The sequence below is a fragment of the Papio anubis genome, chromosome 19, assembly GCF_008728515.1.
Source record: "Papio anubis isolate 15944 chromosome 19, Panubis1.0, whole genome shotgun sequence".
In the NCBI taxonomy this organism is placed as follows: Eukaryota; Metazoa; Chordata; class Mammalia; order Primates; family Cercopithecidae; genus Papio; species Papio anubis.
In genome coordinates, this window is record NC_044994.1 from 12243093 (window position 1) to 12387271 (window position 144179).

The window sequence follows — 144179 nt, forward strand, 5'->3', positions numbered from 1 at the left end:
TTCCTAAATAACAACAATAACCATTTAGAAGTACAATGGAGAAAAGATTGCAGTCATAATATTATATATATATATACACACACTATATATATACACCATAATACTATAATATATATACACATAATACTATACTATATATATAATAACTGGTAATAAAATTAATCAAAAAATTTAAATCATCCATGAAGACAATTACCAAATTTTGCTAAAGAATTTAAAACGTTATACACAGAGAGGTCATGTTCATTGCAAATAGATACACTTGATACTCTAAAGGTGTAAACTCTTTCTAAATCAGTTCACAGTTTTACCACAATTGTAATATAAACACTAGCAGAAATTGTTTCACAACTTAATACATGAATTATAAAGTTATTTGAAAGACTGAATAAGTCAAAATAGTTAAGAAATTGATTTTAAAGGAAGGCACTAAGGATGGAGTTGTCCTACCAGATGTTAAAATGTATTATAAAGCAACAACAATTCAACATCAGCAGCATAGTTTTGTAATGAGAACTGACAGTCAAATTAATGAATCATGTAAGATAATACAAAACTCCAGCATCCATAAAATTAGTATACATAAAATTTAACATATGTAAAAATTTTTATATGAAAACATGGCCACACAATTGGTAGAGGAAATCAACAAATAGCATTCGTTCAAAAGAGTAAAGGCAGATGGTTCTCTCAAGGTTCACACCCAGTAACTTCTAGAAAGATCCAAGTTAAAGGTAACATCATAAAATAACTAAAAGTAAAAATATTATCTCATATTTATCTCATTAAAGAGAGATAAATGTATACAACAGAATATTATAAAGTATAATCATCTTTTCGAAAAAATTTAATAACTTTAGAAAACATGTTTAAGTGAACAAAATTACAAAACAATACAAAGAAAATTCTTTATTAAAGTCATCATTATCTGAGTTTTCACAATTACAGAAGAAAGGATAATTCATTTAAATATTAAATACTTCTTCATTAATTGCCCACATACATAGAAATACTCCTTTCTACTTAACACTATGCCTGACCCTTCTGAAGATATATGTTTTGGTCAAATATAGCTATTAATCAGATGTATATATTGACTGGGAAAATTAATCATTAGAAAAATTGATGAGGTTCTCAAATATTTTTACATAAATGATAATACAGGCATACCTTGAAGATATTGCAGGTTCACTTCCAGACCACCACCAATAAAGCAAATGTCACAATAAAGTGAGTCACATTAACTTTTTGGTTTCCTAGTACAAATAAGATTTATGTTAACACTATATTGTAGTCTATTAAGTATGCAGTAATTGCATTATGTCTTTAAAAAGTAAATACTTTAATTTGAAATATTGGTTAAAAAAAAAAAAAAAAAACTCTAGTGATCATGTAGGGCTTTGGCCAGTTGTAATCTTTTTGCTGGTGGAGCGTCTTGCCTCAATGTTGATGGCTGTTTAACTGATCAGGGTAGTGGCTGCTGAAGTCTGAGGTGGCTGTGGCAGTCTCTTAAAATAAGACAACAATGAAGTTTGCTATATCAACTGACTCTTTTGCAAAAGATTTCTCTGTAGCATGTAATGCTGTTTAATAGTATTTTACTTAAAGTAAAACTTCTTTCAAAATTGGAGTCAATCCTTTCAAACCTTGCTGCTGCTTTATCAATTAAGTTTATAGAATATTCTAAATCCATTTTTGTTATTTCAACAATGTTCATGGCATCTTCACCATGAATAGTTTCCATCTCAAGAAACTACTTTCTTTGCTTATCTATAAAAAGCAACTCCTCATTCATTCAATTTTTATCATGAGATTGCAGCAATTCAATCACATCATTTGGCTCCATTTCTAATTCTATTTCTCTTGCTATTTCTACCACATCTGCAGTTACTTCCTCCACTGAAGCCTTGAACCCATAAAAGTCATCCATGAAGGTTGGAATCAAATTCTCCCCCAAAGTCCTATTACTGTTGATATTTTGAACTCCAGCCACGAATCATGAATGTTCTTCTTGGCATCTACAATGGTGAATCCTTTCCAGAAAGTCTTCAATTTACTTTGCCCAGATCAATCAGATGAATAACTATTTATGGCAGCTATAGCCTTACAAAATGTATTTCTTAAATAACAAAATTTGAAAGTCAAAATTACTAACTGATCCATGGACTGAAGAATGGATATAGTGTTAGCAATCATGAAAAAAGATCAATCTCCTTGTACATCTTCATCAGAGCTCTTGGGTGACCAGATACATTGCCAATGAGCCATAATATCTTAAAGGAATCTTTTTTTTCTGAGCCAGTAGGTCTCAACAGTAAGCTTCAAATATTCAGTAAACTTTGCTGTAAACAGATGTGCTGTCATCCAGGCTGTGTTGTTCCATTTCTGGAGCACAGGCAGAGTAGATTTAGCATAATTCTTAAGGACCCTAACATTTTCAGAATAGCAAATGAACATTGGCTTCAACTTAAAGTCACCAGCTTTGTCAGCCCCTAACAAGACAGTAACCCTGTCCTTCAAAGCTTTGAAGCAGGTATTGACTTCTCCTCTCAATCTATGAAAGTCCTAGACGGCATCTTTCTCCAGTAGAAGGCTGCTTCATTTACATTGAAAATCTGTTGTTTAGTGTAGCCACCTTTACCAATGATCTTATATAGATCTTCTGAATAACTTGCTGCAACTTCTACATCAGCACTTGCTGCTTTACCTTGCACTTTTATGTTATGGAGATGGCATCTTCTCTTATACCTCATGAACCAATCTGTGCTAGCTTTCAACTTTTCTTCTGCAGCTTCTTTACCTCTTAGCCTTCATAGGGTTGAAGAGAGAATAGGGTCTTCTCTGGATTAGGCTTTGGCTTGAGGGAATGTTGTGGCTGGTTTGATCTTCAATTCAGACCACTCAAACTTTTTTTATATCAGCAATAAGGCTGTTTCACTTTGTTATAATTTGTGTGTTCACTAGAGTAGCACTTTTAATATCCTTCAAGAACTTTTCCTTTGCATTCACAACTTGGTTCACTGTTTGACACAACAGGCCTAGTTTTTGGCCTATCTAGGCTTTTGACACATCTTCCTCATCAAGTTTAATCATTTCTGTAATAGCTTTTGATTTAAAAAGAGAGATGTGTGACTCTTCACTTGAACACTTAGAGGCCATTGTAGGGTTATTAACTGGCCTAATTTCAATATGGTTGTGTCTCAGGGAATAGGGAGGTCCAAGGAGAGGGAAAGAGATGAGAGACTGGCCAGTTGGTAGTGCAGTCAAAACACCCACACCTATGGATTAAGTTCACAGTCAGGTGGGCAGGGTTCATAGTGCCCCAAAAGAATTACAATAGTAACATCAAAGAACACTAATCACACATCATAGTAGCAGATATAATAATAATGAAACGTTACGATATTTTTAGAATAACCAAAATGTGACACAGAGATGCAAAGTGTGCATGTGCTATTGTAAAAATGGTGGCAATAGACTTGTTCAACACAGGGCTGTCACAAACCTTCAGTTTGTAAAAAAGCAGTATCTATAAAATGCAATAAAGAGAGGTGCAATAAAATGAAGTATGCCTGTATTTAAGAAGTAAAAAATGTTATGACAACTGACAGTTTTGTCAGAAACACTAAGCTAAAGCAACGAATTGATTTCTTGTTTTTCACTAAGAATTAGCTCGTAGGTAGAATTAACATGAATTTTGAAATGTTTATAAGGGTTTTTTCATCTTCATTTTATTTTTCAACATGAAGTCCCAATCAAACTTTTTTCCACCGTGGTTGGCAGAATTCTAAGACAGACCCAAGAACCCTGCCCCCTATTGTTACATCCCAGTACAATTCCCTCCCCATGAGTGTGACAGGGATTTGTGAATATGATGGGACAGTTCTCCCACGATTACATTACCTTAAATGGCAGAAGAATCTTGCAGATGAATTAAGGTCCTAATCACGATTACATTACCTTAAATGGCAGAAGAATCTTGCAGATGAATTAAGGTCCTAATCACGATTACATTACCTTAAATGGCAGAAGGATCTTGCAGATGAATTAAGGTCCTAATCATTTGACACTGAGTTCATCGAAAGGGAAATTATCCTGGGTGGACCTGACATAATCAGGTGAGCCCCTGAAAGAGGTTGGAGACATTAGAATTGTAGAAGAGATTCTCTTACTGGCCTTGAAGGAGCAAACTGCCATATTGTAAAAAGGGCCATGCAGCAAACAGCAGGTAGTTTCCAGATGCCGAGAGTGGCCCCCAGCTGACAGCCAGCAACAAAGCAAGCACTTATAACCTCAAAGAACTAAATTTTGCCAATAGACAACGAGCAGAAAAGAGGACCTCAAGCTCCGTATGAGATCGCAGCTCCATCTGACACCTCCAAACCCCGGTGAGACTTTGAACAGAGGATCCAACATAAACATGTCCAGATGCTAGATCCGCAGAAACTGTGAAATAATACATACGTTGTTTTAAGCCACTACATTTGTGATCATTTGTTACACAGCAATAGAAAGCTAATAGCCCTACTATTGACTATGACATTTTCAGTTAGAATATACATTCATATTAGGTGGTGCTTTTCTGTTATCAGTTACCATGGATAATAATAAGGGCCTTATATACTTGAGTGATTATTTGATAATTGTCTGTGTCTTGATGAGATTTCAAGCTCCACAGCGGGTAGAAACTACATCTGTTTTGCTCACCATTATAGCCTCGGGGGGCAGCACATAGTAATTACTCAATATATGTGTTGAATGGATGTTCTCATTATTTGCTTTCATGTCTCTCATGAGCCCCTGAAAGTTACTGTTACGAGAAAAAAGGGGGTGCAGAGGAAAATTTATTCCATTATCTCTTCAAATAATATATAGCACGTCTAAGAAAACCTAGAGAACACAAGGTACAGAGATTCCTCTGGCGACCTGCAATCAGAAAAATGGCTTGACCCTTGGGAAGGCACGGGACAGCCTTGGGTAAAGTGGCCGATAAGGACCAGCTGCAAAAGGCAGCTTCAGCTGTGAGCCAAAAGCCAGATGTCAAGGACACATCAGCCCTGCCTCAATTCCTTGCCTGCCTCTCCAGACCCTCACATCTGTTCTAAGGTCATGAAGGCTCCGCCCTGTGTTCCTCAAAGACAACCTGCCCACTTTTGGGCACAGTATCAGTCGGCTCAGCCCACTGATCCGGGCAAAGTACAAGTTGTCACTAAGTGTCCTTTGTTGTCCATTCGTTGTTCCAATAGGACCAGAGTGTCTTGTCCCCAACCCCCACCACTTCCAGAGGAGGACTTCTCCCCACCTCGTATGCTGCAGTCCCAAGACTGGGCTTTTGCCTCAGTTCCCATAAAGCTGTCTTACATGGTCATTTACTGGAGTCCCGTCATGAACTCGAACCCGGTCACCTGTCCATTGATTCTTGTGTCCACCTCCAGCCTGGATTAACAACATTACAGTCCACAACCTGGGCCCCGAGTAGAAACTCTGTCAGTGGCTGCTTCACTCACATCACTCACAGCTGAGCTGCCCGTTAGGCTCTGTGCTTTGCCAGCTCTCAGGCAGGCCTGCACGGCTCCCGACTCCTGCCATTGTTCCGTGGACAATGAGTCCACAACTGACTTCTCACTCCTTTCCCTCCCCATCCACCTATTTTTGCCAAGAGGAACCAGAAGACTTGCAAACTCCTTACTTCACCTCATAAGACATCCCATAAAGAAAGGAATATTCTGGCCGGGTGTGGTGGCTCACACCTGTAATGCAGCACTTTGAGAGGCCAAGGTGGGTGGATCACGAAGTCAGGAGTTCAAGACCATCCTGGCTAACACAGTGAAACCCCGTCTGTACTAAAAAATACAAAAACTTAGCCAGGCTTGGTGGCGAGCGCCTGTAGTCCCAACTACTTGGGAGGCTGAAGCAGGAGAATGGTGTGAACCCAGGAGGTGGAGCTTGCAGTGAGCCAAGATCACGCACTGCACTCCAGCCTGGGCGACAGAGCGTGACTCTGTCTCAAAAATAATAATAATAATTTTAAAAAATACTAATTTCATGCTTTATTAAATGGCAGGTTTGGTTTTTGGTTTTGGTTTGTTACTGAGACAGGATCTCACTGTGTTGCCCCAGCTGGACCACAGTGGCTTGAACACAGCTCACTGCATCCTTGACCTCCCAAGCTCCAGTGATCCTCCCACCTCAGCCTTCCAAGTAGCGTGGACTACAGGTATGTGCCACCACGCCCAGCTGATTTTTTAATATTTTTTGTAGAGACAGGGTTTCAGGTTTTGCCCAGGCTGTTCTCAAATTCCTGAACTCAATCGATCCGCCCTCCCTCGCATCCCAAAGTGCTGGAATAACAGGCATGAACCACCGTGCCTAGCCTGTTAAATGTAGTTTTAAACACTTTTTTTCTGAAGACATTTAAGCAACAATAGGAATACAAGAAAGTTTAAATAAATCTCTTAGCAAGTTTTTTCCAGACATATGTGATTTTTTTTTTTTTTACATAATAAAGTCATTTAGACAAATCGGTTTGTGTCCACATCCCATTCATACAGTGTGAAATATGTAGTTTTATGGTAATTAGTCATTTTTGATACTGTTAATATTTAATGAATTCAACCTAAGGCATCTTTAGTTAATCTAAATATAAAATCATTACCCCTTCATTAACTATGATATATAAATCTGCTTATAAAATATTTATCTAAAAGCTATATGTAGGTTTTTCCTTCTATGGTCAATTAACCACCAGTTATCTATGAATTTTCTTTAACGAAACTTCCCACAATTTAAAAACAAATTTTAGTGGTTTTAAGTATAAAAATACCTTGTATAGGCATAATTTCAAAATGTTAATATATTTTTTCTCCTTTCAGTAACCAAGACATTATCCTTGAATACGAGCAACTAGTTTCACCCATGCCTACAGAATTTTTAAAGAGGCACACACACAATGATTCTCAATCTTACTACACGCTAGACTTACCTGGGGAGATTTTAAAAGACCCAAAGTCTAGGCCCACCACCAGAAACCCTGATTCAAGTGTTCTGGGGTGAAACCCAAGCATTAGCAGTTCTGAAAACTCCTCGGGTGATTCTAATGTACAACCAGGCTGGAGACTGCTGCCATAGTGTGGTCACAGATATCAAGTTGAAGATTAGGGGTGAGATAGTTGAGGAAGAACACAGCAGCTGGAAAAAAAGACTTCTTACAGCCAGGCTTAAGGAGGACCACGGGCCGGGCGCAGTGGCTCACGCCTGTAATCCCAGCACTTTAGGAGGCCGAGGCGGGTGGATCATGGGGTCAGGGGATCGAGACCATCCTTGCTAACTCAGTGAAACCCCATCTCTACTAAAAATACAAAAACTTACCTGGGCATGGTGGCGGGCACCTGTAGTCCCAGCTACTCGGGAAGCTGAGGCAGGAGAGTGGCGTGAACCCGGGAGGTGGAGCTTGCAGTGAGCTGAGATGGAGCCACTGCACTCCAGCCTGGGCGACAGAGCGAGACTCTGTCTCAAAAAAAAAGAAGAAGGACCATGGACTAGGCTCCAGCTAGTGCTCCAGCTTCTGCACAAGTAAATCCTGGGCTCTTCTGCAGGCTTGGACACATCCACGGGGGGAGACTAGAGACTAGGGACATTTTCTAGGACTAGTGTCATCCTGTTGCCTCCAGATGTATGCAGATGAGGCACCAGGCCCCAGCTGCACAAATTGGGGTGCTGGTTCAGAGATGGCATTGTAGGTTCTCAAATGGCTTGTCCCACCTGTTATGTTATGTCCCACCTGCGTTTACAAGAGGAGGTAGAATTTATTCTGCAGAAGCATTTTCTTAACTTGTTTACACAGAGATATCCTACCTGGATCTCTCTCTCTGTCTCTCACACACACACACACACACACAAACACACACACACTCACATCAACCTACTTGGTAGAATTTTTTCAGTTACTTTTCTAACCAGAGATACATATTAGAAATTGCTATATTTGAATATGAGAAAACATATTTATGGAAATACTCCCAGTGTATATCAGGCTCTTTTTAGCACCTCCCTTAGTACAGCCCCCTTAACTGCTCCCCTTCAAGAAGTCAGGGTTTTCATACTCTCACTGTATCTCTTTTCTCTAAGCCTGTTCTTAAGGGGTGATTTGATGAGAGTAATTTACCCACTAACGTGTACTGAGTTTGCTATGTTGCCTCTTAAGACTTCAACTCTGGCCAGGCATGCTGGTGCACACCTGTAATCCCAGCTACCTTGTAGGCTGAGGCACGAGAATCGCTTGAACCCAGGAGGCGGGGGTTCCAGTGAGCCCAGTCCATGCCACTGCACTCCAGCCTGAGCAAAGAGTGAGACTCTGTCTCAAAAAAATGTCTTCAACTCTAATTGTGGAACTAAGGGCTTTGTCCCCCTTTTAAAAGGACTCTATGCAAGCAGAGATTCCTTTTGGATGGATAGTGCTTCCTGACATGATTGCATCAACACCCATTAAAGAGCTGTTGACTCCTTCACACCAGGCTGGGTCTACTCATAAGCTAACTATTCACTAAACCCATGCCCTTAATTGGAAAGATTAAAAGAGGGAAAACATTAACGTTTAATCTAGTTTGGTTGCCTCCATCTAGACAAGTGAACAAGACTGTGGATGTTCTCGTGCCTTGCTTCATTCCACAGCTCCCGGAAGCATCTTTCCTAAGTTGCCCAATTAAAAGTACTTTACACAATGTAGGAAATGAAACAATGTGATGAAAGGTCCAAGAGATTATCACACATTTCACTTTCAAATATTTTCATCCTACAAATATTAGACTAAAGAAAACCATTTTAATTAGAAAAACACATGGAAAAACTCATAACAAGCACGATGTAACAAGGTTTGCAGAGAGATTTTCTCCAGGCATGGAGCTTCAATGTCAATAAATCAAGACAAAGAGAACTTCTGGGATGTATCGCTACTAGTTTCTTACCAAAAGTGGGGGCGGGGAGCATTTAAAGGGAAATACCCCTCATTTTTACTAGAACAACTTGGGCCAAACATGATCGTATTTACCTGTTTGTTTTCCTTCAAATATTAGCTTATTTGAACAAGTAAAGCTTTTTCCTAAATGCCATGTCAGCCTTACTTTTTCTAATTTGCCTAATGAATAATTTCCCCTCTCTACTCCCTCTGTCCTTAGGAGTAGCTAGTATTCCGGTACATGGTAGCCATATATCATGTACACATTCATACATTATCCAGAAGTAAATGCATTTCTAAGTGCTTTGTGAGTCACCAAGGATACCATGGTTAATATGTGTCTCCATCATTAACCTTTGACTTACAACTTACAAAACTGCTATCATGAAAGAGAATTATTATTTTTTTTAGAGACAGGGTCTCACTATGTCACCCAGGCTGGTCTCAAATTCCTGGCCTCCCACCTCCACCTCCCAAAGTGTTGAGATTAACAGGCATAAGCAACCATGCCAGCCAAGAAGATAATACTTTTTAAACTCTTATATGTACTTTGATTAATACAGATTCAAAAGAAACCTGCAGACTGAATTCATCTGCCAATTCAGAAGAAATTCTCATCCAAAACTGTGTATGTGTTAGAATATATATGTGTGTATATATGTGTATATATATAATCACACACACACATTTACACTTTTTCTAATTTCTCCCCATCAATTAATATTTATAAGCATATTAATTTGAAAGTCAATCTGAGACAGAGATACAATTTCTAGATAAGACAACACAGATGGTGGCATGCATTCTTGCAGACTATTTTTATATTGACTCTCTTACAGACAATCTGTTTTATCAGTTTTCCAATGGGTCCACAGTATGAAGAACTCCAAAAAAGAAAATTCCAAGATTCTGAAAACACTTGGCTGTAAACAGACTTAGTGAGCATAGCTTCTCCCTTTGCCAAGTCCCTAGGATGAAAAAAAAAAAAAAAAAAAACTAAGTATATAACCAAACATTTCCTTCCCCCATCCTGTTGAAGAAACTTATTACTGTATTGCTAGATGCTGGTGAAGTCATTAGCAAACTGACTCTGACTCTGACAAAGCAGATACATGAGCTTTGGGCTGTAAGGATACCAGAAATTTGCTGCAGGGTGATAAAAATGTGTTAGGCATAAGAGCCGTGTAATCAAGGAATGAGTTAACAAATAAGATGACACAAAACAAGCAATATCATACGGTCAGGGTTCAGGAACAATCTGGCTGCATATTGTTATCTGGAAATGATCACAAGTAGATAAGACACAGAGCCTATTTGTAACAGTGCATGTAGTGAATGAATATGTAATCACTGGGGTAACATCAAGAGGACAGCCAGCTTCATCTCTAACCATTAATGATCGGTAATAAAAGTGGCAGTGTTTGTTCAGTGGGGGGAAGCTGTTTCCTATTGAGGAGAATACAGCACATTTAGTCAAAAGCCATTCATCTATGCAGGGATGTTGCCAACCTTGCCTAATTCAAAACAAATGAGTCTGGGGCTGAGCTGTGCTTTTAGTGGTTAAAGATGGCCTGTGTCAACATGTCAAGGCTTTGAATTTTGAACTAAGGTAACACAAAGGCAAAGAAAATGAGTGATATACAAATATGAACGCATTACTAAAGATCTGGGTTATTTTCATTAACCAGAAATAATGCCAGCACGCAGGATCACATATTAACAGTTTTAATGTCACTATTTTCTAGACGAGAAGATAGAGCTCTGTTAAATAGCTAAATAATTAAAGAAGTTATTAAGAAGCCATTTCAGCATTTAAATAAGTAACTCAATTAGTAGGCAGACTGAGCTCAGTGTCATCATGATATGCACAGGAAACTGAAATGAATGTTATTGGTTTGGGAAACTGTTCAGACTAAATATTAACTCTTATGGCTCCTTGAATTTCAACAAACATCTGTAAAAGTGCTTATGGTAACATAATACTGTACAATGGTGTAAAGAAAACGTCAAATTTTTACAAAATGTTTAGAAGGGAGTGTGTCCACAAAAATTAGTATCTTATTTCATTTATGTAACTCAGTCTAACTATAACCGCATTTGGAGGAAATATTTTTTAGGTCAAGAAAATTGTCATACAGAGACTAAAATTTCTAAAATTAGTGGCGATCTTATGGCACTTGAACTGGATGATCTCAAACATCCCACCCCAGCTTTCATGATTTAAAATAATATCTCAATGTACTCAAATACTGACCTATCCCATTGAACAAATGCTTTCACGAATAAAATAAAATCATTTAACACATCTTTCTGGAACTCTTAGAAAGAACTGGGTGCTAACTATGTTCACTGCTAGGGAAAACATACGAGTTCAACACAATGCAATCCAAAGGGACACGGGGTTTTGATTTTAAAGTGTGTGTGAATGTGTGTGTTGTATGACCTAAAATTCTTACTTATTTACATTCTGTAATACACTGAAATAAGATCTCAAATGAGAGAATCTATTTATTGTCTTAATAAAATGCACTACAATGGCACCCTACTCTGTCGGTTCTCACAAAATAGGAACATAATTTAAAAGCACTCCTCATTATGTTCACAATGTGTCTTAGCATTTAATAAGATTTTGTTTTCTAATTTTGAAAATCTAGTCAATGTAGCTTTCAAGTACAAAATTACACGTCTGTGATGTTCCATATCCCGTGGTTCAAGAAAGCACACTAAGATGTTTGTATCGCTGAAAATAAGACAAAGAACTGTACCATAAAATATATTTTTTCAAATAAAATTACAGATATAAAAAATAAATTCTCCATTCCTTCTATAGTTAGGAATATAAAAATGTATTATTTTATTTTAGCCCTTACATTTGCCCACATTTACAAATCCAAGTTATGATTTAGTCTGAGTCCTGGGCAAAGACTTAAAACAGCTCTTTTGTTAATGGAATCTGTTGAACCATCTCTATTAATTAAGCCTCCAAACCCCAGTTTGTTTTTACCTGACTGGGCTTCAAAGGGGTGAAGGCAACAGGAAAGTCTGCATACTACAGCATAATGGAATGACAGCTAAGTTGACAGCACATTGTTCTCAACTAGGAAGAGGCACAGTGTGAATTTACCTGTGCAGCAAAGCATTTGTCTACCACTATACAGTGAAGTATCCCGCAAAAGTAGATTTCCCAGATGATGCTAAAACTTTATTTAATCCTTTCTCTATGTTTCAGTCTAGTCCTTAAAAACTGTTAGATCGTAAAATAACATGTGAAATAATATGATATTCTCAAAAGACAATGCCTTTAATTTATGTATCTAATACTTTTAAAGTATTTTTTTCTAATTCTGACATTGTCATATGATCAAACACTGAAATGCCAGAGCTGAGCAAAAATCATGCTTCTCTTAGATCAGGAAACCTTTATTAAGAATATCATGCTATTTAATAGATATATTGAAATATAAAAGTACAATTTTTTAGCTCCAAGAATCAGGCCTGAGTTGGAATATATTATGTTCTTATTTGTTTCAATTGATTTACTTAAAGTGGTGGCCTGTTTACTTAATAAATTCAACTCTCAGTACTCCAACTCAAAGGAATTTTTTTTTTTTTTTTTTTTGAGACGGAGTCTCACTCTGTCACCCAGGCTGGAGTGCAGTGGCTGGATCTCAGCTCACTGCAAGCTCCGCCTCCCAGGTTCACGCCATTCTCCTGCCTCAGCCTCCCGAGTAGCTGGGACTACAGGCGCCCGCCACCTCGCCCGGCTAGTTTTTTGTATTTTTAGTAGAGTCGGGGTTTCACCGTGTTAGCCAGGATGGTCTCGATCTCCTGACCTCGTGATCCGCCCGTCTCGGCCTCCCAAAGTGCTGGGATTACAGGCTTGAGCCACCACGCCCGGCCAAAGGAATTTTTTAAGTAAATATTTGCCCCTTGCTCCATGAATCTCATCAGATTTCTCAGCCTATAATTGAGTACTTCTGTCTTCTTGAATTTTTTTCTGCTCATTAAATAAACTATCATTGAACCAATGTTAATTGTTAAAAGGTTTTAGACTAGATTTGCATTTGGGTTCTAATATGATAGACCTCTTTATTGCTCTTTTCTAGAATCAGGGGAGAACCAGTTTGTGAGTTATAAACTTATGGGACTTTTCCATCGTGAACGTTCCATTGTCTTAATCCTATCCCTAAATTTATCCAAACCTCTCTTTTTTTTCTGCAAACACAGATGCTGATCAAGTTACAATCTAAATATAAAATAGATACATTCATATCTTTTTAAATCTCAAGACAGTGAAAATAAAAATGTGCTGATTAATAATGTGGGGCAAGGCGTTTTTATGTCAAGTACTATGTAAATAAAAGCACAACACACTGAAAAAAAAATGTATGTATCTAATTTTATAGGCTTCTATCTCTTCCCTTGCTGTCAAGCTAGCCACCATCTCTCTTTAATTCTTTATTCTACTGGTTCTGTCAGTTTCTGAAATGCTTGTTAGTGCTTTGTCTAATGTAGAAACGGACCCCAAGTGGAAGCATGGGGACTCTGTAGAGTCAAATACATAGACACATGAACTTTGTATCCACTATTTTTTCATTTATAGATTTTTCCCCTATTCTTTCTGAGAACTCTAACCATATTTCAGAATTGAGGTGGTTAAAATCTTATTACTAGCTACTGTATTGCTACTCTATTTATATATCGGTTCCTGTAATCAATTTCTATCTTTCAAATCCCTTCTCAAGTTTTGGGCCTTTTAAGTATGAGCTTTTTAAAAACAACCGATCCACACTGTATGACTACAAATTATTGGAAGATTTCACAGTCATATTTTTAGAGAAGTAGAAGAACATTGTGAACACAAGTGACTATTTACTACATTTACAGTTTTTCTAACTTGAGAGAAAGTGCTCATAAAAATTATTGGCCAATGTTAGAGAAATACAGATACTTCCATTACTTCCTGTTTTTAGATTATTGACAATTAAAAATAGGTTATTCTTTTCACTTTTTTTTTTTTTTTTTTTTTTTTTTTTTTGAGACAAACTGTCACTGTGTTTCCCAGGCTAGCATACAGTGGTACAAACTTGGTTCACTGCAACCTCCACCTCCAGGGTTCAAGCAATTCTCATGTTTCAGCCTCCTGAGTAGGTGGGATTACAGGCGTGTGCCACCAAGCCCAGCTAATTTTGCATATTTTTAGTTGAGACAGGATTTTGCCATGTTGGCCAGGCTAGTCTTGAACTCCTGACCTCAGGTGATCTGCCTGCCTCAGCCTCCCAAAGTGCTGGGATTTCAGGTGTGAGCCACTGCACCAGGCCTGATTCACTTTAAATCAAAGGAATTTGAAGTCTCAGCATACTATAAAAACTGCTAGAAAGTAATATAAGGTGCTAATATTGCATTTTTATGAGCATTTATGTTTATGCTTAGAATTATAGGTAGAAATGAAGTCAGTCAAATCAAACATCAACCCCTCTATTAAATCAAGTGCAAACATATTTTGCCCTATATGACAATTATCACACTAAAAAGCAGTAAATTATGTGTCCATCACATAGTCTTTTCCAGTATATTTACTTTAATTTTAGAAATCCTTCAATTCCATTTCCAGTGGAAAATTGTCTTCTAACATTTCATTTCTAGACTTTTCTGCTAAGAGGCTAAGTCAAGCAGATAATGGTCTGTGAAATACAGAAATGCACAAGAAGGGGCATCACTAACCTAAAACATCTTTTTTCAGAGTAAATTATTGTGCACGTCACTGTTTCATAAAGTCTGATTTCAGATGTATTTCAGAATAACAGGTGTATTTCAAAATTAACACCACAAAAATAAAGATGTTCTATTTTGATATTTATTCTTTCTTTAAATTGACAGTTTCTGTTATCACTTTGTACTATTATGAGTATTTTAAAACTTAACTCTAATAAACCAATTTTATCTTCAAATTCAGGCAAATTCTCATTATCGCCCAAGTACAGGCAGAAACTTGCCTAAAAACAATCAACAATCATATTAATATAAAAGTATGAGTTTCAGGCCAAAAAATAAAAGCCAATAAGTAAATAGTATACAGATGGTTGTTTTATCTGGATAAAAGGTATGAGACATGAACTATTACACACTGAGTAACATAGCATTAAAACATATCAAACAAAGCCTAATACAAACATAAGAGAAATCAACAGAATTATAAGTATAGTGGAAGATATATTCCTATCAGTTCATAGCATTATGATAAATGTATATAAGAGAACAAATACTAAGGTCTTAAACACATGCACATTACATTTCCTGCAAACAAAGAGTATAGTGTCCTTTTAACTGTCTCTAAAATGCTTATGAAAAGCAAATCGTAGTTTTGAAACTTTAGAAAACTTATATTTTAACTTCAGTGGCAACTTTAGAGAAAAACTCAATAAATTTTTTAATAAGTAATATATATAGGCCACACACTCTGACAATAATTCAATAAAATTAGAAATTAGTAATAAAATTTTAAATAAAAGGCTATAATTACTTTTTTTAAAGCAAAACTAATATCTGATATAATAAACATTTAATCCAAAAGAAAATATAACAAACCTAAGAACACTAAATATATTCAACCAACATTTATTAGATCCCTACTGTATGCCAAGCACCATTCTTTGAGGTCACAAAGAATGAGAAATCTTCATGGGAATTAAAGTCTAATAAGTAGAGAGAAGCATAAAACAAGCAAACAAATAAGCAAAATAAAGTGTGTCACACATGCTCTGATAAAATGCATACAAAATATAATGAGTATCCAAGGCAATGAGTTTGCAGGGCAGAGTATTGAGAAAGAGAGAAGTGCACAGAAATACAGCCCCAGAGATTTTTCAGGGGATCCTCTGTAAAGGAAGTTCGTCTCCTAGTCTTCAGATAAGTACTGATCATACATAGGAGGAAACTATCTGAGATTGGGAAAAAGAATCACCTGAAAGGCTAAGAAGAGACAGTACCTAGAGCTCACAGATAACTAGGAATTATTTCTGTTTCCACAGGGTAAAATAGAAAACCTAATTATTTACAAAACATTGGGAAGAATACTCAGAAAGACTTTGTCTCAAATAGTGGAGGGGAAATTAGACCAAACTACACACTGCTCTGATCTCACCTAACCAAACTTTAGAATGAGAATGTGTTACTGCCTCCAAGCAACTTAATCACATCCCAAAACAAATAGCAAGAATGTTTACAGGAATACAGAAACACCCAGCATTCAGAAAGGTAAAACTGACTATGCCCATTCAACCAAAAACTATGAGGAATGAAAAAAAAAGAAGGAAAATACAGCGCATAACCATACAACCCATAATACAGACCATAATTTTAAAAAATTAGCCAAAACCAACCAGGAAATTGCACAGATGATAGCATTAGTAGACGAGGACATTAAAACAGTTACATTACATTCAAAAAGCTGGAAAAAGACCAAACATGTTAAGTAGACATAAAAGATGTTTAAAGGACCCAAATCAAGCTTCTGAAAATAAAAACTAAAGTGTCTGAGATGAAAAAAAATATTTTGGATGAGATTAATAGCAGAATAAGCATGGCAAAAGAAAATATTGGTGAACTTGAAAACATAGTAATATACATTTCAAGTGGCCTCATATTCTTGTAATTGGAGTCCCTGAAAGAAGTGTACAGAAAAAATAAAAAATAAAAATAGGCTGAAATGTTTCCAAATTTGATAAAAGCTATAAAAGTTTAAAACACCCCAAGTACAGAAGAAAAGAAGAAAAGCGCACCAAAGCACATCATAATCAAATTACCAAAAACCAGGCTAAAGAGAAAAATCTTAAAAGCAGGCAGAGAAAACAATTTATAACATACAGAGATGCATTATATCCCAATAAAGATTAGAGCAGATTTCTCATCAGAAACCATGGAAGCCAGAAGATACTGGAGCAATACTGATGATGATATATTGTGGGATTTGTAACAAACATAGAGGTTAAATATATGACAACAAAATACAAAGGCCAGGAATGGACAAATGGAAGTATATTATTGAAAGATGTTTATATATGAATGTGAAATAGTATATCACTTGAAGGTTGACTATGTTAAGTTAAATATGTATACTATAAACCCCAAAGCAACCAGTAAAATAACGCAGCAAAGTTTTCTAGTTAATAATCCAACAAAGAATTTGAAAAATAATTAACTTAAAGGAGGGAAAAAAAAAAAAAAAAGAGGAAAGAGGGAACTAATAACAAATGGGAAACACAGAGAGAGGCTGTAGGATAAGTCTCTTTGGGAAGCCGAGGCAGGCAGATCACAAGGTCAGGAGATCAAGACCATGGTGAAACCCCATCTCTACTAAAAATACAAAAAATTAGCCAGGTGTGGTGGCGGGCGCCTGTAGTCCCAGCTACTCAGGAGGCTGAGGCAGGAGAATGGCGTGAACCCGGGAGGCAGAGCTGCAGTGAGCCGAGATCGTGCCATGGCACTCCAGCCTGGGCGACAGAGTAAGACTCCGTCTCAAACATAATCATCATCATCATCATCATCATCATCATCATCATCATCATCATCCATACATATCAATAAATTTAAAAGTATTCAACCGACACAAAATGTTTTCTCTGATCACAATGGAATCAAATTAGAAGTCAGTAACAGAAATATTTCTGGAAAATTCCCCAACTATGTAGGAATTAAACAAGAATAGGAGAAAAAGAGACTAAAGATGAATAAAACATAAAAATAAAGTATTTTGAAGTACATGAAATTGAGAACAAAACATATCAAAATTTGTGGAATTCAAGTAAAGTAGTACCTAAAAGGAAATTCATAGAATTAAATGCCTTAAATTAGAAAAATAAAGGTATCAAGACAGTTACCTGAGCTTAAGAAGCTAGACAAAAAGAGAAAGTTAAAAGCAAAATATGAAGAAAGGAAATAAGGATATTCAAAGTTTAAATTAATGAAATAGAACACAAAAAATAATGGATAAAAAGACAAAACCACATTGATAAACCTTTAGCCCAACTGATCAGGAAAAAAAGAGAAGAGCCAAAATACCAATATTAAGCATGAGAGAGGTGACATCACTACAATCCACAGATAAGGAATTAAGAAAATATTATCTACAACTTTATACCTGTAAATTCAACAGCTTAGATAAAACATACGAATTCCTCAAAAGACACAAACTGCCTAATACCTCATAAAAAGAAGTAGATAGTTAAGTTGAATAGCCCTGTATCTATTAAAGCAATTAAATTTTTAATTAAAAACCCCCTCACAAAGACAACTCCAGGCCCAGGTGACTTCACTAATGAATTCTTATGAGCATTTTAAAAAGAAACGTATCTATTCTACCCAAACTCTTCCAGAAAATTGAAGGCCAGGAAGTACTTCCCAGCTCATTCTGTAAAACGAGCATTATCCTGCTAGAAGAACGAAAGACATTACAAGAAAACAAAATTATCTATCAGTATTCCTCTCAGACATACATGTAAATACTCTTAAAATTGAGCAAACTGAATCCAATGATATATAAAAAAGATAATACACCATGACCCAGCGAGGATTGTCTCCAGAATGCAAAATTGGTTTAACCTCTTTAAATCAATCAAAATAATTCCCTGTATTAGTAAACTGTAAGGAAAAAAATTTGTGCCCAACCCCCCCCCCCCCCCCCCCCCCCCGCCAACCAACCATATTCAAACCTCAAAGTTTGCCTGAGGACAGTGTTACAAAGTGATTATCCAATTTTGTGAAATTTGAATATTTGAAATTTACTCTAAGAATATTTCATACAAAAAAATAAAGAAATAAGAAATAATAAAAATAATAATATTGCATATAAACCAACAGTCACAATCTCCCATATGATTTAACTTTGGTTTCTGTTCAAACTACACCTCATCCAACTAACTAGGTCACAGCAACCTACCTAATTATTCCCTCAGATTGAATGAGAATTACCTTGCGTTAAATTGACATGACTCTATAATTATGCCTGAAGAACAGAGAAATTAAAGACTATTTTCATATCTCAATAATCAAGAATCAATCCAACTCTGATGGTACATGCAATGGTTTCTGAAAATAAAGAAATAAGAATTTCTAAAAATTGTTTGCCAATATAACTTCAAGTTTCCCCAAATTATACTAAAAGCACCAAAGAACCCACTTTCTTTGGATATTAATTTGACAAAAGCAAATAGATAGTTCATAGTGAAAGCATAACTTAAGAAATATATCTGAACACTTGTACTCCCAAGAATTTTTGTCCTTCTAAGATAATGTAATTAAAGGTGTTCATATTTTTATTGTTTTGAAGATTAGCCATGGCTCTGATGATCACTGAAATCTGAATGTTCCTGACACAGAAATCACAATACAATCATTTGCCCAAGTGAAATATGTCACAATCATCTAAATACTAGTAAATAAATGACAAGCAAAGCCAAGAGAATAGAAACTTGTTCCTAGAATCTTGGGTAGTCTTCATTCTTTCTCCCTAATTGACTTAACCAGTATGATGGTTAATACTGAATGTGAACTTGATTGGATTGAAGGATGCAGGGTATTGATCCTGGGTGTGTCTGTGAGGGTGTTGCCAAGGGAGATTAACATTTGAGTCAGTGGGCTTGGAGGGGCAGACCCACCCTTAACATGGATATGCACCATCTCATCAGCTGCCAGCATGGCTAGATTATAAAGCAGGCACAAAACGCGAAAAGATTAGACTGGTTTAGCATCCCAGCCTACATCTTTCTCCCATGCTGGATGCTTCCTGCCTTCGAACATCAAACTCCAAGTTCTTCAGCTTTGGGACTTGGACTGGCTTCCTTGCTTCTCAGCTTGCCAATGGCCTATTGTGAGACCTTGTGATCGTGTGAGTTAATACTCATTAATAAACTCCCTTTATATTTATATCTATCCTATTATCTCTGTCCTTCTAGAAAGCCCTAATACAACCAGTATTGACCAAAAAGGCTCCATACTTCTGATCCACCAACTTCTTTGCTGACTGTGGCCTGATTATTCTCAGTAGAAGACTGCAGCCCCAAATCTCATAGAAGTCCACTTCCTCACAAGAGTGGTGGGAGATGGCAGAATGGAAAAGAGCTGATAATGCCATTTCCCAATCATTTCTTTTCTCTTATTCTGCATCACCATCCTAAGACCTCTAGTAAAACATCCTTGGAGAGCTGTTGCAACTTCTAGAAGAGTTTAAGTGACTCTCTGTCCCCTCTTCAGGTTAGGCAAGCAGCTTTCTCATTCCTCCAGCAAACTTTTTTGAGAAGCTACTCTTTGCCAGAATACAAAGTGCCTATACTTCAGAAGCTCATATAAGGCTGTAAAGAGAAATGATCAGCATTAGACTAAATTTTATCTTTATATTAAAATTCCTCTTCCCTTTTCTCTCTCACATATGTACATGTTCATTTGTTTCTTTTGGGAGAGAGGGGAATAGATAAGGAACTTCATGCTCCCCCTATAAATAGGATTTATTGCTTTCAATGCAAAGGAGCCATTCTAAGGTATTTGTGGGAAGTTGCTATTGGCAGTTTCTGTTGCATACAAATTAGAAGAATGAGAACTTTCTTAAAGTTTCAGCATTTTCATGAATCTAACACAGCAACAACATGGAAAAAATACCAAGTTATACACAGATAAAGATGAAAATTCTTGAATTACGGATTCCTGAGACAGGTCATAATATATATTCACCTGCTGTGGCAGATTTATATGAGCTCATGAGAGCCAATTACTAACTTTTCAGAAATTGTGAAAGCCAGCAGTTAAATCTTTGATACCTTGAAATCAGTCAGAGGACATATTTACATGGAACTCAGCAAATGCTACAAATCGGGCTTTTTGTTTTTATTTACCTATTTTTGGTGAGGCGATTGTTAAATACTTACCAGCACAGCTGGATGGAGGATGAGACTAGAACAGGCAAGGCCCAATCCCGCCAGGTAATGAGTACAAGAGATCCTTACTTTCAGCCCCGAGTTAACTTCAAGCTACAGTTTTGCAAATTTGTAATATTTACTAAATCTGTTAGTTACCAAAAAGATTGGTAACCTGACATGCTAAATTTCAAAAAAAAAAAGTAACTCTAACAAAATGACAAAATACATTATATAAGAAGAACTCTAGCAGTTAGGTTGTAAACACGATGCAGGCTTTTACTTCAAATTTCTGAAATCCTCTTCCAAAAGTCATATTCCCTAGAACTATCCAAATCACCAGTCCTCAGTTCTGACTTCCAAATTTAGACAAAGTCTAACTTCTGCAGGTGCTGTTTATTGAGTGTTTTGGCTGCAGATTCATCATCTGTAAATATTTCAAGAGATTCTGAAAGCACAGTATGCTTCAAAACAACCACCTGGACAAAACTGAACCTTTGCAGCGCCTAAAAGCAATTAGGGGATAAATATAAAAGAAACAAAACATTCTCCCTCTTTTTAATTGGAAATCTATACTAAGGATTGGGAATATACTTAGGTAGATTAAGAACATGAAGTGAAATTGAATTAATAAGATTAGGTAGCCCAGTTAAAATTGTGATTCCATGAAATTTTCTGAATCAGTTTTAGGATTCACAGTGTTTAAACTGCCAAATTTTGAACATTTACATTTAACAATTTAATGAAATAATCAGTAACATGAGCCATATCTTTATAGTATTTTCAAAATTAAATGTGGAGCATAGAGATGTTTTGAAAATAAAAATGAAAGCCTATCTATATTATAAGAAGTCAATCTTTTTCCCCAAAAAGAGGCAATGCCTTTGTTTGAGGTTAAGATTCAACAAATAACAAATGGTGGTCAGCTTGACAACAGAAACTCGCAATACTAAAAATAAACATGCCTCAAGTTTTCAAATAATGGAGAATACGATCATAATGATAGACAAATTTACCTTAAACGGCAATGCAACCTGATGCAGAGCAACTAATTTTGTGCCTAGAGATCCTTTATTTCTCTTCTGTTTGCAGTAGAAGCAGAGATTACAATAAACCACATAGTTCAATGTGCTATTATTGGATGAATCTGTTTCATCCAAGGAGAGATCAAAGACTGATTAAATTTTTAACCATAACATCCTAAAGAAAACCACAACTTAAAACCTGAAAGAAGAAAGTTTCAATCTTCACTTGGGAATTTCCTCCCTCTATACAGATAAGTGATTGACAAAGCAGTTGTATACATCTACTTAAACACATTACACAAAAATTTACTGTTATAAAAATAATAATTTAGGTGTATAAATCTTTAAAATGCAGTGGTTTTTTCAATTTTATGATAAGTTAGTATTACTCTATGTCAAGAAGTGCACATATTAAAGAGATTAATAGGAATGTCAGCAAGATGATGGAATAGAAGGTCCTCTGCTTGTATCCCCTGTCCACCTACAATAACAAGAATGTGACAGCCATCTGTAGACAAAGTGCCATTGTGAGAGCCTTGGTTGGAGACTGAGAACCCTGGTGGAGTCCAAGACCTAAGAAGGCTGTCTTCGGAACAGGTTTGCACTCACACGGCAGTGTCACTAACAATAATGCAGGCTACAGATGTGAAAAAACAGCCTTATCTCCTTGGATCAGATACAACTTCATTTGCCTTGGTCCTGCCACTGGAACCATCTGCCAAGGGATCTGAGAGAGGTCACACCCACATGAGTCTCAAATGATAGGCCCAACAGCCCAGCAGCAGGCCATGAAATTGCCTTGTAACTTGGCTCCAGCTCCTCTTAGCTGTGGTCTGCAAGCAGTTGTGCCTTCCTTGGGACCCACTGGTAGTCAGGCTGGTCTATGACTTGCCAACCTCAGTCCCATGCAGACCCTGAAAGAGCCCTATAACTAATTTCCAGTCCCTCTCAGCTACAGCCTAAAAGCAGGTCTACTCAGCGAGGGACCTTCTAGAGGTCATATCCACTCATGCCCCAGGAGACAGGCTTACCAACCTTGGTCCCACAGTAGATCCTGAAACGAACTGGTAACTTGGCTCCAGCCCCTCTCAGCTGTAGTCTGAGTGCATTCATGCCCACTCAAGAACCTGATTGAACTCACACTCATCTGAGGTCCAATAAACAGGCTTGCCAACCTTGGTCCCACAACCAATCCTGAAATAGCCCTGTAACTTGGCTCTAGCCTCATTCTGCTTTGGTCCAGTGGCAATCCTGCAATAGCCATGTGACTCAGCTCCAACCCCACTCAATCAACTGTGATCCCAGAGACAATCGCAACAGCCTAGATGTTTAACAGAAGAAGATCTTTACCTGCCAAAACCGCTCTGCAAAGACTGAAAAATATGTTTGATACTTCAGATACACAGACACCAACACGAGGCTTCATGAATGACAAAGAATCGGGCAAACATACATCACCAAAGGAAACAAATAAAGCTCCAACCCCAAAGAAATTGAGATCTATAAATTGCCTGACACGCAATTTAAAATAATTATCTTAAAGTAGCTCAATGATATGCAAGCGAACACATATAATTAAACAATACCAGGAAAACAATGCATGAACAAAATAAAAATTTTAAGAACAAAATAGAAACCATAAATAAGAACCAAACAGAAATCCTAGTGCTGAAGTATACAATAAGAAAACTAAAAAATACAATAAAGAACTTCAAGAGCAAGCTCAATTTTGCAGAAGAAAGAATAGAGAAAGCAAAGTCAGATCATTAAAAATTAGTTGATTAGAGAAACGAAACGAAAAAAATAAAAATTAGTAAAGAAATCATAAGGGACAAATTGGGACATCATCAAACAAACAAATATACTAATTATGGGAATTTCAAAAGAAGAGAGACAGAAAATGGAGCAGAAAACTTATTTAAAGAAATAATGGCTTAGAACTTCTGAAATCTCAGGAGCGATATGAATATTCCGATTAATGAAACTCAAAAGATCTCAAGTAAGTTCAACGCAAAGAAAAATACACCAAAACACATAATTAGATTGTCAAAAGTCAAAGACAAAGTGAGACTCTTGAAGGCAGTAAGAGAAAAGACACTCATCATATATAAGATAATCACCATAAGGATCTCAGGAGACTTCTCAGCACAAATCTTGTGGGCCAGGAAGGCGTGAGATGATATATTCAAAGTTCTGAAAGAGAATAAAAATCTAACCAAGAATACTACCAGCAAAGCTGTTCATCAGAAATGAAAGAGAGATAAAGACATTCCCAAACAAACAAAAGCTAAGGGAGTTCATCATCGCTGGATATGCCTTACAAGAAATGCTGAAGAGATGTCTTCACATAACATGGAAAGATGCTAAGTAACTGTATTAGTCAGGGTTCTCCTAGAGGGACAGAACTAATAGGAGACATTTATATATATAAGACATTTACATATATATATAAATATATATATAAAGGAGAGTTTATTAAGTATTAATTTACATGATCACAAGGTCCCAAAATAGGCTATCTCCAAACTGAGGAGCAAGGAGAGCCAGTCGGAGTCCCAAAACTGAAGAATTTGGAGTCTGGTGTTCAAGGGCAGGAAGTGTCAGCACGGGAGAAAGATGTAGACTGGGAGGCTAGGCCCATCTCTCCTTTTCATGTTTTTCTACCTGTTTTATATTTCCTGGCAGCTGATTAGATTGTGCCCACCAGATTAAGGGTGGGTCTGCCTTCCCCAGCCCACTGACTCAAATGTTAATCTCTTTTGGCAACACGCTCACAGACACATCCAGAATCAATACTTTGTATCCTTCAATCCAATCAAGTTGACCCTCAGTATTAACCATCATAGTAACAACATAAAAAGGATAAACACATGAAAAGATAAAACTCACTGATAAGGGTAAATATATAGTCAAGTCCAGAATACTCTAATACTCTAATGCTAGTGTCTATATCACTTGTTAACTCTAGATTAAAAGTTAGAGGACAAAAGTATTAAAAATAACTATAGCTATAATAATTTGTTAATGGATATTCAATATAAAAATATTTAGGCCCGGCATGGTAGCTCACGCTTGTAATCCCAGCACTTTGGGAGGCCGAGGTAGGTGGATTACCTGAGGTCAGGAGCTCGAGACCAGCCTGGCTAACATGGTAAAACCCCATTTCTACTGAAAATATAAAAAATTAGCTGGGCATGGTGGTGCATGCCTGTAATCCCACCTACTTGGGAGGCTGAGGCAGGAGAATCACTTGAACCCAGGAGGCAGAGGTTGCAGTGAGCCAAGCTCACACCATTGCACTCCAGCTTGGGCAACAAGAGCGAAACTCCATCTCAAAAAATAATAATAATAAATAAATAAATATATATATATATTTAAAGTGTGATATCAATCACATAAAATGTGAAGAAGGGAGAAGTAAGAGTATTGAGTCTTTTAATGCAATTGTAGTTACATTCTTATCAGTTTAAAACACAATGTTATAACTATAATATGTTTTATGTAAGCTTCATGGCAACCATGAAGAAAAAGCCATGGCCAGGTGCAGTGGTTCATGCCTGTAATGCCAGTACTTTGGGAGGCCAAGGTAAGCAGATTGTTCGAGCCCAGAAGTTCAAGACCGGCCTGGGAAACATGGTGAAACCCCATCTCTACCAAAATTATGAAAATTATCCAGGTGTGGTGGTACGCACCTGTAGTTCCAGTTACTTGGGAGACTGAGGCTGGAGAATTGCTTGAATCTGGGAGGCAGAGGTTGCAGTGAGCCAAGATCACACCACTGCACTCTAACCTAGTTGACAGAGCGAGACCCTGTCTCAAAAGAAGGAAGGAAGGAAGGAAGGGAAACATAAACAGAATAACAGGCAGCATTTAGTAGGCAACTACTAATAGTACATGTATGTAATGTGTTAAATGGTAAGAGAAATAGTTGTAAAACAATGAAAACTAGTGCTGGATATCCTAAATACCTTGACTTGATCATTACGTATTGTATGCATGCAACAAAATATCACTTGTATCCTGCAAATATGTACAAATATTATGTATCAATTTTTAAAATATTTAAAACTGAAAACTGGGAATGCAAAAATATAGTATGACTACAAGTATGACTAAAAATTAAACATAATACATGTGCATAGAAAAAAGCACTGAAAGATAACATGCCTAAAGCATTAGCAGTAGCTATTGAGTTACTAAGTATTATATGTTGTTCCTAAGTATTTATGCATATATATACATAAACAAATCCTAGCAAACAACAAATCCTAAGTATTTATGCATAAATACATACATACATACATATATGACTACAGGCTATTCATAATCAGAAAGCAATATATATTAAACTAAAAATTAATTTGGACTACAAATTTAAAAGTTTAAAACTTTTTAAAGTATAGATCTTCTGAAAATGCCTTAGCTACAGAAATAATACAGAAACTAATACTGTTTTATTTTCAGCTTATACCCTTGGGGTTTTCAGAAAAAACATTTATTGGGTTTATAGAGATCCAAGCTTATTCCTGTGGTAGGCAGAATTACAAGAATGGCCTCCAATGACCCTCATTCTTGCTTAATCTCCTTCCATTTTAGTGTAGGTAGGACTCATGAATACAATTAAATATCACTCCTGTCGTTATATTACCTTACATGGCAAAAGGGGGATTAATCTGGTGGGCCCAATCGAATCATATCAGCCCTTTAAAAGTAAAGCGTTTTCTCCAGATGATGGCAGAAAGGAATTTTGAAAGTCTGAGAGTGAGACCGACTTGATGCACCGTTATGACTTTGAAGACGGAGAGGACCACGTGAGAAGGAATGCAGGTAGTCCCTAGGAACAGCAAGCAGCCATGGCTGACAGCCAGCAAAGAAATGAGGACCTCAGACCTGCAGCCACAAGGAACCAGTTCCTGCCAACAACCTGAATGAGCTTAGAAGCGAATTCTTCCCCAGAGCTCAGCCCATGGACACATTGATCTCAGTCATGTGAGACCCTGAGCAGAAGAGCCCATCCCCAGTTCTGACCCACAAAACAGTGAGACAACGAATCAGTGTTGTTTTCAGCTTCTAAGTTTATAGCAATTTGTTACACAGCAACACCCCTTCATACTGTTCTGTCACTAAGACTGAATCCAGGCAGGGTCATTTGGAGGTGCATTTCCTTCAACAAATTTAATCCCAAAAGAATAAAATTTCTGGCGCATATTTGCATTTGGAGACTTGAGGTCATTAACGTTTTATATGATTTTAGTTCGGTGTAGTCTGTGATTCCAAAAGGCAATAGAATATTATATGCTTAGTTTTTGCTTTGTTTTGCATTTAATGTTGAGACCAAACAATTTCCCAGAGAGAATATTGCCCTCCCAATGTGCCAATCATGGTGAAAATAATTTCATAACCTGAAATTTGTTTCACAGCCAATTTGGGAGGAAATAAACAAATACAACGAATAAGGCACAAGTGAATATGCCTATCTTTTTAATGATAAAAAGAAATTGAGCATTCTTGAATTTCAGTAGTGAAATGGATTAATAGGAAAGAAAAATATTTCTGAAGACTCATTGTTACCCTTGTGGCATTTACTGTGGTCACCATTTTCTCCCAGTCATCCCTTGGAGCCATCCATATTAGGATATCAGATACCTAACCTGACACCCCTGAAGCTACGAACTAAATTAAAACTGAAATTTAATTGAAAAACTTTAGTGATTTTAGACTTCCTCTGGCTCCAGGTCTTCTCACTGTTCTTTTTGGCCTTTTCAGATCGAAGCCTCTTTGGAGAAGAGCTGTGCTTTACACTGAGAGCATTATTCTTATATCTATGATTCTATTTCCTGACTTCTGTTGAGTTTTTTTTTTTCTAAATTCATTATGCAAAATAAAATCTGAATTTCCCTCCAACTCACTAAGCTTGTCACATGATCTGGACTAAATGATGTCTAAGATTTCCTCCAACTATATTTGATGACTTAGATCTTTAATGTAAAGCTAGGATATAAACACATTTTTTCAAGAAGGTCAAGGGAGTAAGTAATGTTGCCTGTTATAATTTGACAAAAGTTCCTTTGAAGATCTCAGAGAACATTAAGGCAATACTGACTGGTCTTTGGTTGACCACAAGCATCCACAGGCTTCACATCATTTTTGGCCTATCTTTCCCCAGTGAGATGCTGCAGGCACAAAACACGGAACCAAGGAACTATGCTGAGCTAAGGCAGTGTTCCCTTTTCTTTCAGATACATTTCTTTCAAATATTCTATTATCACTAAAAGGGAGGCCAAAGGAACACATTTGTAGCTGTCTCCAAACCTAACAAAGGGTTGTAACAAATTTTCCACAGGCATTTTAATTGACCTTTCCACGAAATATAAGGGCGAGGTATCTATTACTTCCTTTCCTTTCATTTAGCAGTAAAATATGAGATAAGCAAGAGAGAAGGATGAGAAGCAATAAAAGACAGCAAAGAAACACAATCAGATTTTAATATGTGGAATTAGGTTGACTTGTAGTTTTATATTGCTAGGCTTTAAGAGAATTACCATATAATGATGGATACTTTGGGGAAATCACCGGGATATGAAATTAATTTCTTAGCCTAGAACTTTAATTTGGCACATGAAGAATTAATACATAACTAAAACCAAATATCCTTTATTAGCCATAATTCTTCCCAGCAAAAATTATTTTGTAGTCCCATCCAGCAACCCCCATCTCCACTCTGAGGTGCTGATTCACGACATGGTGTCATCACTTACCTCTATTTTTAAACTGAAAGAACTAACGCAATTAAACCCAATTTCATTTGTTGCTCCTAACTACAGAATCAAGTCAAGAATTAAAAATAAGATTGGGAGATCCCTGCCCTACTAGACTTAATTAAGAATATTTTCACAAGGAAGTATTTTATACCAGGATAAAGAAGAAAAGATTTAAGGATACAATCACCAACTTGTAAAACTCACTTCAGTCTTTCAAGGATAACTTTTCCTACACAGAATATACACTTTTACGCCTCCACGTTTCAGATCCAGCTGTTCCCTCATCCCCAGAACTCCTCATCCCCACATTTTTTTGTTAACTACATATCTCATTTTTTAAAGGCCAGTCCAGATGCTTCCTCCTTCCTAGGAATGTCCTATATCACCGCATGGCAGGTCATTCTTTCTAGTTCCCGCTCCTATCCTTCTGTCACTGGTCATGCACTAAGCCTAGGGATTGGAAAGAAGTAATTTGGGTGTGATGCATTCATTAAGAGCTGATGGGCAGGTACTTTATATTATAAGCCAGAGAAGAAAGGCAGGTAAATGCTGCCTTAACATCATAAAGCCAGGTCATTCCTAAGAAATATTAGGAAGAAATGTTTCAAATATTTTAATTAATATGAAAATATTAATAATCAATATTGAAAATGAATTTCTTATTTAAATGTGGAAGAAAATATCAAATATCTGATGAAGAGGTATCAATAATCAGGCTCTGGGAGGAAGCAGCTGCCAAACCGAGTAAAAATCCCTTATGATTTCCCTCCTGTCCTCAATGCTGACCCATTTATAGGATCCTCCTCACCTCTTTGCTCAGCAAGGCCAATAGAGCAAAGTGGAAGAAAAAGTCTGGCATCCGTCAGACAATGGAAGCAGAGAAATCAACAAAACTAATGGAGAGAATATGTGGACTGAGATTCACATATATGAGAGGATGGAAGAGAAATTCATGAAACATCCCAAGATAGAATCAGGACAACAAAAGGGCACAGAGGACACCTACAGGGAATAAGTTAAAGAGAAAATAAAAAGGGGAAGAAAGAATTAGGGAACAGAGGAGTGTCTGTGTGGGAAAGCCCTCCAAGGGAGGCAGCATCCAAGACAAGGAAGGTTAAATACCCTCACCATGGTCATCTCATTGGTCTCCTCCCTAAGAGTCACTGAGCAGCAAGGAGTATAAGTCATGGAAAAGGGCTCTGCAAGACAACCAGGAAAACTAACTCCCCTACCCCTCGAAGCCTCACCCCCAGCCCAAAAAAGGGCTGCTCGTGGTTTGCACTTCTATTTGACATTGGTGACATTTTACTATGCTTAAGTATTTACTTGTCTCTGTCTCCAAACTTATAGAATAAATCATGTTTCTCTTTTCCTCTGGTGTGAGACCCAGCCCTCTGCCCATTGTAGTTATTTGTAGTAAACACTGTGAATTGCTCACCAGTGTCCACTGCTTGCTTTTTTCATTCTAGTGGAACTCTGACTTTGTTCCGGTAACACTCTTTCCAACTCCAGTGGGACCATCCATTGGGTATAGGCCAGGCTTTAGGACTGAGTTTATTTTCGTCTTTTTAATGACTTATAAATTCATCAATGGTGCTAGCTTGGATACTCAGGCCCTAAATTACAAGTCTGGAGGTATTTAGCACTTCCTCTCCCTGAAATACAATTTAATTATTCCAGCTATAATGATTGTTCCCCAGACAAAAATGTTTGCTCATGATGGAGCTCAATAGTTACCAAGTCATGCACGTACCCACCTCCAAGTCTGACATATTTCCTCATGTACTTGTCTCTTTGCCTCTTCCCTTTCTGTGCCCTGGTCTCTTTATCTTGAGGGTGTTCTCTTGTCCACCTCTCTCTGTCTTCTGCTGCTGTCTCCATTTTGTTATTCCTACTCCTCCATTCAATTTTCTTTCTTTGTTTCCTATTTCACCAGAATATTAAATGTAATTATTTATATATTTGTGTTAATAAAGCTTTAGCTAATATCTGGTTTTTCTTAAAGCAAGTGAGTGGAGCCTTTTAATCTCTTTTTTGAAAACTCAATAAAATTGCTTTCTTTTATTTAAAAACTTCTCAATTGATTTTTAGCCCAAGAGTCAGAAATACTCTATGGAAAAATAATTTCTTCAAAAGAAATATATCCCTTGGATTAATATCCACACTACATAAGGAACTGAAAAAACTCAACAGCAAAAAAAATCCAACTTTTAAAATGAGCAAAAGACCCTAATAAATATTTCTCAAGAAAAAAAAAGAAGACATACAGATGGTCAACCTGGTATATGAAAAAATGCTCAACATCACTAATCATTAGGGAATTGCAAATCAAAACCCCAATGAGATATCATCTTACTCTAGTTAGAATGGCTATTATCAAAAAGACAAAGGATAACAAGTGTTGGCAAGCATGTGGAGAAAAGGGAACACTTACACACTGTCTGCAAGAATATAAATTAGTACAACCAATATGGAAAACAGTATAGAGGTTCCTCAAAAAGTTAAAAATTGAAATATCATATGATCCACCAATCTCACTACTGGGTATATATCTAAAGGAAATTATATTAGTATGTTGAAGAGACATCTGCACTCCCATGTTTATTGTACCACTTGTCACAATAGTCAAGATATAAAATCAGCATAACCATTCATCAACAGATGAATAAAGAAAATTTAGCATATATATACACAATGGAATACTAATCAGTCATAAAAAAGAATGAAATCCTCTCATTCACAACAACATGGATGAACCTGGAAGACAGTATGTTAAGTGAAATAAGCTAGCCACAGACAAATGCTGCAGGATTTCAGCCACATGCAGAACCTAAAAAAAAATGATCTTACAGAAACAGAACAGTGGATACCATAGATTGGGAAAGGTAGAAAGAAGGGGGGGAAGTGGGGAGAGGTTGATTGGTCAATGGATACAAAGCTACAGCTAGATAGAATAAGTTCTGGTATCCCATTGCACCATGACTAGAGTTAACAATAATGTTTTGTATGTTTCTATATAGCTGGAAGAGAGGATTTTGAATGTTCTCACCACAAATAAATGATAAATGTTTGAGGTGATAGATATGCTGATTACCTTCATTTGATCATTACATAATGTATACATGTACATGAAATCCATCAACCTTGGCATAAATGCCAGCAATTTTTCTGTTATTTTATATAGGTATATAGTGTGTAAGAAAAGTTATCTAATGTATCTGCACTTATTCATTTTAAAAGATAAATACAGTGGTATAAACTGTACAATTATCCTTTAGCAACCTCTTTCCACTGGGATAATCAGGAAGTTCCTCATTTACAACTAGAAAGTAGGAGTCCTGGCCCCTGTCTGTGCACAGAAGATTTTAAAGAAGTCATGAGAGTTTTAGAGTCTAGCCTAAGGGACACATTAAATTTCCATTGTTCCTAAAGTGGCCAAAACAATGTGCATTTTTAAACAACTTCCTGACTCAAAGGGCAGTTTTAAGGTGTGAAATCTGTAGACTAACGGCTCCTTTTCTGAGAGGACAAACCCCCTAGTTACAGATAACAAGTATACCCTCTCCTTGATGAAAATAAGGATATCTTTCAAAGTAACTAGATTGATTTTTTAATCAGTTTCGCAAATCAAAAATGACCCTTCCTATTCATTTAGGGATATGATGAAAACCTAGTAAAACCTCACACGTGACTCAGTTTAGCCAAAAGCCTAACTAAAAGTCAGATTTCTTCTTCCTTAGTCAGCTGCCACCAAATCATAACAATCAGGCCTGTGATGGTCGTCCCTGACCATACAGTACAAGTCGTGCCAAATAAGGTTGAATAATAATGATAACTATTTATTGAATGACAAATGCTTTATATGAATTCTCTCTAATATCCACAATAATGGTGAAGGGTAGAAATTTCTATCTCTATTTTATAAATGAGAGTAGAGAAACCTGAAAACATATACACTGTTCAAGTATAGAATGCCAGGAGGGGAGAGAGCTGGGAATTAAACCAAATGTCCTGACTCCAAAATCCTGGTACCTCTTAAAGCCTCAGTCTCCTAACTTATCTATAAACTGTATTTAGATAAATAGGGTTATTATTAAAATTTAAGGAAATAAACTACCTAGAATGTTTAGCACAGGGTTGGCACATAGCAAGTATCAATAAATGTTAGCTGTAATTACCGCAAAGAGTCAAAATTAGCTTCACTCTAACTGGTACTTACTCATGTTATTTGGCTTTCTGGGAAAACACAGGATAATTCTCAGATGCCAATGAAGCCCTTTAGAGCCATTCCATTTTTATTACTGTTCTTCATATGACATTATTTCTAGCTCCCACACATTCCTATTTGGTGAGGGATAGACTGGAGGGATCACTATCCCATTGGGTTCAATTAGCTGTGGTCAACTCAAATTTTGTTCACATAAATAAATGTCAAGCCAGCCCAGTTCATAATATATATTTACAACTGATTTGGGGATTCAAATGCAAATATTTAAAAGCATGTTTGTTGAATATCACCTTGCTGTCCTGAACAGAGTAGATCACTAGGACCCTCAAATGATCCATGTGACTGACTATAGAAAACTTTTGTACATGTTAAATGCTCTCAAAGCCATAGAGGGCTGCTTTTGTCTAACAAAAGCCTCTTCAACTATTATTAGATTCTGTATAATCCACTCCCATGGAATCTATATATGGTCATTCCAATTCACACAGAAAAGAATTCCAAATCCTATTACTGGGTATAAACCCAAAGGATTATAAATCATTCTACTATAAAGACACATGCACACATATGTTTACTGCAGCACTATTTACAGTAGCAAAGACTTGGAACCAACCCAAATGTCCATCAATGACAGACTGGATAAGGAAAATGTGGCACGTATACACTGTGGAATACTATGCAACCATAAAAAAGGATGAGTTTATGTCCTTTGCAGGGACATGGATGAAGCTGGAAACCACCATTCTCAGCAAAATATCACAAGGACAGAAAACCAAACACTGCATGTTCTCACTCATAAGTAGGAGTTGAACAATGGGAACACATGGAAACAGGGAGGGAAACATCACACACCGGGTCCTGTTGGGGAGTGGGGGGCTAGGGGAGAGATAGTGTTGGGAGAAATACCTAATGTAAATGACGAGTTGATGGGTGCAGCAAACCACCATGGCATGCATATATCTACGTAACAAACCTGCACATTGTGCACATGTACCCTAGAACTTAAAGTATAATAATAAATAGATATACATGAAAAAAACCCTAAGATTTATCCAGGAAAAAAAATGTAAAAATACAAATTATTGATATCAGGAATGAAAAAGGAGCAGCATTATAGATCCTACAGACACGAAAAATATATAGATGACAATGTTCAAAACCTTCAGGACACGAAATTTGAGAATTTGGAAGAGAGAAAAATTTCTCCAAAAATACAATTCATTAAAACTGTCAGAAGAAAGAGAAAATCTGAATAATGTGATATTTGTCAAAAAAAGTGAATCCATTATTTTAACTTTCTCGCATTCACATAAAACCTAGGCCCAAACAGTTTTACCAGTGAATTTTTCCAAACATTTAAGGAGAAAAACATCAATTTAGCAAAACTTCTTCCGAAGAATAGAAAAATAATGAACCCTTTTTAATTATTTTTGGAAGTCAACAAAATGTTAATTCAAAATTTGAAAAGAAGAAAAATAGCAGATCTAAATATTTTGAGAAGAAATGTAGATCATTGTAAACTAAGAGAAAAAGACTTCTTAAAGAAGAGAGAAAAAGCACTAAAGCATAAAAGAAAGTATGTATCAGGGTATATAAAAATTGAGACTTTCTATTCATGAACAAAATACCATTAAGAGTGAAAACCAACCCAGACTGAGATATTCATATAACTCATGACACAAGACTCATATTCAGAGTTAAAGAGCTACAAGTTAATAAATAAAAGTCAGACAATCCAGTAGACAAAATTGGCAGAAGACTTGGAACAGCCACTTCACAAATGAGGCTATCCACCTGGCCTGCGAGCACACGACGAGGTTCTCAATATCATTAGTCACAGAGTAATCAAATTAAAATCACAATTAGAAAACACTCATGAGAAACTTAAAAAAGAGAATGAGCTTAGAACACTCACAAAATACTAAGAAGAGAAAATACATTGGGATTGTTGAAGATGTAGAAGCAACCAGAACTCTGTGGGTGGCAGTTAGTACACCTATGTCATATATATTACCTATGACCCAAAATTCTACTGCTAGATACATATCCAACTGTATACAGTGCACACGATGTTCACCAAAAGACATGCAATAGAATACGTGCAAAACATCTTTAGTAACAGGTAGATATCCACCAGCAATAAAATTAATAAATAGGTAGTCATATATCCTTCCATTGCAATACAAAATGGCAATAGGAATGAATGAACAATCTACAAATACACTCAACAATATGAATGAGTCACATAAACAAAGTGTTGAGCAAAAGAAGCCAGATGCCAAAGAGTATATGCAGTAACTCTATAAAGTATAAAAATGTTAAAATAATCCATACTGTTAAAATCAAGATGGTAGGCCAGGCGCGGTGGCTCAAGCCTGTAATCCCAGCACTTTGGGAGGCCGAGATGGGCGGATCACGAGGTCAGGAGATCGAGACCATCCTGGCTAACACGGTGAAACCCCGTCTCTACTAAGAAATACAAAAAATAGCCGGGCGAGGTGGCGGGCGCCTGTAGTCCCAGCTCCTCGGGAGGCTGAGGCCGGAGAATGGCGTGAACCCGGGAGGCGGAGCTTGTAGTGAGCTGAGATCTGGCCACTGCACTCCAGCCTGGGCTACAGAGCGAGACTCCGTCTCAAAAAAAAAAAAAAAAAAAAATCAAGATGGTAGCTACCCTTGGGGAAGTGATGAACAATGACTGGAATGGAATGCATGGTGCTGGTGATGTTCTCTCTGGATGCTGGTTATACAGCTGTGTTCAGTTTGTAAAATTTTCTCAAGCTGTACACTTAGGATATGTGCATTTTTCTATATGTTACATCCAAGTAAAAGGTTAAAAAGTATCACTTGTGTATTTATAAAATATGATAAAGTCTATAAGTATTAGTATTAAAAATATTCACAAAACAAAGGGCATCATATAAACTTGTGATCATGGTTGCCATTAGAAAAAAAAGAACTGAGAAAACTAAGACAAGTTTGGAGGGGATTAATATATTTTTTAGCATAGACTTTTCCATATTACTTAAAATTTTAGCATGTATTTGTAACACTCACTTTAAAGAAATTTTAAGCATATCAAAAATAAAATTGAATCAAGAATTGCTAAAGTAAATGCCACAAGGCCAATAAGCACATGAGAAGATCAAAATCATTAGTCTTCAGAGAAATGCAGTAAATTAAAACCAGAATGAGATACACTACGCACTCACTAAAATAACTAAAATTCTGGAAATAACAAGTGTTGGCAAAGACAAAGCACAAATGAAACCTACAAACATTGCTGATGGGAGCGTAACATGGTTCATATACTGAAAAACAGTTTGGTAGTTTCTTATAAAGATAAACACACACTTACCACATGGCCTTGTGACTTCATTCCTTGGCATTTACCTTAAAGAAAAGTAAATATATGTCCACACAAAGATTTACTCATAGTAGCTTCATTTGTGATAACTCAAAACTGGAAACAACTCAAATGCCCACCAGTAAGTGCATGGATAAACAAATTGTGGTATATCCATACAATGGAATACTACTCAGCAATAAAAAGGAACAGACTTCTGGTATATACTACAGCATAGGTGAATCTCAGAAACATTATGCTGAGCAAAGGAAGCCAATTTGAAATAAAATATACTTTCTGACTCTATAACAGACAAAACTAAGCTATAATGACAGATATAAGATCCCAGGTTATCTGAGGCTGGGTGTACAATGAGTTCACTGTAAAGGTGTAAGAGGGAACTTTCTGGAGTAAACAAAATCTGTATCTTGATTATGGTGATAGTTACATGAGTGCATACAATTGTCAAATTCATTGTACTGTACACTTAAGACAAATATATTTCATTGCATGTAAATTATCCTCAGTAAAATTGGCTTTTAAAAGGAAACACTATCAAAATGGTGCCCAATATATAATATTTGAAGAACTTACAAAAATTGATTTAAAAAAAAAAACAGGACTGAAACAAAAAAGAGAGACAAAGAACATGAACAGAAACAAGTCACAAAATGGACCACAGAAATTAACAAACATAAAAACCCATGCAACCTTATTGGTAACCCCAGAAATACAAAATCAAATGACAAAATATCTTTACCTATCAAAATAGTGAAAATAATTTTAATGATAACACCCCCTCCACCTCCCAGGTTTAAGTGATTCTCCCACCTCAGCCTCCCAAGTAGCTGGGATTACAGGCAGGCGCCACCACACCTGGCTAATTTTGTATTATTTTAGTAGAGACGGGTTTCTGCATGTTGATCAGGCTGGTCTCAGACTCCCGACCTCAGGTGATCTGTGGTAGCAACATAATTGGCATGATTACTGAGAACATTCTAGTAACATATATCTTTAAAATACCATATATTTTGTTTGTTTTTGTTTTTTAACTTTTATTTTAGGTTTGGGGGTACATGTGCAGGTTTGTTATATAGGTAAATTGCATGTTATAGGGGATTGGTGTACAGATTATTTCATCACCCAGGTAATAAGCATGGTACCCAATAGGTAGTTTTTCTAGCCTCACCCTCCTCCCACTCTTTACTCTCAAGCAGGCCCTAGTGTCTGTTCCCTTCTTTGTGTCCATGTGCACTCAACGTTTAGCTCCCACTTATAAGTGAGGACATACAGTAAAATACCATGTTTTTTGAGCCAGCAATTTCTCCTTTAAGAAGCTATCTTAAAGAAAAAAGTAAAAGATGCAGACAATTCTACATAGAAAGCCATAGAAAATATTTTAGAATTGCAAACAATTTCTGTGTCCGACAATTATCAACTATAGAGTGATCAAATAATGACACACCCATGACTATTTTGAAAAGGTTTTAATGGGATGGAGAGATACTGATTATAAATGTAATGTGAAAATAGCAGGATTCAGCTTGGTACACACAGTATGATTCTAAATATCTATTTCTCCTCAAGGAACTCCTCATCCAAATCAATTGGATAATCATCCAGCCCAAATCCATACATTTTTGTTAAAACTCAAGGCACAAGTGATTATTGAACTTTGTTGCATTTTACCCTGAAAACAATTTTGGATTAAGTCAAATAGTTATGGGCAATCATTTCTTGCAATTGAGAGGGTGGTAGGTGTGGCGAGCTGGTTGTCTTGCTACCCTCCTTCATAACTGTGTCACAGCTTCCTCTGGAATAGCAGGATGTGTATACTCAGTATTCTCAAAACAGTCAAAGTGGATAAAAAATGTAATCCACCATCCTCCAATTTAATTCTTTTCAAACACAGAATGCACTCATCTCAAATTAGTGGTCCTCTATTCAGAGGACATGAGCCCTTACCAGAAAACTATCACAACTTAGAATAGCAAGCACTCAGATTCATGAAAAGCAAGTCCATTCACTCCTTCTCTATAGAAACAATGGGAACAATTAAGGAAAAAATGTGTCAACCATCATGGGTATAACATTCTGAGAGCCCTAAATCACAGGAATATATAATGGATTTTTCATACACCTGAATTTACCCATCACCCAGTTGCTTATCTTGGCAAGGCACATTTGTATTAGGTAGGACATGCTATGTTACTATTCCAGATAAAGAAATTAATTTAAGCACTGATAAGCCAAAAAGTATCCTTTTAAAGCAATGGGCTTGTTCTGACTATTCGAGTATCTTAACCACAAGGTGAAATTAGTGGAGAAAGGGAGACATTTACCCAACATTATGTACTTTTGTTGAAATAGAGAATAAGATTCAAATTAAAGGCCTAATTGATGTGGAAAAAGAGGTTTCCAAACAAAGAGACAGAATGTAGATTTTTAAATAAGGCTGCTGCCGTAACAAGTTGTTGGCATAGAGTTTTGATGTTGTGTCCTCAGTCTTGTGAATGATGCTAGAACATAACATTCTGAAGCACAGAGCACACAGCCATCAGTGCGTGCACTCCTGGCCTGGTGGATCCGTCTTTGCCACAGCAATTAACTTGCTGTTCATGAGATAGCCTCCCCCATCAGACTGAGAGCATTTTGAGGCCAGAGGTTCTCTTCATCATTGGATTCCAGTGCCTCATGCAAAGTAAGCATTCATATACCTGTATTGCTAAATCATGATTACATGAGTGACAGGAAATCTATGAGTGACAGATAATTCTAGCTCTAAATTGAAAAGGGCTTTGTGTAATCTTACCCAAATGAAGATCTGTTTTCAGTAGCTGGCTCTGTTTGTCCAAAGTGTCCTATCTGCCATTCTCCAGTCAGGTCAACAGGGCTGATTATGCACATAGTGAGTCAGTTAGTTGTGCCAAATTCAGCCGTCAAAGATTGCAACCTAATTGATCAGATCAACATAGGTGTACATTTTAGAATCATTAAAATTGCTCTATATTAGTAAAGGAAGCTAGATACTTGTTGTGAAAATTCACCATTGAATATGGATTTTGAAGGTGTTTCTCCTTTAGTTCATGAGTTGTTTATGTCCAGGTAGACTCTTTTTTAACATTCAGAGGGTCCAGGACAAGACTACACATGCAGGTCCATATATCATGTGCGGAATACATACATGTCACAAATCAACCTGGCAAACTTAAATAAAATGCCTTCTATCCTCACACCTTAGCAAATATAACTACACGTCTTCGAAGGCCAGACCAAAATACTGAAGAATTCTCCAAGTCTCTGGAGTTTCTCAACAGGAGGTGGTAGTATAGTGAGAGTCAAGCCCTGACCCCCAAATAACCCATCAGTGTGCTTCCCAACATTCTCTTCCTACTCCTATCTCTATGTTCAAGGGTCCATGAACACAGGCCTGTGGCCTTCCCAGAATAAACATCCAAGCTCAGTCAACGCCTATCCACCCCCAGGGAAATAGCTGCTCCTTATCCATCCTTTGGACCTAGAAGCCCACAGATCAGTGACATCTGAGTGCAGGAGGACAGACTGGGAACAGCAATGCGGGCTCTAGAAGCAGCTCAGGGCTGGGCTGGGAATTCCATGACCCCTCCTATCTGGGACATGGTTCTAGAAGTAGAAACCACAATTCCTTAGCCCTGTGAAAACATTATCCCCTAGATAGGGATAGGGCCAGAGATGAACAAGAAAAGGACCCAGAACAAGGGCCTCTCTTGCCAAGAACTAACTACTGGCCTATGTATAAAGAACCTCTCTATGACTGTGGTTTGGAGTTCATGTTCATACCACTGTGTAATCCAGGATCCTGTGAAGGCTGTTGGTGATGGTTATTAGGACAAGATTTTTTTAAACTACCGTAGGTCAATGATCAAGGAAATGTGTGATAAAAAGAAAAAATCATTGTATGTTTTTTAAAGCCATCTTCAATATCTGGAATTGTCCTAATGTTACATGGACCTTTTAAATATTCCATGTCCTGAAAAATGCGACAATGCAACAACTTTAAAGTTAAAAATGTAACTCTTACATTTAAAAGCTTACTCATTCTCCATTGCCTCATTTTACAGGATTTTCAAGGAAGAGCCAGCAATTTTCTGCAGCAATAACAATCCTGTGGCTAACCTATCCTTTTTTAAGAGTAATTTACATAATAAAAAGTGAAATATTTCCTATTTAAGATTATCAAATCTGTGTTAAAAGAAAAATAACAAGTATAACAAGAGTAAAATAGGAAAATAGATTCCAAGTCAGTTCATCCAAGAGTTGGGCAATTACAAGATGAGTATTATCATCTGTGGAACATCAGTTCAAAGACACCCCCTACTAGCGTGATGATTGCTTTTCAAACCAAGTGCCAATTTGAAATGCGTAACAGGACAGTGCCTTTACCTACATGGTAATTTTCCATGTTTTATTCTCATAATCCAAGCTGTTTTTAGTTCAATAAGTGGACAAAATAGAATGAACTCTTTTTAAACTCTACATTAAAAAAGGAAATTACACACAAGTAAGTGCACACGTCAGAAATGTAAAGCTCAGTGAATGTTCACAAACTATCCCAGATCAAGAAACAGAACATTATCAGCACCCATCAAATCCCATCCTGAGCTCTCTCTTCTAATAACTAGTTCCGACAAGGGTAGTCACTATCCTGCCCTCTAACACCTAGATTTATTTTGTCTAGTCTTGCATCTTATGCAAGCGACGGTCTTCCATATTGTAGGTTTTTACTGTAAAGTGTGTGCATTCTCATTGCTGTGTAGTATTGCAGTGTATGAATACAACACAGTTGATTATCAAGTCTACTGTTAATTGGCATTTGGGCAGTTTCTGCTTTCTGGCTGCAAGGAATAGTGCTGCTACAAACATCCTAGTGTGTCTTTCAGTGAACATATGGACACACTTCTGTCGGGTATATAGCTAAGTGTGGAAATGCAGAGTCATAGGAATGCACATCTTCAAATCTTCAACTTGAGTAGGTAACACACCAATTTACAAAAAAGATTACCAAGTTATACTCCCACTGCAGTTCCCTCTCCTAATGCTTACCTCATAAAAATGATCAACACACATGTGCATCTCCTGATGTCGTTGATAAAAGGATGAAGGGAATGATGGAGAGACACTATCAGATACAGGCAAAGATAAAATTTAGTCTATTCATGTAAAAGGGGAAAGGTATCAGCGCACAGATGGCTATACAGAATAGGAGAAATGGTGCAGTCCTAGGTGGGGGAGGGTGAGGCAGGCAGGTTTCCATGACCATGAGTCCCCAGCGCAGTACCCAGTGGCCAATGATACAACTTGAGATTGTTCCAAGAAGTTCATCCACATACCCCATCGTCAGAGATTCTTGACACATTTCTGGGTCACAGCTATTCTGGAAGCTCTGGCTAATGCCTGCCTGCTCACTTTGGGCTAGTAGCTGGAAAGAATCTGAATCCTAACACATTCCTGAGTGTTTATTACTACGAGAATGGGGAAAATCAAGTCAATTTCTCAGTAAGAGGCTGCCTGGGATATTTTCTTGGACTTCTCCAACAAGCTACAAACTCCTTAAGTATAGCATATGTGTTACTCATCTTTTATCCCAGGCATTAATGCACTAAATGGAACACAGTTAGGTGCTCAACAGATGCTTTTTAAACTGAACTGGGTAAAGCAATTATTATTACTTCCACTTTACAGATGAGCAGAGCTCCAGGCACTGAGTAAGCCCTCCCAAATATGGTAGCTACAACTAGATTTTACACCAAAGCAATGGTATTTCTACTCTGCTAGAGTATTTGACAACATGTCAGAAATCCACTTATCTGAATGACCCCAAGGAACAGAGTTAGGAAAAGAGATTTTACTTCAATATAAAGAAAACATTTCTAATATTTGAAGATGTCTAAATATCACTTGCTTCAGGAGTTACTACTTATAAAAGTGCCACTTCTAAAGTATCTCCTATGCTTACTCCACATAAGGCATTTATTGGATACAGTACAGTCACTGAGGGCACCAGGAAAAGCAGAAACAGTCATAGTCCATGTGTTCATCCAAGTGACATCAAATCTATAATCACAAAAATAAATGTAAAATTGTGACTGTGATAGAGGTATATGGTCTAGGATATGCCAGAGGGGTGAGATGGAAGTGGGGGCTTAATCTCAACTACCAGTCTCCCTAAGGAAGTGATATTTAAGCTGACACTTAATGACTGGTTAAGAGTTAACTAGGGGAAGATAAAGGAAAGACTGTTCTAAGCAAAGGCCCTTAACCCAGGGGAAGAGAGAGATGTTTGAGGAATGAAAAGAAGGCCAATGTGGCTAGAACAGAAGTCTAAGAGGAGAAATTTGGAACACCAGACCAAGCAGCTCACAAAGCATCCTGCAGACCTTACTAAGAATATTGGTCTGTCCTGCCAAAAATAAGTGTGAGTTTACTCAGTTAACGTCCTGACTTTCTCTAGCAATTTTTGTTAAGGAGCAATCCAAAACAAAGACAAAAATGAGGTTGGTGACGTGAACTGAGGAATTTTGGGATACTGGTGAGGACATCCTTGTTAAGGCTAAACATAGCATCAGGGCTGATAAGGAAACAAATTAAATCTGAAAGATCAGGTAATGAGGGGCAGACAAAACATCAACTGTCACAATAGGCAGAAATAATTCCATCAATAAGAATATGCAGGCCAGTCACAGTGGCTCACACTTGTAATTCCAGCACTTTCGGAGGCTTAAGGCAGAGGATTGCTTGAGGTCAGGAGTTCAAGACCACCCCAGCCAACAGAGTAAGATTGTCTCTATTAAAGAAAAAAAAAAAATCAGGCCGGGCGCGGTGGCTCAAGCCTGTAATCCTAGCACTTTGGGAGGCCGAGATGGGCGGATCACGAGGTCAGATCGAGACCATCCTGGCTAACACGGTGAAACCCCGTCTCTACTAAGAAATACAAAAAATAGCCGGGCGAGGGGGCGGGCGCCTGTAGTCCCAGCTCCTCGGGAGGCTGAGGCCGGAGAATGGCGTGAACCCGGGAGGCGGAGCTTGCAGTGAGCTGAGATCCGGCCACTACACTCCAGCCTGGGCTACAGAGTGAGACTCCGTCTCAAAAAAAAAAAAAAGAAAGAAAAAAAAAAATCAAAGAATAAGCAGAGGTAGTTAAAATAGTAGGGAAATGATTACAATAAAAGAAAATTTCAGACTTCAAGGCCCAAGCTTCAGAATAGTTTTTGTTTTGAAAAGCTTACAGTGGATATGAAGGTGACAAGAGATAAGAACATCAAGAAAATATGAAGCCATGGTTTTAGAAGGGTTGGCTATGTAGAAAACAGGGCCGCTGAAGAGGACTGAGGCATGAAAGAGGGCAACTTTCAGACAGATGCTGAAGTCACTGATTAACATGGTAAGAATATCTTCAAGATCAGGTTTGAGTGGTAAGAATGGGGCAGGAAAAGAATATTTGAGAATTACCAAAAAGTATTTAAGATACTGATCAGACCTACTCAAACCAAATGTTAGCCCATTAATTCACAATGGCTAATAAATAACTTCTCCTAGAAGAATATTTTTTTAAACATTAAGACTCTGATTGTAGCCTGGGGAGCTTTATTTTCTTTATTCAATTTTTTAAGGTCATAGAAATCCAAGATCAACAAGTTCTTTATTTGTTTTTGGTTAGGGGAAGGATGTAAAATTCTAACTTTAGAAAAACACAGGGATTGAATTCTGCAATCCTCCAGTGACGTCTCCACTCAGGATGCTTTAGGAAGAACCCTTTCCCTGATGCGCTGTGCAGGCTGCAACAACTTTTACATCAGGAGGATCTTGATTTTGTTCTCAAATGCCCTGCAATTTTATTAAGAGTGAGGAAAGAGATGGAAGCTAAAAACCTACCTAAAATCAGACCATTGTAAGATCATTTGACAGTTTGAAAAGTCAAAATTCACAATTTTTTAAAAAATTAGAAGTAGTAAGGAAGGAGATTTTTAGAAAATAATCATCCACTTACATGCTTTCTTGACCAGAGAAAAAGGGCAGGTGTAGGTAAGCCTAAAACATAAGCCTTTAATGGAAGATACAAGGCCTCTACCTTGTACATGGGCTGCCAAATAGATGATGATATGCCGCATGACTTGAAAATTGTAAACTGACACATTCTAAAGCACGTCCAGGGAGCTGCTCGAAATTCAGGAAGTGTCTGCTTCCAACCGGGCGCATTTGTTCCTTGGCTCCAACTCCAAGTATTCCATATTTCCTCTGAGACCACAGCTTATAAATCAGATGAGATTGGTCATCTTGCAACAAAATGGATTTTTTAAATGTGATTTTGAAGAGATTGGAAAGTGTAATACAACAGGTTTTTCAGTCTTCAGTGCTGAGAAATGATTGTTTTATTGATGGCTCTATTGAGAATGTGATACTACTCTAGAAAGACATAGGCCTGTAATGTTTCCAGGAGCCATATCATTAGCTGTTTTATTCCAGGGCCTAAATGGTCAGATAGCAATTAGGTGCTTTACTCTAAAAGATAAAATAATGATGACTTAAGGGCTCCAGTCATTGCTTTTATTTCTGAGTTAATCGGGGTATTTTTGACAAATACACAAAGGAAAGCTTTAGTGAGGAGTTCCAGTGAAATCCGGATACTCCAGCCTAGGTATTTGGTTAATTTACAATATACGTGGGTGGTTCACACTTCAAACCTCACTATTACTAAAGAGAAAAATCCAAGCAAAAGTTATTACATCCCAAAATGGTGCTATGTTCACATTCGTAGAGACATTATATACTGCCAGACTTCACAATGATGTATGCAATATAAGGAACAGTGTTAAGGTCAAAACCTTGATAAATTAATTCATTGCTGCCTTTCCAGATGTCCAAGCTCTAGAGGGCCTTATACTTTATTTTAACCCTCCACAGCAGTCCAGGGAATATCCATCCCCACCATGGCTCCTCACCCCCCGGCTTGCATTTAATGACAAAATTTCATGCAAACTGGCTGCTCTTACAGACTCATGAGGAGAGGGCTAAATCTGGAACCAGGTGGATGATGGCCGGTTAATTGGATCTTTCTTCGCCAAACACCAGGGGACAGCTGGTTTGCATTGTTGTTCTAATGAGCAATGCTGAAATCGAAGCTGAGCACATTTAGTTGGAGCTCTTCTGGTGCTATGTACAGTCTTGGAAATCACACTTATCACTGCCAGAGGCTTTTATGATGAAAAGAATAAAGTTTCCATACTTTAAGGAAAAAAAAAAAAAAAGCCTAACAGATATTGGAGGAAGGCAGCAGTATTTCTTTGTTCCCCCATTCCAGTCCTCACATTCCTAAAAAGTCATTTCTTCTGTTCCATAGTCCCTTATATGGACACATATGTCTGATGGGATTGCATGTGTTGCAAGTCACATGTACACACACCTCGCTGGGTAATCCCCCATGAGAGGGGACAGTATGAGCTCCCAGTAGAAGAGGCAATATGAGTTGAAGCTTGTAGTCTGGGTAGCCAGAGCCAAAGGCCAAAATTCATTTGAAAAGATAAGAATTAAGCACAACTATGAAGTAGCTTTTAAATCATACTCCTTAAGAGACAGGGCTTGCAGTATTATAACACCTTTCTTAAATATTTCAGAATGAGAAAAGGGGCGATTACTTGGAATATTCCCACTGTAAGTGTAAGATCTAGGAAGTGTTAGTAAATTGATTAATCAGAGCACTAGAATCACAGGACCCTCTACTCTTTCAATAATCAGGTCTCTAAGGCCACTCGCTGGTTACAAGGATAAAGCCCTGTGTCGTGAAGCTGTCAAACGTTCAGCCTTCAGCCAAGACTGCTGAAGCCACTGTAATTGGGTCTGTTTTCATTTTAATTTTTCAGAAAGACATGTCTTTGTTTTCAGTATGAAATACTGAAATGGTTCCAAATGGTGTCAAGCTATAAAAGGTTTAATAAAGTGCCTAAGCTTTGAATGCTTTTCTTTTTCCCTTCAGGACAGGCAGGAGGCATACAAAGAATGATGAAGGTTAAGGAACTATAAAAACTGATCAAACTGAAAAGTTTTCTGGCAATAAATTTTATCATTTCTCTGGCTCTCATTTTGTTTTCACAAATTTCCTTTTGATTTCCTCTTTATTCTGTAATTTAAGATCTTAACATTTTCGCTGAGAGCATATATAAGTCTCCCTCTTCACTACCTAGAGGAATGAGGTGTTACTCAGCATTAAAATGCGTCATGCTGAAACCATTCCCTTATAAGAGACTCATCTAAATGATAATGAGCATGAAAAATTGATTATATCCTAGGTTGAACTGGTCTTTGTATTTTTCATCTGGCAAATCTAATAGTGCTACAATAGATCTCAAAACATAAACAAGCCAGCAGTTCAATTAATAGAATAGTGAGAGCACATCTACAGGATGTTACCTATTTTAGGGAGAAAAAAAAAAAACAACTCCCAAATAATAGTGATTCATATAGTAATTTCAACAGAAAAAGGCCACTATGAATTTTTAACTTGCTATTTAAACTTGTGCATGGACTATTTTCTTCAGACCCTCTAGTCGAAAGCAGAAGATGGATTATAAAAAGTTTTCAGGCATAGGAAAATATGAATTGCAATTACCCAATCTTCTAATAAACAGATAACCTGATAAAAAAAAATTAGATGAGAACAGTAGTGCCTATATGAGACTCTGTGTGGAGTCTTTCTGGATCTTGTCTTCTTTTAATTTTCTATCTTTACTTTTTTGCCCTTTAAAAAATGTACCCCCTTCAAGATTTCTACTTTCCCCTCTCTATGATACTTTCCGAACTATGGTTTTAGTCTTAATCTCTCTCCAGATTTACAAATCTACATGCCCATAGGAAGTCTCCACCTATTTTGTATACTACAAAGACAGGCTCCAATTTAGCATCCACAAACCATCTCCTTCTGATCTCCTTATTTCTGTTAATGACGCCCCTTCTTTTTATATTAGTCTGTGGTTTTCTCTATCATAACATGTTCTATTTGTGATTTTCTGCCTAACCTCCAAGCATACCTCTGAACTATCTTCAGGGTAAAGAATGTTTTATCTACACCCCTAGAAATTACTTTCCTATATCCCTAAGGATTATTACTTAATAATATAGAATGATGGATGAATATATAGATTAATTATCTCATGGCACTTATTTCTTACTACAACTATAGGGCTGGCACTTTCAAGTTCAAAAATGAATATGAAAATTCGTATTGGTATTGTTATGAACAAATGAATAGCAACTGGTAAAATTTGAATCTGGACTAATAATTGAAAATTGTATTATCTTAATGTCAATTAACCTCACTAAATTTTATTACAGTTATGTGTTAGAATGATATGTGGTTATACTGTCACAATATCCTTGTTCTTAGGAACTGTGTCCTAAAGTATTTAGGAGTGAAAATATTAAGAAAGCTAGAAGTCACACGGTAGTTGTCATTATTGTTGATATTGGAAATAGTGACTTTATTTTTAAAATTAAACTGCTAAATGTGCTAAATTCAGATCTCGTAGGATCCGGTCTTGTGCTAAACCAGGACAATTCTGGAACCTCATTAAACCTCTTACTCCTAAAGGAGTTCTGTCGTGCCTAATCTCATATCATTCTAATATAATAAATACCTGGCAACCCCAGAACAGAAATAATCAGAAATTCAGCGGGCGTTTGAGTGGTTAAGTGCAATAATAAAACAAAAGTCTGCTTACACAGTCTACACCACATCATACATTTTTATTAAGCAAATGCCTGTTTTACCTACCAGGACTTTGGTCACATCTATTAAGAAATGTTAAAACCTGTAAGTTGATAAATTCAACTTCAAAAAATCATGACCTGGACCTGTAAATTCCATTAAAGATTTTTTAAAAATCTACAGGCAAGAACAACTTTGCTCCTTCAAATGGGTTTCAGATATTCTCCTCTCAAATCTCTACCATGTATCACCTGAGAACTTGGAAAGAAATGTATATCCTGAGCTTTCATCTCTTCTAGGAGAGAGATGCAAAAGCAAAGACAGAGAAAAGAAGACAGAAACAGAGAAACAGATACAGAAAGAGGTAGAGACAGAAGCAGAAAGAAAAGGAGACAAGAAGAGAGAAAGATAGACACACAGAGACAGAGAGAATAACAGAGAAAGGCACAGGCAGAGAGACAGGAACAAAGACAGAGACATATGCCCCACCCCATGGCCTCAAAAGCTTCCAGCACTAAAAGGAACCTTAATGACCACTCTCCCAGAAGTGTTTCTGACTACATCACAGAAATTCCTAGGATTCTTGGCAGCCCTGAAGTACCATTTTCAGAACAGAAGTTTAACTTGACCACTCCTTCCACCAGAGCTGCCCTCTGCTTATATATCGGGGCTTATATTTATTATCCGCTTATATATTGGGGCTCTGAGTACTATTTCATTCAATGAAATAGGTTCAATCCCATCATGATGCATATGACAAAACTGAGACCAGAAAGGTTCAGTGACTTGTGGAGGATCACACAGCATCAGAGTGAAGACTGAAACCCAGCTAACAGAGCCTCAACCTTTCAGTGCCCGTTGCACATCTGCAGTGAGTCCATTGCAAACCTCACTGTACATGTAAGTGATGAGCTTAATTCAAATACAGATTCTTGTGCGTCAGTCCAGGCAATTCTAATTCAGTGGGTCTGAGATGGAGCCTGAAAATCTTTTACCTAGTGTCCTGGGTGATTCTGATTCAGCCAGTCACAGGCCAACATTTAGGAACCACTGCGGCCTCTATTCATGCATGCATTAAATCTTGCAACAAATGCAATCTATATTTAATCAATGCTGAGCACAGGGCTCAGCATCCTGCTACCAGGTTCCTGCTATCAGCTGGTTCAGGAGTTTAGAAGGCTTAAAAGTTAATTTAGCACCAACGAGAGAAGTAATTTATAGCCTGAGTGTATGTGTATTTGCTCCCTAGGGACGGCTCTCAGAGGCTGGGGAACCAACACATCCGCCTTGGCCCTAAGGCCTCTTCCAGATGGCTCCTAAATGAGCTGGAGGAGTCAGCAGCAGCTTTTCAGAATCCTCCTTACCCATCCAAATGGTCTAAGCAAAATGAGAACTTTTAAGGAATCTTAGAAATAAGAAACAACCTTCCTGGGTGCAGGAGACAAAAAGTGGCACCAGCTACCTCCATCTGCTTCTCACTGTTCCGCGGCAGAAGCTCTCGGGGAGACATGTAGCTGGTCATACATGCAAGGTGGACATGCCCTGCTGGAGATGCCAAACCAGCAGCATGGTCCCTGGCGGGAAGGAAACTGTAGGCAGATGCCCCCGCAGCTGCTCCACCTCACAGCAGGAGCCTTCACCTGATGCTATATCTTCCACTGAGTAGACATTACTATTGATCACAAATATCAGGGTCCACTCCCATTCCTAGGATGAGACTACTCCTCCCAGCTTCTTTGCTGTTAGGCAGAGTGAGGTGACTAATCCTGGTCAATGAACTCTAAGTCGAGGTACCATGGTAACTTCTAGGCAAAGTGGTAAAAAACTCAGGCACAAGCCTCCAGCTCTTCCTTCCCCGGGCGCTGTGGACTGGAACCCACATACCAAGATAAAAAAGATGTTAAAAAGAAGATGGGATTCCTAGATCACTGCTTGGAAGGGAGTGGCTCTGTAGAGCATCAGGACCTGAAAAATACCACATAGGATCAAGAAATAATTATTCAGTGCAACAAGTCATTGAGGTCGCAATGTTAATTTAGCCTCTCCTGACTCAGCTCCTCCTCTCCCACACCTACCACTTCCTATTCCTATTAGGACAGGGATTGCTGCCTACCCAGGCATCTCACCACATCTGTTATAACAGAAATAAGGGCTTCACTCTCACTAACCAGCTTCCTGCAAAACCCTCTGAAAGAATTAGGGTCTGAAGTATTATTGGATCATCTGCTTTGTGGTATTATCTGCTGAGACATATTTTTAAAAATTATGAATGAATACCTGTTTCAGAATGTAGAAAACACAGAGGTCCCTGTAAAGACCCAATATTAACATTCTGGTTCAGGGTCAAATACAAGACTGATTTTTTTTTTTTTTTTTTTTTTTTTTTTTTAACAAGACCTTGCTCTGCCACCCAGGCTGGAGTGCAGTGGCATGAACATGGCTCACTGTAGCCTCCACCTTCCAGGCTCAAGCAATCCTCCCACCACAGCCTTCTGAGTAGCTGAGACTACAGGTGCATGCCACCATGCGCAGCTAATTTTTTTGTAGCGATGGAGTTTCAACTGTGTTGCCCATAATAGTCTCAAACTCCTGGACTGAAGCTTGTTTAAAAAACAAATACATGGTTCAAGGATCAGAGTAGAGCTCAGGGCTGCTCCACATCAACCCAGTTCCCCAGGTCAGTTTAAAATCCTTAATTTCACAGCAGATGTATGCAAAGAGAGGATCGAGACATTATTAAGTAACTCTCCTCTCCCTTCACAATGGTGATTAACAGAATTCCCCTGCACAAAGGGGAACTACCAAACAGACCCGTGTCTGCTTTAGGAGTGGCCTTTCAGGACTCAGAAAATAGAGGTTAGATACGCTGATCTCCTTGCAAACTACACCAACAAGTTGACCTTCTGTGCAGCCTGGGGTGTGTGCTGCAACCAGCCCAGCCAGGCAGAACCGGTGTGGAAGGTGGTTAACACCTCTGCAGTCACTGTGTGGCTGTTTATGCAAAAGAAATGCAATTCATGCAAGAAAAATAGTCTCCAGATGAACTGAAGCAGGACTTCAAGCCCCTTGGTATTACCCTGACCTGGCAGAAGCTGCTGCAGCAGCAGAGCCCACATAGAGGTCGTCCAGGAGGTGAGAAGGGCCTCAGTTAAGGTGGGCTTCCATGCAGCCATAATCAGAATGGTCTGGTATTATGTACAATGGATTAAGCTGCAAAGGATGAGAGACACTGTAACTGAATACTCCAATCACACGGTTTATTGACATGTAAATTCTTAACAAATACCGGTATTTTATCCCCATTCACGCTGCCGACAATTCCTATTTTTTTACCCTGTTTGGAAACATTTTTTACCCTTCTATGGCCAACCAATCTTACAGGAATAGGCATAGAATTGATCATACAAGTCCTTGGGCATCCAGGAATAGGTTCCTCCTACATCAAGGTTGGAGCATTGAGGCCGAAGCATCCAGGCAAAAAGATGGCATGCCTGGCTCCAGGTCCGTTTCTGAGTGGCAGCATCTTGTCCTCGCGAGTCTGTTTCTCAGTGAAGCAGGTAGAGCTGACTGAGGGCTTCCCTTTTGGTAGTCACTTTATGGGCATCCACCTATGTCTCCTTAGCTTGAAAGTTGGCGCACCCTAGCACGTGATGTTGTCACGCCTCAGAACACCCCAACACAGTTGGTCTAATCAAATTTGGGCATTCCAGACATTTTGGCAGACATCCGAGCTTACGAACTCAATACAACATGTTCACATTACTCCCATAAATTGCATTCCTAATAACTGGAAACACATCGGGTTTTTAGCCACTCTCACCCACAGACAATGTTGACAACAGCCATGACTCTGAAAATGTTGCAGACTATTAATGGGGAACAAACCAGAGATTGGTTTTTCCCACCTAGTAACGTGATCTGCATTAGTAGAATCAGTTCCCAAATACCTATCAAAATCAGCTACACAGGAAAGAAGGCAGGAACTCAAAAACCACTGTGAGAGCCCAGTCATCACCCATGTGACTCCATGTCTCAAATCGAACTAGCTAGAGAAGATGATTTGGTGGGAAGGTCCATTATCATAAGACATTCAGCCTTCCAGAATCCAGCCTTCGGCCAAGCCAGTGCCAGCACAATTCCTGTCCCCAGGAACATCCCTCTTACTTCTCCCCTTCAAAGTATAATAACTTGAAGCTGAATACAATGACTGAAATTTCATATACTCCTTTACAAAGATTCAGGGAGAAACTCCAGGGTCTTCTAAAATTTGAGATCCAGCATCCTATGACTGAAGCTCAATAGCACTTTGAACTCCTTTCCATGTCTTTAAGAAATACGTTCTGCACATAACTCTACCCAGAGTTAAATAGGCGTAATAAATCTGCTCTGATTTCTGCCGAGTCATGATGAAATTCAAATCTGAATCATGTGCTGAGGGATCACATATAACTGGAGTCTTCTGATTCCAAAGCCCCTTTGCCAGACTAACTCTGAAAACATCGTTTTAGTTGAATAATTATTTAAATGTGTGCTCATAGGAAATATTATCAAATTATAGTAAATGAACAAATGCAATTAAATAAAACTATGACTCCTCATAAGCACATAACGATCTGAGATGTTTGGCCCCAGGAAATGCAGTTAGAATGGACATTAATCTCTGTCCGCTGACTCAGGTGTGCACCATAGTCCAGGTTTTAATAAACAAACTTAATTTCTGGCTCAGTCCCCATCCTGCAGCTTAGTGAGGATGCCCGTGTCTCCAGGGTCATGTCAAGGTCATCTGTCTTCATAAATTATTGCTGAGATACCCACTGTCCCAGATTTACATGTTCTCTCAGATCCAGAAAATTCTTGTGACTTCTATGCTCTGCCAGAGGTAGGAACATAAATGGAAGGCTAGAAACCCCATGCCTGAGGTCAAGCCCTCTACTACGCACCATGCAGCCATCTCTTTGAGATCCATCTGGCTGCCTTACCAGTTACCACCATGAAGATGGGCCTGGTTTTAGACCCACACGGCCCAGATGGGAGAATTGTGCCTTCCATCAGGCAGAAACTCATTGCTTCTTCCAAGTTAGTCTGATTCTTCCTCCAGACTTTCTCCTTTCCCTCCTATTGCCTCTGCAGACGACCTCATCCTCTTATAAACTTAGGTTTTTAACAACAGACATGATGATTTATCATAGGCTATTTTTGTGTTCAATAATCTAACTCAAAGAACAAAATAACCCTTGGTTTAGAAGCATAAAAACAAAGCCAAATACACAGATCAGTCCCTAAATCTGTTGTAGTATATTTCCATAAATACTAGACTATTTTTAGAATCTGCCCACAGAGCACCAAGGAAGAAGAGTAAACCATCAGAAGTAAATTAGAAAAAAATAAAATGAACCTTGAATAACTGCAGTGCATAGCCTATTTGATTCATTTCTCTTTACCAATTAGAGTCACTCAATTAAATCAGATGAATTTTCGCTTAATCCAGTGGATTCAAAACTCATTAAAACAATTGAACAACTTCCGTTAAGGTTTTTTTTTTTCTATTTATACACACCCCATCAGATTGGCTCACAACACCATGAGAAATTGTTGGCAGCCCCAAGTGAACTATATTGAAGTTACTCTCTTACTTCAGGCTCATTCAGCCTAGATTTTTTTGGCTTAAAGATAGTATTTCAAGTCTTCATAAATATGCATGTAAAAGAACTTTTAAAACTTAGATTTTTTTTTTTTTTTTTTTTTTTTTGGCCTTCCAGGAATTTTTGAAGTTACAGGTGTCTGAGCTAAGAAGAAATACAAAGTAGTCAATAAACACATCAAATTTACTAGGACTCAGAATAATTATAAGATCAAATAACATTGAGATGTTCCACTCATTGGCTATGAAGCTGCCAATTTTTAAGTGCTACAAAAGTATTGGTGAGACTGAAGGGAACAAGGATAGGATCTTCTTAAGCTGTTGGTGGAGGAGCAACCCTTTTGGAGGACAAGCTAGCTATAGTTGATGAGAAGCACTGGCTGTTCTAACAGATGAACCCCTAATATCAGGAGCTTAACACAGTAAGTTATTTCTCAGTGTCCTAGGGTCCAAGGGGGACAATCCTGATTGGTGGTAGGCGTCCCTCATCCTCTCATTGACAGAGAGGATGGTAGAGCCTGACTGACAGCCTCCACCACCTTGAGTGTGGCTTCCAGTGCTACCCCGTAATTCGGCACTCAACTGAGAGACCAGAGAAGAGGAAGGCCATTGAAAAGGCACACCTACATTTCAACAACCTTGTCCAGGAAGTGACACACTTACTGCTCTGAGTCCAATGGGTGAGAATCAGGCACACAGGCCCACTGAGGGGAGCTGGGAGCATCTGCTTCCTAGCAACAAATCTCCACTACAGATGAGAGGCATGACATTCTCCGCCAAAGTAGCAAAATAAATATGCAAACATACATACATATATGTCTTTTAAAATAGTTACATCCTTTAACCAAACAATTCCACTTGAAGACATGTATCTGAAGTAAATAGATATGTGGGCAAAGATACATACATATAAATACATATACTTATATATGCATAAAGGTGATATATGTTTTAATAGCACAAAGTGGAAACAGCCTTTAAAAATTAAGCAGACTGATCAAATAAATTCAGGCATATTTATTTAATGGAATACTGCTGACGAAATAAGAATGATGCTATAAATGTTTGTTTATTGATTGTTATGAAATTTATAAACCGGAATACATAAGATGATCCCATTTTAGAACAAAAAATCTTAATGAATATATAGATTGGTAACACACCCTATAGAGACCCGATTCTATAACTTTTAGCTTCTAAAATACGATCCTATCTATTAACTTAGAAACATTCCAGTTCTGCGGGGCTAACTCTGGCTAAATATTCTCAAGAACCTGACTGACAAACTGGAATGCTGATTTGTCATTTTGCAGTGAAACTAGAGCCCGTAAGTCCAGGACATGCCTGTTTCTTTTCTCTGAAAACATCTTCACCCGGTTATCAAGAAACTAGGAAATCAAGCTTCTTTATCAAAGGTTACTTCATGAGCTCAGACCTCAAAAGAAAGGGAATTTGATGCTCTCGAGACATTTTTTTCTGGACTGGAGGATCAATGCCATTTCAAGCAGTCAACTGATATTGAATGCGCTGCCACTTTATAATATGAGCTGTGCTAGACCCTGAGGACACAAGAGTGAACAGCACGAAATCTGCCATTTCAGAACTCAACAAGGAGCAAGGGAGGCACAGGTGTAAACAGCAATTGTGACCCGAGAGCAGAGCTTAGTGAGGGACACCCACAAGGTGCCAGGAGAAACACCCAGCTCTTTTTTGGGGATGAAGAAGGACTCACAGAGAAGACAGTATTTGAGTTAAATACGAAAGAATGAGAAAGACTTCCAAATACAAGCAAAATGAGGAGGGACCTTCCAGGCAAAAGGAAAAGCATATGCACCAGAGAAGTCAAAGATTGTGAACTCTGGAGAAATCCAAGTAACATTCCCAAACTTAAACAATACAGTACATGCAAAACACCAAGACTGGTGCTTGGAACAGAGTAGGCACTCAAATGTCAATCTCTTTTATCTTCCCCTTCTCAAACTGAAAGGATATAAAGCAGAATCGGGGGAAGAATTGAGTTTTGTAAAGCATCTACGTTTGGGGGCTCTTTTCAAGAAAAAGAATACAAAATTAGGTTCAAAGTCTGGGAAGCAGCCCATGCAAGTGAGGGGCTCCAAAGCTAAGCCTCACTAACTACTCTGCATACACCCCGAGCAGAATACAGAAGGAGAATATTGATGGTGGAGACGGAGGGTGAGCAGATGTAGTGGGAACACTGTGATGCACTGCCCAGGTCCCCCTTCAGGAATAATGAACTTACTTCCCTCCTCTTGGGTTGCTGCAAAGAGAATACCCTCAGCTAGTAGCCCCTACAGGGATTTGCTTTAGCTGAAGAAAGTAATTCACCTAAGGCACACCGCCTTCCTGCAGCATCCTATGAGGTTGACACAGAAATCCAGAAAACTGAGGTATCATCGTGAATCCCCCACAGGAGCCAGTGATAAATGGAACCCTGACCCAAGTCCAGTTCATGGTGAGCACGGTTGGTTCACTGACCCACCTGGTGTCATTTCCTGGTCACCATTTCCTGTCCGATGCATCACTGCAACAGACACCCTTGCTAGTCGGCAGAGCCCCTACATTTGCTCCTTGGCCTGTGGATTGAGACTTAGGGCAGTGTGGAAGGCCAAGAGGTTACCTCTGAAACTGCAAGCTCCCACTACCACCAAGACAGAAAATCAAAAATAAGACTGTCTCCTCGGGATAATGGCAGAGATTCGTGCCATACTGAAAGAACTGAAAGATGAAGGGTGATGAGGATTACCACTTCATCAGCAGCAGCATTTAACTGACCGTTCTGGTTCCTGCAAAAACTACAAGTATCCCAAAAAAATTACATGGATTACCATAAATTCACCCAAGTAATAGCCTCAATTGCAGCTACTGCGCCACAAGTGAAATCTTTGCTAGAGCGGCTTCAGGCACATAAGGATGTGGCCATTAATCTGGCATTTTTTCCATTCCTACTAGAAAAAAAGATCAGAAACAGTCTGCATTCAAACAGTCTGAAATGAAAAACAGTAAAAACTTACAGCCATGCTCCAGAATTATGTTAATTCTCCCACCCTCCCCTCTGCCATAGCATAAGCTAACAAACCTGACTGACTGGACTTCTGAGATAGCATGGCACTGACCCACTCTATTGATAACACTGTTCAAACCAGAGCAGATAACAAGATACAGCAGGTACACCGGAGGCCATGGTAAAACACATGAACTCTCAAGTATGGGAAATATGCCCTCCAATGACTCAGGACCCCAACATGTCAGTAAAAATTTTAGATGTTTAGTGGACTGGGGCAGACGAGGAAGGACGTCATCTCCAAAGAAAGGGACAAATATGATAACTTGCATCTCCCTCATAAAGAAGCGCATCAGGCATGATCAGCTACTCTGGGTTCTGAGGGCAGCATATTCCATACCTGGGAATATTGCTTCAACACATCTACCAAGTTTCCAACTTTTAGTGAAGGTCCAGAGCAGGAAAGCTGTCAGCTTTTCACCGGGATTGGAGCAGGAAAGGGATATACAGAAGGTCTAGGCTGGAGGTCAAGCAATCTGTCTTTTGGGTCATATATTCCAGCAGATCCTATGGTAATAGATACCTCAGTGGTCAGCAAAGATGCCATGTGCATCTTATGGCCAGTATCAGTGGAAGAATCATAACACAGATCCATCGGGCTCTGGGGCATGCCACCTGTCACAGAATTAATTATGCACCTTTTGGAAAATGATTGTTAGCATGTTACTGAGCACTGGTGGAGATGGAGTGCCTGACCATGGGACACCAAGTGAGCAGGCAGTCAGAACTGCCCCCTTGTGACCTGGATATGTCTGAATCATCAAGACATGGGTTGGACAGGTCCAGCAGTAATTCACTGTAACATGAAAATGGTACTTGCAGGATTAAACACAGTTGCACCAGAGAGCACGACCAAGCTGTACAAGCAAGTAGACCAGACCACAGGTCATCCACCACTGTTGCACCAGAGTCTGTCCCTCAGCACACACCTGTGCTCACATGTGTAATTTCTTTTGATCAGCTGATAGGAGAAGAAAAAGCCTAGCTTGGTTCATAAATGGGTGAGTTCAATATATGGCTGAAAGACAAAAATGGACAGTGGCTGCACTACAACTTGCTCAGGAATTGCCTTGAAATACAGTGGCAAGGGAAGATCCTTCCACAAGCAGAGCTTTGGGTGGTGGACATGGTCAGCTACTTTGTAAGAAGAGAAGTGTCCCAAGGATAGACTATGCATGGACTCATGGACGATAGTAAATGGCTTGTTTGATTAGTCCGGAGCCTGGAAGAAGGAAGAGTGGAAGATCGGGAGGTCTAGGTAGAGACATGTGGATGGATATACAGGATGGGACAAAGTATGAAGGTCTTTACATCACATGTCTATGCCCATCAGAGGTAATTCACCACAGAAGAGGCACTAAATAACCAAATAGACGGAATGACTCAGCCAGCCTCCGTCAATAGCCACCCATGGCAGACATTATGGACACATGAAAAGAATGGCCATAGTGACAGGGAGGGAGGCTATGCATGAGCGCAACAGAGTGAATTTTCACTTACCAAGAGTGATCTAGCTGCTGCAACTGCTGAATGTCTAACCTGCCAACAGCAGAAGCCAATGCTGAGCCCCCAGTCTGGCACCATCCATTAAGGGGCCAACCACCCAAACTTGATAAGCTGACTATATGGTACCCCTCCCTCCATAGAAGGAGCAGTTACTCATCCTCACAGGAATAGATATCTATTCTGGGTCTGGGGCTTGCCTTTCCAGTTCACTGGAAGAGTTGGTCATTTGCAAAAGCATGGCACCTCTCTCCTCTTTCTTCCTCTCTTTCCATGTGACTCGCCAACTCCCCTTTCCCTTCCACCATGATTGGAAGCTTCCTGAGGTCCTCACCAGAAACAGATGCTGGTGCCATGCTTCACATACAGCCTACAGAACTGTGAGCCAAATAAACGTCTTTTCTTTACAAATTACCCAGTCAGGTATTCTTTTATTGCAATGCAAATGGACTAAGACATGGCTCCCCAGTCCTCCACCAGGAACAAAGGATTCACTCTCACCTTCTGAGAGTGCTGAAGGCAGAAGCTCTCAGCTATCAGGCCCCCATGTGGACTACCTTGGCTGAAGAGAACTGCCTCACCTAAGGTCACACCCCCATCCTATCATGGCCAGCATCCAATAACTGATTGACATGGGAGTACAATGCCTGGGCTCTGGCCCAACTCAGGACAACTTCAAAGGGTCATCTCAGCTTTAGGTCTCCCCAGAGAGATGGCTGAGACCTCTATTGAAACTGTGTCTCATGGCTCAATTTCTCCCACCACCCAAGGATCCTGCCTTCCTTCTACAGATGTTGGTCACAAGGGCACTCCCTAATGAACCCTGAATGTTCATCTTCATCTCAGTGTCTGCTTCACAGGGAACCCAACCTATGATATGCACCAAAATACAGGCACCAGAGACACTTGTGTCTGTCAGATAAGTTCTCTCCCCGGAATGGTACTTGATTAATGCCAATTCATTTACGATCTAAATTGCATGCATCATTATCTGTTAGTAGATAAGCAAATATATGATTCAACTGATCATAGTTTCTCCTCATTAGATATGAATATTGATGAGAAACAACTTACTATAAGAGGTCAGAATCCCATCTTCCAAGGTGGCCCCAGAAGTCCAGGGTTTGATTAGACTTTTTCTTTAAAAATGACTCACTACTAACCTCAGATAAAATCCCTGATTCATTCTTGTTTTGAAAGCAAGAAACTGCCAGAAAGATTAATTACACTTCCAGTGAGCTAGCCTTTTCTGTGACCAGGTTGTTCCCTGGTTTCAGCAGCAATACTCGAGGTCAGATCATTGCTTGTGATTTCTGGAAGTTCCTTGCTCTAAGACCACCCACCTTGACTGTCCCAGGAAAACAAAAAGCACAGAAGAACTCTTGTCTATCTTCTCAATTCATTCTTTCCTGCCAGGTACGCTCCTATTACTTAGGCTGGTCAGCAGCTCATTTAGGTGCTCTGGAACCCTTTAATTTCTAGGGAAGAGCAAGGAAACTATTGTCTTTAACTCTTGTTTCCCTGAAATGGCACCAAGGTAGAAAACGTTGCTCTTTTCCAACTGTAGAAGTACATGAATGCATATAAGTAATTCAACTAGATATGAAACTACAAATTTGTCTGAAATAGCAGAAATCTCCAAGTGTGACCTGGCCCTCTCCATATCAGAATGGTATTAGGGAAATTAGGTAACTTTACAGGAGAAGAGAGGGGAAGATAAAAGGATGACTCTGTGTGCTAAACTTCTTATGTCACCCAGGGCCTACACTGTCCTGCTGTTAATGATCCTTTGTTAAGAAATGGTCCTGTTCATAATTAAAATAATAATAAGAGAAAGGTTCTCTGTTATCCAAGATCTTACCCCTCCATGTCAAAAAAACTCCTAGCTTAAAAACAACTTATAACCATGATATAAAATAACTATAATTAGGGCATTTAGTTGTTATCCGAACTCTGCTGCTAAAGAAGAGCTACTTTCATCTCCTAAGTTCTACTCTTTCTCATCTGTTTACAAAAACAAGGAAGGACAAGATAGGGCTAGCTTTCCAAAAAATTTTAATAATAAGTGTATTATATTGGAAATAATAAAAAATTATTTTATTATTGAAGCAAAGCTTTAAAGGTAACTTCTAAGTTTCCATCCAATGCTAAAATTGTATGAACTTCCATGTGACCATGTTGAGCTAAATTGCATTAGCTAGTTCATCAACCCCAGCCCATATCTCACCAAAATATGGCTTTAATAGCAATCTGTACATCAACAACTTGACATGACCCCGCCGGACCTCTCCTCTGAGCTCCAGATAGATAAATAGATAGATAAATAGAAAAGTAATGAGGCATGTTTTTCTCATGATTCCTTTTGCTGAAATACCTACATATTTGCATCTTAAATTTTATTTCTCTTTAACTGTGAAGGTATTATTTGGAACTTCTGCTCAGATTTCAGCAATGTTAAAGGAGAAATGGTGTCTACCTACCAAATTAAAATTGTTAAGAATGATCACTTGTTGTTTCCATGGCAGTTACACAATGTCGATTACAATAAACAGTCTTGATAGTTCTTCTTGGGAAAATTAGTAGTGGGTCAAGAAAAACAATAGCTAAGGAATATTTGTAATACTCTCCAGGAATGAGATATCAGCCCTGAGTATTATGCAGTGGAAAAGTTTTGAATTACCATCAACTTTCCTTTTCCAAAACTATTCTAGTCAAGCATCTCAAATTCTTAAATCTTGGAGATTTAATGAGGTCCCCAAACTGTTCTCTAACCTGGAGATTGCTGAGAAAGGAATGAGTAATGTTGCTGGTGGTAGGAAGGCAGACAAGTACAACAGTCTAATGAAAATTAAAGGAAACACACAAATAATGTTGGGAAAGCAAGAGTGAATTTTTTTTAATTCAGCCTGTGATCAGCTCCTGTGCCTATCCCTACCTTCTTGTAAGTGAATTTTGTAATGCAATCCCCAACTGTGAAGATACATAAGACATTCATAAGGTCCTTGGGACCTCAGGCCAAGGGCACTCTTCTCATTTAACTTATCCTTTCACTGCTGCCCTTTGGCCAGCTCTGCCGCTGAGGAACAAACCTAACACCAAGATTCTAAGCCAGGTCTTTCATCAGCACCAAATTCAATTTATAACACACCCAAGTGTTACCTCCTCCAGTGAAAATGCTCAGACGATGTTTTGGAGGCAAGTCATGTCCAAATTGCATGATAAGTGTAACTGAACCCCTGAATTGATTTTCCTTTTCCTCCACCCTCTATCCCTTCTCTGTGTTTCTGAACTAAAGGAGAAAACATAGAAACGAGGCAAGGCAGAAATCAATCACTAAAGCTGATATTCCCTCTTCACATGATCCAGGTCAACAGCTACTGTCCTCTCAGTCTACCGGTGTGACTTGAATAAAGGCCTCCTCCTTAAGGTAAAGCATCCATCGGTCTTGGACAAGAGAGAAATTTACAAAAGGATACATCAAAAAAAGAAAAAGAAAAAGCCTCAGAGGAACACAGTCAGCATGAAAACAAGACCAGCCACCTGTGCTATTTAAGATCTCCTCTCCCATCAACCACTGGGGCCTCAGAATAAATAGTTCCCATAAACTCCCAATACAGAGTAAGGCTCCCTGGAAGCATGCTTTAGAAATAATTAAGGAAAAGGGAGGCTTAGAGACTCTTTTTGTGAAGCCATCTGTGACTGCCCTAACATACTTAGCTGTACGTGTGACTCACATGCAACTTTAACAATCATAGCCCATTTTTAAATAACTGTTGTATCACTGGTCATAGTATTATCTAGTTTATCCATATGTTTACGTGTTTATTTACCCTACTGTAAGGGGAGATCTGCTGGGGCCTGGAGCCACGTATTAACGCTCTTTATTAACGCTCCATCACATAGCACAGTAAGTGCTCAGTGTTTGTTGAATGAATAGGTCAATTTAAAATGCAGGAATCTTTCAGGATTTCTTGATTAAAACTTTTTTAAAGTTTTAAAAAGGAACACTTTTACACTGCTGGTGGGACTGTAAACTAGTTCAACCATTGTGGAGGACAGTGTGGTGATTCCTCAAGGATCTAGAACTCGAAATACCATTTGACCCAGCCATCCCATTGCTGGGTATATACCCAAAGGATTATAATCATGCTTCTATAAAGACACATGCACACATATGTTTATTGCGGCACTATTCTCAATAGCAAAGACTTGGAACCAACCCAAATGTCCAACAATGATAGACTGGATTAAGAAAATGTGGCACATATACACCACGGAATACTATGCAGCCATAAAAAAGAATGAGTTCATGTCCTTTGTAGGGACATGGATGAAGCTGGAAGCCATCATTCTCAGCAAACTGTCACAAGAACAGAAAACCAAACACCGCATGTTCTCACTCATAGGTGGGAACTGAACAATGAGATCATTGTTCAGGAACGGGAAGGGGAACATCACACACTGGGGCCTGTTGTGGGGTGGGGGGAGAGGGGAAGGATAACATTAGGAGAGATACCTAATGTAAATGACGAGTTAATGGGTGCAGCACACCAACATGGCACATATATACATACGTAACAAACCTGCACATTGTGCACATGTACCCTAGAACACAAAGTATAATAAAAAAATAAAATAAAATAAATAAAATTGCTCAGCCAATTTATGCCGTTTATTTTTCAAAGTTTGTATGTGTATAGAAATACTCATGCTATATTATGCGATATTAAATAGGCATAAAAAGTTATAAAGTCTAGCACAATTAACATTAAGCTGGCACTTTTTTTTTTTAATTCCAAGGGTTGTTTATTTGAGATAACCAATAAAATAGACAAATCTGGCAAATCCAATCTAAGGGCTCTTTCTTTAGATCTAAAAAGAGCCCTTATTTTTATTTTAGGGTTTTTAGGTTATCTTAAAAGTTAAATTTAAAATTTTAACTTTTATTTTAGGTTCAGGGGCACATGTGCAGGTTTGTTAAACAGGTAAACTTGTGTCACAGATGTTTGTCATACAGATTATTTCGCCACCCAGGTACTAAGCCTAGTACTCAATGGTTATTTTTTGGAGGTTTTTGTTTGTTTGTTTGTTTGAGACGGACTCTCACTCTGTCACCCAGGCTGGAGTGCAGTGGCACAATCTCAGCTCACTGCAAACTCCGCCTCCTGGATTCAAGTGATTCTCCTGCCTCAGCTTCCCGAGTGGCTGGGATTACAGGCGCCCACCACCACGCCCAGCTAATTTTTGTATTTTTAGTACAAACAGGGTTTCACCATGTTTGGCCAGGCTGGTCTTGAACTCCTAACTTCAGGTGATCTGCCCACCTTGGCCTCCCAAAGTGCTGGGATTACAGGGGTGAGCCACCATGCCTGGCCTCAATAGTTATTTTTTCTGGTCCTCTCCCTCCTCCCACCCTCCATCCTCAAGTAGGCCTCACTGTTTGCTGTATCTCTCTTTGGGTCCATGTGTTCTCACCACTTACAAGTGAGAGCATGCGATGTGTGGTTTTCTGTTCCTAAGCTGCCATCTTCCTTAAGAAACAAAACATTACCTATGTAACTGGAGAGTTCCTTGTACCTTTCTCTCTCATCCCCACCTCCACCCCTGCCCCCACTCAGAGGTAAAACCTATCCTGAATCTGATGTCTACAAAGTTACCATTTTAAGGAAAAACAACAGGTGTTTCAAAATAAAAATAAGCATGACGATTTCATTTCTTCAACTCAGCATGAATAGAAGTTTGCATGACACAAAATTTTAGAATGTGATTACAATTATTATTTTAAACTGCACAGACTTAACAATGATTTTTACATGGACATCAAAGGAAATATTTCAAACAAAGACTTCTACCTAAGAGGGTCAGGAAGTCTTTTTTTTTTTTTTTTTTTTTTTTTTTTTTCTTGGACGGAGTCTTGTTTCTGTCACCCAGGCTGGAGTGCAGTGGGACGATAGTGGCTCACTGCAACCTCAACCCTCGCCCGGGTTCAATTGAGTCTCATGCCTCAGCCTTCCGCCAGCAAGCCTGGCTAATTTTTGTATTTTTTGTAGAGATGGGGTTTTGCCATATTGGCCAGGCTAATCTCAAACTCCTGGCCTCAAGCAATCCTCTTGCCTCAACCTCCCAAAGTGCTGGTATGATAGGCATGAGCCACTGCACCCGGCCCAGGAAGTCTTTTGACTCACATGCTGCCATCCCCTGGTTAGGAAATCTACCCATTTTAACCCTTTTGAGTCTTCTTTCCATGTGGCATAGATCATGGCAATCAGGAAGAAAGGCACATTCATGGAAAGTGCACCAAGGCTAGAAAAAAATGTTCTTCTGAAGCCAGAGGAACAAGGTGAAGATAGGTCTATCACTTAGAAAGGAATGGTAAATATTAACAGGCAACATCAAGAGCTACTGCACACAATTCTTACTTCGTATTTATGTATGTGTTGGGGGAAAGAGAGGAAGAGATAGAGAGAGTCTAGCTGGGACAAGATGGGGGATGATCAAACAACTCATCTCGAAGTAAACATGAAAGTAAAACAGAATCAGGTCATATTAAGTGAGTCCAATCCTTGAGGACCAAACAAATTCCATCCAAAGAGGATGAAAGAACATCCAGATTTTATCTCTGAACCACTGAAGCTATCTTTTGGGGAATAATTTTTTTTTTCAGTGTCACTGTCCTGATTTACCAAAAAGGGAGAAAGGATGGATCTCAGAAAGACCAGAAAAAATTTAGGCTAGTTTATGAAACAGTAGACACACAAAAATTAATGTGTGGTGATTCCCCAAACCACTGCTAGGTCACCTAATAATATAATGGCAAATTATTCTCATCTTCTTTTTTAATAAAAGTGTTTGACAAATTCTCTATAATGTTTCTGGATAAGATGATTAACTGTAAGTTAGATGATAATAGATTTATATGGATTTAAGCTAGAAGAACTAGAAAGCAGGTCAATAGATACAGAGATAAATAGATAGATAGATGTAGATTGATTAATTGACAGATATAGAGATTTAAGACCACTCTAAATTCAAACTCATCCATGCTGTTTATGTATTTAATCAAACATTTCTTTGGTTTCCTGTGGGAAGACACTGATTACCTATTACTCAGTCATGAACTTCTTTCCTTGGTAATAAAACAATGATTTTGTTTAGGCAACAATATTTCATTTTCCAGGCAATGACTTTTCATTGGTCTAGGCCAACCATAGCAATCCCAATCCATTTGGCCCAGTGATTGGCCAATGAGGCAAAGAAAAGTCTTCTGGGCCCTTCTGGGAAGGACTTTCGTCCCTGAAAGAAGAAAGGCATACAAAGAGGGGGTTCTTTTTGCCCCTACTCCCTTCATTCCTGCTGCAGATACTTTTATGTGAGAGCCTGATGCTTGGGGCTGTGGCAGCCATCTTGAAACCATGAGACCACAAACATGAAACTCATCCTCTGAGGACAACAGAATAGAAAGAAGAAAAGAACCTGGATCTTGATGACATCATTTATTCACCAAACAAGCCTGAAATTGCATTTCTCCAGACTTCTTATTAAATAGACAATAAATGTCCTTATGGTTTGAGTCACTGTTAGCTGAGGACATCCTGACTGCTGTGCTTCTCAACTTTAAAGGAATGAGGAAATGACCTCAGGCGTTGCAGTTGGCCAGAAAACTTTGGCGAGGCTTCTAAAATGGGAGAAAAATTCTTGGTCTACAAATTTATGTAGCACATAAATAATATATCACTGAGGTACCATGGAGAATAGTAGTCCCACTCTGTTGTCCCTTGACCCAACCCTATTTAGTAGGGTTTTCTCAGGTCAGGGTCTTGCATTTTAGGAGGCACATGGAAAAGTCAAGTGCCAGTAGCAACTAAAATGAGGAGGAACATAAATATAGACATATCTGAAGGGAATGGATGAATTATTTTTATACTGTGTAATAAAAGACAAGAAGAATTATGATGGCTAATTCAAACATCTGAAGGTTTTTAATGCAGTATAGACAAGAGAACAAAATGTTCTGCCCAATTTGCCACAAAATTCCTCCTCCTACATTCTCTATCTATCTTTATATAGTTACACCATTCACCCGACTGTCAATGGCTCTATTTTATTAGGGCTTCTCACATCCCCATACTTCTCTCCATTTCTTTTTTTTTCTTTTTTTTTGAGACAGAGTCTTGCTCTGTCACCCAGGCTGGAGTGCAGTGGCACTGTCTGGGCTCACTGCAAGCTCTGCCTCCCTGGTTCATGCCATTCCCCTGCCTCAGCCTCCCAAGTAGCTGGGACTACAGGCACCCACCACTACGCCCGGCTAATTTTTTGTATTTTTAGTAGAGAGGGAGCTTCACCATGTTAGCCAAGATGGTCTCGATCTCCTGACCTCTTGATCAGCCCACCTCAGCCTCCCAAAGTGCTGGGATTATAGGCGTGAGCCACTGCGCCCAGCCCCTCTTCTATTTCTAATGTCACATCTTTGGCACCATCGTCTCTCCCCTGGACCAGTGCAGTAGCTCTCTCCAGTCTCATGGCTCCCAGCACAGCTTCCACGGCATTTCCAACATGAGCTCTCTAAAAAACAAACTTGACCTAATTGCTCCCCTACTAAAACTCTTTCAGTGCTCTCCGTTGGCATTCAGAGTACAACCCAATATTCTTAACTATTCATAATTTGGCCCATGTCCATTTTTTATACCCCCATCCCGTTACTTTCCTGCAAGTACCTTATGCTTATCCCAAGGTATTTTCAGGCTCTTTAAAACATACCAAACTGTTTCAAGCTTCTGTGTCTCTCTATCTTCTCATTCCATATCCACAAGAAGAAAACCAACATTCCTTTCAAACTCTTGCTCAAAATTCTTCATCTTTGGAGTCCCTAAAGCTCTCCTCTCCAGGGACACTAGCATACACAAAGTATCCCAAAACCCTAGGCCAGGCAGGAGAATAGGAAAGGCATGGGCTGCAGTAGACAGGACCACCCCAGAGACTAGAGGGGCCAGATTCAAAAAATCAGATAAACTATGTAAATGAGACTTCACTTTCATGAAACCAGACAGAAAGATAAAATCTGGGTAAAACTCAATAGGATAGAAGTGGGAGAAACCAGGAGAGAACCAACATCTGACATGGAGAATGAGAAGAGTCTGTATAAATTATCTGAGCCACTTTTGGGGGCATGACTATAACCTTGGACATGTGTAGAGAGGGAGATATTCAAGGTACCAACTAATAGGTACTTTATTTATACCTGTCTTAGTAACTATCTCATCACATTGAAATTGGATATTGCTCTTTTTTCCCCCTCTGTTCTCTATGATTGTCTATGGAAGAGACCATGTCTTATTCATCTGTAACCCATACTTCCCCAGGCCACACCTGCGTAGGAGTAAAAGTGGGTTGAAATTATCAATCAAAACTAGTATTTCTCTGCCTCTGTTCATACACTCTCTTCAGAGATCCTCCAAATTCCTTCAAATTTTTCCTAGCTCAGGAGTCCCCTCAGGACGCTCAGTTAGTCTTCTTGGTCACCTTGTGCTATCCACCATTTTCCTTCTCTTGTGATCCTGCCCCAGCTCAAGGAGTAATACTTTCTGTGGCTTATAAGTCCCTTCATGATGCTTGGAGCTGTGGCAGCCATCTTGAAACCATGAGGCCACAAACATGAAACTAAGCCTCTGAGGTCCACAGAGTAGAAAGAAGAAAAGAATCTGGATCCTTTCTACAGGTGATCTGTGTGGTAGCTTCAGTGAACAGCACCAGCACTGTTCAGTGAAGCTACCACACAAATCACCTGTAGAATCCTCTAGAATCCACAAAAGGAGCGAGTTCCCATGCCCTTACCCATGAGTCAGGCCAATTATAGCTTCCTGCTGGCCTGGCCTTCTGCTCAAGCCTCAGCATTTGTTCTGGACTTTGTTCAATGAGCTCCAAACATAAAGAGAACTGAACTCTTCATTGCCATTTGCTCTAAGAGGCAGTATTTCTGTAGGCTCATCCCTGAAATTTTGGTTAAATGATTCTAAGCATATTTTATGGTTCCCTGTCCTCTGAGTGAGGACCCAAATCCATGGAGAATTAACCAGAAGTCAAATGAGTTGTAGACATCCTCTTGCTTTCAGGATGGCCTTTCTCACAAGAGGCCTCATGGGCCTTGACAATCTGTCTTTAGGTTGAAGTCCTCATGCAGATAGATATCTGACAACTCTACCTTTCAGTCTGAAATTTCTTTCATGCCTCTCTGTGTCCCTAGTGTGTAGTACATGCCTGACATATAAATGTATGTTCAGTAAATGTTTACTAAATGAATAAACAAGGAAATGTTTTTCAAAATGAAAATTTAGAATGATTACATTTCTCCAAAAAAGATTTACAAATGTTCAATAAGTACATAAAATAATGCTTGACATTATTAGCCCTTATAGAAATGCAAATCAAAACCATAACAAGCAGCTATTTCATATTCACTACAATAGCTATGATTAAAAGGGTGAACAATAGCAAGTGTTGGCAAGGATGTGGAAAAATCAGAACCCTTAGGCATGGCTCATGGGGATGTAAAATGGCATCACTGCTGTGGAAAAATTTGGTAGTTTCTCAAAAAGTTAAACATAGAGTTATCATGCGACCCAGTGATTCCATTTCTAGGTATATACCCAAGACAATTGAAAATATATATTCACACAAAACCTTGTGGAACACAAATGTTCAAAGCAACACTATTTATAATAGCCAAAAAGTGGAAACAACCCAAATGTTCATCACTTGATAACGGATAAACAATGTATATCCATACAATGGAATATTATTCACCCATAAAAAGAAATGTAGTATATGCTGCAACGAAGAAATGAAGAACATGCTAAATGCTACATGCTACAACATGGATGAACCTTGAAATGCCATGCTAAGTAAAAGAAACTAGACCCAAAGGCCATATAATATATTATTCCATTTATATGAATGTCCTGAATAGATAAATCCATGGAGACAGAGAGGAGTTAAGTCGTTTTTCAGAGGTTGAAGGAAGGAGAGAATGAGGAGTGACCACTAATGAGTGCAGTGTTTTGAGGGAGATGAAATAGACAGTGGTAATGGTTGCACAACTTTACAAATAAACCAAAAACCACCGAATTGTATACTTTTAAAAGGTGAATTTTTTGGTATCTCAGTTTTTTAGTGCCCCTAGAAAAACTAGGACAATTGGGTGGACATTCTATCATGTTAAATTATAAATTACAAAGTAGATTTTGGTTCAATTTTTTAAAGTACTTTCTACTTTTAAAAATTGGCATGCCTACCTATGGAAATAAATTCCTTATTCAGGTAGTGAGCTGCCTATCTCAAGGATTATTCAAGATAGGCTTGGCAGAGGTGTTACAGAAGGAATTCGTACACTGCACTTGGTATTAGACTATGTTATAAATTCTATATCGTGTTATGTATCTTGCCCTATGCAAATAAGTCACTCTATTAATAAATAAATAAATGGCAACAAATCTCTAGAGGACGCATTAACAAACAAATCTTAGCAAAGCCTTTATTAAGCTTATCTTTGTACACAAAGTTGAGCTAACCAGCAAATGCTAACCTTTTCAGGGAAAGCCTACTGTGGATCATGGCCAATTTATCCCTGGGATGTAGAAAAGTGAACCCCACATATTCTATGTTGAGTTTGATCAGCTGCTAGAGAAATTATTTTGGAAAGAAAAAAAAAATAATGACTGATAAACTCCAGTTGCCCAGCTGAGTGAATATAAACACTGCTGGCCAATACTGCTCATGCACGCGTGGCTGGCAGAGGCCACTGGAGGAGAATCTGCAGTTCCAGGGAAGGAGGAAGAAGGAAGGAGGGAGAATGGAAGTCTGTGCTGGTTTTCAAACCACGTAAGAACAGAGACAGAAGAACAACATTGCTGGACATCAGAAATAATGTCAACAAAGTCTGCAGAAGGCACTTCATTCCAATATTTACAGTACTCAGCCCAGTGATGGGCAGAGAGTAGGCACTCATTATAATTTTTTCCCCTTATAAAAAATGTTTCCTTTTACCTTTCCCTACCCTCATATTATGTGTTAAATTTATCAGCGCACCAAAAACAGGAATGTTGGAGTTCTAACTGCAGCACCTCAGAATGTGCCATTATTTGGAGAAAGGTCTTTGCAGATCAAGTTAAAATGAGGTCATTGGGATGGGCCCTAACCTAATGTGACTGGTGTCCTTATAAGAAGAGGAAATTTGTACACAGATACACACACAGGGAGAATGCCGTGTGAAAATGGAAGTAAAGATTGGGGTGCAGCAACTACAAGGCCAGGAACACCACCGATGTTCCTTACCAGCAAACCACCAGAAACTAGGATAGAAGTGTGGAACAGATTCTCCCTCACAGCTCTCAGAAGGAACTCACTTTGCGGACACCTCGGTCTCCAACTTCCGGCCTCCAGAACTGGAGATGATACATTTCCATTGTTGAAGCCACCCGATATGTAAGACTCTGTTACGGCAGTTGTAACAGACTAGTACACTCTATGCGCCACCCCCAGCAGCAGCAGCACTCTCCAACCTTGTTGTCATTGTCATTTTCTAGTCCTGACTTCCTCTTACCAGAAGTTGAGTTTAAAACTACATTGAAAGTCTGGCCTGTCAACAGGAAGCACCAAAACCCACAAGCATCCAAGCTGGTTTTCCCTCTGTGAGTACAGTCTGTGTCCTCTAATCATCTGCAGCAAATGAAAAGAGCTAAAATGGCATGATTCCTCTCACCCCCATTCTTTTTCATGATATGTCATTCATCTTTAGTAGGGTGGCAGAAAACTGTCCTTAAAATGGCAATTTCATGAAGTTAAGCATGATTTTGGATAAGTGAGCCCCCAAGGGCTCAATAAACAAACATGAACAGATGTTCCAAATTGGGGAGGAATATGACAAAAGAAGAAGAGGGAATAATGTTGCCAGACTGACATTTCATACCCAAGGCTCTGTCTGAGCTCTGAGCCACCAGTACACCTGCTGCAGGAACAGCATTTTGATATGATCTAATATACTCAGTAATGAGTTCAAAAGTGCAGCATGCACATAACTTCATTCTAAGGACTGTAAATTAGAGTGATCTTCTAATGAGGAATAATAAGTCGCATTTCCCAGCCTATGCTTAGGAAGTCACAAGCAGTGCAACTCTCTGGCTCAGAGGAAAAGGGCCCACCCTTTCTCTTCCTCCATGCTAGAGCCCCTGAGGAAGGCAGTCATCCCGAGAATAGCACTCCTAGCCCCACTGCAGCCAAGCTCCTGGCTGCAGAGTCAGGCACTGCACGTCCACAGAACTGGGGGTGCTCCAGCCAGTACCACTCAAACACTACCCTCCCTAAGTCCAAAATTTGTTCACAGTTTGCTAAAGACAGGTATAAATCAAGAAACTGGGCTGTAATTTACAGGGTTGTAGATTACAGGCTCATGCCTGTAATCCCAACTCCTTGGGAGGCCAAGGTGGGAGGATCATTTGAGCCCAGGAATTCGAGACTAGCCTGGGCAATGCAGGGAGACCCCATCTCCACAAACAAAATAATAAAAACATAAAATAAAGAAGCTAAACAGAAAAAACAGAACCACATACTCTAAGAGAAAAAAAAAAATCTTGCACCCAACCATATAAAGGCTAATTCAGAAAAAAAAAAAAAAGTAATTCAATGACAAGTTTACAGCTTTAGGACAGGGTACATCTTTTGTGTACTTCAGCAGTTCTGAATCTGTTAAATCATCCTGGAGTGTCTACTCTGTGCCCAACATTGTGCAAGGTGCTGATGTAAGGCTGTGGATGAGACAGACACAGTTGCTGTTGGTGGAGATGCAGTACCAGGCACAAAACCAGGCTTGGGGGTCAGAACCAGAGTCCCATCTCGATTCTGTCATTTCTTAGCTAGATGGTCCTGGAGAGGTCATGTAACCTCTCTGAGCCTCAGCTTCCTCATCTGTAAAACAGAGATGGTAATATGTCCTACATCATGTTTTGTAAAGTTTTTAGTACTGAACATAATAATCACTTGAAAATGGTAGCTATAATTATTTGATGTTAATGTATAAATGCTGATAAACATATCCTTATAGATTTGCCTTTAAATGTCCTTCATGAGCGTATATTCTGCCTTCCCAGCTAGAGGTGAATATTCATCAGGGCAGACACCATGTCTTCTTTTTCTTTGATATCCTCCAACTGTTTAGAGCTGCCTACAATGATGGCTGCCTCACTGTCCCACATCAGTGTCCTAGACAAGCTGTAAGAAAAAAGCCAGAAAATTACATAGTCGAGAATTATAGACCGGGCACGGTGGCTCACGCTTGTAATCCCAGCACTTTGGGAGATCGAGGTGGGCAGATCATGAGGTCAGGAATTCAAGACCAGTCTGAAAAACATGGTGAAACCCCATCTCTACTAAAAATACAAAAATTAGCCAGGCATGGTGGTGCACACCTGTAATCCCAGCTACTCAGGAGGCTGAGGCAAGAGAATCGCTTGAACCTGGAGGCAGAGGTTGCAGTGAGCCAAGATCACACCACTGCACTCCAGCCTGGGTGACAGAGTAAGACTCCATCTCAAAAAAAAAAAAAAAAAAAAATATATATATATATATATATGTATGTATGTATGTATGTATAGGTAATGGTGCTGCTCAGGAAGAATTAATGGAGTGACATGAGAAACAAGACTTGTAAACTATCGATTGTCATAATTGCAAAGTCTTGCTGCATCCTCAAAACAGAAAGTCTAAAGCTCTGTTCTTCCCCCTGTTTAATGAAAACCAAACTAACCTTGAAACAACATATTCTCTGGCCCCAAGAATAATGAAAAGATTACTAAATCTATAGGATGTCTTGCTGTTGTGTAAACTTAAAAGCAAATGTATGTTCCCATAGAATACTCTGGTTTTTAAATCTACAAAGATTCACCTATTCCTGAATCATAAAAAATATTTTTCAAGCAATTTCCTCATCCTGAGAGAGAAAATAAACTGTTTCTTCTGAGACATCAACAGCTTTCCTATGAAACCAAATGTTCTCCAGGACAAAAATTTTTGTCTTCCAAAGGAAGACTATTTTCTCCCTTCATCAACAAGAGATAGAACCTGCTGTTTTTAATTCATAAGGTACGCCCAACCTAAAATGGTTCAAGAATGTTTTCATACATTGTTTCAATGTTTCAAGAGCATCATAAGAATATATTTTAAAATATAATCAAACAGCTATATGGAATATGCTTTTCCGTGTTTGATCCCCTCAAAAGTTACATAGATGTTTTCTTAAGGAGAAATAAGAATAGATTGTGTTATAACATTTGATAAATTCCTCCTGAGTCAAGAATGATACAGAGTGGTTGCAGGAAAATAGAAAATTCCAGGCAGCAGTTTCACATGACTAAGCAAAAGGAAATTGTTGAAATAGCTGCAGAAGCTATGAGTTGATAAGACCTTGGAAAACAGGGTGTGGACCAAGTTGGCAAAGACCAACTGGACCCAACATGACACTGGATTTGACCTAGGTTTCACCTGGGACCTCATTTTATACTCATTGACTGACTCAATCACACACCTAGTCACTGTGAAAAGTGGTTTGGAGATTTCTCAGAGAATTTAAAACAGAACTACCATTTGAGCCAGCAATCCCACTACTGTGCATATACCCCAAGGAATATAAATTGTTCTGCCATAAAGATACATGCACACACATGTTCACCACAGCACTTTTCACGATAACAAAGACATGGAATCAACCTGGATGCCCATAAACAGTGGTCTGGATAAAGCAAGTGTGGTACATATACACCATGAAATACTATGCAGCCTTAAAAAGGAATGAAATCTTGTGCTTTTTAGCAACACAGATGCAGCTAGAGGCCATTATCCAAAGCAAATTAAGACAGGAACAGAAAACCAAGTGGGAGCTTGGAAGTGCCATGACCATTCCAAGATGATATCATTTAGATTTGTGTCCCTGCCCAAATCTCATGTCAAATTGTAATCCCCAGTATTGGAGGGGGAGCCTGGTGGGAGGTGATTGGATCACAAGGGCAGACTTCCCCCCTGCTGGCCTCATTATAGTGAGTGAATTCTCATGAGATCTGGTTGTTTAAAAGTGTGTAGCACCTCCCTGCTTTCTTCCTCCTGCTCCTGCCATATAAGATGTGCCTCCTTCCTCTTCATCTTCTGCCATGATTGTAAGTTTCCTGAGACCTCCACAGCCACACTTCTTGTACAGCTTGCAGAACCGTGAGCCAATTACACCTCTTTTCTTTACAAATGACCCAGTCTCAGGTAGTTCTTTATAGCAACGCGAAAACAGACTAATACACAAGAACACTGATATTTGGTGTAAAAATGGGTGGCACCACAGTTCCAAGAAATCTCCACCTTTTTCAGGAATTTTCATGAATATTCCACCCTTTGGTTAAAAACCCATAAGCATAGAAACCCGAAGCCCCATTGTGTAACTTTCTCTTGAGGACACACACACTCCCCTTTCGTGTACTTTTTTCACTTTGCAGTAAATCTCCATACTTTCTCTATTTTCTGACTCATCCTTGAATTCCTTCTCACAGTGGTGTCAAGAGCCTTGACACTGGCTGAAGTTGAGGTCCCACTGGTGCCTGGGAACCTCCCCAGTCCACCGGTATTACACTTTTGCTCAAAAATGAGGTATTCAATGACAAACGGGAAGTTACGCTTGCTAAGGGGAAAAAAGATCATTAAATGTTTCCAAGAAAGTCGTTGAACATAGAAAAGATTGTCACACACGTTCAGCCCTTTAGAAGTCTCGTAACTCCCCTTAGATGCTCCTGAAAGAATTGGTGAAGTAGACAATGGCTGTATTGGAAGTAGATCCTCCACAATCTGGCCACATTCCTAACTCTGCTTCGTCGCCACCTTCTGCTGCTCTGCCTGCTTGGCTTGGCAACCCCATTTATATCCTCACTAAGCCCAACCTCTCCAGACTGCACCCAGCCCCCTCCCCATGAGCTGCTGATGGAGCTGCCACCAGCTCGTCCCAGCCTTCCTACACCTGGGCCCAGTCTTCAGGGGCCTCCCTGACAAGGTTGGGCCATGACCCAGAAGGACTGATTCAAGCAGCCAACTGCTTGTTTTGAATGATTTAATCTACTTGAGAATAGCAACCGGAATGGATGGTACTTTGAGACTTCCAGCTCTGATTCTAACAACTTGTGACTAAATCTTCCCAGAAGAACTAAACAGAGAAATGCCCCATCCATTTAAAACCTAAATCAAGAAAAGATGATCAGTGCTAAAATAATCTAACCTCAGTCCAGGACTATTATCAGCAGATTACTGGGCTGGTTTAGACCTTTCCAAAATGAAAATGCAGGCTTCTCTATGCATAGATGTGTGATAAAGTCGGGGGAGGGAGGGAGAGCAGGGCGAGATGAGCATCTTTATCCTAGCATAACTAAGAGCAGATTATCCCTCACCTCTGAGGTTTGAATAAAAGAGCAAGAAAGCTGAGGAAAGCAATTAAGACGGCTTAATAAGGGTCTGAGAGGGTTTTGCTGCAAGCAATAATAATTCAGCTTAGGTAGTGGAAGGCAGGAAGAACGATTCAATCCTATTTAGTCATCTGAAGCCAGATCTGCATGTGGTACTGAACACTGGTCATTTGTATTTGGATAATTCACCAGTTGCCACTAAGAAATTACCCCAGGGAATGCTTTCTGGGACGGATGTGGGGGAGGGGAGCCAAGGACAGGCTGTGTCCTCTCACCTTATTGTTCAGAGCCTGGAATCATTTGCATGGCCCTCTGAGGATGAAGTCTTTTCTGCCATTTGGTAGATTGCCATCAAATTTCAAATGACATGATGCGCAGTAGATTTATGCACCGTGAAGCGGATACTGCAGGGGTTTGCTGTATTTGTGTTTCATTTCCAGTTAAACAATACACAAGGGGCTGTCACACTAACAAGGTTTATAATGATTGACTTGTTCAGCCGTATCGAGACCTTTACTTCAATAGAGCAGAAGCCTCAATAAACAGGAAATTTATATTTGAACAGATGTCTGTCTAGAAGGGTGGTGCCATATTTCTGCCTGACTTGGTACAAAATGAATCGTGTACATTTCCCTCCAAAACACAGGGCATAGCTAAATTCTGGACAATTGACTGGATCTCTGGGTCACTAGCATCTCACTCCTATAAAATAGAATCTCTTAATATGTGTGTTTAAATCTTCTGAAAGAAGAACTATCAAGTATAATTCAATACTTGGCTGTGCTCATTTTTAAGCATAAATTAACAATTTTGAAAAATACAGTCATATCAGAACAAAAAGAAAACAGTTCTATCTCTGTGATAAGGAGCAACTTAATTCCTTGAGCCTCAATTTTCCCATCTAAAAAGTAGAAATAGCAAAACCCCATGTACAATGTTGTTATGAGAATAAAATGTTGTCATGATAAAAGTCTAGGAAAGCCTAGCACACAGTTGTTGTCTGATAAATATTTGTTTAACAAAATATACACAGATCATCTAAGTGACCCTCTAGACCCATCTGATCTCGCCTTTGGTGGATGAGTTCATATTATCTGTGACAGAATTAAGAACAGTAAGAACTTTCAGGAACAGAACAGCGCAAGACACGGTGAGAAGAGAATGCTTTCCTGAAACCTAATCCATCCAGTGAACCAGACAGACATGACAAGTGTGGTCACTGCCGGGGACTGATTCCCTGAGGAGCCAGATAAAACCTGCTAAGAGAAAAAAGAGTTGAGGGTTGTTGAAGAGAAAATTTATTCTCACCTTGGATTCAAAAATACTTAGCTATGTGTTGAATGAATGAATGAATGAGTCAATAAATGAGAAAACAAACACATACTTATGTAACCACCTCCAGAGTATTTTAATGAACCATTCATGAATTCAGAATAAGTTATTGGGCCCTTACCATGTGCCAGACTGTGCTAGGGTCTGATGATAAAGGAGTGGGAAGACTGAGTAGTCCTTGCCTTCTAAGAGCTCACAGTCTAGTAGGGAGATAAATAAACAAATAACCACATAAATGAAGACAGGAATCATGATAAGTGCTATGATGGAAGAACAGAGAGTGCTATGCGAGTATTTATATCATGCAAACCTAATTTCTGGGACCTGAGGTATGTGTAGAAATTAGTCAGGGAAAGAATGGAGGAAAGAGAGTTCCAGGCAGAGCGAACAGCCCATGAGAAATCTCTGAGGCAAGGGAGAGATGGGCACATTCTTAGAACTGGAAGACAAACTCAGTAGCTGGAATAGCAGAAGCAAAGCGAAGACTGACAAGAGTTGGCAGGAACCTAATCGGGCAGAGTCTTATTGGTTATGTTATTAATTTTGTATTTTATTCTAAATGCAATGGGAAACAATAACATGATCACACTTTTGCTTTTAAAAAAGTCATTCTGACTACAGTGTGCAGAATAAATCAGAACAATATAAAAGTAGACATGGGGAAGCTATTGAGAAGCTATTACAGCAACTCTAACATGAAATGCTATGGGCTTACACTAGGATGTAGAGATGGGTTTAAAAGGTAATTTCGAAGTAGAATTGACAAATTTGAAATTCAAATGGCTGTCAGGGCAACAGAGTAGACGGGGGTACTACCTATGGAATGGAGTATACCAAAATAAGACCATACTGGGGAGTGGGGAAAGGGGCAGTAAAAAAGGTCAAGAGTTTAATATCAGATAATTCAAGCTTAAAATGTCTCCAACCACTAAAGTGGATGTGTCTATGGCTCAAAAGAGAAGTCAGAATTAAAACATCAACTGGGAAGCTACAGACATATATGAACTATGAGCAAAACCACCAGAGTGACTGAGATTGCCCAAGGAACATATAGAGGAACAAGACAGCTCAATGTTCCCATGGAGGTCAAGAAGCCTGGGAAGGAGAAGCTATGGGATGGGAGGAAAACGGAGAGTGCTTGGTGCCAGGGAAGTAAGGTAGCATTTCCATAAGTGCATGCTGAATGTTGTTCCAAACAAAGAAAAATGAGAACTGAAATGAGCCCACTGGATTTAACAACACCCAAGTAACCGTAGTAAGTGGTGATGTCATGGAGTTGTGAGGACAGAAGCCAGTCTGGAGAGGGTGGGAAACACCGAGGTGAGGAAGCACGTGGGCAGGAGCAGACCAGGCTTGGGCGAGGGTGGCTACAGAAGCACAGTCACAGGAGAGAGGCCAGAGTCACAGGAAGGGGCAGCCATGGTTGTCATTTGTCACTGCTGTCTTTGTTGCTGTTGTCTTTGGGATTGTTCCTGGTGGGAGATACAACAGAATGTTTTATTTATTTATTTATTATTATTTTTTTTTATTATACTTTAAGTTCTAGGGTACATGTGGATAACGTGCAGGTTTGTTACATATGTATACTTGTGCCATGTTGGCGTGCTGCACCCATCAACTCATCAGCACCCATCAACTCATCATTTACATCAGGTATAACTCCCAATGCAATCCCTCCCCCCTCCCCCCTCCCCCCTCCCCATGATAGGCCCTGGTGTATGATGTTCCCCTTCCCGAGTCCAAGTGATCTCATTGTTCAGTTCCCACCTATGAGTGAGAACATGCGGTGGTTGGTTTTCTGTTCTTGTGATAGTTTGCTGAGAATGATGGTTTCCAGCTGCATCCGTGTCCCTACAAAGGACACAAACTCATCCTTTTTTATGGCTGCATAGTATTCCATGGTGTATATGTGCCACATTTTCTTAATTCAGTCTGTCACTGATAGACATTTGGGTTGTTTCCAAGTCTTTGCTATTGTGAATAGTGACGCAATAAACATACGTGTGCATGTGTCTTTATAGCAGCATGATTTATAATCCTTTGGGTATACACCCAGTAATGGGATGGCTGGGTCATATGGTACTTCTAGTTCTAGATCCTTGAGGAATCACCATACTGTTTTCCATAATGGCTGAACTAGTTTACAATCCCACCAACAGTGTAAAAGTGTTCCTATTTCTCCACATCCTCTCCAGGACCTGTTGTTTCCTGACTTTTTAATGATTGCCATTCTAACTGGTGTGAGATGGTATCTCATTGTGGTTTTGATTTGCATTTCTCTGATGGCCAGTGATGATGAGCATTTTTTCATGTGTCTGTTGGCTGTATGAATGTCTTCTTTTGAATGTTTTAATACTGATCAGACAAATCCAGAGAGATGAGAAAGGCTAGAGGGAATGGGATTCCAAACATACATGGAGCAATTGGCCTTGGGAGGAAGAAGGGCGTGTCCTCCATGAGAACTGTTGTGAAAAGAGGGTGCAGACGCAGGCTGCCGGGTAGATCATGTGAAGGGAACATGAGGGCATTTCCATCTGAGAGCTTCTAAATGTGAGGCAAGGTCATGTTATGAGATCAAGGGAGAGCGGGCAGTTTTAAGGATAATGAAAAAGGTATAAGACAGTCTTTCAGGAAAGCAGAATGGAGCTTCCTAAAAGAAAGCAGTACGAAGCTTGCCATGCCATGAGGAGAAGCCAATCGTGTTTGGTGATTGTGAATGCACAGTGTTATCATCGGCTAGGCCGTGAGATACTCTCCAACCATGCCAAGACATTCAAGAGTAGACCTGAGCTAAGAGACGTGGCTCACTCCTGTAATCCCAGCAGGAGTGGGAGGCAAAGGTGGGAGGATTGCTTGAAGCCAGGGATTTGAGACCAACCTGCACAACACAGTCAGATCCCTATCTCTACAAAAAACAAAAAAATTAGCTGGGCATGGTGGCACCTGCCAATAGTCCCAGCTATTCAGGAGGCTGAGGTGGGAGGATTGCTTGAGTCCAGGAGTTTGAGGCTACAATGAACTATGATTGAGCCACTGCAGTATAGCCCAGGTGACAAATAAAGATTCTGTTTCAAAAAGGAAGACTGGGATGAGTAGACCTGGAGAAGGTGGATGGCTGGGTTCATCCAGACCTGGGATTTTGTCAGCTGGGCAGAAAGACAAATAGGAAGATATTTGCAACAATGAAATTGTCGTGTGAACAATGAAGTCTAAGCTGGACAAAGGGCATGTAGACACTCGAAGGGCTGGTGGGGAGAGAGAAAGCAGAAGGGTCCATGGACTGCAGATGCAAGGGGGATGTGAGCAGGGCAGTGGGGAAGATACAACAAGCAGCTTTCGGGAGTGGGGTGTGTGATTTAGAGATTCTGCAGATGGTGGAGCCTCCGGTGATGATGGCCATCAGAGCGTAGCCATGGGAGGCGCCTGCTCAACCTAAGAGTGGAAGAGGAAGTCCTTGTAGATGAAGTGCTCAAAAAACTGAAAGTTTGGAATGTTGAATAGATTTCACTGTGGATGTGTAAGTCAACTAGGATAAAGACAGATATTGAAGTAGACAGAAAGATTGGGAGCCAGGTTCTAAAGTCTTCAGTGAGAGAGACAGAGATTTACTTACCAAAAAGTAAGGAAATTACAATGAAGAGGAGGGGAAGAAAGTGGTACACCTGGATGGTTTTAGCCCCAAAGGATTGAAATGTTTATAAAAGGAAAGGGTAGTTACGGTCTAACTGTGTCACAAGGGAGGAAGAAAGACACTTACCACACCGTCTAATCCTTAAATAAATCAAATGTGAAAAAATAGCCTCTACCCAAAAGTGCCTCAAGGAATATAACAATAATAATAACTCTAAATTTTTTGAGTGTGCTGAGAATATTTTATGTGTTACTTTATAAAAACCATTATTATTCCCATTTTACAGATGAGGAAACTGAAGCTTGGAAGGTTAAAGTAACTTGCATTAGTCAGGTATGTAGTAAATGGCAGAGCTGAAGCCATAACCTGCAGGAAAGTTTCCATTTATTGAAATGTTCTTGAGGGCTTGTTAAGGACGCAGTGCTTCTTTTATATCTGGAGGGATCTTGGAGAAGCCATTATTGTATGGACTAATGGTGGAGTATTGGAAGTTATTGCAGTTGGCCAGTTCGGGTGAAGGTGTTCATTTCACCCTGTGTCCTAGAGGAAAGAACTGGCCTTGCTCCCTTCCCTCCCCCTCTTCTCCTTTCCCTCTCTCTCCTCCTGCTACACAAACTCTTAAAAGCTGTTACTGCATTTATTTTTGTCTCCCCTGAGTCTAACATCGTGCCTGATTCACAGTAGCTGTTCAATAAATATTTATTGACCTGGAACAAGGAAAATGTCCAGACTAAACCAACAGACCAACCTTCTCTCACTTGCTGAGACTAGGACAAAAGAGAAGGGATAAGACAGATTCCTTTATTATCATCTTCTTGCCTTTCAAGAATGAGTCAGATATGTGGCCACTTTGTCTTACATAACAGTAAAGTGATTAAACATGTATGCTAGGCTTTTAAGGACAATCTTGGTTTTAAGGGAAGCCGCAGGCCTGGACAGAGCACAGTAATTTCACACTGGCGTGAAATTCTCCAATTCTCAGGGATTTGTCTTCCTACTTTCCCCAGGGCACAAAGACAGAGAAAAACTGATTCTCTTTTACTATAAATTCCCTTCCCATTCTCCCCAGTTTTCAATCTTCAAACATATAAGTATTAAAAATAAAGAGGTGGCTGGCAAGATGGCCAAATAGGAACAGCTCCAGTCTGCAACTCCCAGGGAGACCAATGCAGAAGGTGGATGATTTCTTCATTTCTTACTGAGGTACCCGGCTCATCCAACTGGGACTGATTAGACAGTGGGTGCAGCCAATGGAGGGCAAGCCAAAGGAGGGTGGGGAGTCACCTCACCCGGGAAGCGCAAGTGGTCAATGAACACCCTCCCATAGCCAAGGGAGGTAATGAGAGACTGTTCCATGAGAGACAGTGCGTTCTGGCCCAAGTGCTACGCTTTTCCCATGGTCTTCACAACCCGCAGACCAGGAGATTCCGTCGGGTGCCTACACCACGAGGGCCCTGGGTTTCAAGCACAAAACTGGGTGGCTCTTTGAGCAGACACTGAGCTAGCTGCAGAAGTTTTTTTTCATACCCCAGTGGCACCTGGAACACCAGCAAGACCAGAACCATTCACCTTCCTGGAAAGGGGACTGAAGCCAGGGAGCCAAGTGGTCCAGCTCAGTGGATCCCACCTCCACAGAGCCCAGCAAGCTAAGATCCACTGGCTTGAAATACTCGATGCCAGCACAGCAGCCTGAAGTTGACCTGGAACACTCGAGCTTGGTGGGGGAAGGGGAGTCCACCATTACTGAGGCTTGAGTAGGCAGTTTTCCTCTCACAGTGTAAACAAAGCCATGGGGAAGTTCAAACTGGGCAGAGCCCAACGCAGCTCAGCAAAGCTGCTGTCGCCAGACTGCCTCTCTAGATTCCTCCTCTCTGGGAAGGGCATCTCTGAAAGAAAGGCAGCAGCCCCAGTCAGGGGCTTATAGATAAAACTCCCATCTCCCTGAGACAGAGCACCTGGGGGAAGGGGCAGCTGTGGGCACAGCTTCAGCAGACTTAAACATTCCTGCCTGCCAGCTCTGAAGAGAGCAGCAGATCTCCCAGCACAGCTCTTGAGCTCTGCTAAGGGACAGACTACCTCCTCAAGTGGGTCCCTGGCCCCCATACCTCCTGACTGGGAGACACCCTCCAGCAGAGGTCAATAGACACCTCATACAGGAGAGCTGCAGCTGGCAACTGGTGGGTGCCCCTCTGGGACGAAGCTTCCAGAGGAAGGAACAGGCAGCAATCTTTGCTGTTCTGCAGCCTCTGCTGGTGATACCCAGGCAAACAGGGTCTGGAGTGGACCTCCAGCAAACTCCAGCAGATCTGCAGCAGAGGCACCTGACTGTCAGAAGGAAAACTAACAAACAGAAAGGAATAGCATCAACATCAACATAAAAGGCCATCTACACAAACACCCTATCCAAAAGTCACCAACATCAAAGACCAAAGGGAAATAAATCCACAAAAATGAGGAAAAAACAGCACAAAAAGTCTGAAAACTCCAAAAACCGGAATGCCTCTTCTCCTCCAAAGGATCACAAGTCTTTACCAGCAAGGGAACAAAACTGGACAGAGAATGAGTTTGATGAATTGACAGAAGTAGGCTTCAGAAGGTGTATAATAACAAACTCCTCCGAGATAAAGGAGCATTTTGTAACCCAATGCAAGGAAGCTAAGAACCTTGAAAAAAGATTAGACAAATTGCTAACTAGAATAACTAGTTTAGAGAAGAACATAAATGACCTGATGGGGCTGAAAAACACAGTACGAGAACTTCGTGAAGCATGCACAAGTACCAATAGCCGAATCGATCAAGCGGATAAAAGGATATCAGAGACTAAAGATCAACTTAATGAAATAAAGCATGAAGACAAGATTAGAGAAAAAAAGAATGAAAAGGAACAAACAAAGCCTCCAAGAAATATGGGACTATGTGAAAAGACCAAACCTATGTTTGATTGGTGCATCTGAAAGTGATGGGGAGAATGGAACCAAGTTGGAAAACACTCTTCAGGATATTATCCAGGAGAACTTCCCCAACCTAGCAAAACAGGCCAACATTCAAATTCAGGAAATGCAGAGGACACCACAGAGATACTCCTTGAGAAGAGCAACCCCAAGACACATAATTGTCAGATTCGCCAAGGTTGAAATGAAGGAAAAAAAATTGCTAAGGGCAGCCAGAGAGAAAAGTTGGGTTACCCACAAGGGGAAGCCCATCAGACTAACAGAGGATCTCTTGACAGAAACCCTACAAGCCAGAAGAGAGTAGGGGCCAATATTCAACATTCTTAAAGAAAATAATTTTCAACCCAGAATTTCATATCCAGTCACACTAAGTTTCATAAGTGAAGGAGAAATAAAATCCTTTACAGACAAGCAAATGCTGGGAGATTTTGTCACCACCAGGCCTGCCTTACAAGCACTCCTGAAGGAAGCACTAAATATGGAAAGGAAAAACCAGTACCAGCCACTGCAAAAACATACCAAATTGTAAAGACCATTGACACTATGAAGAAACTGAGTCAACTAATGGGCACAGTAACCAGCTAGCATCATAAAGATAGGATCAAATTCACACATAACAATATTAACCTTAAATGTAAATGGGCTAAATGCCCCAAATAAAAGACACAGACTGGCAAATTGGATAAAAAGTCAAGACCCCTCAGTGTGCTGTATTTAGGATACACGTCTCATGTGCAAAGACACACATAGGCTCAAAATAAAGGGATGGAGGAATATTTACCAAGCAGATGGAAAGGAAAAAAAAAAGGCAGGGGTTGCAATCCTAGTCTCTGATAAAGCAGACTTTTAACCAACAAAGATCAAAAGAGACCAAAAAAAAAGGCCATTATTTAATGATAAAGGGATCAATTCAACAAGAAGAGCTAACTATCCTAAATATATATGCACCCAGTACAGGAGCACCCAGATTCATAAAGCAAGTTCTTAGAGACCTACAAAGAGACTTAAATTCCCACGCAATAATAGCAGGAGACTTTAACATCCCACTGTCAATATTAGACAGATCAATGAGATAGAAAATTAACAAGGAGGCCGGGCGCGGTGGCTCAAGCCTGTAATCCCAGCACTTTGGGAGGCCGAGACGGGCGGATCACGAGGTCAGGAGATCGAGACCATCCTGGCTAACACGGTGAAACCCCGTCTCTACTAAAAAATACAAAAAACTAGCCGGGCGCGGTGGCGGGCGCTTGTAGTCCCAGCTACTCGGGAGGCTGAGGCAGGAGAATGGCGTGAACCCGGGAGGCGGAGCTTGCAGTGAGCTGAGATCCGGCCACTGCACTCCAGCCTGGGCGACAGAGCGAGACTCCGTCTCAAAAAAAAAAAAAAAAAAAAAAAAGAAAATTAACAAGGATATCCAGGACTTGAACTCAGCTCTGGACCAAGCAGGCCTAATAGACATCTACAGAATTCTCCACCCCAAATCAACAGAATATACATTCTTCTCAGCACCACATTGCACTTATTCTAAAATTGACCACATAATTAAAAGTAAAACACTCCTCAGCAAATGCAAAAGAACAGAAATCATAACAGTCTCTCAGACCACAGTGCAATCAAATTAGAACTCAGGACTAAGAAACTCACTTAAAACCACACAACTACATGGAAAGTGAACAACCTGCTCCTGAATGACTACTGAGTAAATAATGAAATGAAGGCAGAAATAAATACGTTCTTTGAAACCAATGAGAACAAAGACACAACGTAACAGAATCTCTGGGACACAGCTAAAGCGTCTTTAGAGGGAAATTTATTCCACTAAATGCCCACAGGAGAAAGCAGGAAAGATCTAAAATCGACACCCTAACATCACAATTAAAAGAACTAGAGAAGCAAGAGCAAACAAATTCAAGAGCTAGCAGAAGGCACGAAATAACTAAGATCAGAGCAGAACTGAAGGAGACAGAGACACACAAAAAAAACTCTCCAAAAAAAATAAATGAATCCAAGAGCTGGTTTTTTGAAAAGATTAACAAAATAGTCTGCTAGCCAGACTAATAAAGAAGAAAAGAGAGAAGACTCAAATAGACGCAATAAGAAATGATAAAGGGGATATCACCAACCACTGAATCCACAGAAATACAAACTACCATCAGAGAATACTATAAACACCTCTACACCAATAAACTAGAAAATCTAGAAGAAATGGATAAATTCCTGGACACATACACCCTCCCAAGACTAAACCAGGAAGAAGTCGAATCCCTGAATAGACCAACAACAAGTTCTGAAACTGAGGCAGCAATTAGTAGCCTACTAACCAAAAAAAGCCCCAAGCCAGATGGTTTCAGAGCCAAATTCTACCAGAAGTACAAAGAGGAGCTGATACCATTCCTTCTGAAACTATTCCAAGAAATAGAAAAAAAGTGACTCCTCTCTAGCTCATTTTATGAAGCCAGCATCATCCTGATACCAAAACCTGGCAGAAACACAACAAAAAAAGAAAATTTCAGGCCAATATCACTGACGAACATCAATGCAAAAATCCTCAATAAAATACTAGCAAACCGAATCCAGCATCACATCAAAAAGCTTATCCACCACGATCAAGTCGGCTTCATCCCTGGGATGCCAGGCTGGTTCAACATAGAAGAAAACCTAGGCAATACCATTCAGAACATAGGCATAGGCAAAGATGTCATGACTAAAACACCAAAAGCAACGGCAACAAAAGCCAAAATTGACAAGTGGCATCTAATTAAACTAAAGAGCTTCTGCACAGCAAAAGAAACTATCATCAGAGTGAACAGGCAACCTACAGAATGGGAGAAAAGTTTTACAATCTATCCATCTAACAAAGGGCTAATATCCAGAATCTACAAGGAACTTAAACAAGTTTACAAGAAAAAAACAACCACATCAAAAAATGGGCAAAGGATATGAACAGACATTTCTCAAAAGAAGACATTTATGTGACAAACAAACATATGAAAAAAAGCTCATCATCTGGTCATTAAAGAAATGCAAATCAAAACACAATGAGATACCATCTCATGCCAGTTAGAATGGCGATCATTAAAAAGTCAAGAAACAACATGCTGGAGAGGATGTGGAGAAATAGGAATGCTTTTACGCCATTGGTGGGAGTGTAAATTAGTTCAACCATTGTGGAAGATGGTGTGGCGATTCTTCAAGGATCTAGAACAAGAAATACCATTTCACCCAGCAATCCTGTTGCTGGGTATATACCCAAAGGATTATAAATCATTCTACTATAAAGAAACATGCACACATATATTTATTGCAGCACTATTCACAATACCAAAGACTTGGAAGCAACCCAAATGTCCATCAATGACAGACTGGATAAAGAAAATGTGGCAGGCCGGGCACGGTGGCTCAAGCCTGTAATCCCAGCACTCTGGGAGGCCGAGACGGGCGGATCACGAGGTCAGGAGATCAAGACCATCCTGGCTAATACGGTGAAACCCCGTCTCTACTAAAAAAATACAAAAAACTAGCCGGGCGAGGTGGCGGGCGCCTGTAGTCCCAGCTACTCGGGAGGCTGAGGCAGGAGAATGGCGTAAACCCGGGAGGCGGAGCTTGCAGTGAGCTGAGATCCGGCCACTGCACTCCAACCCGGGCGACAGAGCGAGACTCCATCTCAAAAAAAAAAAAAAAAGAAAATGTGGCACATATACACCATGGAATACTATGCAGCCATAAAAAAAGGATGAGTTCATGTCCTTTGCAGGGACATGGATGAAACTGGAAACCATCATTCTCAGCAAACTAACACAGGAACAGAAAACCAAACAAGGCATGTTCTCACTCATAAGTGGGAGTTGAACAATGAGAACACACAGACACAGGGAGGAGAACATTGCACCCTGGGGCCTGTTGGGGAGTGGGGGGTTAAGGGAGGGATAGCATTAGGAGAAATACCTAATGTAGATGACGGGTTTATAGGTGCAGCAAACCACCATGGCATGCATCTACCTATGTAACAAATCTGCACACTCAGCACATGTATCCCAGAACTTAAAGTATAATTTTAAAATAATAAAATAAATAAATAGCCAGGCGCAGTGGCTCACACCTGTAATTCCAGCACTTCGGGAGCCCAAGGCAGGTGGATCACCTGAGGTCAGGAGTTCGAGACCAGCCTGGCCAACATGGTAAAACCCCATCTCTACTAAAAATACAAAAAATTAGCCAAGTGTGTTGGTGCACACCTGTAATCCCAGCTATTCGGGAGGCTGAGGCAGGAGAATAGCTTGAACCCAGGAGAGGGAGGATGCAGTGAGCCAAGATCATACCACTGCACTCCAGCCTAGGTGACAGAGCGAGACTCCGTCTCAAAAAAATAATAATAACGAAATGTGGAAGGGATAAGATAATGAGCCCACCACTCAAACCAGAGGAACTTGGTCTGTAATGATGTTGTATTTCTAAAAATGGCAGTGTGTTAACTCCAAGATTTCAGTCTGTTCTGATTCAGCATACAAGTATTGTGTTAGAGTGCTTCCACACTTAGGTCAGTCCCTCCCTGCAGGAAACCCATCGAAAGTTTTCACCTCTCGGGAAGATGGCTATGATTTCAGTATTTACATATTTTACTTAGTTTTCATCCCTCTTTCAAGTAATAGATGCTAGAACCCACCAAGATGCCATGACTGTGATTTGTGTCACAGTCTGCCAACCTAGCCAGTGCTCTCTGAGAGATGTTAATCCTATAATGGAAGCAGGAGAACCAAAACCTTCTGAACATTCATCACTGATGGGTGAGGTCAGGTCAATGAATCGATGCACACTTAGATCTAGGCTTGACAATGGAAGAGGATGTGGACACAGTTACGGCTCCAATTTAATCCACCATCCTCATGCTGTGTGCCTACAAAACATGCCAACCACTCCACAAATAGGGCAGCCCAGGGCCCCAAGGCCCAATCTCCACCCTCTAGGAGACTGCAATCTACAGATGCAAAATAGATTTTCTTTAAAATGTCATTCAAATGCCTCCTTTCCCTTCTTCATATTTCAAGATTCCAACGGAGAGGGGGCAGTGCCTTTTGCAGTGTTTCAGAGGTTGTCAGTAATTCCCTGCACCTTATTAATTCCTGATGATAAGTCTGTTACAATGGTGAGGCTTCAGGTGTGTCCTTCAAGAATGATGGAGGTAACATGGTGGTCCAGGTCAAAGACAGAGACCAAAGGGAATGGCTGGACCAAGAAGACCCAGTAATGACTTTCCAACAGCCACCACACTGAATTCTTACCCAATATCTTTACCCATCTGCTCAGCAGATACAAGAACACTGTGCTCTATCTTCCAACTTCTATCTAGGTTTTACTGACTCAGTGCTATCACTCAGTCATATCAATGCTTTCTATGTGCCGGACGGTTTCCTGGGTTTCTTAAATGTTTATAATTCTTATCCTGAAAGTTTGACCAGATTACCAGCCTCATCTTGTGTATAAGAAAACTGAGGCACAAAAGTGTGGCTAATAAATGGAGATGGAACTGAAACCCACACTTCTTGGGCTTCCTGGCCTTCATGTTTGACTATGATGCAATGGTGCTTCCCAGAAGATAAAACCTAAAATGGTTCAACGCAATTTGGCAGTGGCAGCCCTGTTGTCAGAGACTCATAACTGACTCTTCCTCCTCTCCAATCTTATCTCCTATCCGTAACACAAGCAGCAGAGGAGGCAGAAAAGATAGTGAGTCTGCTGAGCATAGAGTAGAAATGAGGTTGTGTGCTTCAACAGAAACATGAAGATAAAGGTCCTTTGGGTCACTTCATATTCCAGATACACCAGGAGAGACTTCTCCAGAATCAGCGAACTTGACCATGAAACATGGTGGGAGGGTAAGGTCCGTGTTCTAAAATTATCACCCAGGGGGCTCCAGCCCACAAAGAGAAAGCATGCCTCCCTCCTGCTGCCACCCCACGGAGTGGCAAGAGAGTGAAAGACACAAGTCTGTTTCCCATCACTAATCATAACTCCAGACTCCCATGGATGCCTATGAGAAGAGGACCTCGTGCAGAAAAAAAACAAAAAACAAAAAATGGGTGTCATAACCTCAACAATGTGAGAAAAAGCAAAAACAGATCGCAAGAGCCTGCGAGAACAGAATGTAAGAGAACGTGAAATGTTCATAGTTTCAGTCGCATATACAAATTATGAACCAGTTGGGATTCACCAGAAATGTTTTGTGGGCCAACTTTTCAATGCAATGCTTTGCTCAGTCTGGAGAAGTGTGAAGAACTGGCAGCTGACTTATGGTGCCTTGTTTTGAGTGTAAATCTGGGTTCATCCCAGCAGCTTACATCTCCAGGGCCCTCCAACAACCAGCTGAGTCAGCAACTGCAACAGCAAGCCTCCCCACGGAGAAGTTTGTCACTAGAGACACCACACTTGAGTATAGCATATCGCAGCTTCCGAAGAAAAGCCCTAGGGTATCCTCTCCAAATGCCCACAGGATGACTTTACAAAGCCATTGGAATTAGCCCCTGCCTATGTCCCCTTCCTGAGCTCCTAGATTGGTACTAGACACTTAGTGAGGGCACCCAGTGTTGGGTGCTAAGAACTCTGCCACCAACTTTCACAAGATTAGCTTGTTAACTTCATAACTAACACAGCAAGAATAGGAAGATGAGTCAACTGCAGCACAGAGAAGGTAGCTGGCATGCTGTAAGTAACACAGCTAGGATCCAATTCCCTTCACAACACAGACGAGGGTCTGCCCTGCACAGCAGCAGACACTGTGTTTATCCTGAGATTACTCAGACATTGCCATGATCTTTGAGGAATTGACAGTCTACTGGAGTGTGCCTCATCTCACGGGTTTCAATCCAGATTTTTCTGCCACTTTTTAAAATACTGTAACCACTCCCAAACACTTTATTGTCTGTATTTCATTTTGTGCTTAGCACAGACTATCCAGAAAGGTATTTATCTTCCTATGTATATGGGCCATATTTCTACCAGGATTTTAAGCTTTGTTATTTTTTTGAGATGAAGTCTCACTCTTGTCCCCAGGCTGGAGTACAGTGGTGTGATCTTGGCTCACTGCAACCTCTGCCTCCCGGGTTCAAGTGATTCTCCTGCCTCAGCCTCCCCAGTAGCTGGGATTACAGGTGCCTGCCACCACACCCAGCTAATTTTTGTATTTTTAATAGAGACGGGGTTTCACCATGTTGGCCAGGCTGGTCTCCAACTCCTGACCTCAGGTGATCTGCCTGCCTCGGCCTCCCAAAGTGCTGGGATTACAGGTGTGAGCCACCACGCCCAGGCTTAAGCTCTTTGAAGGCAAAGGATATGTCATGAACCTCTTGTTCCTGTACCTAGCACTGTATCCTACACTTAATAGGCTAGCTTAGCAGGTTTCTTTTAATATTGGTGGTGGTGGTGCTGATGTGAGTGATTGAGATCAGTTCAAAGTAGAGAAGAAAGAATTAGAGAGTTTGCTCCCTTACTACCAGCAAAAAGGTGTGTCTGTGTGGATATTATATGATTAAAATTCATTTCAGGAAACATTACACACTAGCAGCCTGTAATTCAGAGTCTAGGCTCTCAAACCAGATTAATTGCATTTGAAATCCATTCCCGTCATGTATGTATTAGCTGGGTGCCCCTAAGCATGTTACTTAATTTCTCTGTGCCTCATTTCCCTCTCTGTAAAATGAGAATAATAATAGTAACAACCCACTCTCACAAAGACTGTGTATGTTAAAACATGTAAAGTGCTTAGAACGGAGTCCAACACATAGTAAGTGTTCAACTAACATTAACTCTGGCTATGATCTTCAGATAATTTTGCCTCAGTGCAGTTAGTATATAGTCATAGGATTGGCAGAAGCAAATTACAGGGTAACAGACCCTGTTAATGGATTTATTTTAAATAATAACTTCCAAGGGGCATCCTTGGTTCAGTATGAATTTAGTTCAATGCTTCATCTGGAAAATGATAATTTTGTCAATAAATATTTATTAAGTACCCAATAATACTTAATAATTAATTGTGTGTCTCTGTCACAAAAATTTGTCTTCTAGCACACTTAATAAATATTTATTGACAAAATTATTATTTTATAGATGAAGAAGCATCTTCTTCCCCCAAAGAGCTCAGAGTCGAGGGCTGAACCTAGCACAATAAATGCAAGGACAAGGGAAAGCACCAAGTATCGTGGAACACAAAGAAGGGCTACACCTGCCGTTCTGAGGAGGTGAAAAGAAGTCTCTTGGAAAGGCCACATCTGTACCAAATTTTGAAGTAGCAGTGAGCCAGTTACAGAAGCGAGAGATAATAGAAACAATAATGATGTTAACAATTATAACACCATGTATTCTCATGTGTCTTTACAACTTACAAAATGTTGCAATGAAACTGATTGGTAATTGGTCCAAAATGTGAGCACATGAGCTGCACCAGACCAATCAGGGTTCTTTTCTGTCTGAGCTGATGGAGAATTGTGTCTTTATCTGTCTGGTTACAACAAAGGTGAGAAGACAGAGCCGCTGCTGCCATGTCCCCAGCTGAGCGGAGAAGCAGCTGTCAGGAGAGAATGAAGTTGCCAAGCAGAGGCAGAAATTAGAAAGATCATGTTTGATATGCTGGATCTAGTTGTCCGTAAAGCCAGCTCCCCTTGCCCTTCCACTTGGACTTACATGCACTGATGATGACACCGAATACTTATAATTAATAATATTGCTAATGACCATGTATTGAGAGCTTAATATGTACTAAAGACTGTGCCAAGCTCCTCACACTGCCAGTAGCACAAAATTCTTTTATAAAATGTGGGCAAATATAAAGCAGTTGCCAGACAAGGAAGAAATCAACTGCTTTAACTGCCTATTTCTTATCAAATTAAATTAAATCCCTGCTTAGCCAACAGCTAAGAACTGTGTCTCACTTAAGCAGCATCACTGGATAGTCAGTATAGACAATGAAATCTGGTTGTTTGGTGCTATTTTTTAAATATTCTTGCCTTTATTTGTTCTGTAAGTCCAAAGAGGCTTTGTCTAAAGACAAGGATTTATTTTCTTACCAGGTCAATAACTTTGATTAACATGATATAAAAAATTTTAGTGTGATATACAGAAATCTCAGAAAGTAATTGTAAAACATTTTAATGCATTTCTTAAAATCTTAATTTACAAGACACTTTATCTTACCAGCACTGACCTTTCAATGCAAAAACTTTACAATTTTTGTTTGCCAATTATTTAAATATAGCCCACTTTTGATCACTTGCAGACTTGTATTTGGGGGGCAAAAGGAGAGACTGGTTCTATCAGGATGCTCCTCAACCCGGCATGCTTCCCAATCCATCATCAATTTACTGCTCACCAGTGCTCTCTGACATCCCCCAGGCCACCAGCCCCACTCCAGCCCCATGCCGAACTCATCTTAAGATAAATGCCTGTACAGTACTCTGCCACCAATAGCTCCTCAGGTATGGATTTAACTCCGTTCATCTGTACAGCTCAAATAAAGTGTTACTCTCTAGTAATGTTGTCTGAAGGGTCTTTAAAATAGTCCCCCTGTCCGTTTCTCTTGCCAGGTGCAAATTCTTCCTTCATCAGCAAAGACAATTTGCTGTGGGACACGGCTCCAAATTGCCTGCATCCTCATTTATGCTGCTGGAGAACAGCATAAATGCTCCTTTTTCACTGTTCTGCTACTTACTGCTGTTGCCAAAGACACCAGAAAGCAAGTCAGTTTCCACACTACACAAAGCATTAGAAAAATAACAACACCACAAACACACAGTGGTTTGGTCCTTAACTGTATTCTGAGTACATATGACTTTAACACAATGTGAATTCTAAAATGTGGACTGGACGGATCATTTTATTCCTCTTTTACAGATAACAGAGAGCACAAACAACTTGTTCAAGGTCACTGGACTGAAAGTGACAGAGCCAGGACTCTGTCCCACATGCAAACACTCCATGCATCATGCCTATGACACTCAGAGAAGAAGGCTATCATTAAAAAGATCTATGCTTGATGCTAGAAATTCAAGACCAGCCTGGGCAACATAGCAAGACTCTCGTCTCCACAAAAAAGAAAAAAAATTTAAAAATAGGCATAGTAGAGCACACCGGTGCTTAGCTACTCAGGAGACTAAGGTGGGAGGATCTCATGAGCCAAGGAGTTCGAGGCTGCAGTGAGCTGTGAGCACACCACTGCACTCCAGCCTGTGCAACAGAGAAAGACCCAAAAACACTAAATCCCAAACAAACCTAACCAATAATAAAAATCATTTCCGTTTACAACCTTGGTTGTTTTTTCTTTACTTCATATTCTTTTTGCGATATATGATGCTTGTCTTTAATACATACATATTATGTTTGACGAAAAACTATTTAATATTTATCTCCTTTGGATAAACAGTCCAAACTGTTTCCAAAAATAACAATTCATTCTTATTAACAGCTCTGTGTGGAGTGAGCAGCAGTGGCACTTATGTAAACCATACCTCATTTCATACCTGGAAATGAAAAGATAGAAGCAGCACAAACTGTCAGATAGAAAATGTTTTTCCAAAATCAGGCCTTCTGAAATGGCTTTTGGAGTAAAATGTCTGAGTATCCCCCACACTTCACGTTCTTGGCAGGTAAGTCACAAAACTCCCGAGGAAAAAAAAGAAAAAATGTTTCCTTCTCAGTTCCTTCCCCGGGAGAGATTTTAAATGTTGATCACATTCTCATTAGAGAAAGAGTGTTCATTTGAGAAGAAGAGCTTTCTCATCCTATTCAAAACAATCCGTGCACAACCCAAGAGACTGGAGCAACACAGTCATCAGCTAAAACCATTTTGGTGGTGTCCCTGGTGCCCTCAAGGAAGAAGCAACGGGAAGACAAGATGACAGGACCCTCACGCGGCAGCAGATCACAGAGGGCTGTGCCACAGAGCAGTTGTGCCCTCTGCATCCGGCACAGAGACAGCCAAAGAACGCTTGCTTTCTTTTTTAACTGAAAAGTTAAAAGTTTTTTAACTGAAAAGTTAAAAACAATAACGAAATTATGCCGGTGACAGTTCCGATGCTAGCCTCCAGGGGGCGCTGTTAAATTTCGTAGCTACTTCAACCAGCAAGTCTCCAAGGAGCCAAGTCAAAAACATTTTTCTCCAGCCAGAGCTTTCGTAACCCTTGCCAAACACAGACAACATCTAATGACAGAATATTTTAGGATCTTGATGTTCCTTGACAAGTCTATCATTACGTTGTGAAACAACCTTGAATATCATGGCTTTTTACAAAGTTTTCTTTAATTTCAAGGAGCAAAAAGTGATTTTTTTCATACCTCACAACTAAGAAATTAACATAACCTGCATGACTTATGAGGCTTCCATTAATAATACTTATTGCTTCTTCCCCTAAAATCCTCTACTTCCCGTTTCTATACAATTTATAAACACATAGAAAAGGAAGGATAAATTTGAACATGGACAGAAACGAGTCCCAGAAAACAACTCAATAGGATTAAACCCTCTTCATATATGCATATATACAATATATAATCTATATAAATAGAATCATATATTAATCATAAATAGAATCATATAATTTTATATGTATGTATAAATAGAATGTATATAATTTATATAAACATATAGAATATTTGTGGATATAAGAATAGAATCATATATCATATAGTCAGTATCCTCATGTATATAGTCAGGCTGTTAAAAATCTCACAATTATTAACAGATATTAATATATTATTTTTAAATTAACTTAGCGAGTATACAAATGTAGCAAGATAATTTATTCTCAGTATTACTAATTACCAAGGACACTTAAGCAACCAAAAACTGAGCAGTCATTTTAAACATAAGTGCTTTTACATTTGTTTCTGGTCCATAACAACTTTTTCCCAACTGTATTCCCTTGTCAAAGTAGTTTTGAAATGCTGTAAACCATTCTTCACTTTTGGAGAAGCAAAATGCACAGACAGAAATCTGTTGAACTTTGTTTATTCAACCTAGCATTTCTCAAACTTATTTGAGCACCAAACATATTCTTCATTGACTACCTTTTAATTTCTCATGCAATTTATTATAATAAACAATAAAAATAGCATTATAAATATGGTTTGGAAAACACTAATCTAGGGTATTCATGCTAAGAATATTTAAGAATTTGTGAATACTGTGTTTAAATATTTATTTTTATTTTGTTCTTGATACTCAAAATTTCTTTCGGGAAACTATTTTATTATCCAGAGAATCTATGTCAGTATATATGATAACCTAAATTTGTCAGTTTCATCTCCATGTATCATGCTGTAATGCTATAAAAATTCACACTCGTATACTAAGATTTATCAGTTCCATATAATGGTAATATTTTATACTCCTCCAAAAGAAGCTGGAAGTATACTGCAGGCATTTTGTAACACATTTTTTCTAACACTACTGTGACACAGGTGGAGATTAATTGTTCCATTTCACAGATGTAGAAAAAGCATCTTAGAGAGTGAGTCACAAGTAAAGTTCGAAATAAAACTCATTTATTGAGACTTCAGAATGTAATCTTTCATCCAGATGGCAATGTTCCTCTATGAATTAAAAGTATGATTCTCTCTGTGTGTGGCCATCTTCTTGAGAAAAAAGTAAAATAAAGAACAAATGAAAAGCACTATTGATGGAATCTTCTCCACAACAGAAATGTTTGATCCAGGATCTTTCCCACAGGGTTCTGATAAGAAGCTAAAGGAGCACCCTCCACAGCCGGGCAGAGAGCACATGGTGATACAATTCTAATGGTGAGCCAAAGAGCGTAGGATCAGTCATCAATGTCCAACTATCCACTTCCTTTCAAAGAACTACAACTGGAGTTTGCATAGTCATTTGCCCTAGGCCACAAAATGAAATATACAGCAGCCAAATAAGTTGAAATAATTTCAAATCTCTTAAAATAATTTAATCTTCTGCATTCATTGAGCATACTTAAAAGAGTTAATGATTATTAAATCATAGTTATTGTTGCTGTTCTCACTTTCAAATGGTTTGGAGGCTGTCTTTTCAGGAAAAGCTTCCTAATCACTTGCCCAGTTCCTTACATCCTCCTGCACACACACACACACTCTCTCTCTCTCTCTCTCTCTCTCTCTCTTATTTTTCAGTCCCTGCCAGGACTTTGTCATTCCTTTCAAAAAAAAATTGACCGGGCATAGTGGCTCACGCCTGTAATCCCAGCACTTTGGGAGGCCGAGGTGGGTGGATCACCTGAGGTCAGGAGTTCAAGACCAGCCTGGCCAAAGTGGCGAAACCCTATCTCTACGAAAAATACAAAAATTAGCCAGGTGTGGTGGTGCACACCTGTAATCCCAGCAACTCAGAAGGCTGAGGCAGGAGAATTGCTGCAACCCAGGAGGCAGAGGTTGCAGTGAGCCAAGATCACGCCACTGCACTCCAGCCTGGGCGACAGAGTAAGACTTCGTCTCAAAAAAAAAAAAAAATCAAAAACACAAACTGTTGGATTTTTTTTCTGTCATAACATTTTTGCTTTTAGCATTTAACCTCTCCTCCTGGCACATTTTGCTCAGCAGAAATGCTTCTCTGGGCAAAGTCATCTGTGTCTCCATTTTCAACATGAGGACAACAAAGCATGCTATCCCCAAAGTTTCCATTGCCACATTTAGAACCAATTAGCCCTCGGCTGTAAGATTAAGCTAATTCTTGGCCAATTCTGTTACTATTCAAGGAGAATTTAAGGATCCGTAGACCAATGTTCAAGCTGGAGTAGTGTTCAGTTCTTCTATCAGCGGTGCTCACCTGCCTTTACAATGCCTCTTAGGAACTGAAGTCTAGTCCCAGAATCTGAGTACAGGGCTGGGCTCCTCCGCTCTTGCCTGCTCAGCCCTCCCAGTTGCCACTCCCTGTCTTCAGGCTTTCTGGCATATTTCCATCATCTGTCACCCACTGCTTTGTCCCTGTGCTTTGCCAGATCATCCAGATCATTTCACTTTGCCAGCTTCCAGGCCTGCTCCTCAGAGACCCGCCCGCCCTGAACACCATGTCTGCTTTCCAGGTCTCTCCTTGGCCACCTCTACAGTCCATCAAAGTACTACTAATTCAAGCACTTGAGTATCAGCATCCAAAAATGTTCACCTGTTCCACAAACACTGAGAATCTGGAAGAACAAGAGACTGGGAGTTTTACTAGCAGGACAGTAGACACTCACAGCACCACGTATAGAAAAGATGATGCACACAATATAGAAAGACTGAGTCCCTGTCACCTCAGACAGACACCTCCCACACCAACCTCTCCTCCCTCTCTGTGAAACTCACCTCCCAGTCACCAATGAGGAGAAGCCAAATCGTCAGATTGAAGTTTGGTTGTCCATAGTGCACACTTTAGATTCAGATTTTCTTGGTTCCATCCCATGTCCATGACTTACTAACTATATAATCTTTGGAAAGTTACTTGGCCTTTCTAAACCTCAGTGTTCATATTGTTAAAATGACAGGAATAATCATTTACCCCATTAGGTTTCTCTAAGTCCTAAATGAAGCAATCCACATAAGGCAATGAGCAAGTACTGAGGCTACAGTTGACATTAGATAAATGGTAACTAACTAGTAGTATTAAGCCCTTTTTTGTTACACCCAAACAGGAAAATAAGAAATAAACAAAAAACTGGTGCCTGAGAATTTCAAAAAGACTGAACCCAACTGCTGTATTTTTTTCCTTTCACTTTTATGCCTCACTCTGATCATGCTTATTAGTAACTGCTGGCCCCTGACACCATGACAACCAGTAAGTCAACAACTGCAGCATTTCTCAGCAGCTGAATCCAGCCCAGCAAACTCCATGAGACTCTTGAGTTCTCTTCAACATGCTGCCGAAGGGTGAGAGGTGCCTTTCTGCTTAAGGAACTATTAAAAATCCTTGAACACTCTTAAAGAACCCTTGCCCCACGTAGAACAGGCTTCCAAGCCTTTATTCACTGGCTCAGTGGACTTCGTGCCATGCTAATAATTATTCTGCTGGGATGCTGATTCTAAGGCTGAGGTTTTCAGTGCTCCAAAGCAAGCCAGGTTTATAGTCTTGACCTTTTTCAGAGAGAGAATGCCACCGTCCTCCGGGTCCCCTACTGCCAATTTCACCTTGGCAATTCCTCACAATTTGAAAACATTATCTACAGGGATGCTGAAGTGCTGCACGTCACACTGTGCAGACTATTTCTAAAGAACGGCAAACGTTATCCAGCTAAAGAACTGTTTTTCAAAAGTGTGGGCTCTGACCCAGTAGTGAGAAATGAAATTTAGTCTCTCTCTAGAGACCTGTTTTTAATAAAATAGAACAGAAATGAAATAGAATAGAACAATATCAGAACATGTCCCACTTAGTAAGGGTAAAGCGGCAGTCATGTTTTAATTACACATTTAGGTATGTCTGTACTAGATCATATTGTAAAAATGTAATTCTTACTCTGGATCAAGATGAAAATTTTATGGAAGTTGCAGATCTAATGGGATGACTAAATCAGTATCTATCCATTTTTCTACACATAACAATAACATTTAAGAATCTGGAGGATTGAACACTGGAAAAATACCAGGGAATCTACAGTAAAATTTAGCTACATGGCTAAAAGTTATTCAGACATTAGGGAAAATTAATTCAAGCCAGCTTACATCAAATAGCTGGAAATCTCAATAGTACTTAAAGAATGTAGGTATGACAGCGCACTGCCAGGGCCCAAACTGTGTCACTGGTTGACTGTGTGATCACAGCTCCATAACTTAGCATCTCCAAACCTAGGGTTCCTCATCTGTGAAATGAGAATGAAAGTAGAGTTACTAGAAGAATTAAATGAATTATTATAATGAATTGTTAAAAATACATTATTGAGATTGGGTGCAGTGGCTCACACCTGTAATCTCAACGCTCTGGGAGGCTGAGGCAAAAAATTGCTTGAGGCCAGAAGTTCAAGACCAGGCTAGGCAACATAGCCAAACCCCATCTCTACAAAAATAAAAAGTAAGAAATTAGCCTGGTGTGGTGGCATGCACCTATAGTCCTAGTTACTCGGGAGACTAAGAGGGGAGGAGACCTTGAGTCCAGGAGTCTGAGGATGCAGTGAGCTCTGACTGTGCCACTGCACTCCAGCCTGAGTGACAGAGTGATGCTCTGTTTCAAAAAAAAAAGAAAAGAAAAAAGAAAGAAGGAAATGAATTACACAGCACTGAGCACCAGTGCCTAGCACAAAGTAAGCACGTTTAGCTGCTATTTTATTTGCCATTGAAATTGGTAGTTATTATTGCTGCTTATAACAGGCAAAAATATATTGTTGTCTGAATAACCTTATCTCACAAAATAACATCCAGTACTCTGTGAAGACCAAATAGCCACCTTCCCCACTTTACCATCCAGCCTATTAAATTCCCAGTGACTCCAAACACCAAATCTGCCCGAATAATCCTGGGACTCCATTTCTAGCCACAACTACCCAAACAGTAGGTGTAGACTTGTAGAAGTGGGGTTAATGCCATGATAGTTTGTTCTATGGAGTAATGGCCAGTGTGGGGTCAAAAATAAACACAAATACTTTATCTAAGTTGTCATCTGTGAAGAAAATGTGGCCTTTTAATCATTTTTTCATAAAATACCAAAAGGAATTCCAAAGAACTTTCAATCTTTTCACGACCTTAATAATTCACCTAGAGCTATTTTTTAATAAAAATAAAAACTCATTTCTCTTTTCTCCCTGCTTCAACCCTGTCAGGACTTTCTCAGTGGTGGAAGAAGGGGAGGAACGTGCAACCCACCAACGACAGGAAGTCCCGTGGCAGAGGTGGCGAGCAACAAACCTAATTGTGCCTGAACATCGATAAGAACAGCATTTTCCAGCTTTCACTGTCTTTGTTCTATTCCCACCCATGGCTGTGCTGCACTTCACAGCAGCAAGGAAAACTTAATGCAGAACTTTCTTTCTGCTTTAGGGTGGGTCAAATGTGGGAATCTTTAGTAAAAAAGAAGTTCCTCCCAGCTCCAGACTGCTTAAGCAGACTGTAAATGAAATCAGGGAGACTTCAATGGGGACATTTTTAAAACTCCATCGTCCTGCTGGGCTGTCTTAATTCTAGCATGCAGTTCACAGGTCCTCATAGGGGCAGGGCTTCAAAGAGCCAGCAAGTCATAGTTTCATGTTAACCGTCACAGAATTTTAGCTTATGCATCCAGGGAAAGGAATTTCTTAGGACCATGAAAACACAAGTGATTCTGGTTCTGATTAGAGGGCTCAGTCTTCATCTCATAAAGTATATACATTTATTTCAAATTTACAGATGATCAAACTGAGGTTGACAGCAGCCAAGTAACTTATTTGAGTTTGCATAGCAAGCAAATAGTACAGTCAACTTTGGAAACCAAATCAAAGAGCTCCTCTGTTACTTACAACATCCCCTCCAGCAATGGTAAACATCTCAGACTTCACACTGGCTTTCACAAACCACCTCACAAACCCATGAGAATAGAGGAGAGGCTATGTGGATGCAGAACTGAGCTGAGCAGAGACTAGGGAAGCCCAGTGGAGATTTTCTATCTCCCTCCCATTCACAAATACATTCACAGATCAGAGTCTATAGTGACATCAATAGAGGTTGGGTTCTCATCCCAGCTTGGGAAAAATGTGTCCAAGAGTAGTCTAGCACCAAGCCAAGCAAAAGCCATCAAGGGTGGAGCCAGGCTTCCCTTGGGAGTAGAGTGACACAGGATAGGCTGGACATTCTCTGCAAACAGGAAGCCTCATTCTGTCTTAGAGAAATAGCACTGGCCAGGCACAGTGGCTCATGCCTGTAATCCCAACATTTTGGGAGGCTGAGGTGGGCAGATCACCTGAGGTCAGAAGTTGGAGACCAGCCTGGTCAACATGGTGAAACCCCATCTCTACTAAAAAAAAAAAATGCAAAAATTAGCCAGGAGTGGTGGCACACACCTGTAATCCCAGCTACTAGCGAGGCTGAGGCAGGAGAATCACTTGAACTGGGGAGGCAGAGGTTGCAGTGAGCCAAGATTGTGCCACTGCACTCCAGCCTGGGCAACAGAGTGAGACTCCATCTCAAAAAAAAAAAAAGCATCAAAATTGATAAATCGCATTTTTAAAAAATACATTCAATTTGTCAGTGTCTAAATAAACAGCTCTTCCACTTGAAACAATAGGCTGAAGATGTCATAATATCTAGTTAGCTTCTCTAATGCCAAATAAGAGTGTCATTAGATTCTATCCATATCTAAGCTAGAAACAATGCCGTGAAATGTTAATAAAAAACTTTTAAGGCATATGAAATTTCCTAATTGAAAAATGAATTATCTATATTCCCAAAGAAACATACAGGATGCAGACCATGGTTATTGTTTTAGGAAGCAGACAACCCATATTAATGTTGTCTGAAGAATTCTTTTTTAGCTAAACATTAGCCATAACTAGGGAAGACATTCGCATAACTCAGCATCATTCAAAATCAAAATGCATATAGAATCTGATCTGAGATCATTTTCAAAGCCCTGCTCCTATCAGATGTTCAGGCAGATGAAGAAATTTTATACAAAGCTCCATTCTTAATGAAAATCCATCTCTTCTTCATTCTTCACCTCTGGCTGATCATGACAAAAAGAAGCTTTCCACTAAAGAGAGTGGATTGAGTAGGAATGTGGAAGGAGACACATAATGTGTATTCAACCCTTCGCCTGCCGCTGGCTCCTGGGATTTAACTGGCTTTGAAATATGTATAACCTAGGGGGACTGTTGTATTATTCATCAAAGATTTATCAGACCTTCAAACTCAATTATATATAGTGACCATGGGACACTTAAAAATAATAATAACAAAACAGGTAATGAAATCATCTTTTTCAGAAATGCTGTCTAGGAAAAGAAAAAAAAAAAACAGTTGTTTAATGTTGATTCCTAGGCCCCTAAATAAAAATTATAATAGTCTTCTCTCATCCCCCAACACTTATGTTTTTAAAGCACCGACTCAGTTGTCAAGGGTCCCTTCCTCAACTGTGGCCAGTGAAAACCAAGATTTCCCTATAAAGAGTCAACGCCTTCATTTGGTAGATAAACATTGCAACAGACCTCTGAAAAAGTCATCGTGGTCCAAAAAGTTGAATTATCCTTAAAAACAGAAAAGGAACCAAAAACACTCTACTAATGCTTTCTAAACCTAGATTTTTATTTGTTCATTTGTTTGTTTGAATGGAAAGGAAGTTGGATGCCATGTAATATGACTCTCCAATTGTGCAGATAAGATTGCACAGATCTAATTGTACAGATCTGAGCCCCAGCGATGCTGTGACTTGGCCAAGATCACAGACAGATAATCATATTTATTACTTTGCTCAACAAACATTTATTATGTCCCTAATATGTGCTAAGCATTACATGCAGCATAAGGTATACTGATAAAATAGCCCTGGCCCCTTTCCTTCTAGGGCTAAGTGGGTACCAGGACCACTAAGGTATGGGCCTCTCCCAGTGATCCACTCCTAACCCACCTACCAGACCCAGTCTATGAGGACCTGTTGGAGGCAAACAGTAAAAAAAAAAAAAAAAATGTAGATTTCCATGAAGCTGAACATACTCTTTTTAAAGGTGTCCGAAACCCCAAGAGTATCTTCCTTATTTTGTTCTGTTAAAAGTTCCTGACTTTGGTGCTGGGAAAACTGGCTAGCCATCTGCAGAAAGCTAAAACTGGATCCCTTCCTTATACCTTATACAAAAATTAATTCAAGATGGATTAAAGATTTAAATGTTAGACCTAAAACCATAAAAACCCTAGAAGAAAACCTAGGCAATACCATTCAGGACATAGGCATGGGCAAAGACTTCACGACTAAAACACCAAAAGCAATGGCAACAGCAGCCCAAATTGACAAATAGGATCTAATTAAACTAAAGAGCTTCTGCACAGTAAAAAAAAAAAAAACTACCATCAGAGTGAACAGGCAACCTACAGAATGGGAGAAAAATTTTACAATCTACCCATCTGACAAAGGGCTAATATCCAGAATCTACAAAGAACTTTAAAAAATTTACAAGAAAAAATCAAACAACCCCATCAAAATGTGGGCAAAGAATATGAACAGATACTTCTCAAAAGAAGACATTCATACAGCCAACAGACACATGAAAAAAATGCTCATCATCACTGGCCGTCAGAGAAATGCAAATCAAAACCACAGTGAGATACCATCTCACACCAGTCAAAATGGCAATCATTAAAAAGTCAGGAAACAACAGGTGCTGGAGAGGATGTGGAGAAATAGGAACACTTTTACACTGTTGGTGGGACTGTGAACTAGTTCAATCATTGTGGAAGACAGTGTGGCGATTCCTCAAGGATCTAGAACTGGAAATACCATTTGACCCAGCCATCCCATTACTGGCGATATACCCAAAGGATTATAAATCATGCTGCTATAAAGACACATGCACACATATGTTTATTGCGGCACTATTCACAATAGCAAACACTTGGAACCAACTCAAATGTCCATCAACGACAGACTGGATTAAGAAAATGTGGCACATATACACCATGGAATACTATGCAGCCATAAAAAAGGATGAGTTCATGTCCTTTGAAGGGACATGGATGAAGCTGGAAACCATCATTCTGAGCAAACTATCACAAGGATAGAAAATCAAACACTGCATGTTCTCACTCATAGGTGGGAATTGAACAATGAGAATACTTGGACACAGGGTAGGGAACATCACACACCAGGGCCTGTTGTGGGATGGGGTGAGGAGAGAGAGATAGCATTAGGAGATATACCTAATGTAAATGATGAGTTAATGGGTGCAGCACACCAACATGGCACATGTATACATATGTAACAAACCTGCACGTTGTGCGTATGTACACTAGAACTTGAAGTATAATTTTTAAAAATTTCTGCCTTTTTTATGAAATGATAGTGACAAAAGATAATAGGGGCTTTTATATACCTCACTTAGAAAACTAATTTTTCTTTTTTAAAAGCTCCTTGTCTATGAAATCCAAGTCCAGGATTCTCGGCTTCCCACCACAATACCCTCTTTCTGGGGATTAGCAGATGAAGAGCTCTACTAATGCTATTACAGGAGCAGAGGCGGAAGCCCCCAGCTGGTGGTCAGTTGAGGTGAGCCAAGTTTAGCTGTTCCTTTCTACATCTGGAATTCTGGCCTTAAAAAAATATGTTAATAAGGTTAATACAATGTCCCTTGGCTCTGTGACTAACTGTTATTGAGACTGGAAAGTTAGGCTGCCAAGACAGAGCCAAAAACCTCCTCTTTTATGAAATGGATTAATTAGTTAATATTTGTGGAGTGCTTGAAAGTGGCAAAGGGTTATGTTTATGCTTTATACAATCAACATTCCAAAAAAGTGATTATGAACTGAGGAGAGTGTGTACCTGTCGAGAAAGCAACTCAAGCAGTCTCTGAGGGTTACATCATTAACCTGAACATAAATGAGCAATCCGCTTGTAATTTCCTGGGTATGTTTCCCCCTGAGCGTAGGATCAAGAGCCCCGAGTATAGCTTCTCTTCTTTCTAGATCCAGGAACAGCAGCAGCCGGCTCTTGTTCCTATTGCTGGATTTTCCAGTTCAGCTTATCCTGATTCTGGGCCCTTCTGCCAGAGGAAACAGGGAGGTTAGAAGTGAAGGGGCAGGCTCATAAATGCCTCAGTAGTGAGTAGTGAAGCACAGCCCGTTTTCATCCTCGGTTGACATAAACTGCCACTCCACTCTCCTGCGCTCCCAGGGGAAAATGCTTATATACCCAAAAGTTGTGTCTTATAAAATTCCTAGAATCATCACAATAGCAACCATTTATTGAGTGCTTACCAAACTTCAGCACTTGGGCTAAGTGATTTCCACAATTACGCTATTACATTCTCACGGCAGTCTTTACTGTGTTATAATTAGCCTCAATTTTTAGTTGAAAAAATTGAAAGCTAAAGAATATAAATAACCAGAGGGGCTTCAGGATGGCTGAGGAGAGGCATCCAGCACTCACCTCCTCCACAAAGAAGAACCAAAATGGCAAGAAGAAAATCACACTTCAATAGAGGGAAAGCCATTGGAATTCCACAGAGAAGTGACAGGAAATATCCAAGGCACGGAAGGAGATGGAAACTAGGCAGCCTGCTGAGCGGAACTGGTTGGGAGCCCAGAGAAGGTCTCCACTATGGGGAAAGGGTGAGTGAGAGACCCCCAGTAGTCTACATTTCCACCATGGAATCCTGCAGCCCTAGCCATGGGAGAACCCCCAGCCCTCGCAAGGCCCTGAGACTAGTTTAGGGAGCTGCCTGGACTATGCAGTGGCATTGCTGCAGATAGGGAGCTCACACTGCGTCCTACACACACACCCAAGTCCCAAGCAACTGCAGCACAGAGCCAATTTGAGAGTCCAACTTCACCAGACTGCATCCTGCCCTGTGACCCAAGGGTGTCTCCATCTCCACATCTCTGGAGCCCTACTGACATCCCCACATGTCCACATAGAGGGCTGCAGTAGTGTGACACTGGTTGGACCCAGTGGAGTGGCTGGGTCCCTAGCACTCTAGCACACACAGAGTCCTGCACCCCAGAGAAAGGATAGTGTAGCACCCTGAGGAGTCCTCCCCTAAAACAAAGGGAACCAAAGTGTATGCTCCACAGAGCCTGAAGCCTGCCTGCCTGGGGCCACTACCACTGACAGCAACCCCCATCCCCCACCCCTCCCCAGCAGCAGAACCACAGTGCACTTGCACACACCCTGAAGACGGGCTTTCCCTACTAACCACCACTGCTGCCTCCACCCACAAGGTCCACTGAGAGGTCTGGGAATCACCCTGCCCTGCCCACCACAGCCCATACAGAGGACAGGCCCACCTGGCCTGGCACTGCTCTTCCAGTGCTCAAGCAACATACCCCAGGGGTTTGGGGATCACCCCACCCTGTCCACCACTGCTGGCATCTGTGCAATCCTCCCAGGTATCTGAGGGTGGACCAACCCAGCCTGCCACCATCATCACAGTGGCATCCACCCTCATGTGCCACTTTGGGGACCAGGGGACTGGCCTGCCCAGTCCATCACAGCCACTGGTAACACAAGCATGGGCCTCCTGGGAGCCTCAGGGTTGTCCCACCACTGCTATAGCCACTGCCACACCAAGCACACTGTCCAGAGGCCTCAGAACCCGCCCTGAGGTGCAGCCCACCACTGCCACTGCCAGCACCTGAGGAAGCCACCTGGAGATCCAAGAATCTCCCACTTAGACCTGCTAACATTGGTGTCCACGTGCATCAGCTGAGAGCCCAAGGACAGGTGTGCTCAGGCTGCCACTGCTACAACTAGGGCCCAAGAACTACCCTACCTGGCTTTCTCATCCCCAACAAAACCTTATCATAGCCTTCACTTAACAAATGCAGATCAGTCACTGAGGAAATCAGAGACACCGCTGATACCGCTTACAGCTGAAGAAATGACACCGGTGCATGCACCTAGAATCAAAGCTAAAGTACCCTACCCAACCAACAACACAGATGTATCTTCACAAAAAAAGTGCTACCCTGTGAAAGGAGATTTTAAACTAGGAAAAAGCAACTGTGACACCAGATGTGCAGATATCAATGTAGGGACACAGGAAACATGAAAACACAAGAAAATGTGACACTCAAAAGGAACACAATAATTCTCCAGTAATAGATTCCAATCAAAAGGGAATTTATGAAATGCCAGAAAAGGAGTTCAAAATAATGATATTAAAGAAGCTCAGTGAGATATAAGAGAACACAGATAAACAATACAAAGAAATCAGAAAAAAACAATTCAAGATATGAATGAGAAATTCATCAACAAGGTAAATATCGTTAAAAGAACCAAACAGAAATCCTCGAACTGAAGAATTCTATGAATTAAATTAAAAATCCATTCAGTGGCTATTATTTAAAAAAACAGAAAGCAACAGATGCCAGCAAGGCTACAGAGAAAAGGGAACATTCGTACACTGTTGGTGGGAATGTAAATTAGTTCAGCCACTATGCAAAGCAGTTTGGATATTTCTCAAAGACGTTAAAACTACCATTTGACCCAGCAATCCCATTACTCGGTATATATCCCCCCAAAAAAATATCTTCCTACCAAAAAGACACGTGCACTTGCATATTCATTGCAGCTCCATTCACAATAGCAAAGACGTGGAATCAATCCAGGTGCTCATCAATGATGAAGTGAATAAAGAAAATGTGGCACATATACATCATGGAATACTACAGAACCCTAAAAAAAGAATGAAGTCGTGTCCTTTGCAGTAACATGGATGCAACTGGAGGTCATTCTCCTAAGTGAATTAATGCAAGAAGATAAAACCAAATACCACATGTTCCCACTTATAAAAGTGAGCTAAATATCAGGTACTCATGGACAAAAAATATACACATCAACAATAGAAACTGGGGACTGCTAGAGGGGGGCAGTAGGAAGGGGGCCACGGTTGAAAAGCTGACTATTTAGTACTATGCTCAGTAACTCAATGATGTGATGGAATCATTCATGCCCAACCCTCAGCATCATATCCAGGTAATAAACCTGTACATGTACTCCCTGAAACCAAATAAACGTTGGAAAAAAATTCATTCAAGATTTTCAGCAATAGACTATATAAAGCAGAAGAAAGAATTTCGGAATTTGAAGACAGGTTTGTTTTAAATAACCCAATCAGACCAAAAAAAAAAAAAAAAAAAAGAACAAAGAATTTTAAAAGAATGAACAAAGCCTGCATAACTTAATGGGACACCATAAAATTATTAAATAGTCTAATTTTTTAGTGTTCCAGAAAGTGAAGAGAAGCCCAAAGTCATAGAAAGCCTATTTAGTGAAATAATTGGTGAAAACTTCCAAGTCTAGCAAGAGATTTAGACATCTGGATACAGAAACTCAGAGATCACCATGTAGATACCATCTAAAAAGGCTTTTTCACAGCACATTATAGTCAAACTGTCAAAAGTCAAAGACAAAGAGAGAATTCTAAAAACAGCAAAAGAAAAGCATCCTGTCACATATAAAGGAACTCTCATCAAGCTAACAGCAGATTTCTCAGCAGAAACCTTAGAGGCCACAAGAGAATGAGATGATATATTCAAAAATGCTGGAAAAAACCCCTGCCACATAAGGATAATAGACACAGAAGGGTTATCCTTCATAAATAAAGGAGAAGTAAAGTCTTTCTCAAACAAGAAAAATCTGCGGGAATTCATCACCACCAGACCAACCGTACGAGAAATACTTAAGGGAGTCCTACACCTGGAAGCAAAAGGATAAAATCTACCATCATGAAAACACAAAAGTATAAATCTCACTGGTAGAGTAAACACAGTAATGAGGAAGAGAAAGGACTCAAATGTTACCACTAGAGAAAACCACCAATCCATAATGATAAACAGAAAGAGAGATAGAGAGAGAAAGGAAGGGAGGAAGGGAGGGAAAGAAGGAAGGAAGAAAGGGAGAAAGGGTAGGGGGAGGGGAGGGGAGAGGAGGGGAGGGGATTTAAACTGCACTTTAGACCAAATGGACCTAACAGACATCTACAGAACATTTTATCCAACAGCTATGAATACACATTCTTCTCATTAGCACATAGAACATTCTCCAGGATAGACCGTATGTTAGGCCACAAAACAAGTCTCAACAAATTTTTTTAAATCAATATCATGCCAAGTATCTTCTCAGACCACAATGGAATAAAACTAGCAATCAATAATAAGAGGAACTTTGGAAACTCTACAAATACATGGAAATTAAACAACATGCTCTGGAATGACCACTGAGTGAAGGAATAAATTTAGAAGTGACTCAAAAATTTCTTGAAGCAAATGACAAATGGAAACACAACACACCAAAAACTATGGGATATAGTAAAAGCAGTGCTAAGAGAGAAGCTATAGCAATAAATACATACTTCAAAAAAGTAGAAAGATTTCAAATAAACAACCTAACAATGCACCTCAAGGAACTAGAAAAACAAGAACAAACCAAACCCAAAATTAGCAGAAGGAAAGAAATAATAAAGACCAGAACAGAACTAAATGAAATGGAAACTGAAAAAAATATATATATAAAGAATCAACACAATGGAAAGCTATTTTCTTAAAAGGATAAACAAGATTGATAAACCACTAGTTAGACAAACCAAGAAAAAAAGGAAGTCCAAAAAGACAAAATCAGAAATGAAAAAAGAGACATTATAACTCACACCATAGAAATACAAAAGATTATCAGATACTTTTATGAACAACTATATGCTAACATACTGGAAAACCTAGAGGAAATAGATAAATCCCTGGATACCTACAACCTACCAATAATGAACCAAGAAGAAATAGAAAATCTAAATGACTAATAATGAGTAAAAAGATTGAATTGGTGATTTTTTTTAAGTCTCCAAAAAAAGAAAAGCCACGATTGGATGGCTTACTAAGAAATTCTACCAAACTTATAAAGAAGAACTAAGACTAATTCTCCCAAAATTATTCCAAAATAATTGAAGAGGAGAGAATTCTCCCTAACTCATTCCGCAAGGCCAGCATTACATTGGTACCAAAACCAGATAAGGACACACACACACACACACACACACACACACACACAGAAAACTACAGGCCAATATCCCTAATAAACATAGATACAAAAAATTATCAACAAAATACTAGCAAATCGAATTCAGCAACACATTCAAAAGATAATACACCATGATCAAGGGGGATTTATCCCAGGGATGCAAGGATGGCTCAACATATGCAAATCAATAAATGTGATAAATCTCTTCAACAGAATGAAGGACAAGAGTCATATGATCATCTCAATAGGTACAGGAAAAGCATTTGATAAAATTCAACATCCCTTCATGATAATAACTCTCAATAAACTAGGCAAAGAAGATATATACTTCAACATAATAATAGCCATATATGACAAACCCACAGCTAACATCCTGAACAAGGAAAGCTGAAAGCCTTTTCTCTAAAAACTGGAACATGACAAGGTTGCCCCCTTTCACAACTCCTATTCAACACAGCACTGCAAGGCCGGGCGCAGTGGCTTATGCCTGTAATCCCAGCACTCAGGGAGGCAGAGCAGGTGGATCACTTGAGGCCAAGAGTTTGAGACCAGCCTGGCCAACATGGCGAAACCCCATCTCTACTAAAAATAAATTAGTATGGGCATGGTGGCATATGCTTGTAATCCCAGCTACTCAGGAAGTTGAGGCAAGAGAATAGCTAGAACCCAGGAGGCGGAGGTTGCAGTGAGCCGGGATGCTGCCACTGTACTCCAGCCTGGGCAACAGAGAAAAACTCTGTCTCAAAAAAAACAAAACAAAACAAAACAAAAAACACCGCAAGTCCTAGCCAGGGCAATCAGGCAAGAGAAGGAAATAAAAGGTATCAAATAAAAGGCCTCCTGCTTCAGGAGCAGCAGGAAAAGAAGCTGCTACTGAAGATATACCAGATTGTCCTGGTGCATAACCTACTTCTAGGAATAAAGGAGCCTTTTTAACAGAAGATGTTAATGCTCTGTGTTACTGGGGCACCACTTGGTAATAAACTGTTACTTTTAAATATAAAATAACCCTGAGTGGATTCTTCCAGTTTTTTCAAACTATGAAATTAAAAATGTGGCCAGGCAAGATGGCGCATGCCTGCGATCCTAGCACTCTGAGAGAGTGAGGCTGGCCAATCACCTGAGGTCAGGAGTTTGAGATCAGCCTGGCCAGCACAGTGAAACCCTGTCTCTACTAAAAATACAAAAATTGGCCAGGCATGGTGGCGCATGCCTGTAGTCCCAGCTATTCCGGAGGCTGAGGCAGGAGAATCACTTGAACCCAGGAGCAGAGATCGCACCACTGCACTCCAGCCCAGGTGACAGAGTGAGACTCTGTCTCAAAAAAATGTAATAAATAAAAAAGAAATTAAAAGTGTAAGTGTTCACATGCAAACAGCATCAAATATATTTGAATGGGAGTTTATAGTAATGTAAGGAGAAACAGGGGCAATCCCAGAAAAGTAAAGACCTGTACCTTTCCCTTACTACTTCAAGGGGCAGGTCACACTATGAACTATCTGGGACCCAATTATCTGAGGCCAAGGATGTCATCAACATGGATACTGGTGACAGAGCATTCTCCGAGAAAGAGGGTCATTGCAAGTAGAACAGACTTCAACAAGGAACCTGTGGTATGAGAATTCTAAGACAGCCCCAGATTCCTACCCCCTGCTATGCATATCTTCTAGGTATTTCTGTAAAAGGATTTCACAGATGTAAATATTCCCGAGTCAGTTGACTTTAAACTAGGGGGATTATCCTAGGTGTGTATAACCTAATCAGATGAGCCATTAGAAAATCAGGGAGCATAAAAATGGGAACAATAAACCCTGGGGATTTGAAAAGGAGGGAACCAGGAAGAGAGGAAAGGGTTGAAAAACAACCTATTGGGTAGTATGTCTACTACTTGGGCAACAGGTTCATTAGAAGCCCAAACCTCAGCAGCACACATTGCCCATCTAACAAACCTGCACATGTACCCACTGAATCTAAAAAAAAAAAAAAAATTTAATTAAACTGAGGCACCTTTAAATATTTAAAAGTTTTTTTAAAAAAAGAAAAAGAATCAAAGCAGCAGCAGACACCTCCTATTGGCCTTGAAGAAATACACCACCTGCTGAGGGCCGTGTGGCAGAGAACAGTGGGCTGCCCCTAGGAGGCCTCAGCTCTGAAACCACACAAAAGTGAATTCTGCCAAGAACCAATGAACTTAGAAGAGGTCTCGGAGCTCTGGATGAAAACAGCCCAAAAGATACCTTGATTACAGGCTCATGAGATCCTGAGCAGAGGACCAGCCAGGCTGCGCCTAGACTCCTGGCCCACAGAAACTGTGAGATAGTAAATGTAAGTTTGGAGTAACGTGTTAAACAGCAACAGCAAACTAATACAGGGCCCACAGCAGAAGCACACAGAAGCAGGTGCAGTAGGCTATAGGGACTCCAGGGGTGTAGATGCAGGAGACAGAAAAGGTCTAAGTTTTCTCCAGCTCCAGAAAAGTCCCTCTCACCCCTACTGGAAGCAGAGGAGCTGGGCAGAGAACTGCAGCAAACAGATGGGAGTGGGGAGAACAAAATCAAAGAAGCACTCCTCTAAGTGTTTGTTGAAGCAGAGGACTGAATTGTTTTACTTGCCTGGTGATGTGCCGTCTTACTAACCTTATTATCCCAAGGAGCTTTCTCCTTTTTTCTCTCAGGGACTGTACAATGGCATTGGCACAGGGCCATGAACTTGGCACAGTGTTAACGATTTTGCTTAAGCCACCAGCACTCGGGGAATAAAGCAAGACACTGTGATTCACTGCTCACTGCCTAGAGTAATAAAATGTTTCTAGTTTTATCAAGTAGGTCTACTGTTCATTTGGTCATTCTTAGGATATAACCCAAAGTCCTAATTAGGTATTTCCAGCATCCAATGCATTCTTCTAGTAAATTCTTAAAGTAATTTTTTAAAACTTACTGTGAGCTTTACAACTTTTTCCCCTCTGGGTTCATAGAGTACTCCATTCATTCCCTCACAACAGTAATATTCTTATCATTGAATTATAGGTGGAACGCTAAAAACCTAGACTATGGTTAGACTTACCCGGAACCGTAAAGTCAATTTCAGATAGACTGGACTACTCTAAAGTCTCTTTTTTCTATATAACTAGTAACTTGTGTGTGTGTGTGTGTGTGCATGTGTGTATGTGTGTGTACATATTTTACTTGATAATTCTTCAGGGGTCATTTCCACAGTCTGGATTGCTAGCTCAATAGCCTCTTGTTCCCTGATCCAATCTACCAAGTTCAACATATTCCCAGAACAGTTTGAGCTAATTACTCAAACAATTAAGAGTGGTATGTAAAACTGTCCTTTGGTTAAGCAGTAATTCACATGTGGTAAAAGTTTTGAATTAAAAATAAGGACACATCAGGGTTAGACAATGGGGCAGAGTATGTAAAAATCAGAGCTGCCCTCCACAGCCAGAATATATCTTTTGGCTGGGCACCGCAGCTCACGCCAAAAATCCCGAACTTTGGGAGGCTGAGGTAGGAGGATCACTTGAGCCCAGGAGTTCAAGACCACCCTGGGCAATGCAGTGAGACTTCATCTAGATATTTAAAAATGTTTTCATTAGTATATATGTTTACATACCTTCACAGACATACTTTAAATACATTCGAATGTTTATAGGTTCAACATCATCAGGAAAATTGTGTTGAAGCCAGCCTGTGCTCACAGCATAAGCTCTATAAATGCTTGATAACTGAGTGTTTTGCATGTATCATTTCACTTATGCCCAGTTATAACCCTTGAAGGTGAGTATTGCTGTTGCCATTTTGCAGATAAGGAAACTGAGATTCAGGAAAGTGAAGTAGCTTGCTCAAGGGCACACAGCTACTAAATGCCTCTTGAACAAAACACATAAATAAAGGCCAAAACCAACAAAATATCTTGAGGTAAGTCCCTCCAAGAGTTCCCTATTACAGTCATGGGCTGTGCAAGACAGACTGAATATACAATAGTAGTCCCATAAGATTATAATAATATGGTATTTTTTACTGTATCTTTTCTGTGTTTAGTTGCGCAAATACTTACCACTGTGTTCCAGTTGCTTACAGTATTCAGTAGGGGAAAATGCTGTACAAGTTCATAACTTAGGAGCTGTAGGCCATACCACATAGCCTAGGTGTCAAGTAGGCTCTAGCCTCTGGGTCTGTGTAAGCACACTGATGTTCACGCGATGACAAAATCTCCCAACAATGCATTTCTCAGAACATATCCCTGTCACTAAGCGATGCATAGCTGTATTTTGTTATAGTAAAATTATATTTTGTTATTCTGGTAGAACGCATATTTCTAGCCCACTAAGCCTAAAGGTAAAACAGAACTGACACCCAGTTTTACTTTACTATGTAATCAAGTAAATCAAATTATACATTTAGAGTCCAGTAGAAGCTATTCCTTTCCTTTGCTTCTATTTTTAGGGGGAGGGGTATTTTCATTTAGGTGGAATAATTTTTATTATGATTATTATTTAGCCTATAGTTTCAAACACTTTACATAGAGTAACGTATTGAAACCTCAGAAAAATCCCATGAGGAATTTTTAGGTGAGAAAGCTGAGGCACAGAGAATTAAATAGCTTGCCCAAGGTTACAGTGAGTAAATGGAAGAACCAACATTCCATCTCCAGGCGCCAGGCTTTCAGCTACTAATGAATGGAGGGAATTAAGGTCCTGGCTGTTCTTCCCACGGCCGCACTTTCTGTGGCACAAGGACTCATGACCTTTTTCTCTATTAAGGAATGACAGTGATTAAAGAAGGGGAACTGGTTTTGAATGGAATTTTGTGTTATAAGAAATGCAGTCTAGTCTATTTTGTTGCTTGGAGAAAACTGTCCTTCCTCCACCACACTGCAGCTTCCAACTGGAAATTCCCTTTCCTTCCCCATGCCAATCAAATGGATCTGTCCTCTCTAAGTTATAGCAGCAAAGTGTACTGATGACACAAGGCGTGCCATTCACAGTCAACACATGGAAACTTTTTATATATAGCATGATCTCAGCTCACTGCAACCTCCACCTCCTGGGTTCAAGTGACTCTCCTGCCTCAGTCACCTGAGTAGCTGGGATTACAGGTGCTCATCACCACACCTGGCTAATTTTTGTATTTTTAGTAGAGATGGAGTTTCACCATGTTGGCCAGGCTGGTCTCGAACTCCTGAACTCGAGTGATCCACCTGCCTCAACCTCCCAAAGTGCTGGGATTACAGGCATGAGCCACCGTGCCTGGCCAACACATAGGAACTTTAGCATTGACTTTTAAATACTGCTTGAACCTAGGTGGATAAGTGTAATTGTAGGGTTGTGGGCACCATGGCAGGTTTGGAGAGCTGCATTAAGAATGGTGAGCCTCTAGAAGAATGCTTCAAATTAGGGGCATCCTGAATGATACTGAGGTGTGCATACTATATAATATATGGTGTTATAAATATGAACGTATATGGCATTATAATGTCAAAAAACTTTTAGGCTTAAATAAAAGTAAGTTAGCTTTAAACTGTACATGGCAGATTCAAAGAATTAGATGAGTAGATTCAATTCACGTCTATAAAAAGCAATAGTAATTATAGAATTCTAGAAGTTTTGAAATTTAGGATAACATCTTATTAATACAGGAAGATTTAGGTATAGATATTTCTAACTGTCTGTTCTTGACCCTGATGCCCTAAGAGGGACACTTGGTTCACACCTTGAGAACAAACATCAGTCTAGTAAAGGAGGTTCACATGAGAGGATCAGATCTGAAGATGACGGTGAATCACCAACTCTGGAATTTGTACATACCCACACGTTGCCAACAATGGTTTCCCTGCATCTCTTCTTTTTCACCCTGACGGAGAATGCCAAAATTAAATAATAATTGAACTGTGGATTTAAACTGTGTAGGTTACTGCCACAGCTACTTCAGGAAGGAGCCCTGGGCTAGACATTGGAAGACTTGGGATCTAATTACATCTCTGCTATTAACTAGTCAAATCACTTAACATCTCTGACCGTCTCTTCCCTGTTCTGGTCAATGGAGAGGGATAGATTAGAAAAGCTCTAGAATCTCTAAAAGCTTGAAAATTCAATGATTCAGAATAAACTATGGCTACCTGCAACAACACAAGTGACATTCACAGATGCATCATTGAATGAAGGAAACCTCATATAAATAAGCATATTCTGCGGGATTTTATATATATATATATATACACATGTAGTTGCAGAATATATATATATGTAGTTCAAAAAAAGACAAAACAGCCTATCCTGTTGATAGTGGAAGAGGGCCTTCTGGGGTGCCGCTCATTTCTTCATTTGGGTACTGGCTAAATGGATCTGAGAACTTGGTGACAATTCACTGAATTGTAGACTTATGCTTTGCATACTTTTCTTTATTATGTTATGCTTCATTTTAAATGTTGTTTTCTAAAAAACTGTTCAATAGTTCAAACCATGGTGCATTCTCAAATTCACGAAGTAACTGCAAACTCTTCCTTTTACTCTGTGCTGCAACCATCTGAAGAAAAGGAGAAAAGGGAGGCGAGCGGGCAAGCATTTGTTGAGCATTTACTAAGCACCAGGCACTATGCTATGTATATTACATAGCCTATCTCTATTCTCACAGTAAGGCTGTGAAATAGCATCTGCCATCCACATTTACAGATGAGAAAGCTGAGGCTCGGAAACTGCAAGAGACTTGCCCAAGCTCCTGTAGCAAGTGAGCAATGCAGCCGTGCCTTAAAGCTGGATCCGTCTGCCAAGGTCTGTAATGCTCTTTCCACCGCGTCTTGCTTCAAATTACTGCAATTTAGGGCTTATTTTTTTTAAAAACTTCAGTCCTGAGTTCTTACACACAAAAATAGTTTGAGAAGGCTGGAAAATTACTTTACCAAAGTTTGAAACCCTCTGCAAGGTTCAACGTTTGCAGTAGTTCCTGCAAGTTACTCACTGAGTAGGAAGTTATAGAGGCACTTGGCCCGTCTTGGCTCATCACATGATGTGTGCTTGAAAATAAAACTCTTCTCTTATGAACCATTCTCTCTCAAGGATTTAAAATAACTCTCGGTATCTGAAAGATCCTCTTCAACCATAAGAGAGTGCAGTTGCTACTACCTTAAACACACACACGGGACTCACAAACACTGAGTGTATGCACTCCAGGAACCCCATTTAAATGGCAAAGACTCAGGGTGATGGAGATAAAAGGCTGCCCAGCCAAGGACAAGAACAGAGGTCCGGGTCCTGTCTGGCCCAGCTAGCTGAGAGGCCTTGGGTATAGCCATGGGATCTTCTTGGTGCTTACTCTGTTCTTTACCTAAATGAGACCACTGTAACCTACACTCCGGATAAGTTTGTTGTTGTTGTTGTTGTTGTCGTTGTTTTAATTTACACGCAGAGAATTGTGCTTGCTTTAGATGATCTATAACATTCTATCTCATTCATATGCTTCCTCCTCTGGAAAAAAAGTATTGAATGACTTTAAACCCTTTTAGATAATTTGGTTTGTGACAAAATAGCAAAATTGGAAATATTTTAGTGCCCTCCTGCCTCTCTTTTTCTCTCCTTCTTTCCTTTGTCTCCTTTGAGTCATCCTGGTCCATCCCAAAATCCTGCACTCAGGACCCTTCCTGGGCCTGCTTTTCTCTCTCTTGCCAAGAGGCCAACATCCCAACTTGTCTCCCAATAAACTTCCCTCTTTCAGTGTGGATGACTTGTGCAAGGTATCAGAAAGAAAGTGATAAGGTTGAAAGTGTTCTTTCTAAGATCAATTTTCCAGAGTAGTCATATTTTTAAAGCAGAATGTATTTATCCACATATATTCCTGATAGACGAAATATGGATTTCAGCTTGTGTGCCCAAAGAAATGAAAGAATTCTAGCACTGTGGAGAGACTGGCACTTTTTAAAGAAGGTGGCTACTCCCTGTGATGCAAGAACCTCACCCATCTGACTCCTCACTCCTAGGAGATGCTTTAAGGATCAAGTCGCTGAATCACACTCCTTGATCCCCTAGGTGGTTGTGTCTGCAGGCCTTTTTCTCCTATATCTAGATTAACAGGATTTCAATGAACTATAGGCATACATTTATGCAGGTAATATTTCAAATGTCACACTATCCAAAACTCGTGGCAAATAAGTGGTATAAACATTCCAACTTGGCTGGAATATAAGGCTATGATTTCTATGAGAGTCCATACTCAGTTCCTTGTTCAGCTCCAAATACTCATTTTAAGACTATTTCTTTCTTCTCATTTCCAATGCTTCCCATATGCACATACAACCACAAAGTAAAAACAAAGCAGGAACTAGATTTGTGATCATTAGGATGTTGGTGGTCTGATACCACTGTAAATAAAGGACTAAACCTTGATGATGGAATCTCTGGCACAGTGTGGAGTTACAATACCCTACTAGCTTTTATTGAGCATCATCTAAGTGTCAAGCATTAAGATCTGCCCTCAGGGGGTGTAATGGGCACAAAAACAAATACTTAGAAAGAATAAATAAGACCTACTATTTGATAGCACAACAGGGTGACTATAGTCAGTAATAACTTAACTGTATATGTTTAAATAAAGAGGCCGGGCATGGTGGCTTGCGCCTGTAATCCCAGCACTTTGGGAGGCCGAGGTGGGTGGATCACCTGAGGTCAGGTGTTCGAGACCAGCTTGGCCAACATGGTGAAACCTGTCTCTACTGAAAATAAATTAGCCAGGCATGGTGGTGGATGCCTGTAATCCCAGCTACTCGGGAGGCTGGGGCAGAAGAATTGCTTGAACCCAGGAGGCAGAGGTTGTAGTGAGCCAAGACCATGCCATTGCAATCCAGCCTGGGCAACAAGAGCAAAACTTCATCTCAAAAAAATAAATAAATAAAATAAATGAAAGAGTATAATCGGGTTGTTTGTAAGTCAAAGGATAAATAGTTGAGGGGATGGGTGCCCCATTCTTCATGATGTACTATTTCACATTGCATGCCCATATCAAAACATTTCATGTATCCCATAAATATATACATTTACCGTGTACCCACAAACATTAAAAATCAAAATAAAAAGATCCACCCTCAAAGTTACTGCCATATCCCAGTTCCTTCATCTCTGGAGAGAGACACTGGTGTTCACCTAAATGCCTGTGATAAGAACACCATTATATATCCACCCCTCCCCACCTTGTGCCCCAGCATCACACAGTCTGGTCATGCCAGGTCTACATGCTTAAAACATGACCCAGAGAGACATAAGACAAGCTCAGATGGGCAGGTTTTGGGATCCACAGAGAAGAGCCATTTTTAAGAAGAATGCTTCTAAATTTCATAAGTCACATTTTTAAGCAAGTGGAAATAAATTGCTCTTGTTGGAAAATAAGAACATATTATAAATCAAAAAATATTTCCTAAGCAGATGTTTACCCTCATACTCTCCAGAAAACTCCTACACTTTGCCATCTCTGAGCCTGAATTTCCAACTTAATGCCTGTGTCAATTGTTTATAAAATGCAGATCTAGCCATTCCCTATTTTATTAGTATGTAGAGTGCCTCACACAGTACCTGGCAAGTACTTATTGAATAGGCACCCAATAAATATTTGTTGCATGAATGAATGAACTGTTAAAATCTGTGAATCTGTGACTCATGTTTTAGACAGCAGAAATACAAATGATGTTTTTAATTAATTCTGCAACATATGGTATTGATTCTAAATATGCTTTATTAAACTATAAGCGAGCGCTGAGATACTGATACTACAAAAGCAACTCTGCTTCCAGAATAAAATTACAGTAATGCATATCTAGACTTATTTGTTAAATACAGACTACTGATGTGCATTCATTGGCCCTTCATTATGTTTGTATAGGAGTTTTTTAATGTTTAAGTTACCTGACTTCTTTTCCATCAGTAGAGGTAGGAAAGTACATCCATTAGGCCCAAGCAAGAGCTGTCACCACTCTGGTGCTTGTCCAGCTATACCCCTCCTCCTGGGGAGTCCACAGGGCCTGAAGACCACACCCTCTCCTAGACCATGCTTTGAGTATCTAGGACCCCAGGGTTCCCAGGTCAGACAACCCCAAACCTGCTTTTGGAGCCTGTGCAACACCACTTCTGGGGTCCTTCCTCCAGAGGGTGGAGCCCATGACTAGAGTGCTCCTCCACTAGGACTGAGAAGTGGTCTGCACGGTAGGGAGGGAGGCCCACACCATTGCATGCAGGACAGAGCCAGGGATGGAGAGGGAAGGGGCTGGCCTCAGGCCAAGGACCAGGGCTTGCTCTCGCTGTGCCGCCACATTCCTGCACAGACCACCAAGGAGTCCAAAAATTCTCAATTCAAAGCTTCTTTCCAGGTTGTCATGAAGATGTATGTGTCAAGATGGGAAGTTACATTTTGGTAGCTTGCTGTATGGCTTATCAGTATTTAGATCTACGATTTGTGAACCTTCATTTATACTCATGCCTCTTGCTTTTGAAAATATTAAGCATTTTTTTCTCAATTTTTTTCTTGAACTTCAAAAATCCAAATATACCAAACGTGCTTAATAAAGTATCACAAGTTAGGCCAGGTGCGGTGGTTCATGCCTGTAATCTCAGCACTTTGGGAGGCCGAGGCGGTTGGATCACATGAGGTCAGGAGTTTGAGACCAGCCTGGCCAACATGGTGAAACCCCATCTCTACTAAAAATATAAAAATTAGCCGGGCATGGTGGCAGACACCTGTAATCCCAGCTACTCGGGAGGCTGAGGCAGGAGAATCGCTTGAATCTGGGAGGCGGAGGTTGCAGTGAGCTGAGATCACGCCATTGCACTCCAGCCTGGGTGACAAGAGTGAGACTCCGTCTCAAAAAAAAAAAATTAATTAATTAAAGTATCACAAATTAAGAACTGTCTATTTAAACCTTTGAAATTTCTTATGCTCTCAAACTTTACCAAGAGAGGTACTTGGTCCAGATGAATAGGTTCTCTTGAAAGGCAGCCTGTACAAATCGACAAAGTTAATCTACAGGGGTAGTACTGTTAACAAATAATAATAATATTGAGCATTTACCATGGACCAGGTACAACACCAAGTAATTTGTCTGCATGTGATTTCAACTAATACTCAAAAAACTCTACATTAGTGTATTAGTCCGCTTTCATGCTACTGATAAAGACATACCCGAGTCTGGGTCATTTATAAAGAAAAAAAGATTTAATGGACTCATAGTTCCACGTGGCTGAGGAGGCCTCACAATGATGGCAGAAGGTGAAAGGCATGTTTTATACAGCAGCAGGCAAGAAAGAATGAGAGCCAAGGAAGGAGAAACCTCTTATGAAACTAGTAGATCTGGTGAGACGTATTCACTACTCTGAGAACAGTAGCGGAAAACCACTCCCCATGATTCAATTATCTCCCACCAGGTCCGTCGCACCACATATGGGAATTGTGGGAGCTACAATTCAAGATGAAATTTGGGTGGGGACACAGCCAAACCATATCAAGTAGGTACTAAAATTATTTTATTTTACAGATGAGGAACCTGCAACTTAAAGAAGTTCAATAAATTGTCCAAGTTTCCACAGTTGGAAAGGACGGCATCCTGGGTGCCAGCAGGCTTAGAAGCCTGCACAGTGCCTGGTCTCTGCCACTGAGCTCTCCTGCCTCCAGCACCACAGTCCTCTCCCAAGCTCCACTTCCTCTCAGTTTTAGGCCCTCCAGTTCTTACCTTTGCTCAGCCCCACCGTAGCCTCAGGTCCCCAACCTTAGGTTTCCTGTGGCAATCTCTTATTTTATTGGTCATAGAGATGACCAATAGGGGGACTGATGTCTTTCAGCACACGCGTGCATGCATGCATACACACAAACCCACACCAGACACACAGAGGAGTTCACAAGAGTTCACACACAGGAGTGAGGGTATAACTTGGAATCAGGGAGTCTAAATCCCATGACGGAACTGAGGGAAGTGGGCTGAGTCCTAGAGACTGCAAAGGGAGAAGGGTGAAGCACGAGTGTGGAGCCCATGAGGTACACAGCATGCCAGGAGCGTGCTGTGTAAAGGACCGTCTGGTGTGTCTGTGCAGCTTGAAAAGGAACGGACAGAAAGGGACAGAACAAGAAGGCACAAGATATGAACCTCATCGCTGAAAGGGGGAAAAGGGGGTCTAGACTGAAGGAGAGATTCCTAGAACAGGGAGCATAGTTTGAATCAGACAGAAAAAACAAAAAGCAAAATTCACTCTTAAACTCCAAACCAAATCCAATATTTTTTGTTTGTTTGTTTACTTAAATCAGATCTATGTTTAAAAAAAACAACAACAACAACCTAGCCTACATATTTTTTAAATGCAGAGACCACAGAGAGAAAAAGTTATAAACTTTCTCAAAACCGATAAGTGTGTTTGTTAAGAATCCTTGTACCCAAAGGAGACGGAAAAGGTTTCCAGAAGCATATCCCTGGATGAAATAGTTTAGGGAAATGCAAGAGGGAAAAAGGAGAACCTCTTTTCTCTCCGTCTCCTGTTCTCTTTCCTTTAATCTTCAAATACAGTAACAGAATGTGCTTATTTTGAGGGAATAGATTCAGAAACAATCATGACATCTGCCCTCTATATATAGAGGGAGATGAAAATGATATTTCAAGTCCACATTTCAGATCAACCTCACCCTTCTTCTTGCACAAAAGCGTTTAGGGCACTCAAAAACTCTTACTTGCTCTTGTTTCTGTTACCATGACAACAGGCATCTGCTCTGAATGGACAGGAAGAGTAGGGAAACAAATATGTTTCAACCTACTTGAGAAATACTTTCTGGTTAATAACCTGATGCTGCCAGTGTTACTGGCTCCTAAGCGTATTAAGTGGTTAATGGAAGTGCCTTCAGGAACCTGCTTCTCTCCAGGATCTAAGTCATGTGGCTGAGGTACAACACACTCAGTGAAACCCATCTATCCAACGAATGGCGGTGGGTGGGGCTCTGTCAACTCTCAGTGCAGCTAGGGCACCCGAGCCCTGTGGCTCCACATGGGGCTCAGACACGTGCACAGCCTACCTAGGCCTGACCCACACTCCAGGCACAAAAAAGCTTGTGGGACACAAAGCCAAGAGCCCTTTGTAAAGTCTGAATCTCTGTTTCTGATTCAAAGGGAAAATGACAAAGCCCCTCTTCCAGCCTCCCTCACAGCAGTCGTGTTTTTCCCATTCAATACGGACATTCAACGTGTCCTATTATAAGCCAGGCCCTCTCTATAATTATCACATTGAGTCATCTCAACATCTTTTTGAAGTCAGTACAACTATCCCTACTTTTCAACAGGAAAACTGATGCTCAAAGAGGTTAAATAATGTGTCCGGGGGCCACACTCAGTGGCTCATGCCTGTAAGCCCAGCACTTTGGGAGGCTAAGGAGGGAGGATCCCTTGAGGCCAGGAGTGTGAGACCAGCCTGGACAACATAGTGAGACTCAGTCTCTACAAAAAAAAAAAAGTTAATTAGCCAGGCATGGTAGGGCGTGCCTATAATCCCAGCAACTCAGAGGCTGAGGTGGGAAGATCACTTGACCTCATGAGCTGGAGATTACAGTGAGCTATGACCGCACCGCTGCACTCCAGCCTGGGTGACAGGGTGAGACCCTGTCTCAAGAAAACTAAATAAATAGCGTGGCCTGATTCATATAGCCATAACATAGAAAATCTAATCTTCAAATTTACTTAGGTAAATAGAGGAAGGAGCCTGTCCCTATGGTTGACCACAGTCTGGGAGTAGGAGCGAGAGACTGAGCTGTCCACTGACTGACCCCCAACACACTGATCCTTGGTGACCTAGCAGCTTGATCTCTGCCCTCATGTAGCGGACACACTGAGGCAACTGAGACCACAGACAAGTAAACAAAAATATGCAGAATTACAAGTCATGGTAAGTGTTGTTAAGGAAATGGTGCCCTAAAAAAAAATTGTGTCCTCATTGTTATTAAAAATCCTGTCCTCTGGATCCTCACCCTTGCAAGACAAAGGCAGAGCCCTGATCCACAGGCCTCTGAGGATGTGTCAGGAGCAGCTTTGCACAGAGACTAAGAACATGAACTTCCTCTCAGTCCACCACTTAAGACCCAGCTCTGCCACTGCCTAATTGAATGACCTCGAAGAAGCTACTTAAAACCTTATGGGCTTCAGCAAATGAAGAAATATGTGCCAAGCACTTAGTTGAACCTGGCATATAACATAAATATGAGCTTCAATTATATTATCATCGTCATTACTTCCCTCCCACACCCGAAAGTCCTCCCAGATGTTGTCTGTGATGGCATTGGGAAATAGTGGCCTCCAGAGATTGTGGAACTAAAGCTATGGAGAGTCAGCTTATCTGAATGAAAACATCCTCTTCCCAGCTCCTTTCCCTCACATGTGATCTGCAGGCTGATGCAACAGAGGCTGTCCGTGACCCTCTCATCTGTCTTCAAATCCCATTACCGTTTTCATGCTCACTAGCTCCCAGTGCACTTTGATTCCCAGTTGCAAGCATTTGTGTCTCCTTTGTCAATCCGCTTTGCTGCCTGCAGAGATTGCCTGGGAGTCCATGTCAGAGGTTGTGAGGGGTAGAGGGAGACCCCTTAACCTATGACTGACAGGTGCAGAGCGCAAACCTGTGCCTCTCGGCAGCCTGAAAGAGTCGAACTCCAGGAGTTCCTCTTTGTAGGACTTTACTTCACACTGTGACCTTGCTTGGCTTTGCTGTCTTCCACGTCACACGTTTGAAAACCTTACAAGGGGACACTTCCTAATAAGTACATCATCTTCCAAGAATCCTTTTTCCAGGGTCTGCTTCTGGGGAGCCAACCTAAGATAGGCTGGTGTTAACTGGCCCAAGGACTGACTTTAAAAGCTTGGTTAGAAATAAACACTTGCTTGAGAAATGTTCCAGTCTTGGCAAGGCTTGACACACACAGCTTTAGTATTCTCTGGGACTTTGAGAGGGAGCAATAGGCATTTTGTCCTTCTGTGTGAAAGATGGAGAACAATTAGAGTTGGAAAGTGTAAACACAGTGATACATTTTGGGATAAGATGCACCTCCTGGGACGCAAACACTCCTGAATTAGAGTCATCAGACTTACCATTGTTGCTTGTTCCAAAATGAAATGTTTCCTAAACAAAATTCAGAACGTGCAAGAACAAGCAAGGCTTTCTGAGGTGCTCAAAATAACAAAGAAATTGTAACCTTTTCAGTGAGATACAACTAAAAGTATAAGTAAAATATTCATCATTGAGTGTTTAATGGAATTCTTTTTCATAACTGTATTGCACTTTTTGTTTATTTATTTATATTAAAGACAAGCTCTTGCTCTGTCATCCAGGCTGGAGGGCACTGGCACTGCTGTAGCTCACTGCAGCCTCAAATTCTTGGGCTCAAGTGATCCTCTCCACTCAGCCTTCTGAGTAGGTAGGACTACAGGCACATGCCCTCCCATCGGCTAATTATTTTAATTTTTTTGTAGAGACAGGGTCTCAAACTCCTGGCCTCAGGTGATCCTCCCGCCTCAGCCTCCCAAAGCTCTGGTATTCTAGATAGAGGAATTCTATCTAAGAGAATCTCTTTATATTTAGAGCAGTAATTGTGTGTAGATATAACTTATAGACACACAATAATAGGATCCACTTGTTCAGGATGGCTTTCAATTAGATTTAAATGTGTCCGGAAGCCTGGGTGACATAATGAGACCCTATCTCTAAAAAAAGTAAAAAATACAGACTTACCTGGGCATAGTGGTACATGCCTGCAGTCCTATCTACTCAGGAGGCTGAGGTGGGAGGATTGCCTGAGCTCAGGAGTTTGAGGCTGCAGTGAGCTATGATCATGCCACTGCACTCCAGCCTGGGTGACAGAGCAACCCCCGTATCTGAAAAGAAAAGTACCTAGGTTTTTATTTAAGAATAAAAAATAAGGCCGTTCTAATTAGAGATGGTTTTGAGCCCAGCCTCCTTATCATGATTTTGGCTATATAGCCTTAGATATGAAATGTCTGATATTAGGGTCATAGCACTCATAACTTAAAGTTAATCTAGCCCAATTTTTTCTTTCTAGTCTTCTACATTTCCAGTTTTTCCACAATAGGTATATGGGTATAGATAACATACACATTTACATATATGTATATATATGCATATTTGTATCTACTTAAGTGTGCATGTGTATGTGTATATGTAAATATACAAAGAAATTATTTTATAATTTAAAATTTCTAAATTGGACCATGTTCAACTGTATGGATACTTAAAGAAATTTAAATTAGAATAATGTAAATTTTATTTATGTATTATCAAAGTTTTTTGAAGTAGTAAGATTTAGTACTGGCCAGACTCAGTGGCTCACACCCGTAATCCTACCACCTGGGGAGGCCAAGGCAGGAGGATCGTTTGAAGCCAGGAGTTTGAGAACAGCGTGCACAACATAGCAAGACCCAAGAGTTAGAGGCTGCAGTGAGCAAGATGATTGCCCCATTGCACTCCAGCCTGGACAACAGAGCAAGACTCTGTCTCCAAAAAAAAACCAAAAAATTTAGTGCTGATGGTGGAAATTTAAACTGATATACTCCTTTGAAAGCAATTTAGCAAGAACCTTTAAAAAGTTGATAATCCAGTAGTTCTATGCTTATAAAACTAAATTTTACAAATTCTTTGTGTACAAATATGCACATTTTCATAGTATTTAATAATAAGTTTTCTATTTTTATTGAAGTACTATACTCAGAGAAGTGCACATTCTATAAACCAACAGTTCAATAAATTGTCACAAACTGAATTCACCCATGTAACCATCACCTAAGTAAAGAAGGAGAATATTGGCAGCACCTCAGACTGTAATCGTTTTTAAAGCAGAAACAAATTAATTTTTAACAATAGAGAAAAATGTAAAATGGGACAAACAGAGCAAATTTTAAGCAATTCAAGCAAAACCATCTATAAATCCCAAAGGCAACAAGACAAAGAAGCAAATGTGAAGATCCTCATGGACCACAGTCCCAAACTTTCAAGAGAACCATGCCCCTGCCGTTAAAGAACTATATTCCTAGAGGTGTGGTTGGTGCAATGGGAAACCATACCAACTAGCCTTTACGAGAAACTCTTGGGAGAATCACAGAAGCAAAAGCACTGAGTATAAGTTGGGCTGAGTCATGCGTCGTGGCTCACATGATGCATCGTGGTTATGCAGATCAGGTCTAAATTGATATGCTCCTTAAACCAAATGCTGAAAGTAAATAGGCAGTCACAGCGGGGAGAAGCAGATACAGGTGGCACCCTCTGAATGAGGATGAAAAATATAGACATAATCATAAGTGCTTGAGTTGATGGATGCCCTAATTACCCTGATTTCATCATTACAACATTGGATGCCTGTATCAAAACATCACATGTACCCCATAAATGTATACAACTGTTATGTACCCATAATAATCAAAAATAAAAATTTAAGAAAAAAATGGACATAACCCTCTGTGCTGAGAAAAACAATGGAGTTCACCATTTTGAGTCATACAGTGAATATGAACATCAAGCCAGATTATAGTCAAACACACTAATGAGAAAGCCAAGCTTAACCAATTGATGTAACCAGCTATTGCCATCGGTTTATGAATAAGCGTCACTAAATTAAACATGACCTTGAGGTTTAGATCAAGAGAAAGTGAAAGTTTCAGAGGCCAGAGCAAAGAAGCTTCTCCATCAATGAAAGATGGTCCAGTGACATTCCAGCAAAGAAACCTAATACTCGGATTAGGGCTCTTGAAGTTAGAACGTTCTCACCCAATGGTCCACGCTTTAGCAGGAAATAATAACATCAGTATAGACAGTCCAGGTTTCACAGAAACCATGTCAAAGAGAAGAGTAGATATCTCTCCAGGCCTTCCATAAGACCAACGGCAAGCCAAAGTATTGCAATTGGGGGTTTCTCCAGCTGGATAAGGACAGAACTAGTTTATGTCTCCTCCTTAGTCTATAACAGATTTACTCTTTCTTTCAATAGTTATTAAGGCACTGCTAAGTACCAGTCACTGTGCTAAATGCAGAGGATATGGTGGTGAGAAAGATTAACACAGTCCCCATCCTGAGGAGGCTACCTAGACCTAAACCATGATACCAGAGGCACATTTACCCCAAAGCTCAAGAAGCTGCCACTTCAGGACCCATTTCAAGGCCTGCAGCTAATGTTTTTTCATAATTTTGTATAATTTTCTTTAAAAGATTCCCTCAAAAAAATGAGCAAACTTCGGATTCCACAAAACCTGGCCCCAACTCTGTTGATGAGTCCTGTGAAGAAGAGGTTTATTTCCATGGTGGCACCTCTCATATTGCTTTACACATATTTATTTATATCTGTCTTTCCCAAGAACCCCGAGCCCCTTGATGTTAGGGGTGTTTCTGGTTTTATCTTTGTGTCTCTGATGTTCAATGCACATTTTTTAAATGAATTAATAAGTGGAGGACTTTCATTAATGTTCAGTTCTCAATACGCTAAGCAACCAATGGTTTTTATGCTTTTGAATATCATTTGTTTCCTTTTTGCTTCCCTATAGTAAAGGTCTTATTAAAAATTTCAATCTGACCAAGTGGAACAAGTGGGAAATCATTGATTCTTACCGAGACCAGGGAGCCAGAAAAAAAAAGAGCCTCTTTGTTGCCAAGTAAGGTTACGGCAGAGTGGTTGCAACTGAAAAATCAGTGAAACTTGAAGTTGCTGAGTCAATTAGGAAAATGAAGTTATTGGAACAAATTGTCTTCTCAGACAAACAGTTCTCCAATTTTAGCATACTCACCTGGAAAGCTTGTTAAAATATGGTTAGTACTCACCTCCAGATTTCTTAATGCAGTAGGCATCAGGTAGGAACCAGAAATCTGCATTTCTAATAAGGTCCCAGGTGATGCCGATGCCACTGGTCCAGGGACCACACTTTGCAAATCACTTTGCCCTGTACCACTGATGCACAATCTTAGCTGTACATTGGAATCACCTGGAGAGTTTTAAAAATGCTAGTCTCTGGGTCCTCCCTCACCCTTGTTTTCTAATTAATTGGTCTGGCTGCTAAGATTTAGGTAGAGTTCCCTCAAATAATTCCAGAGTGCAGTCAAGATTGTGAACCACTACCCTACGCCATGGTACATTAGACGCTTAGGTCATAAGTCTTGACCTACCCATCACCTTACCAGAAGCAAGAGTATCTGAATCCTCATTTCTGGAAAATCTTAACAATCAGAGAAGAATTTTTAACATCTTACGTGGTTATGGCCTCCAGACACCTACCCTCTGCCCCATCCACCCCACCTCCCTTGGAACAATTCCAGGTGGAGGCAAGCTTTGTGCATTTAAACAGCCCTAGCTAGTAAAATCCAAGGAAGACTCATTTCGGCCTGGCTGCTCCACATACACCTTGTTTCCAAGCATTTGCACATACTAGTGACTACCTGGGATGGCTCCCCTACCCTGACTTCCATAAACCCCAATCTGCTCCTCTCTGACACTGTCTAGATCCCAGCCTCTTTAATTTGGTTAGTCCCTCCTGCTGGTTCCCACAGCAATTTTTATAACTACATTCTTCTCTCCTTACTTCATAATTTCTGGTTTGCATTTCCATCTTTCTCACAGAAAAAAAAAAAAAAAGTGAGCTTCTTGAGGGTAATCTCTCTCTCCCTGGTAGCCCTAGTACCTCCTTCAGGTATTAAATGTTTTTGGTTTTGTCTTTGCTTTTGTTTTTGGAGACAGAGTCTCACTCCACCACTACAACCTCCGCCTCCTAGATTCAAGCGGTTCTGCTGCCTCAGCCTCCCGAGTAGCTGGGACTACAGGCATGCACCACCACGACTGGGTAATTCTTTTGTATTTTCAGTAAAGATGGGGTTTCACCATGTTGGCCAGGCTGGTCTCGAACTCCTGACCTTAAGTGATATGCCCATCTTGGACTCCCCGAGTGCTGGGATTACAGGCATGAGCCACCATGCCTGGCCTTAAATGTTTTTTGAATGAATGTCAAGTATTGTATTATTCAGATCATTAACTCCTCCTTTGGGGCAAAGGAATTGACTCTTTTGTCCATTTGGGGCAAGAGAATTTCTTACTTTTCCCAACTGTCTCTCCATTTCTATATGTCATTGCTGAAGGCCTTTGCCTTTATCATAATTGAAAGGTAAAAAACTATATCGTAAAATCTCATACCAGAAATTGCAAAACAACCAAAATAAGCCCAAACTATTTGAATGGAATCTCAAAAGAAGAACCTGAAACAGAGTTATATAAAGTGAACTAATTAAATAAGGAAAATGAGAATTTTACTATTGCATTACAAGTTCCTGGTTTTACCTAAGTGAATGATTAAAAAAAAAAATAGTGTGGAAGAGCAAAATGACTTAATGGTAAAAATCTAAGCCCCAGAAGATCCTAGCATCCCTTCTATTCTAAACATAGCTCAGCCACTGGCCCACCATGTGAATGAGTCACTGCTCTTCCTTGACTTAAATCATCCCTCTTATAAAACTTGTTAAAGAAAGACGTCACTGCAAATTAGATGTTGTAGCTAAGTTTAGCCATCCTCAGGACATAAATACTGTAACTTATGTGACTTCAATCATTTTTGTTTCATGATGACTTATATTTGGGCATGTGCTTGAATATGTGTTTATATACATAGTGTAGCTAAAGATATACCTTCTGCTTAGACATAGGTTTTATATATATATATATATATATTTATATGCAAATATCCACAAAAGCACCTTGCACAGAAACATCCTTGAGCTATTTTAAGAGGCAGCATTATTTTACTGATGAATGTTCAGAATTCAGCTGACTTGCCCCCAGCCCAACCTCTATGGATTGACCATTCTCCTCAGAGAGACTGTGTATGCCTGTGCATGCACACGTGTTGAGGGGAGGACAGGAAGACCTGCCCTCCCCCAGGCCCTGGCTTCTCTTCAGACAGTGCCATTCACATTGAGCCTCACAGGCAAGTACTGCCTGGTGTAACTTGGGGAGTAATGGGGCCTGTTGACCAGAAACACTCCTTCAAAAGCTTCACACAGAAGCCTGAGTTTCCAGTCATCGCCAGCAGTACTTTCAGTCTTTAAGAGTCTTCTTTATGAACATGCACATTTTACCTGGATCAGGACACTGTGTTATCTGGCAAAGTTTGCCCATTTAAAATGAGTGACTGGAAAGGTTCATTTTTCTGGTCAACCCTCTACTGCCCCCCTATTGTCACGCCTTTGGGATTAGAATCCTGAAAGAACGATGAGAAGAAAGGCTACAAATGGAGAGACCTAAGAAACCCTGAATCTTGCTTGAGAGGAGGAAATCAGACACCTGCACAGTCCAGCAGCCTGATCCCAGGCGCCAGGGAGCAGGGAGCAGAGGAGCGTGCCAGGGACCAGAAGCCGGGAAGTGGGATTAAAGACTAACACTGGCCATGCAAGACGGACCACTGCACAGGAATTTACAGTTCACAGAGCACTTTTTCATCTCCTTAAAATCTGGTAAAATCCCAGTGAATTGAGCATTGTTATTTTCCTTCTCGTTTCATGGGGGACAAATGTGAGACTCAGAAAACTTGAGTGGCTCATCTAAGGTCACTGAGCTAGTAAGCAGCAGAACTGGACTGTAAACCATGGTCTTCAAGATCCAGTGATCTGGTTTGTTTGTTGGTTTGTTTGTTGATTTGTTGGTTGGTTGGTTTGTTCGTTGGTTGGTTTGTTGGTTGGTTGGTTGGTTGGTTGCTTGCTTGCTTGCTTGTTTGCTTGGTTGCTTGGTTGGTTTTTAGAGACAGAGTCTTGCTCTTTCACCTAGGCTGGAGTGCAGTGTCATGATCATGGCTCACTGCAGCCTCGACCTCCTGGTCTCAAAAGATCCTCCCACCTCAGCCTCTTGAGTTGTTGGGATTACAGGCATGTGCCATGTGCCAACATGACCAGCTAATTTTTTTAATTTTTTGTAGAGATGGAGTCTCACTATGTTGCTCAGGCTGGTCTTGAACTCCTGGTCTCACATGATCCTCCTACCTCAGCTTCCCAAAGTGCTGGCATTACAAACATGAGCCACCATGGCTGGCCTCAGTAAGTCTCTTTACCATATTTTTCAGCCTATGTGTGTCAGGACAACCAGTAGATGTGCCAAATGATTCTGTCCCCTGCAATACACACGGATCATAGTTATATACCTCTACTGAGTTTCCATTTACTGTGGCCACAGCTGACCCCAGAGACCTAGCAGTAGTCAGCCAGGCTGCTCATATCAGGAAAACTGGTATACCCTGAAACATGGAGTGAATGGCTAAAGGAGAAATTGAAGAGGGAGGCTAATATTAAGACAGGTAAGCAAGGTATCCCAACCCTTCTAAATCAGGAGAGTGCGTCGCTCACATCTTCCTATGGGTGATAGGATGAGCTGAGACCACAGAAAATACGGTGCAGAAGAGGCCTCAAGGGTGCCTCTTTCCGGGAGGGGTTGAGGCCCTGCTGGCAAATATTTACCCAGTCTCAGCCTACACCTCAAATATCCAGTCCATGTTGTCATCTAGTCTGTCTGTAAATGGTGAAAAAGAGGCATTCTTCACTTTCCTTAAGAGACCCGTTCCTGTGTTCAGTACTCTTTCCTATTAAAAAGGTGTTCTTGGCCGGCCGTGGTGACTCACACCTGTCATCCTAGCACTTCGGGAGGCCGAGGCTGGTACATGACCTAAGGTCAGGCGTTTGAGACCAGACTGGCCAACGTGGTGAAATCTCATCTCTACTAAAAATACAAAAATTAGCTGGGCATGGTGGCTGGTGCCTATAATCCCAGCTAGTTGGGAGGCTGAAAAAGGAGAATCGCTTGAACCCAGGGGGAGGAGGTTGCAGTCAGCTGAGACCATGCCACGTCACTCTAGCCTGGGCAAAAGAGCAAAACTCCATTTAAAAAAAAAAAAAGTATTCTTTTGTGTCTGATTTAAATGTTTTCCATCCACTTGCTTAGGTCTCAAAAAGAGATCATCAGTGCCCTTAAACAATATATTTAATATGTTCACGCCTACAAATAACTCCTTCAGGTTTTTTTTTTTTTTCTCTATTAAAGCAGCGCCAACTCCTTGGACATTTCCTAAGGCGTAAGTCCCATTTTTCATGGCTTTAATCAATTCCATTGCTCATCTGTGGTCCCTTTCCAATTTTCCCACATTCACCTTAAGATGTAAAGACCACAGCACAGTGTGCTGGATGCAATACTCTGAGGAACAGACCAATAAAAGGCTGACTTCCCAGCTTCTGAAAGAAGACCACACAATAAAAGCCAGGGTCATGTTCATGCCAAAATATCACTAATACATAACAGCCCCGCGTTGCTGATTCGTTCAGTGTGCGCTCCATTTGCCGCCCACCTCCCTGGTGTATTTCTGTGGGCTGTGGTGAGTGCTCCTGCACATAACCTTGTACTGACCCTTCCTGAACAGCACTGCTGGAGAAGAGAGAGCCACAGGAGTTTACAAGTTTAAAATGCGTTAAGAGCAGCCACTTCTTATTATCACAGATGACTAGAGCATCACAAAAGTTTAGAACAAAAAGAACGCTCAATCTAGCACCACAACAAGAAAGGAGGTATTATATATATATGTATAATATATATACACACACATACACACATACATATATTCACATATGTGTGTGTGCATGCGCATGAGTGCATGTATGCACCAATGATGCCTCTATAAGTACAAATAGCCTAAGGACATTGGCAGGTGATTTATACACTGAGGTCTGTCTGTATAAAGGTAAGCATCATCCTCATTCACCAACTCACAGGGTTGATAAGCAAAAAGACTAAGAGAAAGCCAGAAGTACCTGGAGCTTGCTAGAAAATTGATCACAGCAGGAGCAGCAATCAGTCGGCCAGTTTTCTCTCTTGTTTTTCTCTCCACGTGCATATAAAATCAAGCTGCTTGCTCCTCACAAAGACAAACTACTACAACCTGAACTTTCCATTTTTTTTCCCTGAAGCAATACAAGATTGCGGAAGTGAAAGCCCCAGAAACGTTCTAATCAAGAATGAGAACTAAAACCCAACAACTAAGATTTAGGCAAAGAAGAAAAGAGACTCCAGAATCAGCACAGAGCCTGCTGCTGCTGCTGCTGGAGGCATTGCTAACACACTCACCCAAGCCTTAGCTCTTAATAGAGACATGTTTGTAGCTAAATGCCCCAGGCCTCTCTCTGCCTGAAGGGGCTAAGGCCCTGCTGGCAAATATTTACTCAGTTTCAAAACATCCCTTCCAGAGTGATATTTTTCTTTACTGTGCTGATGAAATCCACCCCTTCGAGTCCAGTAAGGTAGCACCATGTACCACTGACCCACATGGAGCGTCCACCACAGGGCCCGCACCATCTCGCATAGTCCCAGAGTGAGTTTAGTTCTCTGAAATGTTGGTTTAATGCCCAAATTGCAAGCTAGGTAACATAAGGTGGACATTTCAACAGAAAGTAGCTTGCAAAACCAATAAATCTGATTATATTCATTTAATAATTGAATTATATTTCCAAAAGGATGGACCACTATGTGTGAGATACAGACCTATTAAAAACACAGTGAAGATAAGAGATACCTGCACTTCCACGTTCATCGCAACACTATTCACAAGAGCCAAAATACAGAAACAACCATCTGTTGATATGCCCATCAACAGATCCATTGATAAAGAGTACGTGACATACCCATGCAACGAAATATTATTCAGCCATGAAAAAGAAGAAGATCATGTGCTACAGCATGGATGGGCCTTGAAGACATTATGACAAGTGAGATAAGCCAGACCCAAAAGGACAAATACCATGCGAGTCCATTTCCATGAGGTAGCTAAAGTAGTCGAATTCACCAAAGCAGAAAATAGAAAAGCGGTTGCCAGGGGCAGAGGGGATGGCAAAATGGGGAGATGTTCAAAAGGTAGAAAGTTTCAGTTATGCAAGGTGAAAAAGTTCTACAGATCTGCTGTGCAACATTGTGCTTATAGTAAACAACACTGCACATATCGTATGCTTAAAAATTTGCTGAGGGTAGATCTCATGTTATGTTTTTAAACACAAATTTTTAAACCTGATTCATCTCTACTGCATTGTAAATGGCAAACTGAATTGACAGTAAAATTATGTGCATGTCAAAAAATAATACACACACACAACGAGGATAGAGTAAGAACGAATGAAGATAGGGTTCTGGTGTAGACTCAGGCCGGGTCTGCTATGCTCAGCATCCCTACATCTAGAACCAGCGCCAGCTTCATGGGTGTATGAACCATACCCTGTGCTCAGAACAGGCACACACTTGATTTAATACTCTGCTGTTGCTATCTAGAAATTCTTAATAATTTTTTAAAATTTTCATTTTGTACTCAGCTCCACAAATTATGTAGTTAGTCGTTCCCAGAACTAATTGTGTCTGTTTACACACATACAGCGTTCATTCTATGTGACTGGAAATTTGTGATGTCCAACCATTATTGTATAATCTGTGCATGATGGAGCATATGTTATAAAATAAGAAAATAGCCGGGCGCGGTGGCTCAAGCCTGTAATCCCAGCACTTTGGGAGGCTGAGATGGGAGGATCACGAGGTCAGGAGATCGAGACCATCCTGGCTAACACGGTGAAACCCCGTCTCTACTAAAAATACAAAAAAAACTAGCCGGGCGTGGTGGCAGGCGCCTGTAGTCCCAGCTACTCGGGAGGCTGAGGCAGGAGAATGGCGTGAACCCGGGAGGCGGAGCTTGCAGTGAGCTGAGATCCGGCCACTGTACTCCAGCCTGGGCGGCAGAGCAAGACTCCGTCTCAAAAAAAAAAAAAAAAAAGAAAATATGTCAGGATGTTAGACACAGGTGGTTTGCCAAAGGCTGCTTTTGTAACCGTATAAAGAAATTAAGCTGGGGGGTTGGGGCGTTGTACTTGAGGGTAAAAGAGATTTGGAAATCCCTTACTTTGGGCTTCCCTCTACCCCACAGGACCCAGAATGTACCTGTGGGCAGGCAAATTACCATTGCTACCCACCCAAGCACATCTCCCTCAAGGAATTGGGAGGACCTGGAAAGCCATGTTCGTCAAATTTCCTCTAGCTCTAGCCTGGTGTCTCCTGACATTCTTTGCTAAAAATGCATCCTTTGTGCTTATCATAGTAATGGTGACTTCTAGAAAATGTAAGTGATGAACGCTCTTTTTTGCCAAGCCTCCAGCTCAGTTCGCTGAAGGAATTCTTCAGGATCATCTAAAGCAATCAGAAAAAAACAGATGCTTTCAGAGACTTGAATTGAATATCCTTTCAACAACTAGGCAATAAAGTTGAATGTAGTTTTTAGACAACTTAAATGAAAATGGAAAGTTAAGTCTGGTCTAAATGACTATAATATATACGGAGATAATTTATTAAGAAAGACTTAAAAATATATTTATTTCAAGGTATAATCAGACAAACCCTTACTCCCTCAGTTTGTTTAAGTTTTTTTGTTGTTGTTTTTTTGTTTGTTTGTTTGTTTTTGTCTTATAGTAGGATGCCTTTTATAGTAATGTCAGGGATGTAAACTACTCATTAACACTAATTGTCAACTTTAACCTATTAAAAAAAAATAGAGAGAGGTTCTACATCTCAAACAAAGGTCCCATAAGAAAAGACAGGATCCTGCACCAGGTATGTTGGCTCATGATTATAATCCCAGCATTTTCAGAGGCACAGGCGGGAGGATTGCTTCAGCCCAGGAGTTCAAGACAAGACTGGACAACATAGTGAGACCTTCTCCCTACAAAAAATAAGCAAACGTAGCTGGCCGTGGCGGCATTTGCCTGTAGTCCCAGCTATTCAGGAGGCTGAGGTGGGAAGATCACTTGAGCCTGGGAGGTCAAGGCTTCAGTGAGCCACGTCATGCCAGTGCACTCCAGCCTGGGCAACAGAGAAAGATCCTAGACCCTGTCTCCAAAGATAAAAAAGGAAAAACAAAGATCCTCTCTCCATTACTGATAATATGCACTGATTAATTTATGGAAAATCTAGGGGCCTTGCTTTGGTAATTTCAATCTCCTTTTTCATCAGCTCTTCCACCAGGATGCCTAGGAATCAGCAGATTGAACTGGCTTGAATTTTTGTTTCTTCTCCTTCCTTCTCTCTAATTGAAGCACAATTAAATAATGTTATGATCAGAAGAAAGAGTCTGATAATGGGATCATCAGCTCCTTACCTAATTATGAAAGTTGTGTGAGCAAGATGTGCCCCCTACAAAACCATACTCCCAAGACAGGTTCTATCTAATTATGCTAAGAGCATCATTTCTTTTCCCAGCTCACTCCACGACCAAGCATCTGGTTTGTTCATGTAAGAAAGTTTTTGAGAACAAGTAAATCAGACTACCTTTCCCTGATGAATGCCGTTTACATTCAAAGTGGACTAACCGGAAGATTATCCTAGGGATAATCCAAGAACATCTCATCTACAAGTCAGATGGAAAATTCCCAACCACTCAAGAGAGTCTCATGTCTGTTGTTTGAATGCCTTATATTCTTTACCACTTCTCTTCAAAGCTTACATTTGGAAACACCTATGGCAATGGACAAAGACAAATACACTTGAGGTCTTTGAGTAACTCCAAGGAATTTGAGTTTTATATTAATGCCCTGCCTTTTCTTAGAAAACAAATTCATTTGGTCAATCTATAACTTTTGGTGAGCACTTACTATCTGCAAATTCTATGTTACCATTCCTGCCTGTCATTGGACAGCATAAAATCTATCGCCGATTTAGATCAGATGCTAACAAGAAAATTGGAAAGGAAAACAATCCTTCAAAACTCAGACAACCTCAGCAAACATTTTCGGTATTCAAAGGAGTATGCTTTGACTTAAATCATTCAACAAGTATTTGTTGTAGCCCAAATCCTTCCTAATATCTAATCAAAATCTTTCTATGTGGCTGGGCGTGGTGGCTCATGCCTGTAATCCCAGCACTTTGGGAGGCCAAGACGGGTGGATCACTTGAGGTCAGGAGTTCGAGACCAGCCTGGCCAACATGGTGAAACCCCGCCTGTACTAATAATACAAATATTACCTGGGCACAGTGGCACGCGCCTGTAATCTCAGCTACTTGGGAGGTTGAAGTACGAGAATCACTTGAACCCGGGAGGCAGAAGTTGCAGTAAGCCAAGATGGCGTCACTGCAATCCAAAATGAAACTGTATCTCAAAAAAAAAAAATCTTTCTATGCTATACCTTAAATTATATAAATCATATTTTTTTCCTGTTGTCTGTGTGGTAGAGAACTATTTGCCAACTTTCATAGAATTAATTTCAATTCAACAAATAATTATTTAGTGCCCATTACATGCCAAATACTACAGGCCCTAAGAATAGGAAGTTGAATAATTATGGTCCTCTTCCTATCAGCAAAATACATGCATGTAGCTACATGCTAAACTAGGAGTATAAAGAAATGCAGCAGAAACACAGAGAAAGGAGTTTGGTTCTTCCCTGAAAGATCAGTCGCATTTCACTAGGAGGGCAAAGGGATAGAGGACTATTGCAGAGGCAAGGGACCACAAACAAAAGGTGATAGATAAGAGCAGGAAACTAGAGTGAAGAGAACTACTAAATACATGCTAAAGACTTTGGACTTCATCCAGTAGGCCACAGGAAGCCATAAACATTTATCAAGCCAGCATAGGATAGTAGCATGACCAGAGTCTTATTTTAGATCTGTCTGGAGACAGAGAAGGCTGAACCGGGGGGAGTAACTAGAGCCAAGTTTTGAGAGGCTATTGCAAAAACAGCCAAAAGACTATGTGAATGTGGAGTTCTGCAGAAAGTAGGATTGAAAAATCCTAAGATTTTGTGACCAATTAAATGAATGGAGTAAAGGGGAGGAAAAGGAAGGGCACTCTGCAATACATCAGTTAAGAAGTGTGGTGGATATGATGCCAAAAACAAAGAGGAGGAATAAATGTGGATAATAGTTTTACCTGGGAACATATAATTGGCCCTCCATATTCATGGGTTCTGCATCTGTGAATTCAACCAACTGCAAATGGAAAATATTCCAAAAAAATTACATGTGTATGAACATGTACAGACTTTTTTTCTTGCCATTAATCCCTAAACAATAATGACTATTTACATAGCATTTACATTGTATTAAGTATTATAAGTAATATAGAGATGATTTAAAAGGCCGGACACGGTGGCTCACAGCTGTAATCCCAGCACTTTGGGAGGCTCAGGTGGGCAGATCACTTAGACCAGCCTGGCCAACATGGTGAAACCCCGTCTCTACTAAAAACACAAAATTTAGCCAGGTGTAGTGGCACATGCCTGTAGTCTCAGCTACTTGGGAGATTGAGACACAAGAATTGCTTGAACCTGGGAGGCAGAGGTTACAGTGAGCTGAGATTGTACCACTGCACTCCAGCCTGGGCAACAGAGTGAGACTCTGTCTTAGATAGATAGATAGATAGATAGATAGATAGATAGATAGATAGATAGATAGACAGACAGATAGAGCATACAGAAGGACATGCACAGGTTACATGCAAATGCCACACCATTTATATCAAGGACTTGAGCATCCACAGATTTTGGGTTCTGCAGGGGTCCTGGAACTAATTCCACATAGATAATGAGGGATAATTGTATTGATTTTGGGTATTTACTGGATATCCAGGTAAATATCTCAACTGGGCATGTGAACTTTCTCACGAGGTCTGTAAGATTGCAAGTTGTCAAACCATCAGATCATAAAAGATAAGATTATCCAAGGTGAAAGTATAGCCCTAGGAGAAAGGGGGAAGGACAGGACTTGAGGCCATCTACCTTAAAAAAGGAAGAGGAGGCAATGTAAAAGATTGAAAAAGAGACAAACAGGTATGAGAGGGAAAAGACAAAAAAGCCATGATCCAGGAACAAGTGAAAAGAAAGTTTTAGGAATGAGGGAATGCTATAAAAAGATTATATAAGATGGGAACTGCAAAAATATTGCACTTGGCAAGTATGGGACAATTGAACATGAAGAAATTGCAATTAAGTGTTAGAGGAAATACAATCCTCAGGAAATTGAGGTGGGGATTTGAAGTGAAAAAAACACATGGAGATAGAGGAAAAGAAACTAGGGAAGTTTTGTTTTGTATTTGTTTGTTTTTGGAAAATGGCAGGCAAAGTCAACAATGAGGTCACCCTGCAGGATGGGCCAAGGATACTGAAGAGTGAAGCAAACAAGTACAGGAATAGAAAATAAGACTGATTAGCAATGAGTGCTTTATAGATCCTACAGACACAGGTAATCATAAATTTATAGTAAGAAAGGATGAAAACAGAGCCAAGATTTTTCTCAATAGCCTTCAGCAACCAGGAGAAAACACATGGTTGGGTTGATCCAACTTTGAGGAGTGTTAATGTGAATGTGGCAGAAACGGTCAGGGAGTGAAAAATGGTCAGTGGGGGCGGGCAGGGTCACTAAACTGATCTGGGATGAGAGGAGAAACAGCGAAGAGAGAAAGGGGCAGGGAGCCTGGGGAAATGGCGGGCAGGGCATCAGAAGACTGGAGCCTCGAGTGTGATCACAAGTTTCATGGGTGTTAGGGAATGACAGCAGTGACAGGATAGCAATTTCTACTCAACAGAATTTCAAAAAATGTTTCAGAGAAGAGCAGTTCTAAGGTACTTGTGGTTCAAAGAAGTAGTACCGTTGGCAGCAAAAGATGGTGAGAGTTCCTCAAAGGATATTTCTTACTATGGTTAAAATCAGTGACTAGGGTTCACTTCTAGGTGCTCTGAAATGTTTTAATATTGAAACTTTAGAGTAAAATTTTAACGGAGGATGTGAAATCTTTGGAACACTGGGGCACTGGAACTCGTAAAGCTTCCTGTCGGCTGGAACCTCTGTAGACCACTCTTAACTCTCTTCTGTGTTCTGAGAAAACCATACTAAGCCAGTCTGAGTTGGGTTGTCCACTACTTGAAACACAGGTCCTAACTGATACTACAAATAACAAACCAAAAAAAAAAAAAAAAACTGACTTAGGCAATGAAGGGGACTTATTGACTTATTTAACAGGAAACTCAGGGACTCAGCGATGTCATCAGGAACCTGCCTTTTCCTGTTACTCCTCTGTGTCTTCCATGGTGACAGGTCCACTGTGAGGCTGGCTTCTTATATGGTGCACTACATTACACACCACACCATTCCAGAGAAGAAAAGGACTTATTTTCCAGAAGCATCAAAAAAAAAATTCCTCTCTAACCCCACTATTCTAAAATGGATCACATGCCACTCCAGGAACTGTGGCCAGGAGATGCAATTTTCCTGATTAGTTATATTTTAAAGTGGGGAGTTATTGTCCCCATAAAATCCATATCCTGAATGAGGTAGGTATAGTTAACCAAGCAAATATCAGGGTAGTTAACAAGAGAAAGGGAAATACCCATAGATACACATCATACTATTTTCTTTGTGGTTTATAGGCAATATTCCTCTCTGACTTAAGATTCTATAATATACAGCAAAGACATAATTAAGAAAAAATTTAACTGGGACCAGACGACATCGCCTACTATAATGCTAAACTGTTAAAAAATATTTTTTCATTATATTATTTTGGCTGTTCATGAACTCATGTTTCAAATTACATTTCAGCTGATGAGAGAAATTTCTTCGGCAGCTGTAGATAACCGCTCTGTTAATTATCACTTTGAGAGCAGTCCAGTTCCCAGTCTGCCTCCCAAGGTATCCCTTTTCCTCTATTCCAGAAAAAAGGTATTATTGTCTTGAAGCATAAGGTGAATTCTGTTTTAGTTTGAAAATATGACTCTTCTTTTTTCTATGAGAATGAAAAAAATTAAAACCTGTGTGGCTTGAATCTATGATGGCCTTTTGCCTGTACGTGAATTTGGACTTTAGTTTATCTTAACTAATAGAAACACACTAATTTGGCATTCTTTCTACGTAGCTTTTCTTGGAGGTAGATCGAGTCTGATTCATGATGTCCATCTAAGTGATAAGTTAATTTTTCAGATCTTTGGCTCTTCCACATTAAAAAAAAAAAATACTCCTGTATATGCTTTGCAGTTGTCCTATGACAAGGGAGAAATATCACGGTGAATTCTACAGGTCCTCTGTTTATTCCAATCCCTCAGAAAAGATAGTTCTTATGTTCCCAGAAGTGTGTTGGCACTAAAGTGCAAATGTATTGTCCACACCCTCTAGGAGGTCATCCAGTGGGGAGACAAGCCATGCTCTTACAAAACACTTACAGAACTGGACAGAGCAGCATGGAATTAAAAGTCAGAAAGGAAATACAGAAGAGGCAATACAGAGTATAATGGTCATGGAGAAACAGTGCAGGTTCCCGGGGAGGAGGAGTGAAGATGACCGTGACTCTGAGAGGCTAAAGGAGATGCCTAGAACAGGAGAGCTTGAGTTGGACCTTACAGAATATTGAGGTTGGGTGGGTAGAGAAAGGACATTGTGGTCATGGGGGGATTGCTGGTAACTGATAAGGAGCATTTGCGTTCAAAAACTGATAAGAACCTGTTTTTTAAAAGAAGGAGGATTGGCCTGGAGCACTGGCTCACGCCTGTAATCCCAGCAGGAGGCCGAGGTGGGTGGATCACCTGAGGTCAGGAGTTCGAGACCAGCCTGGTCAACATGGTGAAACCTCATCTCTACTAAAAATAAAAAAATTAGGTGGATGTGGTGGCACGCACCTGTAGTCCCAGCTACTCAGGAGGCTGAAGCAGGAAAATCACTTGAACCTGGAAGGTGGAGGCTGCAGTGAGCCAAGCCACTGCACTCCAGCTTAGGCGACAAGAGCAAAACTTCATCTCAAAAAAAAAAGAAAGAAAGAAAAAGGTCCAGGTGCACACAGTGGCTCAAGCCTGTAATCCCAGCACTATGGGAGGTCAAGGTGGGTGGATCACCTGAGGTCAAGAGTTCAAGACCAGCCCGGCCAACACGGTAAAACCCTGTCTCTACTAAAAATACAAAAATTAGCCGGGAGTGTTGGCATGCGCCTGTAATCCCAGCTACTCGGAAAGCTGAGACAGAAGAATCCCTTAAACCGGGGAGGCGGAGGTTGCATTGAGCCAAGATCGTGCCACTGCACTCCAGCCTGGGCAACAGAGTAAGACCCTTTCTCAAAACAAAAAAAAAAAAAAAAAAGAGGAAGGATCGTGTTAAAGAACAGAGAGGTAAAATTGACTACTGATTACCTTAAACCCTTTAACCCTTTGACAATGGAAGCTACTCTGGAACATCTGATCAGAGGGACATGATACTAAGATGGAGCTAAAACTATGTGGTTGCAAGGGAAATGACCAGGATGACCAACTACAAACCAACATGAGAATCCAGCAGTGATGCAATCTGCAGCAGCAGCGGCAGCTGCCATCTCCCTTCTACAGAAAAGGATGGCAACAAAAGAGAAGAGGGATGACTTGATCTTAGCTTCCAATCTTGTGATTATGTGAACAGTAGGGTTGGGTTGAAGGTCATAGTGAGCCATCCAAGAGAAATCATCTTGTGAACAGTTGGGGAGCAGTAAATACATTCAAACCAAATTGGGATATAATGCAACTGGAAGTTGACTTCCGGATCCCCAGAATTATGGCCAGCTAGCTGCACAAGTTCTCTTCATTATAGCGATAATCTCTTAGTCCTGTGATTGAATATTTTGGACCCAACTTAAAGGATCACTCTCCTTCCACAAGCTCCTGTAGGAGAGGTCCAACCAGCCTGTACAAGTAAAATAATGCTAACTAGTAGCTATAGTGGCCTAAAGGAAATACTGAAATTGTCAAAGAGCTTAATGACCAGATATCTTGGAAGAATATGGCAAGTGATATACTTATTACTGTGTGCAGGTAACATGACCTTTTGCTTATTTTATATGAAAAAAATTCAGACCAGCACATATGTACGTTTACATATGTCACCAATTCTAAATCTAGGCAGTCTCAAATTCTAGTGCACAGTAATCTAGGGTTTTTA

At 40.1% G+C, this 144179-nt stretch overlaps 2 long non-coding RNA genes across 2 annotated transcripts; both read right to left on the minus strand.

The window, feature by feature from the left end:
• Nucleotides 1-7432: 7432 nt before the first annotated feature.
• On the minus strand, nt 7433-37039 carry LOC103879601. The gene is made up of 3 exons (XR_001897215.3): nt 36229-37039; nt 30403-30569; nt 7433-9921 (listed from the first exon to the last, which is right to left on the minus strand). It is a non-coding gene; the product is annotated as an uncharacterized LOC103879601 (long non-coding RNA).
• A 1985-nt stretch (nt 37040-39024) lies between these two features.
• On the minus strand, nt 39025-95104 carry LOC110741782. Its single transcript, XR_002518636.2, has 2 exons — nt 94079-95104; nt 39025-39169 (listed from the first exon to the last, which is right to left on the minus strand). It is a non-coding gene; the product is annotated as an uncharacterized LOC110741782 (long non-coding RNA).
• Between the last annotated feature and the right edge of the window lie 49075 nt (nt 95105-144179).